The sequence below is a fragment of the Loxodonta africana genome, chromosome 1 (assembly GCF_030014295.1).
Source record: "Loxodonta africana isolate mLoxAfr1 chromosome 1, mLoxAfr1.hap2, whole genome shotgun sequence".
Taxonomy (NCBI): domain Eukaryota; kingdom Metazoa; phylum Chordata; class Mammalia; order Proboscidea; family Elephantidae; genus Loxodonta; species Loxodonta africana.
The window spans coordinates 86,282,411-86,426,589 of record NC_087342.1 but is presented as its reverse complement, the minus strand read 5'-3'; the positions used below and the strand labels follow the sequence as shown (position 1 = coordinate 86,426,589).

Below are 144,179 nucleotides of genomic sequence, written 5' to 3'. Positions count from 1 at the left end.
TTTCCATGTTTCTGTAAGTATATGGAAAACATGCTGTTATATCATGCAAATGAAATATATTGTGTACAATGCTCTGCCACACAATCTATTGTTTCGATTAACAATGTATCTTGATCATGCTTCCATATGAGCACGTTTATTTGTGTAGTTCTGTTAAATGTATGAAACATTTAGTTAAGAAGTTTCTTCACGATGATCATTAATATTGTTTTCCTTTTTTTTAATACGAAAATAGTGTTGTGCATATATTTTTGGGAAGTCATGTAAGTATGCATGCAGGATAAACTCCAAGAAATGAAATTAGTGAAAGTTGGTTCAAAAGGTTTATACATTTTTAATTGTGAAAGTTGATAGCAAATTGTCTTCTAAAAGGAATTTGCATGCCTCTACACAGATTATGAGATTGGCCATTTTCTCATATATGCACCAATATCTGTTTATAACAATCACTTAAATATATGCCAACATGTTAGGGGAAAAAACAAAAAGGGAAGAAGAAAACTCAATTTTTCAATTTCCATTTCTTAATGAGAATAAGATTGAAATTATTTTCATAACTATCGTTTTAAGTGCCGTCGAGTTGATTTTGACTCATAGCGACCCTATGTACAACAGACAAAACACTGCCTGGTCCTGCGCCATCCTGACAATTGTTGTTATGCTTGAGCTCATTGTTGCAGCCACTGAGTCATACGTGTTTATGTATTTATTTTTCCTCAAAATGCCTTTTCATGATATTATCTCACGTTTTCTTTGTGAAGGCATCCCTTATTTTCTTGGAGGAAAAAGCTAAAAAGTTATTTTATATTAAGAAAAGGAGTCTTTTTCTATGTGTATTAATGGTTTTATTTGGATCCTGTTGTACTATGAGTTTATCCATGACTGAATTTTATATTGAAATTCATGACATGTTCTTTTTTCTCAAATCTTTTTTTGATAATATTTTAAAATAATACCTATGTTCATATTCTGATTCATAAATAAACTTTTTAAATTCAGTCATGACTTTGAAAGACACTTATACAAATTATAATAGCACTTCTACAAGGGCACTGTGAGGAGATCCACAGACCCATAATCCAATGAAACAACTGTGTTGTTGTTCTTAGGTGTTCTTGAGTCAGTTTCTTCTCACAGTGACCCTACATACAACAGAGCAAAACACTGCCTGCTCCTGCACTGTCCTCGCAATCATTGGTATGTTTGAGGCCATTGTTGCAGCCAGTATCAATTCATCTCATCGAGGATTCTTCCTCTTTTTTGTGATCCTCTACTTTACCAATCATGATGTCCCTCCTGATAACATGTCCAAAGTACTGAGACAAAGTCTCACCATCCTTGCTTCCAAGAAGCATTCTGGCCGTACTGCTTACAAGACAGATTTGTTTGTTCTTCTGGTAGTCCATGATATATTCAATATTCTTTGTTAAAACCATAATTCAAAGGTATCAATTCTTCTTCATTCTTGCTTATGCATTATCCAACTTTTGCATGCATATAAAGTAATTAAAATTACAATGACTTGAGTCAGGGAGAGGCATATTAGTCCTCAAAGTGACATCTCTATTTTTTACCAGCTTAAAGAATTTTTTTGCAGCAGATTCACCCAATGCAATATGTTGTTAGAATTCTTAAATGCTGCTTTCATGGGCATTGATTGTGGATTAAAGTAAAATGAAACCCTTGACTTCAATCTTTCTTTGTGATGATGTTGATTATTGGTCCAGCTGTGAGGATTTTTGTTTTATGATGAGGCATAATCCATAGTGAAGGCTGTGTTCTTCATCATTAAGTGCTTCAAGTCCTCTTCACTTTCAGCAAGCAAGGTTGTATCATCTGCATATTGCAGGTTGTTAATGAGTCTTCCTTCAATCTTGATCCAGCATTCTTCTTCATATAGGCCAGCTTCTCAGATTATTTCCTCAGCATACAGATTGAACAGGGTATGGGGAAAGGATACGACTGTGATACACACCTTTCCTGATTTTAAAGCATGCAGTATCCCCTTGTTCTGTTTGAACAACTACTTCTTGATCTATGTACAGATTCTGCATGAGCACAGTAAAGTGCTCTGGAATTCCCATTCTTCACAGTGTTATCCATTTTTTTTTAATCCACACAGTCAAATGTCTTTGCATAGTCAATAAAACATAAGTAAACATCCTTCTAGTATTCTCTGCTTTCAGCCACGATCCATTTGACACCAGCAATGATATCCCTCATTCCACATCCTCTTCTGAATCCAGCTTAAATTTCTGACAGTTCCCTGTTGATGTACTGCTGCAATCATTTTTTAAATTATCTTCAGCAAAATTTTATTTGTGTATGATATTAATTTTAATTACATTGTTCAATAATTTCTGCATTCTGTTGGATCACCTTCTTCGTTTTCTTCTTTCTTTCTTCCAGGAAGAAAAAACTATAGCTGCTGAAAATTTGAACAACAAATTTAAAAATCTTTTAAAATTGACTTAATGGCATACCGCAAATGAAGAAACATTTACTCAAGAAAATCAATTGAATCTTGTTAAGAAGAGTGAGAATCTGCCACAGTTGCATGATGACTCAATTCCTACCTCCTTCCAGCTCAGCATGATGAAAGCTCCATTTCGGGTCCGTGTGACTAATAATATGGAGATTTCTCTCCCTTCAGGTCCCAGTCAAGGGATGTAGTAACTCACCAGGAGGGGTAGGTTCTCAGCATTTGTTATTTCCTCCAGCTCTGAATAGCTGAGGGTAAATCCCTGATGACTGTGGCCATGAGGTCAAGGGTTTCCCTCCTCCACCCAGACCTCACTCATAGAGTGGAAGAGGTACCACAGGCATTTCAAGCCAAGAATACCGGAAACTCAATAATCCTCCCCCAAGCTCACTTGTACAGTAGAGGCCCAAAGTTGGGAAAGGCAAGCAGAAAAGATGAGACGCTACTGCTCCAGGCCAGTGCACTACCACAAAGAAGGGATACCATTTGCATTCACCATCTTTGGAGCAATGGCTCAAAGATTTCACAGGGGCAAAGAAAATCCATAAGATCAGAGACCTCAGAATCTCTGCCCAAAGGAACTGACTTTATTTGAAATAGAGTGTGGTAAAGTTTAAACCTAAGGGAGGTTTTTCATCATAAGCAATTAAAGGGAAGCTGGAAGTCCTATGAGAGCAACATACTAAACTCTAGACCAGTTAGTTTACCAGGGAGAGCAAAGGAAAGAGCTAAGAAAAGGCATTCTGGGACCATGTCATTGTTAGGTGCCATAGATTTAATTCTGACTCATAGCAACCCTATGTACAAGAGAATGGAATCCTGCCCAGTCCTGTACCATAACAAGCCTCAAAGAGTAACCTCAAAAACTGTCCCTTCAAAACTGGATTAGACTGTGAAGCAATTTATACCTCCACGGTATTGTCAAAAACAATAAACCAAATCAGCCAGCAATTAGTAGAGCCTATTTTTAACAGCTGTATATGATACCAAATGAGCTAGACAGATTAACAGAAAAATCAGGAAAAGATAATCAAAGAGAGCCCTGCTAAAACCACTGTCATCCCAGAGTGGTTTTGAACATTCCCAAGGCCTCCAACGACTGACATTAGAGGCTTCACGCTGTAGGGGAAATTGTTGTTGTTAGATGCCATCAAATTGGTTCCAAATCATAGTTGGTTCCAACACACACACACACACACACACACACGTATAAAACAAAACAAACCCATTGCTGTCGAGTTGGTTCTTACTCATAGCAACCCTATAGGATAGAGTACAACTGCCCCTTAGACTTTTCAAGGGGTGCCTGGTGGATTTGAACTGTTGACCTTTTTGTTAGCAACGATAGCACTTAACCACTACGCCACCAGGTTTTCCATATAATATATATATATATATATATATATACATGCACACACATATATGACAATAAAGAAACAGGAAAGTGTGACCCTTAAATGTGACCCTTACACAGCAAGAAAAGTTGGCAACAGAAACTGCCAGCTGTCAAATTTAGCACACAATGACTTCAAAACAGTCATTATAAATATGTTCAAAGAAAATCATTCTCAAAGAGGTAAAGGAAGGTGTGATAACAATGGCTCACCAAATACAGAATACCCTTAAAGAGATGTTGTTGTTGGTATTAGGTACCAGTGAGTCAGTTCTGACCGATAGCACCCCTATGTACAACAAAACAAAACACTGCCTGGTCCTACTACACCCTCATGATTGTTGTTAAGCTTGAGCCTATTTTTGCAGTCACTTTGTGAATCCATCTCATTGACAGTCTTCCTCTTTTTCACCAACATCTACTTTACTAATCATGATGTCCTTCTCCAGGGACTGGTCCCTCCTGATAACATGACTGGTCCCTCATGATAACATGTCCAAAGTATGTGAGACAAAGTCTCACCATCCTTGCTTCTAAGGAGCATTCTGGCAGTACTTCTTCTATCTTTAAAGATACGAAGTCATAAGAAAAAGAACCATATATATATATATATATATATACTGAAATTGTAAAGTATAATAGGTGAGATAAAAATTTCAACAGAGAGGCTCAACATTAGATTTGAACTAGCAGAAGAAAAATCAATGAACTTAATGATAGGTCAATACAGATTATGCAATCCAAAGAACAGAGAGGAAAAACAAAATGGAGAAAAATAAACTGTCTCGGCCAAATGAAAGCCATCACTAAGTGAACAACACACACATTAGTGGGAGTTCTAGAAGGAGAGGAGAAAAAAAGCAGAAAAAATATTCAAAGATGTAATTAAAAATTTACCACATTTGATGGAAAACATTAGTCTACATATCCAAGAAGCTCTTTTCACCAAGTACGATAAATGCAGAGATTCACAGTCAGATATATCATAGTAAAAATTCTGAAAGGCAAAGGCAAAGAGAAAATTTTGAAAGCAGCGAGAGAAAAATGACTTGTCACATGCATAAGAACACCAATAAGATAGATCTGATTCCTCATCAGAAACAATGGAGGCCAAAAGGCAGTGGAATGACATTTTCTAATTGCTGAACGGAAATAAAATTGTCAAACAGAAATCTTATAAAAACTATCTTTGCAAAAGGAAATAAAAGGCCCTCCCACATAAATAAAAACTGAGAGAATTTGTTGTTAGCAGATTCAGCTTACAAGAAATATTAAAAGAAATTCTTATGGCTAGAAGCAAGTACCCTAAATAGTAATTTAAATCCACTTGAAAAAGTTCCAGTAATGGCAATTATAAGTAATTATTATACTTACAAAGCATATTATAATTATAAAAGTATATATGCATACTCTTTTTCTTTCTTACCTGATTTATAAAGCAATTGTATAAGCCAGTGTGTATAAAGTTTTATTTGGGGGCCTACAACATGTACAGATGAAATAAACTTTACAATAAAGGCACAGAGGAGATAGATGGGAGCAAAGCTATACTGGAGTAATAAAAAGACCCCAGAAGGTAACTCAAATCAACAGGAACAAATAAAGAGAACCAGTAGTGGTAAATAAAAAGCCTACTATCATAAACTCTATAAATATACACATCTATTCTCTTTCTTCTCTCAGGAATAAGACAAGGATTCTATTCAATGTTCTAGTGGATGTCATAATCAGAGAAATTAGGAAAAAGTGAAATATAGGCATCTAGATAGGAAATGATGAAGCAAAAATATCTCTTAAGTGACATGACCTTATATATAGAAAATCTAAAGGAATTCACTAAAAACTATTAGAAATAATGAGTTGGACCCCTACGAAAAAAAATTCAAACTGGATCATAGACTTAAATGTAAGAGCTAAAATTTTTAAACTTAGAAGAAAGCGTAAGTGCAAAACTTTGAGACCTTGAATTAGGTAAGGATTTCTTAGTTATGATACCTACAGCACAAGCAACCAAAGAAAAAAATGGATAAATAAGACATCATCAGTATTCAAATCTTTTGTGCTGCAAAGGACATTATTGATAAAGTGAAAAATAACCCACAGAACAGTATAAAATATTTTCAAATCATATACCTAATAAGAGAATTGTATCTAGAATATATAAAGAACTCTTACAACCCAATAATAAAGACAAATAACTCAATTGAAAAATGAGCAAAATAAATAGACATTTATCTCCAAAGAAGATATACAAATGGCCAATAAGCACATGAAGATAGGCTCAACATCACCAATCACTAGGAAAATGTACACCAAAACCACTATAAGATACTACTTTTATCCACTACCATGGTTATAGTCCAAAAGACAGATAATTACAAGTGTTGACGAGGATGTAGAGATTTTAAAAACCTTCATACACTGCTAGTGGAAATGTAAAATGGTGCAATCAGTTTGGAAGAGTCTGGTAGCTCTTCAAAAGGTTAAACATAGAGTTATTATATAACCCAGCAATTCCACTTGTAGGTATATAAAAAAAAAAAAATTTTTTATATACCTAAGATAAATGAAAACATACGTCCACACAAAAACATGTACTTGAGTATTCATAGTAGGATTATTCATAAAAGCCAAAAAAATGGAACAATTCAAATTTCCATCAATCCTTGAAGGGATAAACAAAATATGGTATATCCATACAATGGAATATTATTTATCAATAAAAAGAAATGAAGTACTGACACGTACTGCAACATGAATCAACCTCAAAAACATGATAAGTGAAAATGTTATGCTAATATGTCGTATGATTCCATTTATAGCAAGTATCCAGAATAAGCAAATCTATAGAGACAGAATGTGGATTAGTGGTTTCCAGGGACAAAGAATTCCCTGTGTTTCCACATTTTCATGTGTTTGCCTCCAAGTCACCACCAAGGGTGATGGAGGAATGTGGACCTTATGCGGGTTGACGAGAGAACAACAGTGAGAAGAGAGAGTGACTCAGGCAGGGCACAAAATGTTTGGAACCGTTTTTGGTTGTCTCAACTAAGAATGGAAGGTGCTACAGTCAAGGATGCTGATAAACATCCTACAATGCAGAAGACAAACTCCAAAATATCAGTAGTGCCAAGGTTGGGAAACCCTCAATTATAAAACACTGGCCCCATGTCCATTTGGGTCTGAGCTCTTCTCTTCCCTTTATTAAGTGTAAATGTATTGAAGGGAGGTTCCATATGAGATTCTGTGTATCTCTGTGTTTAATTGAGGATGCAAGTAAAGAAGGAAAGATATCATTAGTTACTAACTGCTGGTCAATTACTATCTGCTTGCAAATAATTGAAATTTTAAATGATTTGTTCCCAAATGTCAGGCTACATTATCAAGTATACAGGAATGTGATAAAATCAAAGGCTAATTTTGGAGTTCTGTTACTATTTGCATTGGAATCATAAAAGTATAACAAACAAGTTTAATACTCACTGTGCCACTTGTATCCCTGATTTATGAGCAAATACAGGAATACATATGTATAAGAAGAAAAGTGCCCAATTATTCTAAACAATAATCCAAAGGATATCATTCAATAATGCTTTTTAATGTGAGCATTCACAATACTCTAAAGCAGGAGTCGGCAAGCTTTTTTTCAGAAAGAATCAGGTAGTTAATTTTTTGGACTTTGTGGGCCATATGGTCTCTGTTGCAACTATCAACTCTGCCACTGTAGCAGCAAAGTAGCCATAAACCAAAAAACAAACCCATTGCCACTGAGTAGATTCTGATTCATAGCGACCCTACAGGAACGAGTAGAACTGCCTATAGGGTTTCCAAGGAGCAACTGGTAGATTCAAACTGCTGACCTTTTGGCTAACAGCTGAGCTCCTAACCACTGCACCACCAGGGCCCCAAAGTAGCTGTAGTCAAAGCATAAACAAGTGAGTATGGCTGTGTTCTAATAAAAATTTATTAGTAATATGGGCAGCTGGCCAGATTTGTTCTGTGGGTTGTAGTTGGCCACCCACTGCTCTAAACACAATTATTGTCTCCTCTTCAGTGCTTGTAAGTAAGCGCCAACTGCTAGCCCAAAGTTGACAGTTCACACCCACCCAAAGGCAACTAGGAAGACAAGTCTCACAATCTGCTTCTGAAAGGTCACAGCCCTGAAATTCCTAAGCACTTCTTTTCTGCATGCACGGGGTTGCCGTTAATTGGACTCGGCTGCGGTCTGCTTCCGTAAAAGATTACAGCCTTGGAAATCCTATGGGGCAGGTCTATTCTGTCCTACAGGGTCACTATGAGTCAGAATCAACTTGATGGCAATCACTGGTTTTTTTGGTAAGTTATGACCAATTACTTGTTACAGAAGTTACATTTTAAGTAATTCAAAAGAGTTCTACATTTCTTTGAGCTGATCCAAAACAATGACTGCTGTATAATGGATAAGATTTTACATACCAAAACTGTATTTGAGGGCCCTTTTTTTTTTTTTTTTCATTCCACTAAATGTCTCTTGAAATGTTGCTGGTTCATGAAGCAAAAATACTTTTCATTTTCACTTCTGACTTGAACTTAAGGTTTTTTTCTTTATATATATATTTTTTAAGTTGCCTCATCATACTCACCCAGATTATTATTGAAAAAGTCACTGGTCTAGTTTTATGGTCACCATTTTATCTTCTGTGTATTCAGAGGGTAATTTGCCCTAGTTTTGAGAGTAAAAAAAATAAATGGAAGGTATAAAATTTCCCACAAACTGCTTATGAGAATGGGTAGCAGTACCATTTAAAAAATGCATAGAAGAAAGTGTGGAAAAAAATAAAATAAAACATAGTGTCAGCTCTAAAATCAATAGGATATTCATTTGTAAAATGTTTATAGGAGATAAGCTATTATATTGTCAGAAGAAAATACTCTATTTCAAACGCAAGATAAATTATATAATATGGGTGTTTCTTACATAGGGGAAGTGTTTTTTTAATCTAATTACTTTTGTAAACCAAATAAAGTTTTACAAATAAAGAAATAATGCATAATGATAATTTTTTCACACTTTACATTTTTAATAAATAACATTAATACTATCAAGAAATTAAAAGGCAATCAAAGAATTGTTGAAATTATCCATTCAATTACAAATTTTTATATTTTTTCAGTTCATCTCAATATGCCTGGCCTTTTTTAGGAAAATACGTGATCTGAATATACAAATTCATTTTAAATACATTTTGATAAATCTAGAAATCATCCCTTTACCATTTCCAGTTACCATTGAGTCAATTCCAACTCCTGGTGAACCCATGTGTATCAGAGGAGAACTGCTTCATAGGGTTTTCAATGGCTGCTTTTTTGGAAGTAGATCTCCAAGACCTTCCGAGATACCTCTGGGTGGACTCAAACCTCCAATGTTTTGGTTAACACCTGAGCATGTTAATTGTTTGTACCACCCAGGAAATCTTAAGCATTCCATCGTTGTTGTTTGCCTTTGAGTTAATCCTGACTCATGGAAACCACATGTGTTGCAGAGCAGAGCTGCTCCATTGGGTTTTCAAAGCTGTGACCTTTTGGAAGCAGGTCATTCTTCCAAGGCAGCTCTGGGTGGGTTCAAACTGCCAAGCTTTCAGCTAGTAGTTGAACGTTTAACCATTTGCACCACCCAAGAACTCCATTAAAAATTATGTTATCACTAGTCCAACATTATTAGATATATGTCCATTTGTGATAAAGTTTCTAAATATGTCCCGGTTTTCTAATATTTTTTGTTATTCATATGAATAGCAATACTTCTACCTTTTTGTTACTTATCTTCTTTAGACTGTGTTTATGGCATTTTTTCCTCTATTTTAAAAATTACTTTTTGATTAATCATTATACTGTACATTTATGTTTTAGACATTTATATATGTTTATTTATTTATATTATATATCATATAAGTAAGTATATAATTATATATTATTATTTATTATACCCCAATCCAATGTTATATTCTATCCTCCTCAGTCTAACAACTTGAAAATTCATTCCTGTTCATATACCATTGGTTTTTGCAAATATTAATTACCAAAATGTGACAATTTATTTCATTCATAAATTCTTTCATCCATGTTTAAACCTGTATTTTCCTTTTTAAATAATACTGAGATCTGACCTCACTTATGGATCTAGTGATGAAAAAGAATGTTTAGAGTATAATTAAAGAAGAATAGACATCCTTGCAAGACAATTGTCCTAAGATAGATCATTACAGGATCTTCAAGCATGGAAGGCTAGTGTTCTTAGGCACAGGAGAGTAGGCTGCTTCTACTAGCAAGGAAGACCCAGAATGACTGAGGTATACAAGACCTCAGCTTAGAAACCCTTTTGTAAGTGCTCTATTGTGTATATTTCCTTGTGTCATTGAGATTTCTTTGATACACTAAATTGCCAATCAATTATTACGAGTTTTTTTTTTTTTTTTTTCCTTTTTGGGAAATAATGTGTCTTTGATAAGAATAATTTTTTTTCTATTTTTCTCTTTCCAGAGGATGGCATTTTTCTTGTTTGGTCTATGGCTCTTCATGTACATGACCAGTCTTTTTATCTGCTCTAGAAAGCTTCTCCCCTATCCTTATGTGATAAATTCCCTCTAAAGAATCTGTGAAGTTTTGTTTCATTTTCTTGATACGCTGTAATGATTGCTTTATCTTTCTGCTGAAGCTTTTGAACCTCACTTTCACACTTCATTTTCTGACTGCAAAGGTATTTAATTTATTTTGAAGAACTTTAGTATGATTTCAAATGCTTCTTTTATTTTTTTTTCAGGTGATTAAACTTATAATTTGTTCATTTTTCCTCCAAAGGTTTTTACAAAAGCATAAATCAGGTTTTTCAAAACTATCTTTGACTAATTATATTCTGACTTCTTCATTGTATCCATTCTAAGATACCTGTATCCGTCTACCTTCTCCAAGTACAACAGCAAAATCCATCATCATCTGCAATTGCTTAGTCAGAGATTTGGACTTTCCTTATTACTTTGGACTTGCCCTAAGTGTTCAAATATCACTTGTTCATTGCGTTTGCTTAACTTTTTCTTCCATTTTTCAGCTTCTTGTGAAAGTAGCTTTAAGCTTTCCCAGAAATGGAAATTTTCATCCAAACTTTATTGCTATCATAAGTTGCTTTTCAATTATCTAACATATTTTTAAAGTTATTTTGGTTTTAGCCCCTTGGTATTGGATGGACTGAACATATCTTCTAGTGAGTAAATCCTTATTGTATTAAAAAAAAAATATATTATCAGCCATCAATTCAACTTGTTCTGAGAATCTAGACTCCTTTTATTTTTTCCCCATAAGGGTCTAGTTCAAACTGAAAGATTTGGATTTTTCACATTTTTGATTAATTGCCCTTAGACTTAGAATTCCTGATAGACTGATGTCAAGACTGAACTCAATTAAAAATGACTCCAGGTCTTCATATACTTTTTTAATCAACCTAACCGTATCAAAACTTCTCCTTCAACTAGAAAACAAATTCTTATGGTCAACTCTTTTTTCCCTATTTACATAAAGCTGGGTTTTAATGATTAAAAATTCAAACATAGCTTCACTTACCATCATCTCCAATGTTAAGCCATAGAGAGCTGGAGCAAGATACACATCTCCTGTCAACACTGACACGGCCTCACTCAGTTTCTCCAAGACTTTTACAAAATAAAACTTCAGAGCAGCAAGTGAATCCTCCATAGTACCAGATCTGCCTCACGTTGCCAGGACCCACCCCCTCCACAACAAACTGCAGAGAACACTACAGAGTATTCCACTCAGAACCTAAACCAGCGCCTGGCAACCAGGAGAGACCATTAGTGGGGCTGGTTAGGGAGAAGGACAGACACTATTTCCCAAACATTTTCATGTCATAGTACACATAAGGTGGAAATGTACAAGGCTGCTCTTGGCCAAAGGAGACTGGCCACAGGGAAACTGTCCATTCCAGGCCCCATCTAGCAGCCCCAAAGTCTGAGAGGATCGATGTCTTTTTATACATGTGCCATTCAGGGATCACTATTTAAGAAGCTTAGTACTTAAAGACTGTCAAAAGAAAATGATTTAAGTGACTCAATTAGGGGTTAAGGCTTTATTCAGCTGACACACATCAGAGAGCACCTGAACACGAGGAGTGAAGCATGGTCAGGGTTTTTATAAGAGGAAAGCTGAGTACACATCCTTGTGGTTTGGTTGACGCAGCAGCTTTCTACTTTAACCAAAAATCACATTTGGGGTTGTTTCATTTTTGTGCCTTTTTTGTGGCAATAATCATCAGAACAGTATTTTTTGAGAACTCTTTTTGAAAACCTTGAGATTTGTTGGCTATTTGAAGTTAAGTGATGAATTTCAAAAAAGGAACAAAGGTAGAAAGTAAGAGAGAAACTGGTGACCTACTGTCAAGTTTATTTTAATCCTCCTACAGAGCTCATATGCTCTCTTAGTGGTCAGTATTCTCCTAATATAAACATTGTATTTTGAGACCTAAAGGGCCTAAAATTCAAAAAAACTCAAAGGCCCTTTCTCAGCAATCTATCTAGGTTTTTTTGTTTTTGTTTTTTGCTCAGCAAGTATTAGGGTAGGAGAATGAAGGGTCTCATTCTTATTATAAACTAACTCATCAAGTTGCATTTCAAATGTAATAACTCATAAAGAATCAAGGGAAATTTGAAAAATTCTTCAAATATCAAGGATTTATAGTCCTGCTATAAGTAGCTCCCCAGCCCCACACACAAATTCTTGTTCTTCATTTCCCAAGCACAATACAAAAACTTTCTATGTCCTGGCAAGTGAGGGAAAAGAAGAATATAACTCATTAAATGTTTGGGTAACAATGAGTTACCTTAACAGGAGTTACTATCTCTTGTTTTTGTCTGTCTGTACCCATTCATTAGGTTCCTGGGTAGTGCAAATGGTTTGTATTCAGCCTTTAGCTGAAAGGTTGGCAGATCAAACCCACCTGGTGGCTCTGTGGAAGAAAGGCCTGGTGATCTGCTTCCATTAGGATTACAGCCAAGAAAACTCTACGGAGCTCAGTTCCACTCTGTAACACATAGGATTGCCATGAGTTGGAATCAATTCAATGGCAATGGGTTTGATTTTTTGGTTTAGCCATTCATTAGGAGAACTGTTCTCTTCCACTCCATACAGTTCTGGCTAGCTCTTAATTGGGGAACTCTGATCACAGGGGTGCTCATGTGACCCAAGCTAGACAAGTCTTTCCCAAATCTCTGAATTTTTAATGGAAGGTAGTTTCCTACAGCAATTCTCCATTTTCCCAGCCACAGAGAACCTCAGGTTCACCCTGATTCCTTTCCTTCCAGTAGCCCGATTGTCCTGCTGTCCCTTTCATTTGGTGAGGTACTCAGTATATGTTTCCAACCATTTATTTTTCTTGAGGTGACCAGATGCAGTTTCTCTTTTTCGCAAAGAGCTCTGATACAGCATACATATCACGTGTGCAAAATCCATTTTCCAAGAATTGAGTACCAATAAATACATTGAACCCTCCTAAAAACAGTAAAATATTTAGGGATGCAGAAAACCTTTCAAGGTTCTGATATTCAGAATAATGACTGTAATACAGGCTATTTTATTCAATAATTGCTTGCCATTTCAAAGTTCTTTCATTAAACCGACTCAGAAGACTGCAAAATTGCAGAGAAGAGAAATGTTTTATCTTACTACTGTGTCATCAATAACATGTAGAAAGTGCTTTCATTCTTTAATTTGTGTTCTTTTGGAACAAATTTGAAAGTGTCTCTTTAAACGAATTTAAGGCTTAACTGTTGACAATCATCTTGTAATATGCAATGTTCAATGTTTTTTAAATCCCTAATACCTCCCCCCAAAAAAACCCAAACCCGTTGCCTTCACATCAATTCCAACTCATAGTGACCCTGTAGAACAGAGCAGAACTGCCCCATAGGTTTCCAAAGAGCAGCTTGTGGATTTGAACTACCGATCCTTTGGTTAGCAGCCAAGCTTTTTACCACTACACCATCAGGGCTCCCTCATATCTCCAGTGCCCTTTAATTCCAGACATACATCCAAAGTTTCAAAAGCAATTACATCTTTTTGCATGATAAGTCCCATTGCCTTTCATTGCTGATACTTTATCTGCTTTTATAAGAATTTTAAAATTAAGACTTAAAATTGGTAAATTAAGTAGTTCATTTTCTTAAAATTTCCGAAAGATCTACAAATAGTTCAAACTTGTAACTACGTAACAGAAAAGACACCTGGGTTTCCCAAACAGTTTGTGATTGGAGTCCACCCAATGGCACCGTGGAAGAAATGCCTGGTGATCTATATCGAAAAGGTCACAGCCATCGAAAACCCTATGGAGTGCAGTTCTACTTTTTGATGGCAACTGGTTTAGTTTTTTTGGTGTTAACAGCATTATAATTTTTTCTAGCATTGATAATTTTTGCTTTATGGAGGTAGTTTGGAATAAGTGAATATAAAAGAAGAAAGATCATGTTCTGCTATGGCAACCTAGGAATAGGCGGACAGTGAACATGAGCCCCTGCTCTTGATGAATGGACAGATTAAGCGCTCATCATAGGCCAGAGCTCTGCAGATAAACATATTGTATCTTGAATGCAGTTCTAGTTTTTCCAGCCTTCTTTGGAAAAGCAGCACCAAGCTGCTCTCCCAAAGAATTGTCATACTAAACTGTCCATACTACATCTATTTCTCAACTGATAGTTTGTATTGTGAGAGGTCTTAGAACAGAAACATGAGGTGAGGAGTCATTTCAATTTTCCTTTTTTATTTGCTTCACTCCAGTAGCCTATTTTTAAAGCTTGGGGATTGAGAGTTCATAATTTAATCAATTTATGTTGTTTGGGAAACTTACAATGAGGTTTTCATCTAGTTTCTGCACCAGGAATGGGTTTTAAAATGATAAAATTCTTCAGGGAAATTAAAACCATGTTTTGAGTTCAAAATCAAGCATCCTACTCTTCCCAAATGTATCTATAAATTTATTGCAATCCCAATCAAATCTCTCAGCAAGCTTCTTTCTAGAAATTGGCTAAATAAGTTTTGAAATTTAGAAAGGGAAAAAAATAGTCAAAATAATCTTGAAAAAGAAGAATAAAATTAAAGGTCCTACCCTACCTCTTTCAAGACTCAATATAAAGATGAAGTAATCAGATGACATAGATAACCCAAAAATTGATCAACATATATAATGATTTTAACAATGATACCAGAGAAATCCAATAGGAAAATAAAAATAACTTCAATAAATTTCACTGGAACAACTGAATATCCATATACCAAAAAAAAAAAAAAAGGAAAAGAACCTCAACCTCTGCCTCACAATAGAGATGAAAATCAATTTGAGATGAATTGTAAGCCTAAATGCAAGGCCAAAAAGTGTGAGACTTCTAGAAGAAAACATCAGAGAATATTTTCACAACTTTAGGATAGGCAAAGATTTCCTTGAGAATTCACAGAAAGCAAAACCCATTAAAGAATAATAACTTCGGCTTCACTGTAATTTAAAACTTCCTCTTATCAAAAAAAAAAATCATTGAAATAATAAAAAGGCAAGCCACAGACTAGGAGAAAATATTTGCAGCACATACATCTGCCACAGGTCCTTTACACAGAATATATATATATAAAGAACTCCCTTAATTCAATAAAAAAAAAAAATCAATTTTTTATAATAGGCAAATGACTTTAACAGACATTTTACAAAAGAAAATATCCAAATGACTGATAATGGATCAACACAATTAGTTATCAGGAAAATACAAAGTGAGACCATGAGATGTCATGACACATCTACAAGGACAACTAAAAAATAAATAAATAAATAAACAGCATCAAGTGTTGGGAGAAGATATGGAGCAATCAGAACCCTCTTACATTGTTGGTGCAATATAAAACGGTACAACCACTTTGGAAAACTGTTTCTGCAGCTTCTTAAACACTTATACATCTATCCCATGATCTATTAATTCCACTCCTAGATATTTATCCAAGAGATATGAAAATATTTCTTTATAAAGAGTGTTAAACAAGAATTTTCATTGCAGCTTTATTTATCACATCAAGACCAGGAAACAACCCAGATGCCCATCAAAAGAATAAATTAATTGAGGTATATTTATATAATGAAATGCTCAGCAATAAAAAGGAATAATCTACTGATACACATCAACATGGACGAGTACTCTAAAATATTATGCTAAATGAAAGAAACCAATCAGAAAACAACCCTAATGTATGATTCTATTTATACGAAATTCTAGAATAGATGAAACTAACTTAACTAACAATTTTTTTGTGTGTGCAGGATAAAGGGGGACTGGAAAGGGGAAATGGAACTTCCTGAGGCATTGGAAATGTTCTGTCTTCATATGCTTTCCTCAAAGCTGATTGAATGGCATATGTGATATCTGATAATATCACCATACGTGATTACACCTCAACTTAAAACATTTGAAATCAAGAGATCTCAGAAAAATGTCAGGTCCTTAGACACTGTATTAGAAATTAAGTCTCTGAACCTGACTCAGGATAAGACTTGGGACAAATAAAAACTGACATTACTTTTTTTACATATATATAGATTTTCCTTTAATTTGTTTTTATGTTTTTGGCATTGAAATTTACGTCTTTGGGGGCTCTAGTACCATCACCTATTTTTTCTAATTTTTATTGTGCGTTAAGTCAATATTTACAAATCAAGTCAGTCTCTCATATAAAAATTTATATACACCTTGCTATATACTCCTAATTGTGCTCCCCCTAATGAGACAACTCACTACTTCCCTCCACTCTCTCTTTTCGTGTCCATTCTGCCAGCTTCTAACCCCCTCTGCCTTCTCATCTCCCCTCCAGATAGGAGATGCCAACACCATCATCTATTTTGCCCTAACTTACCTGACGTCATCCTTTACCAAATACCTGCATTTGGAGCATATCGAACATAGCATAACAGACCATTTAGGCAAAGTTATTTCCAGACTTAGTGTCTTAGGTACCTAGTGCTACCACACCAAAAAAAGAAAAAAAAAAACACAAATAAGTGGCTTTAAAGAACAAAAATTTATTTTCTCAAGGTTGTAGAGGTTAAAAGTCCAAATCAGGCTCTCGGCCATGTTCAGTCCTTCTGTGGGTATTTCCAGCAATCCTTGGCTTTCCTTTGTTTGTAGATGGGTCTTCACATGGAGTCTATCTTTTCGCTGAGTGTGTATCTCTCTCCATGCCTCATTAACATAACAAAAGAAAAGCCCTATTTCCAAACAGGGTCATATTTATAGGTATGGGGTTAGAACTTCAACATAACTCTCTGGGGGACACGATTCAATCCATAACACTTAGCAGCAGGCTTAGATTTGTATCTTCTTTCTTTGATCCAACAAAGACTTCTGGGAACTGCAAACTCCTCACTCAAAATTCCTACTCAATGAAGTTGCCTTTCATTTATTAAGGGTTTTACATTTTGCCTACAGTTTAATTCAACAACTATATCAAAGGTCAGACTATGGGCAAGGCATTTTAGCACTGACTACACAATGATGAGTAAAACGTCCTAATCTGTCAAGTGCTAGTGGCGCATAAGCACAAAATAATTTTGATAAAATTATCCAGGAAGCACACTAATAAAAAATTAAAATTCATTGAGGAGGGAATGGTTCATTTTACCAAGATGAGAAATAACAGGAGGATTCTGAGTTTATGATGTTCGAATCTGGCTTTGAACTGTAAGATATTAACAGGTACAGAAACTCTACTATTCAAAAGCAGATGGAAAAGACAATTGAATGTATTTCTGCAATTATTGCATAATCATTGTAGTATAGGATACCTTGGTAAGGGAGAAAAGAATCAGAAAGGCAAATTTAAGCCAAATTGTTTAAAAACTTGTGAATTCCATGCATATAAATGGTTCCCTGGTGAGTAGGGACTTTGCTCTTATTACTCTTGCAAACAAAAAAAAAACTTGCTCTTATTGAATTCACCCAGTGTTCACATGAAAAGAAACAGAATAATCTTCTAATTTCTATGCTAGCCACATTTTTTAATTTTTAAATAATTTTATTTAATTTTTATGGTTCTTGAGAATACACAAAACAAAACATACACCAATTCAACAGTTTCTTCATGTACAAATCAGTGACATTGATTATATTCTTCAAGTTGTGCAACCATTCCTACCCTCCTTTTCTGAGTTGTTCTTCCCCCGTTAACATAAACTCACTGTCCCCTAAGGCTCCTGTCTAATCTTTCAAGTTGCTGTTGTCAATTGGATCCCGTATATACAGTTCTTAAAAGGGCATAATGCTCAAGGCAGACAGTTTTTACCAGTTAAGCTAAATTATTGTTTGATTTTAAGAAGGTTTCAGGGGATTTTTTTTTTTTTTAGTTTAGGTTTTAAATTTTTTCTCATGGTAATACTTTCAGGGGTTCATCTAACTTTCCTGGCTACAGGAAGTCTGTAATACATAAGAATTTGAAATTCTGTTCTGCATTTTCCTTCTTTTGATCAGGATTCTTCTATAGAATCTTTGATCAAAAGGTTCAGTAATGGTAACTGGGCATCACCAAGTTCTTCTGGATTCATGGCAAAGGAGGCAGTTGTTCATGAAGGCAATTAGCCACACACTCCATATCTGTTCCTGACTTTCCTTCCTCTGTTGCTCCAGGCAAATAGAGGCCATGTGTTGTACTTTGGATAGCTGCTTGCAAGCTTTTAAGTCCCTAGGCACTAAACAACAATTAATTGGAATGTCCCATGAAACCATGACCTTAAACCTCCAAACCAAGGAACCAAATCCCATGATGTTTTTGTTGTACATAAGCAGCCTCAGCAGCTATTTCAAAACTGCTACTTCTTTCATATATATTTGTATTTTTCATAACTACACACAAAAATACAGAATGCAAACACACACAAACACACATCACTGATGGTGGATTTTAAACTGGTGGTGACTGTTTTGTTAGCAGATTTTTCTTTCATTTTATTTGTACTCAAGAGATGAGCAGTGTTTTCCACTTTGGTATAATGGTAGGATTGGCACTAGTGTGTTTTCAAATACCAGATGCCTTGCAGACAACCATACCCATGACAGATCTTGAAACTTGCACCACTCCATTGCCTCTAAAGTTTAAGAAACTTTGCTCTTTAGCTTCTTGCTGCTGTCATCTACTAGAATCATAACATCTCTCCCTCTCATGTATTTAAAATATGACATCAGGTAGTATGATAACCAGCCATAGGCAGGTGCTGAGGAACAAATATCTCCCCAATAAGATAATTAATAAAAAAAAAAAATGGTTAACATCTGTCTACACTAGTTGACCATAGCTCCATGATGTTGGTGATACTGTATGTCTTATGTATCATTTTATCTCCAAAATCTAGTAAAACATCTAGTACATAATAAGAATTCAATAAATATCAACAAGATAAATTAATAAGAATTGGATCTACTGAAAGAAAACCATTTCATACACAACAGTAACTCAGAAAGAAGACTAAAACTGAAGCCTATTCCTATAATTGGGAGCCCAGAATATCAGCAGTCAAAGAAATTTGGACATAGGATGTTATTAGACCAGAAGCACCAGGGAGCAGTGTGGGCTCCTGATTGGCAAACACTTTTACACTGGATAGTGCTAGGCACATTTAGACATCAACAATGGTCATACTGAGGCAGGGAGGCTGAATGAATTCTGAAGCAAGTAACTCAGATTGGAGTATAGGTATACATATGAGTTTCTTAAATCTGTGTCTCAAAATACTAGGAACCTGTTGGAGTGGACCTCTCTATGAAAGCACTGGTTGAATTTAGAGGAAAATTGGGAGAATAAAGTGAAGAAAAATAAACAGAAAGGCACGAAACATCTTACTTCTTTATTTTGTGCTTTGTTTTGTTCCTCTAATTCAAATGTATTGTGTGTTCTTTAAGACAACGACTAGTAAATATGTTAATTTCTATACCATATACTGCTAGTTTAGGCACAGTATATGCCATATACTGTGCCTAAACTAAACTAGCACCATGAAAAAAGTAATGGCCTAATCAATGATAAAACTGAAATTTCAACTTGAACAAAATGTAACTGTTTCTCTCCTACTTTAGGATTAGGAAGTATATCTCCAGCTTTTTTGCGATGAGGTTGTTCCATCTTTACAGATTAAGCAACAGCCCAACGTATGTCGACTTCCTTGGTTATTTGTGGAATCTTAGGTCCTCCTCCCTAATCTTATTAGTGCCCCCTTTACTTCTTTGTTTCTTAAAGCGTAGATAAGGGGGTTAAGAGTAGGGGTTACTATGGTGTAAAAAAGGGTGAGAAACTTGCCACCTTCATGAGCATAATGATTCTTGGGTTGAAAGTAGACAGCTGTGACGGTGCCATAGAAGAGGGAAACCACAAGAAGGTGAGAAGTACAGGTGCCAAATGCTTTCTTCTGCCCTGCAGTTGACTTTATCTTCAGCACAGCCTTACCAATAGCACCATAAGAGAAAAGGATAATGATCAAAGGCACCACTAGGAGAATAATACTGGCTATGGACACCTGAATTTCATTGTAGGTGGTGTCTGCACTGGAGAGCTGAATCAGGGCTGGGACTTCACACACAATGTCATCCACTCTCCGGTGGGAACAGAAGGGTAACTGAAGGGTGGCAGAGGACTGGATCAGAGACTGAACCAGACCAGTCCCCCATGCCAGAATGGAGAGCTGCAGGCAGAGTTTCGGGTACATGATAGTGGTATATTGCAGTGGATGACATACTGCCACAAAGCGATCCACAGCCATGACCACAAGAAGGACACATTCAGTGGTCCCAAGCCATAAGAAGACATAGATTTGAATGGCACAGCCAGTGTAGCTTATGGTCTTCTCTGGACCCCAGAGATTAACCAACATCTGTGGAACACAGCTGCTTGTGAAACAGAGATCTACCAAGGAAAGGTTGGAAAGAAAGAAATACATAGGAATGTGGAGTTTTATATCCTTCGAGGAGACAAGAACTATGACCATATTTCCAACAATTGTCAAGCAATAAAATATCAGAATGACCCAAAAAAGTATCTGCTCTAAATATGGCTTGTCAGAGAATCCCAGGAGGATGAAATCACTGTGGCTGTCATTGCAAATTGTGATCATAGTTTCTGGAGCAATGACTCTTTGGAGAATGGTTTGAAAGTATGACTTAGGCTTGCTCTACAGCCTAAGTGCCAGTACAGAGACAGAAAGTGGGGCAGTATGACTTGTTTGATTTCTTTCTACTCAAGGATGAGATTTTCACCTGCTGTATTTTGGGGGGAAACAAAATAAAAGATTTAGTGACCTGCTTTAATCTTTGATATCCATTGTTCTTTCTGTTTCTCTTTTCCTCTTCACATCATCTCCATATTTTGTACCTGATTACAACTCTATGTTATATACAATATATATTTATGATGAAAATCACTTTGCTAAATATTATGAGATATATTGCATCTTTGCCTTCAAAGACTGTACATCTCAAATATTGTGCTTAGTTTTTGATACACAGTGTGGTTCAGTGCACATTATCTTTCCATCTCTCATTCTCTATTCCCTTTCTTCTTTTATTTCTCTGTCTCTTTTTCTCAATTTCTCTGAACATCTTTTCCCCGTGTTTCTCCCTCTCCCTTTCATCTCTCCTATCCCTTTATTTCCTCCTTTTCTCTTTCTTTCCTTCACTAGCTCTTCTCTATTTCTCCTTTTGTACTTCTCTCTTAATTTCTGAATATGAATTCTGCCTCAACCACCTTTATGCTGTGTGATCTTAGGAAAGTTATTGAACCTGTTTGTTCCTTACCTTAGATCTCTCCTCAGATTTTGTGTTTGGAAAATGGGAAAAATTAGAGGATCTACCTATGTTTGTTGGAAGGATTAAATGTGAGGACACAAGGAAAGCACTAAAAAAACTTCCTGGGACAGAGTATGTATGTTAGCTATAATTATAATAATGGTGATGATACTATTTAAAAGGTTGTTCCAAGTGCAAAACAAAATTACAGCCAAAGTTTTACAGAGAGTATGAATGATAATAACATTTAAAGAAAAAGAGTATCATATCTGTATATTACCTTCTTTCCAAAAAGAACTTGAAAAGTAATTGTGCTCACTTTCCTGCCTTTACAAATTACCCATCTTTATATTCAGAGGAGGCATATCTCTGTTTAGATGTCTTCTTCTATTTGGTCATTGAGTTTAGTATTTCATATTCTTAATTTTTAGAGTATCTTCTACCCTGTTTAGTAATTCTCTAAGTTTTTACACTAGTTGTAGTTCTGTATTTTTAATGTACTCTAAGGAGGTGATGATGAAGATTTTAAGAGAGGGAAAACTGAAAATTTATGGGCACAACCATTAAACATTTTATGGATCTAATATTTTTCATTTGAAATATCACCAAAAAAAAACTTACCAATAAAATGATAAAAATAGGAAAAGTATTAACACACACAAGTCAACTATATTGGAATTCAGGATTCATAGATTCTAGACCCCACTTTGTCATTAATTAGGAAGCTGACCTTCACTGAGAAAGGATCATGCTAGACTACACAATGTCTAAGAACTCTATGAGTTCTAAAAAGGTTGTGATTCTGCGATTTTCATCCTCTACACAGCAACTCACTTGTACTAGAATTGTTCTTTCCTAGTTTTCTTTTATAATGCTGCCTATATATCTATGGAAACACTGGTGGCGTAATGGTTAAAAGCTACATCTGCTAACCAAAAGGTCAGCAGTTCAAATCTCCCAGGTGCTCCTTGGAAATTCTAGGGGGCAGTTCTACTGTGTCCTATAGGGTTGCTATGAGTCAGAATCAACTCAACGGCAATGGGTTATATATCTATATCTATGTATCTTTATATCCATCTATCCTCTCTCTCCTAGTTCCTTTTTTATTACTAATCATTGGAGAAGACATATTTTTCCCTTGATCAACTATTTGCAAAAGGTGGAGGGACAAAGTCTTCATCTAGCTGGCTTTCACCATGAAAAACACAAGAATTCTCTTCATCTCTTCATCTCTGTTTCTTCATCTTGTCTTCTTCCTGAAAATATCAACAGTCACTGCTATTTTATTTAACCCCCCTCCTACTTCTCAGAGCAAACAGTATCTGGAGGAGTTCATGCTGCGAGCATGAATAATGGTGATACTATTTAAAAGATTGTTCCAAGTGCAAAACAAAATTACAGCCAACGTTTTGCAGAGAGTATGAATGATAATAACATTTAAAGAAAATGTGGTTGCAAATGTGGGGTACAGCATTTGTACCTCACCTTCTGAAGTATATGTCTCTGGTGCCAGTGTGTCTCTTCTCCTCAGCCCCGTTCTGATTTCAGCAGAGCTGCATTGGCCAGTTCTGTGTGAGCTCAGACTCACTGCATACATACTGACAGTGACTACCTCAAGACGCTGTATATGTTTTCGTTGCCTGTTCTAAAGCCTTGTCTGTCTCTGTAGAAGCTCCCTTGGTACATAGACAAGTGCTGCCCAGAAATGAAAGTGATTTAATGGCCCCAGGGGAAATACTCACACAATGGAGGGTGAGAACTTGTAGATATGTGCTCCAGACACTCTTACTTCAGGTAAAAACTTCCCATATGATATGATTTTTACGAGGTCCTTGGAGAAATGAGTGCAAATACTTAATATACTCAGCTGCTAACCAAAAGGTTGGAGGTTTAAGCCCACCCGGAAGTGTCTCAGAAGAAAGGCCTGGGGAACTGCTTCTGAAAAAATTAACCATTGAAAACCCTACGGAGCACAGTTCTATTCTGACATATGTGGGGTTGCCATGAGTTAGATTTGACTTGGGAATTGAGGCCTTATTACACACGAGCCAGCTAGAAGCCTTATTTTGGCTTTCTTCCTTATCTGTCTCACTCTTCCTATTTTCTCACTTATGCTTCCTGACATCACCTCCCAAATCAGCTATCAGCACCCGATTCCTTGTCTCAGGCTCTGCTTTCAGGGAAATCTAAATTAATCTGCAACTGGCATTTGGGCAATGATCACCCACTAGTCAAATTGCAAGAGGTCCTCCAGTGCTAGAGGTAAATGGGGTAGTGGTAACTCTTGGCAGCTGTAACATCACCTTTACTGATAGTCTTACCTTTTGTGGCTTGAGATGAGGTACAGGTGGAAGGCGAAGAGTTGGGACATGCAGTATATGTAGCCCTTAAAAGGTATGTGGGCAATGGTAATTAGATTGTTGACTGGCTTTTGTTGACTCCCTTGGAAGCCTTGAAGAAAGAATAATATGCTTAAATCAGCCAATTATGAACCTGGGGCAGTGATTTTCAAACTTTATACACAGGTTGCTGAGCTCCACACCCAGAGTTTCTGATTCCATAGGTCTGGGATAAGGCTCAAAAACGTGCATTTCTAACAAAGTGCAGGTGATCCTGATGCGGTTGGCCCAGAAACTACGCTTCGAGAATCACTAACTCAGAGAATACTGTGAAAGCCAGAAGACTTACATGGGAGCATTTAAAAAGACTCATTTCCTGCAGCAATAGGGAAGACTCTTGAATATCAGACCCAAGACTTAATATTAAGGGTCACAGAGCTGCAAAGAACACAAAATGTACAGGCTCAACAGATCTTATATGTGAAATCCGTGGCCTTGATAGAGAAGGAGTAAGACATTGAGACCAGGTACGGTAGATATCTGTATGCACAATCGCATCTCAAAAACACGAACCTCCAAATTTCTCTGAACCTTCCAAACTAGCAGAGGCAGTCTCTTCCTTCTTTCTAGAGAACAGACACCTCCATTTACCTAGAAACCATGTAAAGCCTTCACCTGAGGCAAGTGCCTTGCAAGATAATGCTCTCCTTTTGAAATCTCTCCTTGCCTTCACTCAACACCAAATATTAATACATTTTAATCCACTAATTCCATTTCTGGTAAAAAATCCAAAGAAAAGGAGGCCAGATATGGAAAGAGATTTATTTTGAATAATCTACAGTACAAAGTAATAAATACAAAAGATGTCAATAGTAGGAGAATGATTGAGAAACTATGTATATATATTATTTATATGTAAATTATCAATTTATAACAGAATTTTTATACAGCTACAAAAACATGTATTAATACTATAATTATATTCTACTGATAGGAGTCTTATATTACATACAACAGAAAAATGAATTTAAATAAATACATGAAAATACTAGCAAGCAATATTCTTTGAGATTATAGTCATGTGCTGGATAATGTCCATTTGGGCAATGCCCGACTGCACATATGTTTGTGGTACCACAAGATTTTACAGGCAGTCCCCGAATTATGAACAAGTTCCTTTTCTAGGTCTGTCTTTTAAGTCAAATCTGTACATAAGTCAAAACAATTAGGTATGGTTCACATCTAAGGATAGTTAGTCAAATGTTTGTTAGTATACAGTATATAGTGTACATTTCTATGCATAAAAAATATTAAAGAAATACTTCCAGATACACTAAAATATCTTTAACATAACAATACAGTAATAATAATAGTGTTTTGATGTGTGTCACAGAGTAGAACCATTTGATATTATATACCTCAAATTTTTAATATAATGGGATTTATATGATTGGTTCATAACTACGGTGTGCACATTAGTCAGGTGTTCCTAACCTGGTAACTGCCTGTATACAATATGGTGTTTGCACAACATTCCAATCACATAACGTCCTATTTCACAGAATGTATCATGGACATTAAGTGACCCATGATTATATATCTAGGGTGACGCTTGATTTAATTTTGGTTTTATTTCTTTTACTAAATTCTTAGTGAGCAAATATTAAATTATAAATTGCATAAATCAATTTATTTTCCAAAACTACTCTTGTTGCAATCCCATATTATTTCTACTAGTACTGTACCCCCCTCCCACATGTCTATCAGTTTCTCGTTCTGTGGGGGTTTGTGTGTTGCTGTGATGCTGGAAGGTATTCAGATACCAGCAGGGTGACCCATGGGGGACAGGTTTCGGCTGAGCTTCCAGACTAAGACAGACTAGGAAGAAGGACCAGCAGTTTAACTCCGAAAAGCATTAGCCAGTGAAAATGTTATGAATAGCAGTGGAACATGGTCTGATATAGTGGTGGAAGATGAGCCCCCCAGGTTGGAAGGCACTCAAAAGATGACTGGGGAAGAGCTGCCTCCTCAAAGTAGAGTCGACCTTAATGACATGGGTGGAGTAGAATTTTCAGGGCCTTCATTTGCTGATGTGGCATGACTCAAAGTGAGAATAAACAGCTGCAAATATCCATTAATAATTGGACCCTGGAATGTACGAAGTATGAATCCAGGAAAAATGGCAATGAAATGGAATGCATAAACATCGATATCCTAGGCATTAGTGAGCTGACATCAACTGGTGTTGGCCATTTTGAAACGGACAATCATATAGTCTGCTATGCTGGGAATGACAACTTGAAGAGGAATGGTGTTCCATTCATCGTCAAAAAGAACATTTCAAGATCTATCCTAAAGTATAACACTGTCAATGATAGGAAAATATCCATATGCCTACAAGAAAGATCAGCTGATACCACTATTATTCAAATTTATGCATGAAACACTAAGGCCAAAGTTGAAGAAATAGAAGATTTTTATCAGCTGTTGCAGTCTGAAATTGATCGAACTTGCAATCAGGATGCATTGATAATTACTGGTGATTGGAATGTGAAAGTTGGAAACAAGAAGGATCGGTAGTTGGAAAATATGGCCATGGTGATAGAAACAATGCCAGAGGTCAAATGATAGAATTTTGCAAGACCGATGACTTCTTCATTGCAAATGCCTTCTTTCACCAACATAAATGGCGACTATACACATGGACCTCGCCAGATGGAACACACAGAAATCAAATTGACTACATCTGTGGAAAGAGATGAAGGAAAAGCTCAATATCATCAGTCAGACCAAGGCCAGGGACTGACTGTGAAACAGACCATCAATCATTTATATGCAAGTTCACTGAAACTGAAGAAAACCAGAGCAAGTCCATGACAGCTAACACATGACCTTGAGTATATCCCACCTGAATTTAGAGACCACCTGAAGAATAGATTGGACACATTGAACACTAGTGACCAAAGACCAGACAAGTTGTGGAATGACATCAAGGACATCATCCATGAAGAATAAGAGGTCATTGAAAAGACAGGAAAGAAAGAAAAGACCAAGATGGATGTCAGAGGAGGCTCTGAAACTTGCTCACAAACGTCGAGCAGCTAAAGCAAAAGGAAGAAATGATGAAGTAAAAGAACTGAACAGAACATTTCAAAGGGCAGCTTGAGAAGACAAAGTATTAAAATGACATGTGCAAAGAGCTGGAGACAGAAAACCAAAATGGAAGAACACACTCAGCGTTTCTCAAGCTGAAAGAACTGAAGAAAAAATTCAAGCCTCGAGTTGCAATACTGAAGGATTCTATGAGGAAAATATTAAATGACACAGGAAGCATCAAAAAGAGATGGATGGAATACACAGTTATTATACCAAAAAGAATTAGTTGATGTTCAACCTGTTGAAGAGGTAGCATATGATCACGAACTGATGGAACTAAAGGAAGAAATTCAAGCTGCTCTGAAGGCATCGGTAAAAAACAAAGCTCCAGGAATTGGCCGAATATCAATTGAGATGTTTCAACAAACGGATGCAACGCTGGAGGTGCTCACTTGTCTATGCCAAGAAATATGGAAGACAGCTTCCCATCCAACTGACTGGAAGAGATCCATATTTATGCCTATTCCCAAGAAAGGTGATCCAACTGAAGGGAGGAATTACAGAACAATATCATTACTATCACATGCAAGCAAAATTTTGCTGAAGATCATTCAAAAACAGCTGCAGTATATTGACAGGGAACTGCCAGAAATTCAGGATGGTTTCAGAAGAGGATGTGGAATGAGGGATATCATTGCTGATGTCAGATGGATCCTGGCTGAAAGCAGAGAATACCAGAAGGATGTTTACCTGTGTTTTATTGACTATGCAAATGCATTCGACCGTGTGGATCATAACAAATTATGGATAACATTGCAAAGAATGGGAATTCCAGAACACTTAATTGTGCTCATGAGGAACCTTTACATAGATCAAGAGGCAGTTGTTTGGACAGAACAAGGGGATACTGATTGGTTTAGTCAGGAAATGTGTGCGTCAGGGTTGTATCCTTTCACCATACCTATTTGATCTGGATGCTGAACAAATATTCTGAGAAACTGGACTATATGAAGAAGAATGGGGCATCAGAATTGGAGGAAGACTCATTCACAACCTGCATTATGCAGATGACACAACCTCGCTTGCTGAAAGCGAAGACGACTTGAAGCACTTACTAACCAAGATCAGAGACCACAGCCTTCAGTATGGGTTGCACCTCAACATAAAGAAAACAAAAATTCTCACAACTGGACCAATAAGCAACATCATGATATATGAAGAAAAGATTGAAGTTGTCAAGGATTTCATTTTACTTGGATCCACAATCAACAGCCATGGAAGCAGCAGTCAAGAAATCAAATAACACATTGCATTTCGTAAATCTGCCTGAAAGGACCTCTTTAAAGTATTAAAAAGCAAAGATGTCACCTTGAAGACTAAGGTGTGCCTGACCCAAACCATGGTATTTTCAATTGCATCATATGCATGTGAAAGCTGGACAATGAATAAGGAAGACCGAAAAAGAATTGACACCTTGGAAATTGTGGTGTTGGCGAAGAATATTGAATATGCCACAGACTGCCAAAAGAACGAACAAATCTGTCTTGGAAAAAGCGCAACCAGAATACTCCTTAGAGGCAAGGATGGCGAGACTGCGTCTTACATACTTTGGACATGTTGTCAGGAGGGATCAGTCCCTGGAGAAGGACATCATGCTTGGCAGAGTACAGGGTCAGCGGAAAAAGGAAGACCCTCAACGAAGTGGTTTGACACAGTGGCTGCAACAGTGGACCCAAGCGTAACAATGACCGTAAGGATGGCACAGGACTGGGCAGCGTTTCGTTCTGTTGTGCGTAGGGTGGCTATGAGTCGGGTCTGACTCAACAGCACCTAACAACAACTAACAGTACAGCCCCAGTGAATTAATGCTGATCTTAAACCTCAATCTGTTAATTCATATGTTAAGCTACTTTTCATGGTATAATTTTTAGCCCTGCAAATTTCTGGCAGGTTTAGTCCAAACATATTCATTACGAAAGTCAATAAACAAACAAATACTATTTTCCCATATATACCATCTAAGGGCTCACGATTTGACCCTGAGACCATTTAAAAGAAACTTGGTGCTATAATTTCATTTATCCTTGTACTCTACCAATTAAACACCTCCAAATTTATTTTGAATGTTTTGTTTCGCAACTCTAATCTTCACCCTTGTTTTAGAATTTGTGAACTCCTGATGTGCCGGTATTATGCTACCTGTGCAGTTGGGAATAGAGTTCACTTCTTTCCTCTCTGGACACAAAGACCAATTAAACATGAGGGGCCCTGGAGTTCCTAGGGCTGAAAAAGAGGACACAGAACTGTATTGATGGCAGGCCCTTGATGAACATTCATTTTCACCATGTTCACTTTAACAACAACTTTCTCTCTGTGACTCTATCAATGTTGTTGATGTACATAAACTCATCTTCTCTTTGTATAAATCTCTTAGGAACCTAATGGGTTGAGTCCATATAAGTCAAAACTGTCTCAGAGACTGAAGGCAATATCTATAAAATACCTTTACCTCTTCATAAGGACTTTTCTTATATGTTCTTGATCCAGTCCAATTAACATGCTAATTTCTCTCTGAATTTGTGGAACAAAAGGTAGTTGAATAAGAATGTCACAAGGGTTGAAAGCTCAAAAACTCATCGCATTTATCAATCTGTTTTTGGATCAGACTTTCTTCAAAACATGGCACTAAGAAAGAACTGTGTATCTCTTTGATACTTAGAATAAAGGTGAGTGGTGTCTACTGCAGAGAATTAAGTTACCATGATTGTGAAGGGCCTCTCAAGATCGTCTTACCTACATACTCCTTCTGGGTTGTATCACGTTAAATAATCTGAGGGTCTAATTTGTTTCACAAAAACCTTAAAATAAATGTCAAGTATTTTCAGTGATTCCAAAAATTCTTTTTAATAAAAGCTCTTTTGTGTAAACATTTGCCCATACTATCTCCATGCATAGGAATAATTAGTGGTATTTAAAGTTTCTTTAAACCAGTGTAGGATACATAAATAAGGAAAGATTTAGGATGAGATTGGAATAAACATGAACTTCACCAACTTCATTTTTCTGTTAATGTAAAAAAGGAATTTGTCAAAGCGATCTGTAGATTCAATGGAATCCCAATAAAATTTCCAACAGCATTCTTTACAGAAATAGAAAAATCAACCCTCAACTTTATATGGAATGGCAAGAGGCCCTGAACAGCTAAAGCAATGATGAAAGAGAAGAACAAAGTAGGAAGACACACACTTTCTGATTTTAAAACATACTATACTGCTACAGCAATCAAAACAGCCTGGTACTATAACAACAATAGACACATAGACCAATGGAATAGAATTAAGAATCCAGAAATAAACCCATACATCTATAGTCAACTGATTTTTTACAAATGTGGCAAGTCCATTTCATGGGGAAAGAAGAGTCTCTTCAATAAATGTGTTGGAAAATTTGGATTTCCATGTGTAGAAAAATGAAACAAGATCCACGTATCACACCATACACAAAAACAAATTCAAAATGGAGTAAGTACCTATATGTGCAAGATAAAACCATAAAACTCTTTGAAGGAAAAGCAGGGGCTATGCTGTCAGGTCTAGCTTTTAACGTTGGACTATCTAACACAATAACAAACCCACAGTCAAGGACAAAATGAATAAATGGGAGATTATAAAAATTAAAAAATTTGTTCAACAAAAGACTAGCAAAAAGGGAAAGGCAAGCTAATGACTGGGAGAATATCTTCAGAAAATATATATCTGACAAGAATCTAATTATATATATATATACATAAAACTTCAACAACTGAACTAAAAGACAAATAAACCAATCATAAAATGGGCAAATGACTTGAATAGATATTTCACCAAAGTGGACATTCAAATGGCCACCAAACACATGAAAATATGCTAAGCGTCAGTAGCCATCTTAGAGATGCAAATCAAAACCACACTGAGATACCATTTCACTCTCACTAGGATGGCTAACAGAATTAAAAAAAAGAACAAATGTTGGTGAGTATGTAAGGAACTTTGAACTCTTATCCATTGCTGGCAAGAATGCAAAATGGTACATTGCTTAAAGGTAGGGTTGCACAGCCAATTATTGCTGTCAAAAAGTTGTATACCTGTAAAAAGTTGAATTGTCAAAAGTTGTGTGATAAACATCTTTACAACAACGGCAAAAAAAAAAAAAGAGTAGCTGCTGAGGCTGCTTACTTACAACCAAAATTCTCATAGGATTTGGTTTCTTGGTTTGGAGATTTAGGGTCTTGGTTCCTTGGGACATACCAGATAATTGCCTTAATAATGTGTTTCGTGCTTTTGTTCTACCTCTTATTTCCTTGTGTAGTGCCTGGGGTCTTAAAAGCTTGCAAGTAGCCATCCAAGGCACAACAATTGGTCTCTTTTCTCCCAGAGCAACAGAGAAAGGAGGAGTGTCAGGAATAGAAGGAGGAAAAGGAATGTGTGGCTTCCATGAACAGCTACCTCCTTTGCCATGAAACCAGAACTGGATGGTGCCTGGTTACCATTACTGAATGTTTTGATCAAACATTCTGTAAAAGAATCCTGATCAAAAGCGGAAAGTGCCAAAACAGAATTTCAAACTCTCATGGACTCCAGACTTCCTGGAGCCGTGAAGATTGGATGAACTCCTGAAACTATTACCCTGAGAAACTCCTGAAACTATTACCCTGAGATAATATTTAAAACTTAAACCAAAAAAAAAACCCTGAAATCTTCTTAAAATCAAACAATAGTTTAACTTAACTAGTAAAAAGTGTCTGCCATAAGCATTATGCTCTTTTAAGAACTACCTATATGGGATCAAAGTGACAACAGAAACTTCAAAGATTCAATAGGAACCTCAAGGGGCAGTGAATTTATGTTAATGAGGGAGGAACAACTGAGAAAAGGAGGGTGAGAATGATTGCACAACTTAACGAATGTAATCGATGTCACTGGATCATACATGTACAAACGGTTGAACTGGTGCATGTTTTGCTGTGTATATTCTCAACAACAACAAAACATATTTAAAAAACAAAAGAAGTAAAATAGGAATTTGTGGGTAAACTGGTACTGGCTCCCTACAAATTATGGGGAAGGGTGGAAGATGGGAAAAAAAAAAAAAGGTAGAAAAAAAGAGCTATTGAGTAAAGTCCTCGTATATCCCATGCCCCTTAGATAGCCCAATATCTTCTGCGTAACCTTTGACTTGACTTCTACTTATAGGAAAACTATGTTCTCATTATTATGTTAGAAACAAAGAAAAACTGACATGTATTTAATCATTTCATATTTTACTTTCCAGAAGTTATAAATTCTGTGCCCACTAATAGCAAATTGGCTGTCTGTTTACTCAGACATATGCCGAACCAGGGTAAGGATATAGCATCACAATTAATGATAACTAGCTCACATTCGGAAAACCTGGTGGTATAGTGGTTAAGTGCTACTGCTGCTAACCAAAAGGTCGGCAGTTTGAATCTGCCAGGTGCTCCTTGGAAACTCTATGGGGCAGTTCTGCTCTGTCCTATAGGGTCGCTATGAGTCAGAATCGACTTGACGGCAGTGGGTTTTTGGTTTTAGCTCACGTTCATTAAATGCTTACTATGTTTCAGGTACTATCCTAATTTCAGATGTGCATGCATTGCTTCCTTTGAACTTCATAATAACTCTGACGTAGGCCCTCTTATTATCCTGAATTTAGAGACTTAAAAAAAAAAAATTGTAGCACAAGGATGTTCACCTACTTGCCCAGGGTCACACAACTCATCAATGGTAGAGCCAGAAATCAAATCCAGGCTCGTTCCTAACAACTAACTTTTAAAGGAGTTTTTTTTTTTTTTTTTTTTAACATTGGTAAAAGGACAGAGAACATATGTCCTTTTGGTCTTCATTTGTGTTTCTTTAATAATGACAGAGTTGCATGCCTTTTTTATGTTAGCTGTTATTTTATATTTTTCTTCCCCAATTGCTTATTTATAGCCATTCCTTACTTTTTATTTATTGGACTTTTTTGTCTTTTTCTCACAATTATTACACAATAATTATTTATATTTTAATATATGAACCATTTTTGTCACAAACATTGAACATTTTTTCACCTCCTCATGTATCTTTTCTAATTTTTTTTCATTGCCACAAAAATATGCACACCAAAACAATCGCCAGCACAACCACTTCGACATTTACAATTCAATGACATTGATTACATTTTTTAAGTTGTATCATCATCACCACCCTTTTCCAAAATATCCCACCACCATTAACATAAACTCAATGACCCCCAAATAAAAACTACCTCTTCCATCCAAACCTTGGTAAACGTTATTTTTCTTTTCTTTCTATATATCTGCTTATTTCACGTCAGTGAGATCATACAATATTTGCAACTAACTTCTTTTGCTCATCTTAATGTCTTCAAGGTTCGTCCATGTTAAGGCATACATCAGAACTTCATTTCTCTTTATGGCTTCATAATATTCCATTGTATGTATATACAACATTTTGTTTAGCCATTCATCAGATGATGGACATTTCAGTTGGTTCTACTTTTTGGCTATTATGAAAATTGCTGCAGTGAACACTGGCATACAAGTTTTGTCATTTATTTTTTATCTTCATATATAGTCTTTTTTTCATACAGAAATTTACATTTATGAGTCAGATAGGTAATCAATCATTTATTATTTCTGTCTTTGGTGCCAGGCTATAGATCTTCCTCAGCTCAAGACAAGAAATTATATATTGCCTTCTCATTGTTTTAAATTTTATTTTTCATAATTAAATTTTAAAGCAATTGAAATTTATATAATTTATGTTTATGTATAGAGTGATGTGAGCTTTTAAATTATTTTTTCTTTCAAAATATTATCAAATTATCACATTACTACTCAAAAATGATACCACTAACATACATTAAATTCCCTACTTGTCTGGGTCTCTTTCTGGATTCTCTCTTTGGTTCCATTAACCTAATTATTATTTTTGTTAATAACAGTAGATTTGTAATAGGTTTGATACTTCGTAATCAAAGTATGAAAATGAAAATATTCATTTTTTTCTTTTTGGTTTTGTTTTTTGCCATTATTATTGATTCATTCAATGGATAAAAAACCTACACTAAATTGGTACTGTGAACAAATATGTTTGGGTGACATGTTAAACATTGCTTCTGTATGTGTTTAAATGTGTTCCTACATAACATCCCTTTGTGGATCCAATCTAGACAGAAGATTAAGTGGGGTACTAACCAATTGACATATTCTGATTGCTTTGAATTTTATTTGATTATGATTTACATATTACATCTTGTTTCTTCTCATTTTTCAGCAACAGAGTATTTGAGGTGCTTTAATTTTGTTTTAGAATTTTCTATAACGATGACTATTTGAAATAAGATTTGATCAAGGTTAAAACTTTTTTTCTCTCAGTTCCACTAAACAGAGCTCCACGTAATAGGCAAAAGGTGGAAACAACCTAAATGCCCATCAACAGATGAACAGAAAACAAAATGTGGTACATGCATACAATGGAATACTACTCAGCCAGCAGAAGAAATGAAGTCTCTATACCTCTACAGTAGGATGGAGCTTGAAAACATTATGCTGAATAAAATAAGTTAATCACAAATATCAAAAGGCCAAATACTGTCTGACTCCACTTATATAAAAAGAAAAAAAAAAAAAGGGGGTTAAAAGAGACCAAAGTTTATTAGTGGTTACCAAGGGCAGGAGAGAGGGGAAGAGTGGGGGTTAATGACAATGGAAAAATCACATTGATTAAGCCTAGTCATGCACATCCAATTACTGCAATCCCTGTCAATAAGTTATTGTTGTTGTTAGGTGCCATCAGTTTAATTCTGACTCATACTGACCGTATGTACAATCAAAGAAAACACTGCCTGGTCCTGCACCATCCTCACAATCATTGATATGTTTGAGCCCGTTGCTGCAGCCATTGTGTCAAGCCACCTTGTTGAAGATCTTCCTCTTTTTCGCTTACCCTCTACCAAGCATGATGTCCTTCTCCAGGGACTGGTCCCTCCTGGTAACACGTCCAAAGTATGTGAGACAAAGTCTCGCCATCCTTGCTTCTAAGGAGCATTCTGGCTATACTTCTTCCAAGACAAATTTGTTCATTCTTCTGGCAGTCCATGGTATATTCAATATTCTTCACCAACACCATAATTCAAAGGCATCAATGCTTCTACAGTCTTTCCTATTCATTGTCCAGCTTTTGAGTGCATATGAAGTGATGGAAAATAACATGGCTTGGATCAGGCACACCTTAATCTTCAAAGTGATATCTTTGCTTTTTAACACTTTTAAGAGGTATTTTGCAGCAGACTTGCCCAGTATAGTACATCTTTTGAATAGCAGACTAATGCTTCCATGGGAGTTGACTATGGATCTGGGTAAAACGAAATCTTTGACAACTTCAATATTTTCTCTCTTTGTTGTGATGTTCCTCCAGCTGTGAAGATTTTTGTTGTCTTTATGTTAAAGTGTAATACAAACTGAAGGCTGTAGTCTTTGATCTTCTTCAGTAAGTGCTTCAAGTACTCTTCACTTTCAGCAAAAAAAGTTGTGTCATCTGCATATCACAGGTTGTTATGGGTCTTCCTCCAATCTTGATGCTGTGTTCTTCATACAGTCCAATTTCTTGGATTATTTACTCAGCATACAGATTGAATAAGTACGGTGAAAAGATACAACCTGGATACACACCTTCACGATTTTAAACCATGCAGTATCCCTTTGTTCTGTTTGAATAACTGCCTATTGCTGTATGTACAGGTTCCACATGAGCACAATTAGGTGTTTTGGAGTTCCCATTCTTGGCAATGTTACCCATAATTTGTCATGATCCACACAGTCAAATGTCTTTGCATAGTCAATAAAACATAGATAAACATCTTTGTGGTATTCTCTGCTTTCAGCCGAGATCATCTGACATCAGCAATGATATCCCTCATTCCACTACTTCCTCTGAATCAGGCTTGAATTTCTGGCAGTTCCCTTTCCATGTACTGCTACAACTGTATTTGAACTACCTTCAGCATAATTTTACTTGCATGTGATATTAATACCAACCTGTTACCATCAAGTCAATTCTGACTCATAGCAACTCTATAGGACAGAGTAGAACTGCCCCACTGGGTTTCCAAGGAGTGGCTGGTGTATTCCAATTACTGACTTTTTGATTGGCAGCCAAGAGCTTAACCACTCTGACACCAGGTCTTCAATATTAATTATACAGTTCAATAATTTCCTCATTATGTTGTATCACATTTCTTTGGAATGGGCACACATATGGATCTCTTTCAGTCAGTTGGCCAGCTAGCTGTCTTCCAAACTTCTTGACATAGACGAGTGAGTACTTGCGTTGCAGCCCTTTGTTGAAACACCTCAAATGGTGTTATGAATTGAATTATGTCCCCCCAAAATATGTGTGTCAACTTAGCTAGTCCATAATTTCCAGTATTATGTGATTGTCCACAATTTTGTCATCTGATGTGATTTTCCTATGTGTTATAGATCATACCTCCATGATATTAATGAGGTGGGATTAGAGGCAGCTATTTTTTTTTTTTATGATAAAGAGGCAAGACTCAATCTACCAGGTTAGGTTGTGTCTTAAGTCAATATCTTTTGAGAAATAAAAGTGAGAACTGAGCAGAGAGACATGAGAACCTCATAATACCAAGAAATCATCGCTGAGCAGAGTGCATCCTTTGGACCCAAGGTTCCTGCGCAGAAAAGCTCCTAGACCAGGGGAAGATATATGACAAGGATGTTTCCCCAGAGCCCACAGAAAGAGAAAGCCTTCCCCTGGAGCTGGTACCCTGAATTCAGACTTCTAGTTCACTGGACTGTGAGAGAATAAACTCCTGTTTGTTAAAGCCATCCACTTGTGGTATTTCTGTTATAGCAGCACTAGATAACCGGGACAACTAGTATTCCGTCAATTCCTGGAGCATTGTTTTTCACCAGTGTTTTCAGTGCTACTTGGATTTCTGCTTTCAGTACCTTAGGTTATTGGTCATATGCTACCTCCTGAAATGGTTGAATGGTGACTAGTTCTTTTTGGTTCTGTGACTCTGTGTATTCCTTCTACCTTCTTTTGGTGCTTCTTGTGTCATTCTATTTTGCCCATAAAACCAAAAAACCAAATCCGTTGCCATCGAGGCAATTCCAACTCATAGAGACCCTATAGGACAGAGTAGAACTGCCCCATAGGGTTTCCAAAGAGAAGATGGTGGATTAGAACTGCCGCCCCTTTGGTTAGCAGCCAAGTTCTTAACCACTGCACCACCAGGGCTCTTTTTGCCCACAGAATCCCTAAACATTGAAACTCAATATTTGAATTTTTTCTTCAGTTCTTACAGTTTGAGAAATGCCAAGCGTGTTCCTCCCTTTTGATTTTCTAACTCCAGGTCTTTGAACATTTCATTTTAATACTTAGTCTTCTTGAGCCACCCTTAGAAATCTTCTGTTCATCCCTTTTACTTCATCATTACTTCCTTTTGTTTTACATAATCTCCATTCATGAGCAAGTTTCAGAGTCTCTTCTGACATACACTTTGGTCTTTTTTTTTTTCTATCTTTTTAGTCACATTTTACTTTCTTCATGTATGAAGCACACAACAGAACTAGGAGGTAGAACAGAAACACTAAACATGTTATTAGTTAACTGGGATGTCCCATAAAACCATGACTCAATACCTCCAAAGCAGTAAACCAAATCCCATGAGGTTATTGGTTACACTTCAGCAGCCTCAGCAGCTACTCTTTTTATTCTGTCATTGTTGTTTGTCTATCACAATTTTTGTCAATTCAACATTTATAGGTGTACAACAAAAACAATATGCAGATGATGAAATTTTGCTTGCTGAAAATGAAGATGAATTGAAGCTCTTACTGATGAAGGAAAAAGACTACAGCTTTCAGGGTGGATTAAGCCTAAATGTGAAGGAAATGAAAATCTTCACAATTGGGCCCATAAATAACATCATGATAAATGATAAAGAAATTGGTGTTGTCAAGGAGTTCATTCTATTTGAATCAAAAATCAATGTCAATGGAAGCAGCAGTCTAGAAATCAAATGCCATATTGCATTGCACAAATTTGTGGCAAAAGACCTATTTAAAATTCTCAACGACAAAGTAAAGAAAATAAATTATTTTTAAAAGAGCAAAGATGTTGCTCTGATGTCTAAGGTGTGCCTGACTCAAGCCATGAGATTTTCAACAGCCTCATACGCATGAGAAAGCTGGACAATGAAAAAAGAAGACCAAAGAAGAATTGATGCATTTGAATTGTGATGTTGGGGAAGAATATTGGATATAGCATGGATTTCCAGAAGCAAACAAATCAGTCTTGGAGGAAGTATAGACAGAATGCTCCTTAGACACAAGAACGGCAAGAATTCGTCTCACTTACTTTGGACACACCATCTGGAGGACCAACATCTGGAGAAAGATTTGGTAAATGCTTCCTCCTGTCAGTGAAAAAGAGGAAGACTCTCAATGAGATGATTTGACAAGGCAGCTGAAACAACAGGCTCAAACAGCAAAAAAAGTGAGCATGCACAGCAACAGGCAACATTTCGTAGTGTTGTCCATAAGGTCACTGTAAATCAGAGTTGACTTAAAGGCACTTAACAACAAGCCTTAGTATTTTTACCTATACCCAGCCCAGTGCCATCAAGTCTGTCACCTGGTGGTCCAAAATGGGGAGGCACTGATGCTGTACATCCATCCACCCACTGCGGGTGTGGGATGGGACCTATATGTGTGATATGAGATCATGAGGGTGAAGCACATGCTCAAGGGGTCGAATGTGGCACGTATACAATAACTGTTCCCTTTCCTTCGAAAGGCAAAATACTCTGGCATTAAATGGCCTGAGCCTTGCAATCACATGGACCTGGTTTATATCTCCCCCCTGCATCAACAATTTCCCACTCTACTGGCTCATTCATCCCTGCATACACACATGCTATAAAATCTCCCATTAAAACAAGCAAAACCAAACAAAACAAATCAAAACGAAATCATATTAAAAATCATCACTTTATTCTATGTCTACCTCTAGTTACTGCCTCATTTCTATGACAGTCCTTATAGACCAATCCTAAGTCTATTTTCTCACCTACTATACTATGTTCTAAAAATGTTGAATTTTTATTTTCATCAGATGAATATAGGCACATAGTTTTAAAAGTTAAGTATTTCTACAAGGCTTGTTTTGAAGATATCCATCCTCAATCTTTCATGTACCCCATTTCCTGAACTCCAGAGAGAACCACTTTTAATTCCTTTAGTAGATCCTTTTATTGTTATTTCTATGCCTCTTGATAACATACTTATATAGTTGATTACAACTCATAGCAACCCTATAGAAAGGAGTAGAATTGCCCCATAGGGTTTCCAAAACTGTAATCTTTATGGAAACAATTGCCCCATCTTTCTCCAGCAGAGATGCTGGTGGGTTCAAACCGCCAACCTTTTGGTTAGCAGCCAATCACTTAACTACTGTGACACCAGGGCTCCTGTTTGCGTTATCATATCCATGTAAATACTGTTCGTAACACAGCGTTTGCTAGACTATGATTCCTTTTCCTTTCTTGAATCAGCTTTTTATTTTCCCTGGAATTAAATATCTTGTTCTTTCTTTTGCTTAGTTTCTGTAATAAAAACTATTAAGAATTCCAAAACCAACCAAAACCATTACAGTCAAGTCGATTCCAATTCATAGCGACCCTGTATTACAGAGTAGAACTGTTCCATAGGGTTTCCAAGGAGTGGCTGGTAGCTTCGAACTGCTGACTTTTTGGTTAGCAGATAATCACTTAACCACTGAACCACTGTGCCACCAGGGCTCCAGTTTCTGTTATAAACTTTACTAAATCATTCCCAAACTATCCCGGCCCTGCAGAGCCTGAATATCCTGTGAATATACTCCAGCACATCGACTTTTCTACCAACTTCATCTTTTTAAAGACCCCTGTCTTACAGCCTTTAGTCCTGCCACATGTGTACTGGCTGCTTGTCACCTGGGACAGGTTGACACCCTGGGTCAGCTTCACCTCATCCTGGTAATTCTTTGTGTCTCCCGCATGGGCTCTCCTGTTCCCTGGATCCCACGTGTTCCCCTTTTTTTGTTTTCTCCACCATTTTTGGTTCCTTCTCCTCACCCATCCCCTACACTGCTCAGCTCTGAGATCAGCCCAGCAATATTCAACAACTGCCATGCCTCCTAAGCTGGGAACTCAGGGCAGGTCAAAGGCCCTGCCCCTTTGGGCAGCTACTGACATAAAGGGTCCACAGACTTGCAGCACCCTTCACCCTGCCTAGACCTGTATGAGTCCATACAACACTGCACACTCTTATTAGCATAAAACAGCAGGGCATACACCTGAAGTCCCTTTTCAACTGCAGCAGGCAAGGGGGAGCTGCAGATTCATGATATTTGACACCACCCTGCCCCTTAAGCAGGGGCCCCACTCACACACAACAGGAACCTACTCCATCTAGCTACCCACGACAGGAGCCTGAGAATAAGTGGGCTCCCAGTCCCTCCAGCCAACAGCACTGGGTGCACAAGGAACAGATGAAATACCCCCCACTACGTGCTATAGTGGACAGGGACACACCCTCCACCCAGGCACTGGAGACAGCCATTAAGCCCCTGCCTTGGTCCACACATAGCCCCCTACTGCAGCCAGATACCTGTGCCTGCTCCGAACACCCCATGCAGCCCTGCCTGTCTAGGACTATAAGTGAGAGTCTGCACCACACACTCAGTGACTAATGGCCTAGACACCTGTGCTGCACCTGCACAAGAAAAGTTAACAGACTCCTGGGCTCACACAACTAGTAGCTGCTGTGACCACCTAGAGACAGGACATGAAAGCTTCAAAGATGCCAATAACCAAAGCAGCTCACAAAGTAGTCTACTTGGGCATATCAAAACAAAACAAAACAAAAAGTTAGAATGTAGTAAACAAACACATAATAAATAAACAAAACAACTTATTGATGCCTCGGAGACCACAGTCAATATCAAATCACATAAAGAAGCAGGTCAAGATGGCTCCAGCAAGACACCAAAATAAAGAACCAGGAAACCTCCCATAGGAAGATAAAGTAATGGAACTACCTAAGATAGAATTCAAAAGACTAATATACAGAGCTCTCCAAGAGATCAGGAAGGAGATCAGGCAAAACTCAAACCAAGCCAAGGAACACACAAAGAAATAGAAAATTTCAGGAAAACGATACAAGAACGGAACATAAAATTAACAGACTGATAGGATTCATGAAAAAAAAACAACTAGAAATCCAAAAGACTAACAATAAAATTTCAGAATTAAACAACTCAATAGAGGGTCATAGGAGTGGAATTGAGGCAATGGAAGTCAGAATTAGTAAGACTGAAGATAAATCCCTTGACACCAGATTATTTGAGGAAAAAATCAGAAAAAAAAGAATTAAAAAAAATGAAGAAAGACTAAGAATTATGTGGGAAGCTATCAAGAGGAAAAAACTTACAAGCAAAGTACCAAAACAGAGGGAGATAACAGAAAACACAGAGAAAATTGTGGACGATTTGCTGGCAGAAAACTTCCCCAATATCATGAAAGATGAGAAGATACCTACCCAAGAAGCTCAACGAACCCCATACAGAGTAGATTCCAAAAGAAGTTACTAAGACACATCATAATCAAACTTACCAAAACCAAAGACAAAGATAGAATCTTGAGAGGGGCTAGGGATAAAAAGTCACTTACAAAGGAAAATTAATAAGACTAAGCTCTGACTACTCAGCAGATTCCATGCAGGCAAAAAGGAAAGAGGATGGAATATATAAAAACTTGAGGAAAAAAAATTGCCCACCAAGAATTACATACACAATGGCTAAACTACGTCATTTCCAGATAAAAAGAAGTTAAGGGAATTTGTAAAAACCAATCCAAAATTACAGGAAATATTAAAGGGAATCCTCCAGTTAGAGAACCCCCAATATCAGATGACAATCCAAGACTAGACACAGCACAGATCAGCCAGTTATCAACCCACACATGGAAGCTGCAAAAACAAGTTGAAGCTAAAGGCCCAAAAATAGGGAAACAGAGACGTCAGTATGTAAACAATGACAATGTCAAAACAGAAAACAGGGAGTAAAGAGTGTATTCATTGTACTTCTGTATGGAGAGGAAGTTAAAGCAATACCCAGAAATAAAAAATCAGTTTAAACTTAGAAAAATAAAGGAAAATTTTATGGTAACCACAAAGGAAGCTAAAAAACCTATCCATCAAAATAAAAAAAAAGAAAAACATAAAGACTCAGCAAACAAAAAATCATCAATAATGAAAAAGATGAAAAGAAAATACATAAGGAAAAATGACTAAGCATATAAAATTAAGTGGAACAAAGAAACTGTCAACACCACAAAATAAAATAAAATGACAGCAGTAAATTCATACTTATCAATAATTACACTGAATGTAAATGGACTAAATGCACCAATAAAGAGACAGAGAGTGGCAGAAAGGATTAAAATAAGGATGATCCCTGTATATGCTATCTATAAGAGACACACCTTAGACTCAAAGAAAAAAACAAACTAAAACTCAACGGATGGAAAAAAAAATATACTGAGCAAACAGCAATCAAAAAAGAGCAGGAGTGGCAATATTAATCTCTTACGAAATAGACTTTAAAGCAAAATCCACCACAAAGGATAAGGAAGGACGCTATATAATGATTAAAGGGCCAATAAACCGGGAGGAGATAACCATAATAAATATACACACACCCAATGGCAGGGCTCCAAAATACATAAAACAAACTCTAACAGCATTGAAAAGAGAAATAGACAGCTCCACAATAATATTAGGAGACTTCAGCATACCACTTTCTGTGAAGGAAAGAACATCTACAAAGAAACCCAGTAAAGATATAGAAGATCAAAATGCAAAATGCCACAATCAATCAACTTGACCTCATAGACATATATACAACACTCCACCCAACAGCAGCCAAGTGTACATTCTTTTCCAGTGCACATGGAACATCCTCCAAATAGACCATATTATAGGACACAAAACAAGTCTTAACAGAATCCAAACATCGAAACACTACAAAGCATCTTTTCTGCCTATAATGCCATAAAAGTAGAAATCAATAGCAGGAAAAGCAAGGGAAAAAAATCACATACATGGAAACTGAATAACACCTTGCTCAAAAACTACTAGGTTATAGAAGAAATCAAGGGTAGAATAAAGAAATTCACAGAATCAAATAAGAATGAAAACACACCTTACTAGAGCCTTTGGGACATGACAAAAGCAGTGCTTGGAGGTCAATTTATGGCAATAAATGAATACATCTAAAAAGAAGAAAGGGCAAAAATCAAAACATTAATACTACAACTTAAACAAATAGAAAGAAAGCCGCAAAAGCCCTCGAGTACCAGAAGAAAAGAAATGATAAAGTTTACACCAGAAATAAATGAAATAGAGAATAGAAAAACAATTGAGTTAACCAGACCAAAAGTTGGTTCTTTGAAAATATCAACAAAATCCACAAACCGCTGGCCAAACCGAAAAAAGAAAAAAGGAAGCAAATAACCTGAATAAGAAATGAGATGGGCAATGTCAAAACAGAGCCAAATGAAATAAAACGCATCATAACAGAATTCTATGGAAAATTGCACTCCAATAAATTTGAAAACCTAGAGGAAATGGACAAATTTCTGAAAGCACACAACCTATCTACACTAACACAAACCAATCTAGAAAAACTAAATAAACCCATAACAAAAGAATAGATTGAAGTGGTAATTTGAAAAAAAAAAAAAAAAAAAGCCCTAGCCCAGACGGCTTCACTGGAGAATTCCACCAAATCTTCAGAAAAGATTTAACACCAATACTATTAAAGGTATTTCACTGCATAGAAAAAGACTGAACACTCCCAAACTCATTCTCTGAAGCCAGCATATCCCTGAAACCAAAACCAGGTAAAGACACCACAAAAAAGAAAACTACAGACCTATACTCCTCGTGAATTTAGACGCAAAAATCCTCAACAAAATTCTGGCCAATAAATTCAACAGCATACAAAAAAATTATTCATTATGACCAAGTGGGATTTACACCAGCTATGAAGGGATGGTTCAACATTAGAAAAATCAATGTAATCCATCACAAAAATAAAACAAGAGGTAAGAAACACATGATGTTATCAATTGATGCAGAAAAGGCACTTGACAAAGTCCAACACCCATTCATGATAAAAAAAACTCTCAGCAAAACAGGAATAGAAGGGAAATTCTTCAACATAATAAAGGACATTTATTCAAAGCCAAAGGCCAAGATCATTCTACGCAGAGAGAGACTGAAAGCATTCCCCTTGAGAACAGAAATCAGACAAGGATGCCCTTTATCACCATTCTTGGTCAACATTGTGCTGGAGGTTCTAGCCAGAGCAATAAGGCAAGAAAAAGAAATAAAGGGCATCCGAATTGGTAAGAAGGAAGTAAAACTATTCCTATTTGCAGATGATATGATATTTTACACAGGAATCCCCAAAGAATTCACAAGACAACTACTGGAACTCACAACTACTAGAACTAGTAGAAGATTTCAGCAAAGTATCAAGATACAAGAAAAACATACAAAAATCAGTTGGATTCCTCTACACCATCAAAAAGAATCTCGAAAAGGAAATCACCAAATCAATACTAATTACAATAGCCCCCAAGCATCACTTAGGAACAAATCTAACATAAAAGACCTATACAAAGAAAATTATAAAACACTACTTCAAGAAACCAAAAGTGACCTTTATAAATGGAAAAACATACCATGCTCACGAATACATAGATTTAATATTGTGAAAATGTCAATTCCACCTAAAAAAAAAAAAAAAACCCATTGCCGTCGAGTCGATTCCGACTCATAGCGACCCTATAGGACAGAGTAGAACTGCTCCACCTAAAGCAGTCTACAGATATAATGCAATTCCTATCCAAATACCAAAAACATTCTTTAAAGAGATGAAGAAACAAATCACCAACTTCATGTGGAAAGAGAAGAGACCCCAGATAAGTAAAGCATTACTGAAGAAGAAGAACAAAGTAGGAGGCCTCACGCTACCTGATTTTAGAACCTACTATACCACCACAGTAGTCGAAACAGCCTGGTATTGGTACAAAAACAGAGGCATAAACCAATGAGAACCAGACGTATGAGCAGCTGGTATTTGACAAAGGCCCAAAGTCCATTAAATGGGGAAAAGTCAATCCATTTAACAAATGTAGCTGGCATAATTGAATATCCATCTGTAAAATATTGAAACTTGACCCATACCTCACGTCATACACAAAGACTAACTCAAAATTGATCAAAGACCTAAATATAAAATCTAAAACAATAAAGATCATGGAATAAAAAATAGGGACAATGTTAGGAGCCCTAACACACAGCTTAAATAGTATACAAAACATAACTAACAATGCGTAAACACCAGAAGAGAAACTAGATAACTGGGAGCTTCTAAAAACCAAACACTTATGCTCATCAAAAGACTTCACCAAAAGAGTAAAAAGAGATCTTACAGATTGGGGGAGGAAAATAATTCGCTACAAATACATCCCATAAGGGTCTAATTTCTAAAATCCACAAGATACTGCAACACCTCAACAACAAAAAGACAAATAATCTAATTAAAGAATAGGCAAAGGAAGGATATGAACAGACACTTCACCAAAGAAGACATTCAGGAGACTAAGAGACCCATGAGTAAATGCTTACAATCATTAGCCATTACAAAAATGCAAATCAAAACTACAATGAGATACTATCTCTTCCCAATAAGGCTCACTAATCCAAAAAACACAAAATAACAAATGTTGGAAAGGTTGTGAAGAAATTGGAACTCTTATGCACTGCTGGTGGGAATGCAAAATGGCACAACCACTTTGGAAAATGATGTGGTATTTCCTTAAAAAGCTAGAAATAGAAATACTGTATGATCTAGCAATCCCATTCCTAGGAACATACCCAGGAGAAATAAGATCTGTACACAAATAGACATATGCACACCCATGATCACTGCAGCACTATTCACAACAGCAAAAAGAAGGAAACAACCTAAATCCCCATCAACAGATGAATGGATAAACAAATTATGGTGCAAACACACAATGGAATACTATGCAACCATAAACAACAATGATGAATCCATGAAACATCTCACAACATGAATGAATCTGGAGGGCATTATGCTGAGTAAAATTAGTCATTAAAGGACAAATACTGTATGAGACCACTATTGTAAGAACTCAAGAAAAGGTTTAAACACAAGAAAACAAAAAAGCATTCTTTGATGGTTATGAGGCGGGAGAAGGGAAATCACGAACTAGATAGTAGGCAAGGATCAACTTCAGTGAAGGGAAGGACAACACACAATATAGGGGAAGTCAGCACAAATGGACCAAAGCAAAAGCTAAGACATCTCCTGGACACATCCAAATACTCTGAGGGACAGGGTAGCTGGGGCTGGAGCCTGGGGACCATAGTTTCGGGGGACAACCGGGTCAATTGGTATAACAAAGCTCATTAACAAAATGTTCTACATTCCACTTTGGTGAGTGAAATCTGGGGTCTTAAAAGCTAGCAAGTGGCCACCTAAGATACATCAATTGGTCCCATCCCACTTGGAGCAAAGGAGAATGAAGAATGCCAAAGACACAAGGAAAATATTAGCCCAAAGGACTAACAGATCACATGAACCAGAAATTCCACCAGCCTGAAACCAGAAGAACTAGATGGTGCCCGGCTACCTGTGGACAATGAAGGAGAAAAATGTAGAACAGGACTCAAATTCACGTAAAAAGACCACACTTAATGGTCTGACAGAGACTTGAAGAACTCCCGAAACTATTGCCCCCAGACACACCATTAACCCAGAACTGAAATATTCCTGAAGACCATTCTTCAGACAAAGATTAGACAGGACTACAAAACAACAAAAAAAAATACATGTGAGGAATGTGCTTCTTAGTTCAATCAGATATCGGAGGCCAAATAGGCAGCTCCTGTCCAAAAGCAGGATGAGAAGGTAGGAAAAGACAGGAACTGGTCGAAAGGGTACAGGGAACGGTGCGGGGGGTGTGGGGCGTGGATTGCACTGTCCATGTTGTGGTGATTGCAACTAATATCACAAAACAAATGTGTATTAATTTTTGAATGAGAAATTAACTTGAGCAGTAAACTTTCACCTAAAGCACAATTAAAAAAAAAAAAAATGAAGACAAAAAAAAAAGAGGTAGTAGTAACAGAAAGTATAAAAAGTGAGGGCAAAGGAAGCAAGACAAAAATCTATGGAAATCAGATAATAGAACTCAAAGTTCATTGAGTTCAGGAGAAAATAATTCTGTACCTCTCAGTAGTACCTAATGGTGTCACAGTATTAAAATACAGTATAATAATACATTTTTATAATGATCATTACCAGATTAAACTACACAGCTTACTGTTTATAAAGCAGGGAGTTATACAACGCTTGACAGTAAAGCTTAAGACGTATGGAAAATTCTAAAAATCACTTGCTGGCAGCAGAAAACTAAAACATTACTAAGAACTATTATTAAATAAACCCCAGAAAAACTCAGTACCGTTGAGTCAATTCTGAATCATAATGACCCTAAAGGACAGAGTAGAACTGCCGCCATAGAGTTTCCAAGGACTGCCTGGTGGATTCAATCTGCTGACCCTTTGGTTAGAGCCATAGCACTTAACCACTATGCCACCAGGGTTTCCAGAACTATTATTAGTCACTGTTAATACATAGCAATTCATTCTGTCTCTAGGTCGTATAAGGATAAAGAGAAAAATGCTAATTTTAAGTACTTAAAGCTTAAAGAAATATTTTTATATGATAAAAAGATAAATAAAAATGAAAGGTATGGTTATATTTGACCATCTTGAAAATAGTCTCATAATATACTGATGCTTTTACAGGGTTGCTTTGAGTCGGAATCAACTCAGTGTCAACAGGTTTTTTTTTTTTTAAGTGCTGAGTGAGATATATCTGGAACCCATCTTGAAGTACTGTGCTGGTCCTATGCTGTATTATGTTAGATCTTGTTTTGCATGATAAATTAATAAATAAAAAAAAAAGACTATGTAGATCAATATATTCAGTTCCTTGATCTCATCTTTGTTGCTCAATAAAAGCTACTATGATATTTTCAAAAAGAGAGAGAGAGATGCTCTTTTTTTGTTGCTCTGGACATTTTCAGGATCTTTTCTACCCTCTTTCTAAAATTTCATTTGATGTATTCTTAGTGTGGCCGTATAATCATTAACTATATTAAGAATTTGTATACTTTTGTCTGTAACTGTAATATTTTTTTTGAGTTATTTTGAACTATTTCCTCTCTCCATTTCTTTGAAACTTATAAGGTTTTTGGAATTTTATTTTTGTAATTCTTCTCTCCTGTTCACAAACACTTTTCTACTTCATATTATCCTCTAGAAGTATGACTTTTATCACCCAGTTCATCTATTGATTTGTTATTTCCAAAATCACATTTGTAATTTCCAACAGCTATTTCTTTTCTCTGATTGGATATAACTTTGTTATTTCATAATTTCAAAATATTTGCTATAATTATGTGAAAGCATTTATATATTCGCGAGTTTATAGTTGACTTAAGAAGTTTTTAATTTGCATGCAATCAAAACTTCCATTAATGCATCAATTTTCTTTGTGGTTTTTCATCTGGGGTCATGTTTAGAGAATCCTTCACTTCACAACTGTAAAAATTTCTTGTATATTTTCATCTACACACAGGCAATGAGGAGAGAGGAATCTGAGAGTCAAGGAAAATAAAATTGTTTGAATTTTGGAGAAAGGGGAGCAATAGGTAAATAGGTAAAGAATTCTGAAATGATGCAATTCTACTTGTTCCATAATTGTGAAAACATATCTGAAAGACCTACAGGGCATTTGACATATGTGGAAGCAATAAGCAATTTCCCAGGAATAAGTAAAGACCTATTTCTCCCTAAGATTAAAGAAAACAATAACACCAAGAGTCTCAATGAACTACAAGCAAGGATTGGTACTGGTGATGGGCACTTTTGAACATTTGTAATCTTGATGTGATAAATCATGTTTTGGTTAATGTCTGTAAACTCTAGTTGTTAAATATCTATTAAGAAAACTTTTGGGAGGTGGAGCAAGATGGCAGAATAGACAGACGCTTCAGTGAGCCCTCTTACAACAAAGACTAGAAAAAACAAATGAAACGAGTATATTTATGACAGCTACAAGCCCTGAATATCAAAGGCAAGCTTAGAAAATGAACTGAGGGGTGGGGGAGGAAGAGATGGTTCAGAAGCAGAGAGTTAACAGACCTGAAGCACAGGGAGCCCTCAGGCAACCTTCCCAGAACAGCGGTGTCAGGCTGGTACTAGCGTTTGGCCACAGTTTCCTCAGGGGGAAGCAGGCAGCCACACAGCCTACCCACACCAGAGAATAAAGGCACCCTCAGCAAAAGCTAAGTACTTGCATAAATATTACCTTGTCCCCTGCTCCCAAGCCAGATTCAGGGGCTGATTTCCCTGGGCCTGAAATAGGCCTTGTTGAGTGCCTAGAGCCATCTTTCTGGCCTTGGAGAAGGAAAAAATTTGCAACTGGGGGAAAAGATAATTTGCCAGCTCCACTAACCAGGGGAGCTCAGAACAGAAGCTTCTCCTGTCCAGGCATAAATGGTATGTGGACTTTGAGTACTTTTCCCCTCTGCGTGGACCTGTGTGGGCCTATTTCAGGAGAATAGGCCCTTGTTGGCAGACTACAATCATTTCAGCTGTGTGACAAAGGCAGGGGGTGTTTGATGTCTGACATTGCTTTGCCCATTAAACAGGGTCCTACCTACCCACATCAGGGGTCTACGGACTGATGGCTCCACTCAGGTCACCCAGCCACCTGTGACACAGGCCCAAGGATATCTGGTACCTCCCAGGCCTTACAACCAAAAACATTGGGTGCCCGTGGTCTGTAGGCAGAACCCACCTGCCTGTATGCTCTAGGAAACATGGACACACTTTCCTCAGAGACACATGGGGGACGATTCTCAGCCCTCTGCCTTGTTCGGAACGTGATCCCCTACTGCAAACAGATACCGATACCTACACCAATCACCTGTGTCCCTCTAAGACTGTAGGACAGAGCCTGTACCACACACTTGATGAGCAGCTACCTGGACACCTGGGCTGAATTCATAAAAGAAAAGTGAAGGGACTCCTAGACTGATATATAACAGCTCCAGCCATCGGGTGACAGGACATCAGTGCTCCAAAGGCGAAAATAAACAATCTAGCTCACTCAAGCAACCCATTTGGGCATATCAAAATGAAACAAAGCAAGAAACTATGACCCAGCAAGCAAATATAAAATAAACTAATAAAATAACTTATAGATGGATCAGAGACAACAGTCATTATCAGCTCTAGATGAAAGTGCCTTCCTGAAATTACCAGAGGCAGAATACAAAAGATTAACATACAGAACCTTTCAAGACATCAGGAAGGGAATGAGGCAATTTGCAGAACAAGCCAAGGAACGCACAGATAAAGCAATTGAAGAAATTAAAAAGATTATCCAGGAGCATAATGAAAAATTTCATAAGCTGGAAAAATCCATAGACAGCAATCAGAAATTCAGAGGATTAACAATAAAATTACAGAAGTAGACAACTCAATAGAAAGTCAGAGGAGCAGATTTGAGCAAGTGGAATGCAGAATTTCTGAACTTGAAGATAAAGCAACTGGCACTAATATATTTGAAGAAAAATCAGATAAAAGAATTTAAAAAAATGAAGAAACCTTAAGAATCCTGTGGGACTCTATCAAGAGCAATAACCTACGAGTGATTAGAGTACCAGGCCAGGGAGGGATAAGAGAAAATACAGAGAAAATTGTTGAAGATTTGATGGCAGAAAACTTCCCAGATACCGTGTAGGATGAGAAGACACCTATCCAAGATGCTCATCGAACTCAACATAAGGTAGATGTTAAAAGAAAGTCAGCAAGACATAATAAAGCTTCCCAAAACCAACAATAACAACAGAATTTCAGGAGCAGCTAGGGATAAACGAAAAGTCACCTACAAAGGAGAACCAATAAGAATAAGCTTGGGCTACTCAGCAGAAACCATGCAGGCAAGAAGGCAATGGGATGATTTATATGAAAAACTGAAGGAAAAAAATTGCCAGCCAAGAATCATATATCCAGCAAAACTGTCTCTCAAATATGAAGGTGAAATTGGGACATTTCCAGAAAAACAGAAGTTTAGGAAGTTCGTAAAAACAAACCAAAACTACAGGAAATACTAAAGGGAGCTCTTTGGTTAGAAAATCAATAATATCAAGTATCAACGCAAGACTAGAACACTGGGCGGAGCGCTCAGAAGTCAACCCAGACAGAAAAAAAAAAAAAAATCAAGATTGGAAAAAAAAAAAGCTCAAAACAGGGTAACAGCGATATTAATATGTAAAAGAAGGCAATACTAAAACACTAAAGAGGGACTAAGAAATGTAGTCATAGATCTTCCATATGGAGAGGAAGACAAGGCAATATGAAGAAATAAAAGTTAGGCTTTAATTTAGAAAAATAGGGGTAAATAATAAGGTAACCACAGAGGAGACAAACTATCCTACACATTAAAATAAAATACAAGAAAAAAATAGAGACTCAGCAGAAACAAAATTAACAAAAATGAATATAAGGAAAGGACAACATATAAAGATAAACTACTCAGCACAAAAAATTAAGTGGGAAAAGAAACTGTCAACAACACACAAAAAAAGACATCAAAATGATAGCACTAAATTCATACCTATCCATAATTATACTCAATGTAAAAGGACTAAATCCACCAATAGACAGAGAGTGGCAGAATGGATTAAAAAATAGGATCCGTTTATATGCTGCCTACAAGAGACACACCTTAGACTTGGAGACAAAAACAAACTAAAATTCAATGGATGAAAAAAATATATCAAGCAAAAAACAATCAGAAAAGAGAAGGAGTGACAATATTAATTTTTGACAAAATAGATTTTAAACTTAAATCCATCATAAAGGACACTATATAACAATTAAAGGGACAATATACCAAGAAGATATAACCACATTAAATATTTATGCACCCAATGACAGGGCTGCAGGATATATTAAAAAAAAAACTCAAACGGCATTGAAAAGCAAGATAGACAGCGCCACAATAATAGTAGAAGACTTCAACACAACGCTTTCAGTGAAGGACAGGACATCCACAAAGAAGCTCAATAAAGACACAGAAGATCTAAATGCCACAATAAATCAACTTGACCTCATAGACATATACAGAACACTCAACCCAACAGCAGCCAAGTATACTTTCTTTTCTAGTGCACATGGAACATTCTCTAGAATAGACCACATGTTAGGTGATAAAGCAAGCCTCAGCAGAATCCAAAACATTGAAATATTACAAAGCATCTTCTCTGACCATAAGGCCATAAAAGTAGAAATCAATAACAGAAAAAGCAGAGAAATAAAATCAAACACTTGGAAACTGAACAACATCCTACTCAAAAAAGACTGGAGTGTAGAAGACATTAAGGATGGAATAAAGAAATTCATATAATCCAATGAGAATGAAAACACTTCCTATCAGAACCTTTGGGACACAGCAAAAGCAGTTCTCAAAGGTCAATTTATATCAATAAATCCACACATGTAAAAAGAAGAAAGGGCCAAAATCAAAGAATTATCCCTACGACTTGAAAAAAATAGGAAGAGAGCAACAAAAGAAACCCACAGGCACCAGAAGAAAACAAATAATAAAAATTAGAGCAGAACTAAATGAAAACAGAAAAACAATTGAAAGAATTAACAAGACCAAAAGCTGGTTCTTTAAAAAAATCAATTGATAAACCATTGGTCAAACTGACAAAAAAAAAAAAAAGGATACGAAGCAAATAACCCAAATAAGAAATGAGATGGGTAATATCACAACAGATCCAACTGAAATTAAAAGAATCATACCAGATTACTATGAAAAACCATACTCTAACAAATTTGAAAACCTAGAAAAAAATGGATGAATTCCTAGAAACACACTATCTACCTAAACTAACAGAGGTACAACAACTAAATAGACACAAAATGAAAGAAGAGATTGAAAAGGTAATCAAAAAAACTCTCAACAAAAAAAAAGCCCTGGCCCGGAAGGCTTCACTGCAGAGTTCTACCAAACTTTCAGAGAAGGGTTAACATCACTACTACTAAAGGTATTTCAGAGCATAGAAAAGGACAGAATACTTCCAAACTCATTCTATGAAGCCACCATATCCCTGATACCAAAACCAGGTAAAAAGACACCACAAAAAATGAAAATTACAGACCTATATCCCTCATGAACTTAGATGCAAAAATCTTCAACAAAATTCTAGCCAATACAATTCAACAGCATACCAAAAAAATAATTCACCATGACCAAGTGGGATTCATACCAGTATGCAGAGATGATTCAACATTAGAAAACAATTAATGTAATCCATCATATAAATAGAACAAAAGACAAGAATCACATGATTTTATGAATTAATGCAGAAAAGGCATTTGACAAAGTTCAATACCCATTCATGATAAAAACTCTCAGCAAAATAGGAATAAAAGGAAAATTCCTCAACACCGTAAAGCCAGTAGCCAACATCATCCTAAATGGAGAGAGCCCGAAAGCATTTCCCTTGAGATCCAGAACCAGGCAAGGATGCCCTTTATCACCACTCTTATTCAACACTGTGCTGGAGGTCCTAGCCAGTGCAATTAGGCTGGATAAAGAAATAAAGGGCATCCAGATTGGCAAGGAAGAAGTAAAAGTATCTCTATTTGCAGATGACATGATCTTATACACAGAAAACCCTAAGGAATCCTCAAGAAACCTACTGAAACTAATAGAAGAGTTCAGTAGAGTATCAGGATGCAAGATAAACATACAAAAATCAGTGGGATTTCTCTACATCAACGAAAAGAACATCGAAAAGGAAACCACAAAATCAATACCATTTACAGTACCCCCAAGAAGATAAAATACTTAGGAATAAATCTTACCAGAAATGTAAAAGGCTTATACAAAGAAAACTACAAAACACTTCTGCAGGAAACCAAAAGAGACCTACGTAAGTGGAAAAACATTCCTTGCTCATGGAAAGGAAGAATTAACATTACAAAAATGTCTGTTCTACCAAAAGCAATCTACAGAGTTAATGCAATTCCCATCCAAATTCCAACGGCATTTTTAAATGAGATGGAGAAGCATATCACCAACTTCATATGGAAGGGAAAGAGGCCCCAAATAAGTAAAGTATTACTGAAAAAGAAGAACAAAGTGGGAGGCCTCATTCTACCTGATTTTAGAACCTATTATACCTCTGCAGTAGTCAAAACAGCCTGGTACTGGTACAACAATAGGTACATAGACCAATGGAACAGAATTGAGAATCCAGACATAAATCCATCCACATATGAGCAGCTGATATTTGACAAAATGCCCCAAAGCAGTGAAATGGGGAAAAGGCAGTGTTTTTAACAAATGGTGCTGACATAACTGGATATCCACCTGCAAAAAAATGAAACAAGACCCATACCTCACACCATGCACAAAAACGAGCTCAAAATGCATCAAAGACCTGAATATAAAATCTAAAAGGATAAAGATCATGGAAGAAAAACTAGGGACAAAGGTAGGAGCCTAATACATGGCATAAACAGTATACAAAACATTACTAACAATGCAGAAGAAAAACCAGGTAACTGGGGAAAAAAAAAACCTAAAAATCAAACTGCTATGCTCAATCAAAGACTTCACCAAAACAATAAAAAGATTACCTACAGACTGGGAAAAAGTTTTTAGCTATGACATTTCTGATCAGCACCTGATCTCTAAAATCTACATGATACTGCAAAAACTCAACTACAAAAAGAGAAATAATCCAATTAAAAAATGGGTAAAAGATATAAACAGACACTTCACTAAAGAAGACATTCAGGTAGCTAACAGATACAGGAGGAAATGCTCACAATCATTAGCCATTAGAGAAATGCAAATCAAAACTACAATGAGATTCCATCTCACTCCAACAAGGCTGGCATTAATCCAAAAAAATAATAATAATAATTGTTGGAAAGGTTTTGGAGAGATTGGAACACTTATACACTGCTGGTGGGAAAGTAAAACGGTACAATCACTTTGGAAATCTATCTGGCACTTCCTTGAAAAGCTAGAAATAGCACTACCATAGGATCCAGCAATCCCACTCCTTGGAATATACCCTAGAGTAATAAGAGACTTTACATGAACAGAAATATGCATACGCATGTTCACTGCAGCACTGTTTACAATAGCAAAAAGGTGGAAACAACCAAGGTGCCCATCAACGGATGAATGGATAAATAAATTATGGTATATTCACACAATGGAATACTACACATCGATAAAGAACAGTGATGAATATGTGAAACATTTCATAACATGGAGGAATCTGGAAGGCATTATGCTAAGTGAAATTAGTCAGTTACCAAAAGACAAATATTGTCTAAGACCACTATTATAAGAACTCAAGAAATAGTTTAAACAGAGAAGAAAATATTCTTTGACGGTTATGGGTCGGGGGAGGGAGGCAGGGTAGGAGGGGGTATTCACTAATTAGATAGTAGATAAGAACTAATTTAGGTGATGGGAAAGACAGCACACAATACAAGAGATGTCAGCACAACGGGACTAAACCAAAAGCAAAGAAGTTTCCTGGATAAACTGAATGCTTCGAAGGCCAGTGTAGCAGGGGCAGGGGTTTGGGGACCGTGGTTTCAGGGGACATCTAAGTCAATTAGCATAATAAAATCTCTGAAGAGAACATTTTGCACCCCACTTTGGAGAGTGGTGTCTGGGGTCTTAAATGCTAGCAAGCAGCCATCTAAGATGCATCAATTGGTCTCGACCCACATGGACCAAAGGAGAATGAAGGCCACCAAGGACACAAGGTAATTATGAGCCCAAGAGACAGAAAGGGCCACATAAACCAGAGACTACATCAACCTGAGACCAGAAGAACTAGATGGTGCCCAGCTACAACGGATGACTGCCCTGACAGGGAACACAACAGAGAACCCCCAAGGGAACATGACAGCAGTGGGATGCAGACCCTAAATCCTCATAAAAAGACCAGATTTAATGGTCTGACTGAGACTAGAAGGATCCCAGTGGTCATGGCCCCCAGACCTTTTGTTGGCCCAGGAGAGGAACCATTCCCAAAGCCAACTCTTCAGACAGGGATTGGACTGGACTATGGGATGGCGAGGGATGCTGGTGAGGAGTGAGCTTCTTGGATCAGGTGGACACTTGAGGCTGTGTTGGCATCTTCTGCCTGGAGGGGAGATGAGAGGGCGGAGGGGGTTAGAAGCTGGTGAAATTGACACGAAAAAAGAGAGTGGAGGAAGGAAGCGGGCTGTGGCATTAGGGGAAGAGCAATTGGGAGTACGTGGCAAGGCGTATGTAAGTTTTTGTGTGAGAGACCTAACCTGATTTGTAAACTTTCATTTAAAGCACATTAAAAATTTTTTAAAAAAGAAAACTCTTATGGGCCCTCTTTATTCTAAGAATATGTCTATTTTAAACCCACATAGACAAATCCATGGTTTTAAACATGAATTTTAATATATTTCAATCTATACATCACACAGAATATTTGAGGGAGAAACTAAAAATTCAGAACACTCTCAGTAAGTACTGTCAAATATAATAGCTACAAGCTAGGTGTACCTATTTAAATTAATAAAGCAAAATTAAAATTCAACTGCTCAGTTGCACTAGCCACATTTCAAGTGCCTGATAGCCACACATGGCTAGTGGCTACTGTGTTGGACAGCACAGATACATATTTCCTTCATCACAGAAAGTTCTGTAGACAGCACTGCTCTTGCTGGTTTATGAACCTCAAGTCAGAAGCCTTGCAGTTTTTGCTAGGTGCAGCTGAGTCAGTTCTGACTCATAGCAACTGTTATGGATTGAACTGTGTCCCCAAAAAATATTTGTCAATTTGCCTAGGTCATGATTCCCTTGTATGATTGTCTACCGTTTTATCTTCCCTTGTATGATTGTCTACCATTTTATCTTCTGATGTGATTTCCCTACGTGTTGTAAATCCTATCACTATGCTGTAATAAAGTGGATTAGTGGCAGTTATACTGATGAGGTCTACAAGATTAGAGAGTGTCTTAAGCCAATCTCTTTTGAGATATAAAAGAGAAGAGAGCCTAGAGACATGGGGACCTCATACCACCAAGAAAGCAGCACTGGGAGCAGAGAGTGTTCTTTGGACCTGAGGTTCCTGTGCTGAGATACTCCCAGACTAAGGGAAGACTGATGAATCACAAGGATCTTCCTTCAGAGCCTACAGAGAAATAAAGCCTTCCCCTGGACCTGGCATGCTGAATTTGGGCTTTTAGCCAACTGGACTATCAGGGGAAAAACTTCTCTTTGTTGAAGCCATCCACTTGTGGTATTTCTGTTATAGTGGCACTAGATGACTAAGACACCGACCCTATATACAACAGAACAAAATACCGCCTGTTGTGTTTGAGCCCATTGTTGCAGCTACTGTATCAATCCATCTAGTTGAGGGTCTTCCTCTCTTTTGCTTACCCTCTACTTTGCCAAGCATGATGTCCTTCTCCAGGGACTGGTCCCTCCTGATAACATGTCCAAAGTACACGAGATGAAGTCTCGCCATCCTCCTTCCTAATGAGCGTTCCATTTGTACTTCTTCCAATACAGATTTGCTCGTCCTTCAGGTCTATGTTCTTGGTCTATGTACAGGTTCTGAATGAGCATAATTAAGTGTTCTCGAGTTCCCATTCTTCACAACGTTATCCATAATTTGTTATGATCCACACCGTAGAATGTATTTGCATAGTCATAAAACACAGATAAACATCTTCCTGGTATTCTATGCTTTCAACCAAGATCCATCTGACATCAGCAATGATATTCCTTGTTCCATGTCATCTTCTGAATCCGGCTTGAATTCTTCTGATGTATTGCTGCAACTGCTTTTGAATAATCTTAATATTAATGATATTGTTTGATAATTTCTGCATTCTGTTGGATCACCTTTCTTTGGGATGTGTACAAACACAGATCTTTTCTAGCTGATTGGCCGGGTAGCTATCTTCCAAATTTCTTGGCATAGACAAGTGAGCACTTCCAGAGCTGCATCCATTTGTTGAAACATACCAATTGGTATTTCATCAGTTCCTGGAGCCTTGTTTTTTGCCAATGCCTTCAGTGCAGCTTGGACATCTTCCTTCAATACTCTTGGTTCTTGATCATATATTACTTCCTGAAATAGTTGAACATTGGCCAATTCTTTTCTGTACAGTGACTCTGTGTTCTGTCCATCTTCTTTTGATGCATCCTGCATCATTCAATATTTTGCCCATAGAATCCTTCAAAATTGCAATTTGAAGCTTGAAATTTTTCTTCAATTCTTTCAGCTTGAGAAATGCGAAGTGTGTTCTAGACTTTTGGTTTTCTAACTCCAGGTCTTTGCACATTTCAATACTTTGTCTCATAGAGCTGCCCTTTGAAATCTTCTGTTTCAGCAATTTCACTTCATCATTTCTTCCATTCATTTTAGCTACTCTATGTTCAAGAGCAAATTTCAGAGTCTCTTCTGACATCCATTTTGGACTTTTCTTTCTTTCCTGTCTTTTTAATGACTTTTTGCTTTCTTCATGTATGATGTCCTCAATGGTCTTTGGCCATTAGTGTTCAGTGAATTTGAGATGGTCTCTAAATTCAGGTGGGATATACTCAAGGTCATATTTTGGCTCTTGTAGACTTGTTCTAATTTTCTTCAGCTTCAACTTAAACTTGTGTATGATCAATAGATTGTCTGTTCTGCAGTCGATCCCTGGCCTTGCTCTGACTGATGATATTAAGCTTTTCCATACATTCTTTCCACAGACATAGTCAACTTGATTCTTGTGTTTTCCATTTGGTGAGGTCCACGTGTACAGTCCCCACAAAATGTTGTTGAAAAAAGGTATTTTCCATGAAGAAGTTGTTGACCTTTCAAAATTCTGTCCTGTGATCTCTGACGTGGTTTCTACCACCAACACTATTTTTTCCAGCTACCAATACTTCTTTATTTCCAACTTTCACATTCCAATCCCCAATAATTGTCAATGCATCTTGGTTGCATGTTTAATCAATTTCAGACCCCAGAAGATGGTAAAAACCTTCAGTTTCTTCATCTTTCACATTAGTGGTTGGTACATAAATTTCAATAATAGTCATAATTAAGTGGGCTTCCTTGTAGGAATATGCATATTATCCTATCACTGACAGCATTGTACTTCAGGAGAGATTTTTGAAATGTTGTTTTTGAGGATGAACATAATGCCATCCCTGTTCACTTTGTCACTCCCGGTATAGCAGACAATATGATTATCTGGTTCAAAATGGCCAGTACCAATCCATTTCAGCTCACTAATGCCTAGAATACTGATCTTTGTGTGTTCCATTTCATTTTTGATGGCTTCCAATTTTCCTAGATTCATACTTCATACATTCTATGTTCCAATTATTAATGGATGTTTGCAGCTGTTTCTTTTCATTTTGATTCATGCCACATCAGCAAACAAAAGCCCTGGAAGCTTGACTCCATCAATGTCATTAAGATTGATTCTACTTTGAGGAGGCAATTCTTCTCCAGTTGTATTTCAAGTGTCTTCCAACCCGAAGGGCTCATCTTTCAGAACTATATCAAACAATTTTCCTTTGCTATGGATTTCACTACCCATTTTTTTCAGAAGTAGGATACCAAGTCCTTTTTTCTAGTCTGTCTTAGTCTGGAAGCACCACTGAATCCTTTCCATCAATGGTGACCCTGCTGATATTTGAAATACCAGTGGCAATGTATCCAGTATCACAGCAACACTCAAGCCACCACAGAACAACAAACTGACAGACGCATGGTGGTCTAGACCTATAACTAGGCTTAAGTCCCAGCGAGCTCCCAAAGGTAAAGTACAAAGGAGGACACAGGATTGAAGACCCAGGAGGAGGTACACTACACTCCAAAAGAACAGCTTGACTTTTCTAATACATACAAGCAAAAACTTGGGGAATATGTGTGGAAATGGTTATTAAGGGTGTGGGACAATGGTGCAATGAAGATAAAGATGGATTAGTCTGAGTTTATTGATATAGGCCCACATTCAATGTTGCAGCTTGAGAGTTTGAAAAGAATCTAATAATTTATTTGGTTGGGTAACTGAAGCGTGGATTATACAGTGGTCTACACTAAATCAAGCTGAAGTACTAGACCTGCCTTCATATAATATAGAAGAAGGTATCCAAATGCTTATGGAAATTAGCATGTTAGAGTGGATCTACCAGATTAGACTCACAGATCCACACATGGACAGCCCAGAGGACACATCTTTTACAGCAATGGTAAGGAATGAATTTGCGAAGGGAGCCCCAGCATCCTTAAAGACTGCTGTGATGGCTATTTTATATAAATCAGATATGACAGTGGGAACCACCCTAACTGAATGAAGACACCTAACTACAAGGGGGCTGATTAGACCCCATGGTATTTGAGACCAAGTGGCGGAACTCAGTGGACAAAGACAAGGTGAGTGTGGTTAACATAATGGACAGTGGAGTCTAAGCACTAATCAGAATAATCTGACTCATATGGGCTGATAGTGTTAGCTACTTAGTCATGGTGTCCCTAGGAGGGAAATACATAGGAAATCTACTAAATATTTACTTGATCTGTACAAGTGGAAGATTTCTAGGTCAAGTGACCAGCAGTCTAACTCATAGCACTTAAATAGAGAGTCATGGCCCCTCAATCAATTCCCAGACTTGAGCGAGATTAAAGACTCACAACACCTTAAATGAAGGGGAGGCCACATCCCTTGAGGAACGACCCCACTACGCTACCAAAAATTTATACTGTGAATCTTTCTCGCAGTCCTCCCTAAAGGGATCTATGGCCTTTTACAAGAGTGACAGTTCACTGGGGAAAAAGAAATAATCAGACATTTTGGAGATTACTGGATACTGGTTCTGAAATGACACGAAATTCAAGGGACCCAAAAAGTCACTGTTGCCTACCAGTCAGAGTGGGGGCATATGGAGGTTAGGTTACTGATGGAGTCTTAGCTTTTGTCCATCTCACAGTAGGCCTAGTGGGTCCCTAAACCCATCCTGTAGTGATTTCCTCAGTTCCAAAATGCATAATTGAATAGATATACTCAGTAACTGGCAGAACACCCATATTGGGTCCCTGACAAGTGGAGTATGGGCTATTATGGTAGGGAAAGCCTTAGAACTACCCCTACCTAGGAAAATAGTAAATCCAAAGCAATACCACATTTCTGGAGGTATTGCAGAGATTATTGCCACCATCAAGGATTTGAAGAATGCAAGAGTGGTGATTCCTACCAGATCCCCATTTAGCCTGTGCAAAAAACAAATGGATCTTGAAGAATGACAACGGATTATTAAAAACTTAACCAGGTGGTGACTACAAGTGTGGCTGTTGTTTCAGATATAGTTTCATTGAGAAAATTAATACATCTCCTAGAACCTGGTATGCAGGTAGTGATCTCACTAATGACTTTTTCTCCATACCTGTTTCAAACAAGAAGCAGTTTGCCTCCAGCTGGCAAAGACAGCAATACACATTCTGTGCCCTACCTGAGGGATATACCAACTCTCCAGACCTGTGTCATAACTGAGCCTGCAGGGACCTTGATCACTTTTCCCCTCCACAAGATGTCACACTGATCCATTACATTGATGATGTTATGCTGACTGGACAACATAAGGAAGAAATGTCAATGACTGTGGACCTATTGGAAGAACATTTGCACACTAGAGGGTAGAAAATTAATCCCACAAAAATTCAGGTGACTTCCACCTTGGTGGAAACTCTGGTGGTGTAGTGGTTAAGAGCCACAGCTGCTAACAAAAAGGTTGGCAGTTTGAATACACCAGGCACTCCTTGGAAACCCTATGGGGCAGTTCTACTCTGCCCTATAGAGTCACTATGAGTTGGAATCTGCTTAATGGCAGTGGAGTTTCCACCTCAGTGAAATTTCTAGGGGTCCAGTGGTGTGGGCCATGTCAAGATAGTCCTTAAAAAGTGAAGGAGAAGTTATTGCCTCTGGCCCCTCCAACAATTAAAAAGGATGCGCAACACATAGTGGGCCTCTGGATTTTGGAGGCAACATATCCGTCATTTGTGTGTGCTACTTCAGCCTATTTATCAAGTGACTTGAAAAACTGCTAGTTTTGAGTGGGGCAGAACAAGAGAAGGCTCTGGAACAGGTTCAGGCTACCATTCCAGTGACTCTGCCACTTTGGCCATGTGATCTGACTGATCCAATGGTGCTTGAAGGGTCAGTGGCGATAGAGATGCTGTTTGGAGTCTTTGGCAAGCCCTTATTAGTGAATCACAGTGCAGACCCTGAAGGTTTTGGAGCAATGCCCTGCCATCCTCCACTGATAACTACTCTCCTTTGAGAAACAGCTTTTGACTTATTACTGGGCCTTAGTAGAGACTGAACACTTAACCATGAGCCATCAAGTCACCATGCAGCCTGAGCTGCCCATCATGAATTAGGTGTTGCCAGACCCACAGAGCCATGAAGTTGGACATGCACAGCAGCACTCCATCATTAAATGGAAGTGGTATATACGAGATCAGGTCTTAACAGGACCTGAAGGCACAAGTAAGTTGCATGAGAATCTGGTTCAGATGTCCATGGTCTCCACCTCTGTCACTTTATCTTCCATCTCCCAGTCTACACCTATGGCCTCATGGGGAGTTCCTTATCATCAGTTGTCTGGTTTGCAGATGGTTTTACATGATATGCATGATATGGAAGTGGACAGTGGCAGCACTACAGCCCCTTTCTGGGACCTCCCTGAAGGACACTGTTGAAGAGAAATCTTCCCAATGGGCAGAACTTCAAGCAGTAAACCTAGTTGTTCACTTTGCTTGGAAGGAGAAATGGCCAGGTATGTGATTGTATATTGATTCATGGGCTGTGGCCAATCATTTGGCTGGATGGCCAGGGACTTGAAAAGAATAGAATTGGAAAATTGGAGATGAGAATGTATGGGGAAGAGATATGTGGATAGACCTCTCCAAATGGGCCGAGGAAGTGAAGATATTTGTGTCTCATGTGAATGCTCACCAAAGGGTGACCTCAGCAGAGGAAGATTTTAACATTCAAGTGGATAGGATGATGTCTTCTATGGAAATCAATCATCCTCTTTCCCCAACTACTCCTGTCATTGCCCAATGGGCTCATGAACTAAGTGGCCATGGTGGCAGGGATACAGGTTATTCATGGGATCAGCAACATGAACTTCCATGTAACAAGGCTGAGTTGGCTACAGCCACTGCTGAGTGCCCTATCTGCCAGCAGCAGAGACCAACACTGAGTCCCTGATATGGCATTATTCCTTGAGGTGATCAGCCAGCAACCTGGTGGCAGGTTGATCACATTGGACTGCTTCCATTATGAAAAGGGCAGCATTTTGTTCTTACTGTAATAGACACTTGCCTGGATATGGATTTGCCTTTCCTGTAAGCAATGTTTCTACTAAAACTACCATCTGTGGACTTACAGAATGCCTTATTCACCATCATGGTATCCCACATAGCCTCCCCTCAGATAAAGGGGCTCTCTTCACTGCAAATGAAGTGCAGCAATGAGCCTACACTCATGGAATTCACTAGTCTTACCATGTTTCCTCTCGTCCTGAAACAGCTGGCTTGATAGAAAAATGGAATGGCCTTTTAAAGACATAATTACAGCACCAGCTAGGAGGCAGTACCTTGCACTGTTTGGGCAATCTTCTCCAGGAGGCTATACATGCTCTAAACAAGTGTCCAATGTATGGTGTTTTTTCTCCCGTAGCCAGAATTCATGGGTGCAGGAATCAAGGGGTGGGAATGGAAGTGGCACCACTCACTATTACCCCTAGTGACCCATTTGCAAAATTTTTGCTTCCTGTTCCAGCAGCCCTATGCTCTGCAAATCTAGAGGTCTTAGTTCCAAAGGAAGGAATGTTCCCACCTGGAGACACATCACTGATTCCATGGAACTGGAAGTTAGGAATGCCAGCTGGCTACTTTGGGCCCCATAAGTCTCTGAATCAAAAGGCAAAAAGGGAGTTATCATACTGGCTGGTGTGATTGATCCTGATTACCAAGAGGAAATCAGATTGATATTACATAATAGAGGCAAAGAAGAGTATTTCTGGAATGCAAGAGATCCTTTAGGGCATCTCTTAGTACTACCATGCCCTGTGATAAATGACAATGGAAGACTACAGCAACCCAGTTCCAACATGACTACTAATTGCCCAGACCCTTCAAGAATACTAAGAACCACAACCAAGCAAAGAACCACAACCAGCTAAGGTGCTTGCTGAGGGCAAAGGGAATATGGAGTGGGTGGTAGAAGAAGGTAGTTCAAAATACCAGTTATGACCATGTGACCAGTTGCTGAAACAAGGACTGTAATTGTTATCGGTATTCCACCTTATATGAGTGCATTAAGCATTTTTGTTTTCTTGTAAAATATAAGATGGAAACTGGGCTAGTGCAATTCTGGTTGTATACATGTCATTTGTATCACGTTAGGGGCTAGTGAGACTTTATAATTATTCAGAGATTACTTATGGGTTAAGATGTATACAGGTGCCAGGTTGACAAGGGATGGAATATGATCACTAAGGTTGTGCGTCAACTAGGCTGGGTCATGATTCTCGGTGGTTTGGCAGTTACAATGTCGTTTGGCAGTCATATAATGATGTGATCACCTCCATGATGAGGTCTGATATAATGTGATTAGCTTTATGATGGGAACTGCTGTGAGTAGGCAATCAGTAGAAAGGAAATATCCTTGGGTGTGTGACCTGCATCCAATGAAGGTGCAATTTCTGGCAAGGCTCTCAGGCTTTTGCTCACTCTGGATCTTGCAGCTGGCTTCTGTTTGTCTGGCCTCTGATTCTGGGGACTTGAGCTAGCAGCTTGCCTACCAATCTTCGGATTCGTCAGCCCCCATGGTCTGGATCTTGGGTTCACCAGCGCCTGCAGCTATGCGCATCCAGAGAAGCCTCCAGTCTGACCCACAGACTTGGAACTTTGCAGCTTCTACAACCATGTGAGCCATTTCCTTGATACAAATCTCTCGTGAAAGAGAGAGAAATGCTTCACTGGTTTTGCTTCCCTAGAGAGCCCAGCCTAAGACATTTGTATATAAAGCACTTCTCCTACATTCCAAAGTATGATGTTTGTCTCAAGGAAAATAATTTGTGTGAGCTGAACTTGCCTTTTTTTAATGGAATATAATTTTTACTTGAAAGAAGGAATGACAGAAACTATTTTGGATATTTGACACTCTCTCAAAAATGAACAATTGGTAAGCTTGTCGTTTAAGGGAAACCAACTGACAGTATTGTTGGTAATGGTAAAATGTAATCTCTCAAGAGATTAGAATATTGGAAAACTTGTATCCACCACAAATATGACAGCTTTCCAAAATTTACAAACTTTTCAGCCGGAATGAGTGATAATATTAACAAAATGTGGCCTTTTGACATTTTGTAATGAAATGTGTCAACATGAGAAGACATGCATACTCAGTGAACTAACGGATGCCTTTAAAAAAAACTCTTGCCTTAGTACAAGATTCATTCAATGTGTAAAATGGACCTATGGGTTTTAATGAACAGAATATGAAATATTCAATAGTAGGTTTTCCAATTGTAGCTAACCTTTAAGAAACTACCACTTCCATAGCTTTAGTGAAGTATCAAAGATGAACAGTCACAATTACTTGGAAAGGTATTAATAATGCTCCTCCCTTTTCCAACTTCATATTTGTGCGACACTGGATTTTTCTGTATATACCTCAACAAAGCAATAGATTGACCAAAACCAAACCCACTGCTGTCCAGTTGATTCTGACTCATAGCGATCCTATAGGACAGAGTGGAACTGCCCCATAGAGTTTCCAAGGAGCACTTGGTGCATTTGAACTGCCAATCTTTTGGTTAGCAGCCTTAGCACTTAATCACTAAGGCACCAGGGATTCCAACAGATTGGAGCTGATATGAAAAACCAGAAGCCTTCTATTGACACATTAAAAACAGCCACGCAAAAATGTAAAATGACCCACTCTTCTCTTCTCATTACGTTGTTTTATTTTGAAAAATATTTTTCATGAAACTATATTATGTCCGTTAATGTTTAATGGGTTATTGTCATTCTAATGTAATTTAATATTTTTAATTTCTCATATGGTTAATATCGACAGACATAACGCACATAAACAAAATCACTTTGGGTTCTTCACTAATTTGTAAGAGCGAATAGGAATTCTAAGGAGCCCTAGTGGCACAATGGTTGAGCTCCTGGCTGCTAATCCAAAGGTCAGTGGTTGGAACCCACCTGCTGCTCCACAAGAGAGAAGGCCTGGCGATCTGCTCCTCAGCCTAGGAAACCCTATGGGGCAGTTCTATTGTCATGTAGGGCCTCTATGAATCCACGCCAGAGCACGCAAGGACAATAACATAGAGATTCTGAAACTAAAAAGGACCTCTGACTTAAGCAGGCCCCGGCCCAGGACTCAAGGACACAGTGTAGCAAAGGCTCAGAGCAGGAGGACCGGGGTCAGGGCAGTCCCAGTACCTGAACTTGCCTTTGAGGCCCGGATGGCGGCGTCAGGGGTGGAGAGGCCTAGCATTGTGGTTTCTCAGTCTCCCAGTTTTACTTTTCCCTCTCACAACCTGTGTTAGTTCCTTCACCTGGACACACATGAAGCGGCCCCAGTCCTCACTCCAACTGGGTCTCCGATTTCTGGAGAAGTCAATCACCGCGTTTTCCCATAATCGGGGTGTTCGCTCCATCTGGCCAGGATGCAGATTCTCCCTAGACCCCAGTAGTCAGGTCATGGCACCCCGGACCCTCCTCCTGCTGCTCTCAGGGACCCTGGCCCAGACCCGGGGGCGGAAGGGGGGCGGTGAGTGCGAGGTCCAGAGGGAAACGAGCTCTGCGGAGGCAGGAGCGAGGGGACCGTCAGGCGGGGAAGCAGGAACCTCTGAGAAGCCGCGTTCTCCTGCCCCATCCCCGTCCTGACTGCCCTCCCCTCGCCCCTACCCCCTCCTCTCACGCCCCTATGTTCGGGCCCTACTCCTCCTGCAGCCCCTTCTCCGCCCAGGAGCCCCTCGCTCCTCTCCGCCCCGATCGACCCGGACCCGGGCGCCGCGCGTGGAAGGGGGTGTCGGTGGTCTCAGCACCGCTCCTCGCCGCCAGGCTCCCACTCCCTGAGGTATTTCGACACAGCTTGTGAACCGGCCCGACCACGGGGAGCCCCCGTACATCGCCTTCGGCTACGTGGACTACACGCAGTTCGTGCGGTTCGACAGCGACGCCGCGAATCCGAGGGAGGAGCCGCGAGCGCCATGGATGGAGCAGGAGGGGCCGGAGTATTGGGACCTTAACGCGCGGGTCTACAAGGTTTCTGCGCGATCGTTTGGTGTGGGACTGCGGAACCTGCGCGGCTACTACAACCTTAAGGAGTCTGGTGAGTGGTGCCGGGCCAGGGTCGTAGGTCACGAGTCCCTTCGCCCCCACGGACGACCAGGGGTCGCCCCGAGTCTCTGGTCTGAGCCTCACCCTGAGTCCCCGTGACCCGCTAGGCCCTTGGACCAGGAAAGGGTAGACAAGCTCTGCTCTGATTTCCTTTACAGTTTAGAACCAAATTGACTCTGACATCACCGTCCATTGTGAGGGCATGGCTGACCGCGGGGGCGGGGCTGACCGCGGGGTGTGGCTGACCATGGGGGCGGGGCTGACCTCGGGGGCGGGGCCAGGGTCTCACAACTTACAAAGAATGTACGGCTGTGAATTGGGGCCTGATGGACGCCTCCTCCGTGGTTTCTATCGACCGGCCTACGACGGCGCTGATTACATCGCCCTGAATGAGGACATGCGCTCCTGGACAGCAGCGGACATGGCCGCTCAGATCACCCAGCGCAAGTGGGAGGAGGCCAAAGAGCAAGAGCACTTGAGGGTCTACTTTAAGGGAGAGTGCCTGGAGTGGCTCCGTAGGTACCTGAAGAAAAGGAAGGAGACTGCAGTGCGCAGGTACTAGGAGCCACAGGACGCCTCCCCTACTCCCTTTGAGCTGGGCTTGTGTCACCCTTGCTACGACTCAAAAGGAGGGGAGGAAAATGAGCTAGACGCCCTAATACACCCTCCCCATAGGTGTGGAATTTCTACATGCTGTAACATAGAGTGACTTGCCCAGAGGAGACCTCTTTTCTGTCAGACAGTTAAGGGATCCACTTTCTCTGGAGGCAGGTAGTAGGGGAGATGATTCCTGACTAATCAGCAGTTCCCTTTGATCCTGAAATCGACTGTGGGAGCCACCAGAAACTTTTCTCCCTCAGCATTTGTTCTCTGCCCCACACCCAATGAGTCTGAAGGTCCGATTCCAGCTTTTCTGAGTTTTTCGGCCTCCACCCAAGTCAGAACTAGAAATCCCTGTTCTCCCCGTCAGACACCTGGAGCCTCCTACTTTGGGCTGCCTCACCCTGATTCTAGAACTCTCCAAGAAATAGGAGATTATCCCAGATCGCTGGTCCAGGCTGAAGTCTGAATTTCCCAACCCCTCCCTCAGCCCAACTGCCCTGTCCATTCTCAGTATGATCGCATGAGCACTGCTCAGGTAGCCCATGGGAGGTAATGCAGAGTTCCTGAATTTTCTGACACTTCCTTCAGTGACTCCAAAGACACACGTGACTGATCACCACATCTCTGACCGTGAGATCACACTGAGGTGCTGGGCCCTGGGCTTCTACCCAGCCGAAATCACCCTGACCTGGCAAAGGGACGGTGAGGACCAGACCCAGGACACAGAGACCTGGAAACCAGGCCTGCAGGGGACGGGACCTTCCAGAAGTGGGTGGCCGTGGTGGTGCCCTCTGGAGAGGAGCAGAGATACCCGTGCGGTGTGCAGCACGAGGGGCTGCCTAAGCCCATCACCCTGAGATGGGGTAAGGAGGAGGTTATGGATTGAATCATGTCCCCAAAAATATGTGTCAATAATCCTAACCTCTTTGCATTTAGTACAATCCCATTTGGGAATGGGTTGTCTTTGTTATGTTAGGGGGGCAGGATTAGTGTAACACGTGTCTTGAGTCAGTCTCTTTTGAGATATAAAAGAGATTAAATAAGCGAGTAAGCAGAGATGGGGTAAGAGAGGTGCCAAGACACATGGAGATCTCCGAGGAACCAGGGAGCAGAAGCTGAAGAGACAAGAACCTTCCTCCAGCACTGACAGAACTTCCTCCTCTACACCCGGCACTCTAAAATCAGACTTCTAGCCTCCTAAACTGTGAGAAAAAAAAATTCTATTTGTTAAAGCCGTCCACTTGTGTTATTTCTGTTATAGGAGCACTAGATAACTAAGGTAGAGGGAAATGAGGGCGGAGCCTCTTCCCTGGAACAGCAGGAGCCCTTCTGAAGACCCTTAAGGAGTCAGGGCTCCTCATCTCCTTTCTCTTTCCAGAACTGTCTTTCCGGCCCATCACCCCCAACATGGAAATTGTTGCTGTCCTTGTTCTGGGAATTGTTGCTGTCCTGGTTCTCCTGGGAGCTATGTTTGGAGTTGTGGCTAGAGCTGTGATCTACAGGAAGAAGAGCTCAGGTAGAGATGGGGGTAGGGTCTGAGTTTTCTCATTCCACTGGGGAGTTTCAAGTCCCAGGTAGGAGATTTTCTGTGTCCTACTTACCTCATTATGGGAGGCACCATCCAAAAACAAGCTAACCTAGTCTGCGGCCCTGTGTGCTAACAATTACTCTTTTGTCAAGCACATGTGAGAATGAAGGGCAAATCTTTCACCTTAATGGTTCTTGCGATAGAGACCTGATTCCCAGTAGTGGCAGGTCACTGGGGAAGTTTCCTGCTGAGGACAGATTTCCAGGAGTGTGGTTGGTACAGACCCTGCACATTGTGTTTCCTTGTCCTGCCCTGGTACTGCAGTGACAGTTCTGGAAACTTGCCTGGGGCCTAGGACTAGTGGGCTCTTCTAGGACCTCATAGGCCTGCCTCCTCCCCAATCCAATCTCTCACAGAATTCTTTCTTCCTGCAGGTGAAAGAGGAGGGAGCTACACTCAAGCTTCAAGTTAAGTATGAAGGAAGGGAGGCTAATCCTGAGACCCTTGGAATAGTATAGATGGGAGCCCATGGGGATGTCTCCTCACCCCGTAATTCCCGTTCTCCTAGTCTCATCTCTTGTGGGTTTGAACCAGAGCCTGATTTTGTTCTCCAGATGGTGACAGTGTCCAGGGATCTGATGTACAAAGGTGAGACGCTGGGGAGCCTGACACGGAGGACGTGTTGGGGCAGAGGGAACACAACTGGGTTATGGGGATTCTTTGGATTTGGGCATTTTGAGATTGCAGCAGCCTATTCAGGGTGTCAATACTACCATGACTAACCTTAATTTGTTCATGATTCTTTTCTTCTGTACCATGAGAGCACTGCCTTGAGTGGGCCTGAGCCGAAGCATAGTGAGGTGGGGGTAAAGGAGGGCATTTGCCCCCCGGGCGCAATTACAAGGGTGTCGGTAGGGAAATGCAGGGGTGTGGACTGCACCAGGTGACACGTCAGAGGGGGTGACACCATGCTGTCCAGAGATTCATCCAAGACCAAACTATGCAGGACTTGAGCTGCTCCAGAAACCCTGTGCCAGCTTAAGCCATGTTTCTGCACTGCTCTCTGCTGCCACAGTTTTCAGTGTCTGCTGGGATGATTGACTGGCCTGGAGGCACCACTCCTGCCATGCTGCTACCCACCCCAACTTGGGAACCCCCAGAGCCCATCTGTCAGCCTGCCTGCTGCCCAAGAAGCAAGCACAGCGGGAAATCGCGTGCGGGCTGCAGGCATGCTTGACTTCTCCTACTCATCTTGACATGGGGGTGGGGGGAGGATGGGGGCTATAACTTAGAGATTGCCCCTGAGTGCTTGAATGATGGGGGCATAATTTAGAGATTACTCCTGGGTGCTTATTGCCCTCACTATACCCCTGAGACTAAGTGATACACAATTTGTTCACACCCCACTTTGTGATTGAAGAACCCCTGACTTCTCTTTCTACAATGGCTGTGTGAATGTGTCTGCATTCCTATCAGCATAAAGTGAGAATGTGGAGACTAACCCACCCCTACCCACCAGGACCCCCACCCTGCATTGACCTCTGTCTCTTCCCTGATTGACATTCTCCATTCCAGTAGAGGTGGCTCTGGAATGTCTTTGTAGTAGACTGAATTATGTCCCCAAAAAATATGTGTTGTAAATCCTAGTCTCTGTGCATGTGGTTGTAGTCCCTTTTGGAGATAGGTAGTCTTTGTTATATTAATGAGGATTAGTGTAAGGTGTACCTTGACTAAGTCTCTTTTGAAATATAAAAGAGTGAGCAGAGATGGGGTAAGATAGATGCCAAGGCACATGGAGATCTCCAAGGAACCAGGGAGCAGAAGCTGAAGAGACAAGGACCTTCCTCCAGAGCTGACAGAAAGAAAGCTTTCTCCTAGAGCCAGCACTCTGAATTCAAACTTGTAGCCTCCTAGACTGTGAAAGAATAAATTTCTGTTTGTTAAAGCCACCCACTTGGGATATTTCCATTATAGCAGCACCAGATAACTAAGAAAATAAACGAAGAATATTTTTCTACAGATGGTTTGAGGAGAAATAAAGTCTTTTCTACAAATATGTGACAATCTAGTAAACATCTAAATTAAATGTAAAGAAGTAAATAAAACCTTCTAGTTCAGTGTGTCATTATTTGGTTTTCTCCCGCTTACGTAGGGCCCAGGCTTCTGTCCTGAGTAGGTCCCCTGTGCAATTTCAGCACTCCCTCACCTGCATGGCTCAGGGTTCAGCCCTCTGTCTTCTCTGTGTAACTTAATCACAGTCTCAGCATGAGAGGGCTTCCTACCCCCAATTCTGGAGGAATGTGAGGCCTCTCTCCTCAATTTTCACCTGTTCCTTTATGTTCTGGGCACATAACAGTCATTCAAAAAAGTCAAATCTCACATCCTCTTACATTTTTCAACTGAAAGTATATCACTGTTATTTGCCATGAAATAATGTACGTCTGTAGCTAAAAAGCCAAAATTAAAACCACATGTAATTAAAGAATAAGAGCCATCTCTATTCATTCTCATGTAGACATGCCATTGTCAGATTATATTCCATATATCTGTTTCTCACTCTGGAAAAAGTATCTCACTCTGGGGTAAGTTGTGCTAATCCTTATTTTGTCTTCTTAAGTCTATCTAACGGTGCTATTTTTAACCTTTTAAATTCTCTCAAGTTCAAATGGTGTAAGTCATCTCAATGATACTGCATGTAAACATTCAAAGTGGACTGAAGAAATTTAGGTGTACTTAAGGCATATAAGTAAATAACTGATAGCTTCCACAGACTGAAGAAAATCAAGGTGACTTTTTGATTTTTTGGTGTTGTTCCCATTTTACTTTATAGCCACTGTTGTGTTGTGTGTAGTTGATCTTGATGTGTTATCTGTATATTTAGGGGGAAGTGTAGTATAAAAGAGTAGTCTTTAATCCTAGGTTAGAATCTTGGCTTCATTACAGAGTATGCTATATGCAAAGTAGTGTTTTCACTAAGTCACTGTAGCAAAAAGTGTATCAGTACCAGTTGCAGTTGAGTTAATTCTGACTCATGGGAATGCCATGTGTATCGAAGAAGGATGTGCTCTACTCCTGCCACTGCTTTCTTGGTGGTATGAGGACCCCCTGTCTTTCTACTCACTTCTCTTTTATATCTCAAAAGAAATTGACTTAAGACAAAACCTAATCTTGTAGATTAAGTCCTTCCCCATTAACATAACTGCCTCTAATCCTGCCTCATTAACATCATAAAGGTAGGATTTACAACACATAGGAAAATCACATGAGATGACAAAATAGTGTATAATCGCACAATCCTGGGGATCATGGCCTAAGTTGACACATATTTTGGGCGGACACAGTTCAATCCATGACCCCCCCTAAAGAGACAGAAAGTGATGGAATGGATAAAGAAAACACGACCCATCAATATGTTGTCCACAAGAGACACTCTTTAGATACAAAGACATAAATACATTAAAAATCAAAGAATAGAAAAAAATTTATCAAGGAAACAGTAACCAAAAAAAAAGGGCAGATAAAATAGATTTTATTTATCTCAGATAAAATATATTTACTAATCTATATTTAGTAAACTGACAAACTATCTTATAAATATTGCCTGAATTTTTCCACTTCTTTACATCTTTACTGCCTGCTCCCTGGTTCACACCACAACCTCCTGTCTTAGGGACTACTACGATGATCTTCTAACTGGAACTCTAGTTTCAATTCTTGCCTGCCTACTTTCCAGCCATCAGCCAGTGTGGTTTTGAAAAACACAAATCAGATTCTATCATCCTGCTACTTAAAGCTTGTCAATGGCTTCATATGTTTCTCATCACACTTAGAACAAAACCCAAACTCCTTACTAAGCCCAACAATCTCCACAATGCAAGTCCAAACTCCCTCTTCTCTGTCAGCATTCTGCTGCCCACATACTTCACCAACCACACTGGTGATACTAATCTCAGATAATATAGATTTTAAGGCAAAATCCATCATAAAAGACAAGGAAATTTATATAATCATTATAAAGACAATCCACCAAGAAGACATAACCTTAATAAATATGTACACACCCATACACAGGGCTCCAAAATACATAAAACAAACTCTAAAAGCACTGAAAAGAGAAATAGACAGTTCCACAATAATAGTAGGAGATTAAAACACACCACTGTTGGTAAAGGACAGGACATCTAGAAAGAAAATCAACAAAGACACAGAAGACCTAAAAGCCAAATCAATTAACTTGGCTTCATAGACATATACAGAACACTCAACCCGACAGCATCAAAGAATGCATTCTTTTCCAAAGCATAAGGAACATTCTACAGAATAGATCACATTTTAGGCCACAAAGCAACCTCAATAAAATCCAAAACGTTGAGATAATACAAAACATTTTCTCTGATCACAATGCCATAAAAGTAGAAATCAATAACTGGAACATCAAGGGAAAAAAGATCAAATACATGGATATAAATAACACCTTGCTTAAAAACAAATAGGTAATAAACCAAAGAAATGAAACCCAGTGCCGTCGAGTTGATTCCAACTCATAGCAACCCTACAGAACAGAGTAGAACTACCCCATAGAGTTTCCAAGGAGCACCTGGAAGATTCAAACTGCCAACCCTTTGGTTAGCAGCCGTAGCACTTAACCACTACGCCACCAGTGTTTCCAAATAGGTAATAGAAGAGATCAAAAAGGGAATAAAAATATTCCTAGAATCAAATGAGAATGAAAACACATTATACCAAAACCTTTGGGACACAGCAAAGGCAGTGCTCGGAGGTCAATTTTGTAGCAGTAAACACGCACATCAAAAAAGAAGAATGGGCCAAAATCAAAACACTAGCCCTATAATTTGAACAAATAGAAAGAGAACAGCAAAAGAAGCCCTTAGGCACCAGAAGAAAGGAACTAATATAGATTGGAACAGAAATAAATGGAATAGAGAACAGAAAAGCAATAGAAAGAATCAGCAAGGCCAAAAGTTGGTTCTTTGAAAAGGTCAACAAAATCAACAAACCATTGGCCAATCTGACAAAAGAAAAAGAGGAGAGGAAGCAAATAACCCAAATAAGAAATGAGACAGGACATTATAACAGACCCAACTGAAATAAAAAGGATCATGACAGAATACTATGAAAAATTATACTCCTACAAATTAGAGAACCTATAGACAAATTTCTAGAAACAAACTACCTATCTAAACTAACACAAACTGAGACAGAAAATTTCAACAGATCCATGACAGGAGAAGAGATTGAAGAAGTAATAAAAAGAACTCCCAACAGAAAAAAGCACTGACACAGATGGCTTCACTGGAGAATTGTATCATTCATGGAGGAGCTCACACCAGTACTATTCAAACTATTTCAGAGCATAGAAAAGGAAGGAATACTCTCAAATTCGTTTATGAAGCCAGCATAACCCTGATATCAAAGGCAGGCAAAGACATCACAAAAAAGGAAAATTACGGACAAATATCTCTCAGAAATATAGACGCAGAAATCCTCAACAAAATTCTAGCCAATAGAATTTAGCAACAAGTTAAAAAAAAAAAAATGATAATACACCATGACCAAGTGAGAGTCATACCAGGTTTGTAAGGATGGTTCAGTATCACAAAATCAATCAATGTAATCCACCACATAAATAAAACAAAATTTAAAAAATCACGTGATCATCTCAATCAATGCAGAAAGGCATTTGATAAAGCCCAACACCCATTCCTGATAAATACTTTCAATAAAAAAGGAATAGAAGGGAAATTCCTCAACATGATAAGGTCACCTATACAAAACCAACAGCCACCATCATTCTCAATGGAGAGAGACTGAAAGCATTCCCCTGAGAAAAGGAAAAAGATAAGGATGCCCTTTATCACCATTCCTGTTTAACATTGTGCTGGAAGTCCTGGCTAGAGCAATAAGGTAAGAAAAAAATCCTTTAAGACTAGTCAGAATTGAGAATCAATTAGAAAACTCATCCTTATGATTTTGTTTCTGTAGAACTACTCTTGGTATCAAATGTCTAAGGTTTGTTTCTCTAGAGAAGCAAAAGTATGGCATATATATATATATGTAGAGAGACAGCGAGAGGGAAGGAGGGAAATAGAGAGAGAGAGATTTATCTAAAGAAATGGCTTACATAGTTGTAGAGGCTGGCAAGGCCCAAGTCCGTGGGTCAGGTGTCAGGCTGGAGACTTCTGACTCACATAGCTACAGGCGCTGAGGAACCCAAGATCAGCAGGTCAGATGGCAGGCTGTTGGCTCACTGGTTGTGGAGGCTGAGGAATCCAAGATTAGCAGGCAATACAGCAAACAACAGGCTCAAATTCTAAGAACTGGAGGGCAGGTGATGACGAGCCAAACACAGGATCCAAAGCCAGCATATGAGTTTTGCCAAAACATCCATATATATGTTGGATGCAGGCCACACCGCCAAAGAAACTCCCCTTACAACTGATTGGCTGATCACATCGGATCACATTACGGAGTATGAATACATTATTACATAACTGCCAAATTACATCATTACATAACTGCCAAAACACATCCTTACAGAACTGCCAAATTACAATATTACATAACTGCCAAAACACTGAGAATCACTGACCAGCCAATTTGCACAATTTAAGCATCACGCATGGTGAAGATGCCTTGTAAAGATGAATGCACATGGCAGGTGCATCTACAAGCCCAGGAATTCCAAGGATTGCTGGCAGCTGACATAGAGAAAGATGGGCTTCCACCCTAGAGCTATGCCCTGAATTCAGATTTCTAGCCTCCTGAATTGTGAGAAAATAAGTTTATGATCTTTAAGGCCACCCATTTGTGGTAGCTTTTGTTGCAGCATCACTAAAGAAATTAAGACATCAGCCTTTTGCTAATGAAACTACTGTGAACATAATTTTACAGGCCCTATGGTGAATTCTTTGTGTTCTTGACCCCAAGTATTCTCAACTCAGGGGTTGACACACAATTATAAATGCTTATTTACCAATACCAGAGGAGGAATACCAAACCACAACAGGAAGTTTTGACTCATTCCTATGCCAACTATTTGGAATTGTCTACTGATCCTCAAGAGGACCGAACTATATGTGATTGGTACCTCAGGGACACGGTAAAGAGCAGACACAAAATCCCTGTCTCTTGCAGTGAGCTCCCATTGTCACTGAGGAACAAACACAGAAGAAACCACTTGGAAGTGATATCAACTACGAAGCTTCATGATGACCACAGTTGAAAGTGGGGATTCAGTTGGGAAAGATGCACTCGGGTCCCTCTGGTGCTCTTCCCCTTGGATCCTGACCCTTAGTTTTTCCCATGCCTATTTTATAGATATAGAACTTTATGGGGGAGGGCTGAACCTTTGGCCTTCAGGATCCTTGAATACCAGGACCAACATTGCTTTCTTTTCTCCTTCCCTCTAGGATGTCAAAAGTACCCTGGAAAAGTAGGTGATTTCCTGCATTTCTTTGAGTGAGTTGGTCTTGGCTTAGAGACTAAGGGGAAACCCTGGCGGCAGAGTGGTTAAGGGCTATGGCTGCTAACCAAAGGGTCAGCAGTTTGAATCCACCAGGTGCTCCTTGGAAACTCTATGAGGCAGCTCTACTCTGTCCTATAGGGTGGCTATGAGTTGGAATCAACTCGAAGGCACTGGGTTTGGTTTGTTTTTTTTTAGAAAGTAAGGGTACAGTAGAATCAAGGGAGTAAGGGTGGGAAATTCATGCACTATTTGAGTAGTTTATGGCAGTAGTTTCCTTGTCCCATGATGGCAATTAGAGGGCAAATCATTGGAACTTCCTTGGTAAAGAGAATGATAATATAGAACTAGATTCCATTCTGTCCTGTAGGGTATAATTTTGTCCAAACAGGATGTAAGGAGGAAGGGGTTGGGGGACCGGGAAGGATATTTATCATTATGCTTGAAATATAAAAACATCTGTCTTAGTTATCGAGCACTGCTATAACAAATACCAAACAGAAGTTTATTCTCACGCAGTCTAGTCTGCTAGAAGTCCAAATTCAGGGTACCAGCTTCCAGGGAAGGCTTTCTCTCTCTGTCAGCTCTGGGGGAATGTCCTTGTAATCAGTCTTTCCCTGGTGTAGGAGCTTCTCTGCACAGGAACCCCGTGTCCAAAGGACACACTCTGCTCCTAGCACTACTTTATTGTTGGTATAAGGTCCCCCTTGTCTCATTTCTTTTTTATATCTCAAAAGAGATTGACTTAAGGCCTAAACTAATGTAGATTGAGCCCTGCCTCATTCATATAACTGCCTCAAATCCTGCCTCATTAACATCATAGAGGTAGGACTTACAACACAGGAAAATCACATCAGATGACAAAATGGGGGACAATCACACAATACTGGGAATCATGGCCTACCCAAGTTGACATATATTTTGGGGAGACATAATTGAATCCATGGTATTCTCTACCCTTTGGTCCCCCAAAATTCATGTCCTTGCCACATGTAAAACATATTCACCCCATCATATCATAGAAAAAGTCTTAACTCCAATTCCAAAATCCAAAAATTCCTCTTCATCTATGAAATCTTAGAATACAAGTTATCTGCTTCCGAAGTACAATGATGAAACAGACACAAGCTAGACATTTTCATTACAAATTGGAGAAATTGGAGGGAAAGAAAGGTCAACAGGCACAAATCAAGTCAGCAGAACACATTACTTTAGCTCTCAAGGCTTGAAAATAACCCTCAGTTCTCTGTGACAATTTAGGCAATGGCCCTGTCTCCAGACACTGGGTGTTGGCCACACTCTCTGGATTCTGAGTGGAGTCTCCTTGGCCCTGGACTTCAGCTCCACCTTTCAGGCTCACTGGAATGGCAACTCTGCTCCCTCGAACTTGGGTGGCCCCAGAGTCCATGGCTCCAATGTTTGAGACCCCAGAGGCAGTGGCCCTACCCTTTGAGACTGAGGCAGCTCTGCTTCCTGTGTTGCTTGTCTCTTCAGTTTCTGCTTCCTGGTTCCTTGGCTTCTCAGCCCCTTGGGGCTCTCTGGCCACATCTGCCCTGCTGGGGCAAGTGTTCCAAAGCTCTTTAGCTCTATCAGTAAGTGCCTGAAGGCACCCCACTCCACCAGGAAGCCTCTTGTTCAAAGTCACTCAGCTCTCTCACTCCATGGGTCAGCTCCAGAGTCATCTTGTACTTGTCTCTGGGTTCTGCTCCTGCCATTTCTATTTCTTGCCATCTATGCTGTCTCTAATGTCTTCCTCACTTCCTTCTGAGTCCTCACCAGAATTGTCTCTGATGTTTATAATTCCACCAAGTCTCTTCAAGGCATTCTAGTCTTTTACTATCAGGCACTTTAAAACTCACCCTCTACGAATTTACAGTTTCAAAACTGCTTCCACATGTTAGGTATCTGTTAGAGCAGCACCCCGCTCCCAGTACCAAATTCTGTCTTCATTATCTAGTGTTGCTATAACAGAAATACCACAAGTGGATGGCTTTAATAAACAGAAGTTTATTCTCTCACAGTCTAGTCTTCTAGAAGTCCAAATTCAGCCAGTTCCGGGGGAAGCCTTTCTCTCTCCATTGGCTCTGGAGGGAGATCCTTATCATCAATCTTCCCCCGGTCTAGGAGCTTCTCTGCCTGGGGACCTTGGGTCCAAAGAACACGCTCTTCTCCTGGCACTACTATCATGGTTGTATGAGGTCCCCCTTGTCTCTCTGCTCATTTATCTTTTATATCTCAAAAGAGATTAACTTAAGACCTAACCTAATGTTGTAGATTGAGTCCTGCTTCATTAACATAACTGCCTATAATCTTACCTCATTAACATCATAGAGGTAAGATTTACAGCACATAGGAAAATCACATCAGATGACGAAATGGTGGACAATTACACAACACTGGGAATCATGGTACATATTTTGAGGGTACAGAATTCAATCTATTACACACTCCTAGAATGTTCTGAGACTCATTCTTAAGGTAAGGCTCTGCCCAGGGGACTACATGGCTCTCCATAGATTGGTAAAGAAAACAGTAGGTAAGTACTTGTCTTCAGGGAAGGGGGATGTCTTAGGTTGAGTTCTCTTGAGAAGCAAAACCAGTGCAGCATATAAATATATATATAATATAGAGAGAGATTTATGTCAAGGAAATGGCTCACACAGTTGTAGATGCTAGAAAGTCTCAAGTTCATGGGTCAGGACGGAAGCTTCTCCTGACTGACATAGCCACAAGGGCTGGTGAATCCAAGAGTGGACGATCAGACAGCAGGCCTCTCGCTTATAGAGGCTGATTAATCCCAATATTGGCAAGTAAGATGGCAGGTAAGCTGCTAGCTCAAGTTCCAAGAATCAGAGGTCAGATGAGAAGGAGCTAGCTACAGGAGTCAGAGTGAGGAAAAGCCCTCGAGCTTTGCCAGAAAGTCCACCTGTATTGGATGCAGGCCACAACCCCAAGAAAACTACCTTTCAACTGATAGGATACTTACAGCAGATCTCCTCATGGAGGTGATCACATTAAATCAGATCTCACCATAGAGGTGATTACACCATTATACAACTGGCAAACTATATCATAACTGCCGAACTACTGAGAATCATGGCCCAGCCAAGTTGACACACAACCTTAACAATCATAGGGGAGAAAGTGGAACGATGAAAAATTTTAGTTTCTATTTAAAGAAAACAGCATCTGAATACTTGACTAGAGCTTCCCCCGACCCTGCCCTCTCTTCTCCTATCTCCCTACTACTCCTAGATGTGAGAAAGTGAAGACCATGAAGGTGAATTTTGTATCCATAGAGCTGGAGAAGAACTTCAGCAATTTCCTTTGACAGTACCTTGCCCTGAGAAAGATCCTTAAACATCTCATCAGTAAGTTTCTCCCAAAAGAAAACTAGAAGAGGGATTCATCAGATAAAAGAAAATCCTTACGTCGTATCTCAGCTGGACTTCGGTTACTCCTCTGTCACTTTCCATGCTCATACTCACCCCGCCCCTTTACTTGGCTTTCAATGTCACTCTCAGTTGAGTCATAGAAATCAAGGGAGAGGAAGCCTTAGATGTCATCTAGTCTTATGTCTGTATTTTTCTAAATAGGCACCCAGAGAAGTTAAATAATTTGCCCAAGTTATCAGGTAGAGTGACTAAACTGTAACACTCTTAAGGGCAAAAGGTAGTGCTATTGATATTTATGCAGGGAAAATAGGTATAAACCAGACTGTTCCAGGAAAGCAGACACAGGGTCACTGTACCCCTAGACCTTAATGCTACCTTGCTCTCTATCCTTCTTAACACATTCCATTCTTTCTGGTCCTTGACTGTGCCTAGCTCTTCTCCACACAGTGAAATAGATGATGTCAGAGGGGGATGGTGAAAGGACAAGGCTGGAACCTAGACCACCTTCCCTTACAGAGTCAAGAGATCATTATCTGTTTATATTAGGATCAAGGTGAAAAGTGAAGCCATTGTCCCCTTCCTTCTCTTAGGTAACATCCTGGATGGAGAAAGTTAACCAAACCATGTTGTTCAGGGGACCTTTAAGAGAACAGGCTCTGTAAAGGCAGGCTAGTAGAGCAAGGCAGGAACGATTAGCTATTTCCATTCTCATCTAGCTCCCCACTCCGGCTTCTTCCACCAGTGGACATGACCCTGAGACTGCTCAACTTGGCCTAGTCCTGTCAGAAGAGCATGTGAGTGTCAAGGTCATGGAGACAGGACTCCAGGATCTCCCTGATACACCATGTCATTTCACCTTCTACCCTTGCCTCCTGACTACTGAGGATTTCACCTCAGGTAAACACTACTGAGAGGTGGAGGTGGGTGACAAGACCCACTGGGCAGTGAGTGTGTGCTAGGACTCTGTGAAAAGAAAGGATAAGCTGACTCCACTCCCCGATACTGTCTACTGGTGGGTGTGAATGTGGAATGGGGGCAAATATGCAGACACCACCATGCCTTTTACCCCTTTGCACATCAAGGTGAAACCCAAGAGGGCGAGCATATTCCTAGACTATGAAGCTGGCACAGCCTTTTTACAGTGTTACTGACTGCTCCCATATCTACACCTTCACTAGTACTTTCACTGAGAAACTTTGATCCCTATTCTACCCAGGCATCTGGGCTGGTCAGAAGAATGCTGGGCCACTTACCGTTAGGCCCCCTACAGATTGGAAGTGACAGGTACATTTAAAAAAAAAAAATTGCCATCTAGTCAATTGTGACTCATAGTGATCCTATAGGACAGAGTAGAATTGCCCCACAGGATTTCCAAGAAGCACCTGTTGGATTCGAACTACCGACGTTTTGGTTAGCTGCCATAGCTTTTAACCACTGTGCCACCAGGGTTTCCAACAGGTAGATAAAAAAAAAAAAGGGACGTGGAAATAATTGGGGTAAGAAAGAGTCAAGAGCTGTGGGCCTTCCTTCCTATACCCTTCAGGAACGTCCTCCTGTCTGCCTGGTTCCAGTCCTGATTTGCCTACGAGAAACACCTTGGTTTCTAGGCTGGTTTTCTTGTAGGCATGGGACTGAGCTGGGATGAGAGCACAACTGCATCCCTCTCTTAACTGTAGCGGTGAGTTGCCAGTTCCCAGGGAATTGCCTCCTCTGAAGTCCATCAAGTTTTCTATTGCACAAGGATGATTTGGGAAGGAAGGAGAGACTTTTCCAGAAACAAAAAGTCCATAGGAGGGAATCTGTCTTCCTCAAGCTGGAGGAGGAAACAGAAACCCCAATATATCTTTTAGGGGCTTTTTTGGCCCATAATAGTCTTGTTTCTTGAGGAAGATGGCTGAGGTCTGTGTACCTCTAGGCTTAACAAATATGAATGACAGTTGCTCTCATTATTCTAGAAGTGGAAGAGTATTTCTGGGGCAGAGATTGGGCATTAAGAAGGTTAGATTAGAGAGCGAGTTTCTTTGGTCTTCCATTCCCAGGCTAAGGTTACCATTATGAGTAGGATTGGCCAGAAGTAGGAATGTGCTCAAGGAATCAGGGTGGAAGGAAAGAACAGAAGAACCTACTTTCCCGCCCAGCCTTTCGGCAGAGCTGACTTATTGCCTGCCTCCATATAGTTGGTTGTCTCCAAGAAAGCTGATCACCTTGCTCCTCTCCAAAGACAAGGCGGAAGAGATCCTACAGACACATGTACACTTTCACTGCTTTCCCGGAAGAACTGGTAAGAGAGAGGGTCAGGTATTAGAGGAAAGAGAAAGTGTCTCTGTCCAAAGCCCTGGCCTTAAAGAAGGCTATTAAGTAGTTGCCCTCAAGGTGTCAGCCTTGTTACGTAGCTGAGGTATCCAAGCCAGAAAGGAAGAAAGGTAATGGAGTCTTTCTCATCCTGAGAATGGGTAGAAAAGATGGTATCTGTAGGGGAGGCCAGATAGGAAACTTCCTTTCATGTATGTGCACCTGGACTGGAACTCATGTTCAGAAGAGCCAGCCTTTTGCTTCTTTGTGGCCATCCTTCATCCTTTGCCATTCTCCTTTTCAGAGAACACAAATTATTTTACCATTAGGCCAAAATAAACCACTGCAGGGTACATAGGTTGTCAAATAAAGGTGACATGAGGCATGCCAAACCAAACTAAAACAACTTGGATTATCTCTGCTTGGATAATCAGGAGTTGACAGAAGATTGGGAAAAAAGACTGCAATTTATTGAGGGCATTTCAACTCCTCCTTCCACCTCAAAAGGACTTTGTCCAGACTCTTCTCTTACCTTTTTGCCTTGACTGTGGTTATTTGTGGCAAGATGCTTCGGTTTGCTTGAAATAATACAGAGCGAAGGACCTACTGAACGGATCTGTGTTGTGTGGTAATTTGGCAATGGCGTGTTATTGATGTCTGTAAGAATCACTGGGGTATTAAAAATCCATGTTTCTGGGTCACACCCTCAGTGAATGATCAAGGTTTGGGGTGTGGGGGCTGGGCATCTGCATTTTAAACACACTCCTTCTGGCTGAGTCTGGGGATCCTTGTGAAACTCGTCCTGGAGGAGGTTTCAACAATTTCCTTTCTCTGTCTGAGCTGGAGAACCAGTTCCCTTCACCTGCCTGGCAGGAATCTTAAGGAAGAGAGGCTGCAACCTTTCCTGACCTACGTTGCCCTCTCCCTGTCTCAGGGTTCATTTCCATTCTGCCCCTTCCATCCTTCTGCTTCTGACCTCACGGGCTTGCAGGCAGTAACTATGAAGAGGAGGTAAACAGGATGCCAAGCAGAACTAATGGGAGACAGAAGTCAGAAGTAGGGGTGTAAAGTGTATGTCTGTGTGGGGAGTGGGGTGTCATTTCACAGGTAGGGAATGGTATCGATAGGTCTCTGTGACCCAGTGTCTAAGACTAGGATTAGGGACCATTGACTCACCAAGTGAGGATCCCCTGCTATGTGTCCAGAACTGCCTAACAGGAAGTACGTTTCTTTGATAAGTAGACAGGAGTGGGACTAACCTGTGCTTTCCTGGGCCAGGAGCTCTCTTCTCTCCATCACTCTCATGGTCCTACCCACTTTGACTCCCACTGGCACAAATGCCTTTTTGAATGTATAGTCACTTTTCCCTCTGTCTGTAAACCTTCAGGCATCTGCCTTTGGCTTCAGGACTGTGGGTCTAGCTGGTTTTAATGGCATAACCATCTCCCAAGCCTATCTGCATGGAGAGACCAGTCTTCTGTCCTGTAAATGTTTAGAAGTTTAAGATTTTCTGCTTCACCAGCCTTTCTAGTCTCTACTTGTTGTAACCGGTTTGGGATTTGAGGAAGACTCTGGAAGTATTGTAGAGAGAAACTCTCTGACTCTATTAAGGTGAAAGTAAAGATATTCATTGAAAATTCAAACAGTTGAAGCTGCGGGAAAACACAAAGTGAAAGCAATTTGCCGAGTGTGCCCCTGAACTATTCAATCACAGGGGTTTATAAAGGCAAAAAAACATAAGCATAGGAGCTAGCTTAAACATTTCTGACCGGTTGACGTTTGGGTTAGTTAAAACAAGGTTACGGAAAAGTACAATGCGTTGTAAGGAAGTCGGAAAAAACATCTTTGAAGGGAGTTGAGGCACATCTTCTGACAGTCCAACTAACCACAAAAGTCACATATTTCCTGGAACATCTGTGCGAGCCATAAGATCTTTATTACAATATTGACCTACTTGAAACAACGCTTGAACTAGTTAACAAACTTTCTGAGAACAGGAAAGAAGTAACTTCTATGAAATAGTCAAACTGACAAAGTGGAGTTGGGACTATGTTTAGCCAGAAATCCTCAGCCAAGCCAAATGCCTTGAATTTTAGAAAGCTCTTTATCAGAAAAAAACCCTTTGCCCAACAAGTCCATTCCGACTCATAGAGACCCTATAGGACAGTGCAGAACTGCCCCCATCGGGTTTTCAAGGAGCCGCTGGTGGATTCCAACTGCCGACATTTCTGTTACCAGCCAACCTCTCTAACTACTTTCTGTTACCAGCCAACCTCTCTAACTACTGCGGCAACTCAGAGGGACCTTTGGACAAGTGGGATAGAATTTACAAACAAATGGATCTGAGAGACCACGAGGTGGCGTCAGAGTACGCGCCTCGGATGAAAGGCGCAAGGAAGCGGCTCACTGACCAGGGAACTACAGTTCCCAGGAGGCGTTGCGCGGACGCCCGGGGCGGGGCGCGCCGAGAGGCGGAGCCTGCGGGCGCACGGGCGCGGGGCGCTCGCCGTCCAGATGGCGGGGCAGGTGAAGGACCGCGAGGCCTTCCAGAGGCTCAGCTTCCTGTACCAGGTGACCCCGGGTCGGGGGCGCATCGGGAAGGGTACCCGGTGCGGCCGGCCCGGAGTGACCGTTCCGCTCCTCAGGCCGCCCACTGCGTCCTCGCGCAGAACCCTGAGAACCAGGCGCTGGCGAGGTTTTACTGCCACACGGAGAGGACCATTGCGAAGCGGCTCGTCCTGCGGCGGTGAGCGGGCGCGGAGCTGGCGGCGGGCGGGACCGGGCAAAACGGGGGAGCGAGCGCGGGCACCCGACCACCTTCCTCCTCTGCCCCCAGGGACCCTTCGGTGAAGAGGACCCTCTGTCGTGGCTGCTCTTCCCTCCTCATCCCGGGCCTGACATGCACCCAGCGCCAGAGACGTGAGTGCTCCTTGCGAGGGGCATGATTGCGGAGCGGGGAGTGGGGGGAGGCCCAGCGACCCCTTCCTCACTTTAGTCTAGTGTCAGGCGTGAGGTTTGTAGGAGCCCGCTTTCTCCAGCGCCGGATTCCGTTACTGCTCCCACCTGGACAAACTAAACTTTGGGCTTGACTTTTATTCCCAGCCTGGGCAGTGGAGAAGTAATAATAAAAAAATAATAAAATAATAGATGAGTAATAATAGGTGTTATTTGGCGTCATGGAGTACATGATTCTCATTACCTTTCATTCAGTAAATATTAATTTTCTGAGATGTGTCAAGTATTGTGCTAGATGTATTATTTTCATTAAAATTGCAGTGTGCTGGGACAGACCAATGAAAACAGTTGAAATAAAGTAGAAAAATGAAGTGGAGTGGAGTGCAGGGCTACTTATGCCAAGGGTGGTAAGGTTCATGTTAAGCAAAGGGAGTGGGAGGTAGACATTCTAGGTATGTGAGAGAACTCCAAACAAGGGAACTTGTGGTGCTGCAAGGAAATGAGAGTTCGGGAGGCTAAAGTTTGAGGGAGGCAGACACAAGACATGAAGCTGAAGAAGGAAACTGAGGCCAGATCTTGCAGCATCTGGTTAAGGAGTTTGTAGTCTATCTTAAAAGGTACAAAGAAAGTGATGGGGTTTATGCAGGGGCCTGACACCATCAAATTTGCATTTAAAGGAAGGAAAATAGAAAAAGAATTACTGAAAAACAGCAGAGGCAAAACTGGGTGCAGGAGGTATTTTCTCCTGCTAAACCTGGGCACCCTTTTTCTTTTTTCCCACATCTACCCCAGGCCGCAAGGGGCAGCGCTGGACAGTACAGACCTGCCTAACATGCCAGCGCAGCCAACGATTCCTCAATGATCCCAGGCATCTGCTTTGGGGAGACCGGCCTGAAGCCCAGCTGGGGAACCAGGCTGGTGAGAGGTGGTAGAGAAAAATAGGGGCTATCCCAGGAGGTAGGGACACATAGGTGGGTTCTGGGTGGTGGGAGAGGTACCACAGTCAACTCTAATTCTGCTTGTCTACCCAGATCCCAAACCACCACAGCCCCTGCCAAGCACAGCTCACCCCATTCCGGCCCACCTTCCTGAGGAGAAAGTAGAGCCTCAGCCCCAATCCTCAGTGATGGATTCATCCTATCTGCCAAAGAAATAAAATTTCATCTTGTTTAATTCTGTTCTGTGGGGATTTCAGCTCTTCATTTCATTTTCCTCTGTTTCTGTCCATATGTCTCTGTCGCTGTTTAACTTTTCCTTTGTCCTTACCATCCTTGTACTCCCACCATGTGGGGATGTCCCGACCTCTGTCAGCCATGGGGCCCCACTAAGCAGCTCCCATTTCCAGGACCCCAGCTGTAGTGCTTCCTCAGTGCAGTGCCACGTTTGGACTTCAGTTTCTAGAGCTGTCTGCAAGGTCTCAAGCCTTCTTAGGAGATTGCATCTTTAGATAGTCTCATTGAGTGAAGGGCTGGACAGACTGCTGATGCCACTGCTCTGTTTTTAAGTGAGGGTACAGATATGGGGGCACAAGGGGAGACAGTTCAGATCTCCAGTTCCACTTTTTCCAATCTGAGTTTTCTTCTTTTAGGTTCTAGTGGGGGACATGGTATAAACCTGAACTAAGTCAGAGTAGCTCACAGAAGGACACTGGCAGATATTGTACAAGGCTGCTCCATGGGTAAACTCTCAAGAGTATCTAAAGAATCCTTCAACAACTAAAATTGCTTTCTTTGATACCCCTCAAGAGCCTACTCAAGGACAGAATTCCCAGACTGACCACTTTGCTAGCTTCCAGTTAGTCAGTTTACCCCACACATGTACGAACATAACTGACTATTCCCCGTATGCAATTTTCTTCCCTTGCTCTTATAAATTCTGTGTTGCAGTGATTTATTGCTATATAAAAATCACTTCATAATGCTGCTTCAAACAACGGTTTATTATTTCCTCTGATTCTGTGGATTAGGAATTCTGACAGAGCTGGGCTGGTTGGTTCTGCTCACGTGGTATCATCTGAGCCCCCACTCAGCTGCGTTTAGCTGCTGGCTGGTCTGGAATGCCCAAGAAGGCTCACTCACATGCCTGGCACCTCATTGTTTCTCCATGTGGCCTTGCCACATAGCTAGCTTTGGCATCCTCACAGCAAGACTGTCAGGGTGGTTAGACTTCTTACATGGCTCTGACTTCCACAGAGAGCATTCCAAGAGAACAAGCCCCAATGCGTAAATGCTTATCAAGTCTCTACATCATGCTTGCTAATGTCCTTTTGGCCAAAGCAAGCTACGTGGCCAAGCTGCACAAACGCTCATTGGCTCTCTGGGGACCACCATTGTAACAGCCTACCACATCTTGTTTTTGTCTTTGTCCTTGATTGGTCTAGTCCCTGAATCCTTCACAGTTGACTAAATTATTTGCACGAAAGATTACTATTGTGCAAGTAACTAAATGAGTTACTCTTTGACAACTTATGTTTGGAGACGGTGCTGCCTGGGTCAGCTGTGGGAACCAATGGAAATGTGTAGCCTCAAAATATACCTCATGTGAACCTGGACCCTTTATGTCCTCCACTCACCTTTCTTGGCTCCTCTGCTAAGTCTCATTTCTGGTGATTGAGTTCTTTCGCACCTGTATGCTAAATCTGAATCTTGGTCATTTGAGTGTGATTATAGCTGCACATAATTGAACATGTCCACAGTGGGGTAGCAGTACTGAAACTGAGTTTTGATTTCATAGCTCTATCTTAAGGAATTCCTTTCGTGTGGGATACTACGAGAATCAGTTCCCGTTGGAAGGCAGAAGAAACAGAGTCTGGACTATGGTTCACTTGTGAGTCTGTGTGGCTTGTTCATGTCTTTTATGTTTCCGTAAATATAGGTTCATCCAAATCTAAAGATCATGGCCCTCTTTCTCTTTCTGAAACTATCCTTTTTCATGTTTAGTTATTATGATGTAATAGTTGTCAGTATATGCAAAAATGGGTTTCTCGTATCCAAGAATGGGGAAAAAAAAAAACCTTAGTATGTAAGAGTCTATTTTCTCAATAATTTAGTAGTTCAAAATCAGTGCCCTTTCAGTACCCTTTAAATAAAATTAAACGAAAGTGAGTGAAGAAACTTAGGTCGTTTTGAACTGAATCAAGGAAAGAAGATCTTCCGGTTTCCGTAGAAACCAAGACTCAATCATTCTCCAAACCTTAGGTAAGTTTAGCACTTTTCATAACTGGTAAGAATCGATATCATTGTTGTCAGGAGAAAAGAGAGAGATACTGATTAATTGTATTGAGAGACTGTCCTGAATTCAAAAGAGAATTAGAAAATTAGATTCCCAACAAAGGAAATAATAAATGATTTTGGTTTTCTTTACCTCACATTTGTTTGTAAGTATCAAGTGAGATAATGTATGAGAAGGCACCTTGAAATTAGATATTATGGATTATTTTAATGGAGTATAAGTAATGATCATAATAATACTGAGAGTAACAATAAGTAGTGAAATATATTAGAAAAGACAGAGCCTGGTCATAAGGGAATCTGAGTTACTATCCTTACAACAGGCATTTGTAAAATTAGGAAGTTTAACTATGTTCTTTTCCTATAGTTTCTTCCCACTCTGGAGACTAACAAAGTTAGGATATTTTGATAAATTCATTCAGAAATATTTTCTGAGCACTTACTCTGTAGCAGAGCATTGCTACAGGGTATTATCTGGCAGCAGGAGCTGTGCTGGGTAGGCCAGCGTGAGTGGCACAGAGAGAGCAAGATGGAGAGTGGTAAATGTGGCCAGAGAGATCATAGGAGGCCAGGGGTCTTTAAACCATCATGAGGAATTTGATTTATTCAAGGGGAGGCCATTGGAAGTTTTTAGGAAGCAGTGACATGATGTGATGTAAAAGGATCACTCTAACTTTTTTAAGACTAGACTAGGAGAGCAATAGTGGAAGAAAGGAAACCAGTTAGGAGGCTATTCTCATCACCTAGGTGAGAGATGATAGTGGCTTGGACTAGGGTATTAACAGTGAAAATGGAGAGATTTTCAGAGTTTTTATATAGTTTAAAGGGATAACCCATAGATTTCCTGATGGACTAGCAGTGAGATCTGAGAAGAAGGGAAAATACACAGAGTTCCACAAAACTAAAGTTTAAGGGGTCTTGGTATACCCAACTAAACCCACTGCTGTTGAATCGATTCTGACTCGTAGCAACCCCATAGGATTTCCAGGGCTGTAATTCTCTTCGGAAGCTGACTGCAACATCTTTCTTCCTCAGAGCCGCTGGTAGTTTTGAGACTCCAACCTTTTGGTTAGCAATCACTCACTTTAACCACTGAACCACCAGGGCTCCTTGAGGGTGTATTTTGAACAGAAAGAATATTTTATGACTTCCTATTTGACCAGAGTATTGAGAGAATCCAGGGAATCTTCAGTCTGATGTGGGGATTAGGGGTGGAAGATGGGTTTTCAGTTCAGTCCAGTCAACCCCAGGGCTTGGAGAAGTTATATACTAAAAAAAAAAAAACAAAACCCAGTGCCTAGTTTTTTTTTAGTGGCTGTTAAATTGCTTCTGACTCATGGCAACCCCAAATAAGTCAGAGTAGAACTGTGCTCCATAGTGTTTTCAATGGCTGATTTTTTGGGAGAAGATCTCTAGACCTTTTTCTCAGGCACCTCTGGGTGAACCGAACCTCCAACCTTTTGTTTAGCAGTTGAGTGTGTTAACCATTTGCACCATCCAAGGACTCCTGCAGAAATTATACTGTGAAATATTTAGAGTGGAGGGACATTCCAAAATTTTCTAAGACTCTAAGAACTTTTTTCTCTGTAATGATAACGGTACAAGGTTCTTAGCATGTATCCTGTCATTATAAATATAAAGACTCAGAGGTTATATGATATACCCAAGTTTACTGCAAAGCCAGCACTTGAATGCAAGCTTTCTCTAAGGGGCATTCTTTCTAAGTTCACATTGGCTCAAAAGAAGGTGAGACCCTCTCTCTTAGGCTGGGTTCTCTAGAGAAGGAAAACCAGTAAAGCATATAAATATATATAGAGATTAATATCAAGGAGATGACTCACATGATTATAGAGGCTGAAATGTCCTAAGTCTGTGGATCAGGGTAGCCATAGCCACAGGAGCTGGTAAACCCAAGATCAGCAGGCAAGACTGCAGCTAGGTCAAGTCCCAAGAACCAGAGGTCAGATAACAGGAGCCAGATGCAGAATCCAGAATGAGCAAAAGCCCTGGGGCCTTTCCAGAATGTCTGCTTATATTCAGATGCAGACTGCAAGCCCAAGGAAACTCCCTTTCAACTGATTGGCTCCTCACAGCAGATCCCATCTAGGCGTGATCACATATCAAATCTCAACAGGAAAGTGATCGCAATATATGACTACCAAAACACTGAGAATCATGGCCCAGCGAAGTTGATACACGTGGTTTTTAGAGGCTGTAATGTCCCAAGTCCATTGGACGAGAAAAAGGGTTCTCCTGATTTGCGTAGCCACGCGGGCTGGCAAACCCAAGATCGGCAGGCCAGAAAGCAGAGGTGTTACAGACTTCTGCTGATTCACATAGTTGCAGGGGGTGGTGAATCCAAGATTGGCAGACCAAAGAACAGGGCTGTAGCAGGCTATGAAGATTGACTGATCTCAAGATCGGCAATCAAACTGCTACCTCAAGTCCCAAGAACCAGAGGTCAGATGAACAGGAGCCAGCTGCAGAACCTAGAACAAGCAAAAACCCTGGCAAGGCGAGTAGAAAGAAGCTAGGTGGTGGAGGGCGGAGGGCGGAGAGATAAAGATTGATGGGGCTGGTGAGCTGCCACAGGCCCTGCCACCGATGGTACCACAGCAGATCCCATCATGGGGCGATCACATCAAATTTCAACAGAGAAGTATCACATGATACAACTGCCAAAACACTGAGACTTATCACCCAGCAAAGTTGGCACACAATCTTAACCATCACAGTAGTCATGTTGGAATGGAGTTGCTGTAGTTTTCCATTGGCTTTAGTCACAGGGCATGGTAGTACTAAGAGACACCCTAAGGGATCTCCTGCATTCCAGACATACTCCTCTTTACCTCCATTATGCAATATCAATCCAACTTCCTCTTAGTAATCAGAATCAATAATACCAGCCAGTATAGTAACTCCTTTCTTTGCCTGTTGATCCAGAGGCACAAGGAGCCCAAAATGGCCAAGTGGCATTCTCACCTTCCAGTTCAATGAAATTAGTAATGTATCACCAGGTGGGAGCATTCCTTCTTTTGGAACTAAGACATCTAGACCTGCAGAGCATAAGGTTGCAGGGACAGGAAGCAAAAATCTTGCAAGTGGGTCACTAGCGGTAGTAGTGAATGGTGCCACTCCCAATTCCACCCCTTGATTCCTGGACCCATGGATCCTGTCCATGCAGGAAAGAGCACCACATAGTGGATGCTGGTTTAGAGCATATACAGCCTCCCGGAGAACATTGCTCCAACCCTGCAAGGCATTGTCACCTAGCTGGTGCCATAATTGTGTCTTCAGCAGGCTCTTCCACTGTTCTATCAAGCCAGCTGCTCCAGGATGATGGGGAACGTGGTAAAACCACTGAATTACATGAGCATGGGCCCATTGTTCCACTTCATTTGCTGTGAAGTGACCCCCTTGATCCAAGGCAATGCCGTGTGGGATACCCTGACAGTGGATAAGGCATTCTCTAAGTCCATGGGCAGTAGTTTTGGCAGAAGAATTGCATGCACGGGAGGCAAGTCCTTATCCAGAGTAAGTGTCTATTCCAGTAAGAACAAAATGCTGCTGTTTCAATGATGGGAGTGGTCCAGTGTAATCAACTTGCCACTAGCTTGCTGGTTGATCACCTTGAGGGATGGTGCCATATCAGGGACTCAGGGAGGTCCCAGAAAGGGGCTGTAGAATGGCTCTTGTCCACTTTTGAGTGGTGCCTGCATATCGCTCAGAACCATCTGTAAAACAGTCGTAAGTTTCCTCTTTCTCAGTCGACTGATCATAAGGAACTCCTCATGAGGCCAGAGGTGCAGACTGGGAGATGGAAGGTAATGTGACAGAAGTGGAGACTATGGGCATTTAGGCCACTTCCTCATGCAACATACTTGTGCCTTCAGATCCTGCTAGGGCCTGATCTCCATTTAATGATGGAGTGCTGCTGTGCATTTCCAACTCTATGACTCTGTGTGTCAGACAACACCCAGTTCATGATGGGCAGCTCAGGCCACATGGTGACTTAGTGGCCCACAGTTAAGAATTCAGTCACTCCTAAGGCCCAGTAACAAGCCAAAAGCTGTTTCTCAAAAGGAGGGTAGTTATCTGCAGAGGATGGTAGGGCTTTGCTCCAAAATTCTCAGGGTCTCCATTGTGATTCACCAATCAGGGCTTGCCAGTGACTCCAAATAGCATCTCTATCTGCCACTGACACTTCAAGCACCATTGGATCAGCCAGGTCATATGACCCAAGTGACAGAGTGTCTTGCATGGCACCCTGAACCTGTTGCAGAGCTTTCTGTTACTCTGGGCCTCACTCAAAGCTAGCAGCTTTTCAAGTCATTTGATAAATAGGCTGGAGTAGCACACACAAGGAATATGTTCCCTTAAAATCCAAAGAGGCCCACTAGGTTTTGTGCTCCTTTCTAGTTGTGGGAGGGGCCAGATGCAATAATTTATCCTTCACTTTAGAAGGAATATCTCAACATGCCACACACCACTGGACCCCTAGAAATTTCACTGAGGTGAAATATTTTACCAATAAGTCCAATCTTCTAAATATGTTACCAATAAATGCAGAGTCATTGACACTGCTTCTTTAGTAGGTCCAATCAGCATAATGTTATCAATATAATGGACCAGGGTGACATCTTGTGGCAGGGAAAGACAATCAAAGTCGTTGTGGACCAAGTTATAACATCAGGCTTGAGAGTTGATGTTGCTCTGAGGTAGGCAACTGAAGGTGAATTGCTGGCCTTGCCAGCTGAAGGCAAACTGCTTCTGATGGTCCTTTGAAATAGGTGTGGAGAAAAAGACATTAGCCAGATTAATAGCTATATACCAGATACCGGGAGATGTATTAATTTGCTCAATGAAACTGCACCTGGAACAGCAGCTGCAATTGGAGTCACCACCTGGTTAAGTTTTAGAGATCTACTGTGATTCTCCAAGATCCATCTGTATTTTGCACAGGCCAAATAGACAAGTTGAATGGGGATGTGGTGAGAATCATCACCCCTGCATCCTTTAAGTCCTAGATGGTGGAAGTAACCTCTGCAATTCCTCCAGGAATGCAGTATTGCTTTTGGTTTACTATTTTCCTAATTAGGGGCAGTTCTAATGGATTCTAATTGTCTCTTCCTACCATAATAGCCCTTTCTACATTTTTCAGGGATCCATTGTGGGGGTTCTGCCAGTTGCTGAGTATATCTATTCCAATTATGCGTTCCTGAGCTGGAGAAATCACTACAGGATGAGTTCGGGGGTACACTGGACCTTCTGCGAGACTGACATGAACTAAGACTCCATTAATAACCTGACCTCCGTATCCCCCCAGTCTGACTGGTGGGCCCAGTGACATTTTGGGTCTCCCAGAATTAGTGTCAGTTCAGAGCCAGTATCCAGTAATCCCTGAAAAATCTGATTATTTCCTTTTTCCCAGTGAACAGTCACTGTTATAAAAGGCCATAGATTCGTTTGGGGAAAGCTGTGAGAAAGATTAACGGTATAAATTTTTGGCAGTGTAGCGGGCCTCTTCCTCAAGAGGACGTGGCCTCCCCTTCATTCAAGTGGTTTTAGGTCTTTAAACTCGTTCGAGTCTGGGAACTGATTAAGGGACTGTGACTTTCTGTTCTGGCAATTCGAGTTACGCTCCTGTTTAGTTGACCTAGAATTCATCCACTTGTACAGATCAAGTAAATATTTAGTAGATTTCCTATTTATTTTGCTCCTAGGGACACCATGACTAAGTAGCCAATGCCATAAGTTTATATCAGTCTGACTATTGTGATTAGTGCTTTAGTTCTGTCCATTATGCTAACCACACCTACCTTGTCTTTTTCAATTGAATGCAGCCTCTTGGCCTCTTTACTAGGGGGTCCTATCAGCCCCATTGTAGTTAGGTGTCTTAATTCAGTTAGGGCAGTTCCCACTGTCAAATCTGGCTTATATAAAATAGCAATCACTGCAGTCTTCAACATTCTGGGGCTCTCTTCACAAATTTGTTCTTCACAGTTATGGTAAAATGTTTATCCTCTGAGCACTCAATGTGTGGGACTGTAGTTCTAACCTGATAAATCTACTCTAGCATGCCAATTTCCCTAAGCCCTTGAATACCTTCTTTTACAGCATACAAAGGCAGGTCTGGTACTTCAGCTTGATTTAGCCTAGGCCGTTGCATAATCCATGCCTTGGCAACCTAGCCAAATAAACTATGAAATCCTTTCCTAACTTCTAGAGCTGAAACCTTGAATAAAGAATCTGCACTTAGTGAACCCATATCAGTAAATTCAGACTGATCCATCTTTATCTTCTTTGCACCGTTATCCCATACCCTTAATAGCCATTGCCACACATAGTCCCCAGGTTTCCGTTTGTACATATTAGAAAAGTCAAGGTGTTCTTTTGGAGTGTAGCATACCTCCTTCTGGGTCACACTTTGTACTTCACCTTTTGGGGCTTGCTGGGACTTAAGTATAGGTATAGGTCTAGAAGACAAAATTGGAAGTGGAGTAATGTTTTGAGAATATTCAGTATTACTTTGTAAAGCATTTGCCTCACGCAATGTCCTAGGCATTGACTCAGACAAAGGTACTTTATGTGCAGCTGGGTTAAGCTCATTAGATGGGAGTGGAGGGTCTAATGATTTTACTGGGGAGGGTGGTTTAGGAGACTAACATGGCATAATCTCTTCAGATGGAAATGAGAGGGCTGGTTCTGTTGGCAGGAGTGATTCAATGGAATTTAGGGCCTTAGTGTCTCTAGCTTCCTGATTATCTGCCAATATGTCCCCATCCCAAGTTTTGGGATTCCATTTCTTCCCAATCAGTGCCCTCACTTTAACTTCAGACACCTTTTGAGTTTTCCAATTGAGTTTGCATTGTAATTCAGCCACTGTCATAAGACTCTGGGCTTCATTTTCAGCAGTATCACCTCTGTACAAGAAATAAGGCTTTTTTCCAAGGCACAAGTGGAAACTTTGAGGTCATCTACATGGCGCTTGAGCTTTGACTCTGAAGTCCCAAGCTCATCTCTTTCTTTCATCAGTTTGTCTAGCGAAACTAGGGCCCACCAACCAGCTTCCTTATACTTCTCATTCTGACAAAATTGTAGAAAAGTATTACACATGCAGCCACCCAGAGCCTCACCTTTTAGCAATAGCTGACTTGGTGGTATTTCACATATTCGTATTGTCACTTCATGCCATGGATTAGCAGTGCCCACTTTACTACTAGAGGGAGGATCATCAACATCTTTAAGACTAACCAGACTTGAGAACCAATTTAGAAAACTCATCCTTATAATTTTGTTTCTCTAGAACCACTCTTAGGCTGGGTTCTCTAGAGAAGCAAAACCAGTAAAGCATGTAAATATATATATAGATTTATGTCGAGGAAATGGCTCACGTGGTTGTAGAGGCTGGAATGTTCCAAGTCCATGAGTCAGGAAAGAGGCTTCTCCTGATTCACATAGCCACAGGGGCTGGTGAATCCAAGATCTGTAGGTTAGAGAGCAGGGCTCTCACTGACAAACTGTAAAGATGGACCGATCCCAAGAACAGCAGGCAAGACAGCAGGTAAACTGCTAGTCCAAGTTCCAAGAACCAGAGGTCAGATAAATAAGAGCCAGCTGCAGGATTCAGAGCAAGGAAAAAGCCCACGAGCCTTGCTGAATATTCACTTATATTTGATGCAAGCCACAGGCTTAAGGAAACTCCCTTTGAGCTGATTGGCTACTCACAGCAGATCCCTTCATGGAGGTGGTCACATTGTATCAAATCTCATCATGGAAGTGATCACACTGCCAAACTACATCATAACTGCCAAACCACTGAGAATCATGGCCCAGCCAAGTTGACACACAGCCTTAACTATCACACTCTTCTATATCTAAATACATACCACATTACTAAGGTGATCAATATTATTAGCCTGTTCTTGATATTTACTTTCTCCATTCTCAGGCAATCATAAATGCTTATATTGGGTGTTTCCATCTCATTGTAGCTTTTTTTTTTAATAAGACTATTCTATTCATTGTGCCCTGCTATTTGTTATGTTTTATTTATTAAAAAATCATATATATTCTGCCAGTTTCATAGAAAAATCTTTAACTCATAATTTTTAAAATTGCTTTATAGTATGATTGCAACTACTCCCGTAGTAATAAATATTTATTTCCATTATTTTTCTCTACAGTTAACACCCATTGCATATCTTTACACACGTATCCTTACGCAAACTTCCCAGAGTCTTCCATTTCCACATGGCAGTAGACCTTGGTAGTTGAACTGATGATCTTACTGATTAGCTAGACTGACAATCGCATTGCTGCTGTGAATGATTTTTAAAGTCTTAGCTACACTTGGAACTCAGATTCTACAGGTCCAGCCAGCCACACTTAATATTTTCCTTATCTCTGAGTTTTTTCTGCTTGTAAGCTTCTCTATCCCTGAAATCACCCCATACTTCAGCCCAAGAAGTGTTCTTGTCTTATATTCCTCGTTCTACCACTAGCTAGCTATGTTACCTGGAGAGGATAAGTAAGGGACTTCTTTGTGCACCACACACAGATCTCTATGTAGCTTAGGCAGGTTCAGTTGAAACATGCCTGTCGTTAGTTTTTCCAGCCACTGTGCACTTTCTTCATGTCTCAGCCCTACTCAAAGACTTAAATGTTGCTGCTCAGATAGGGTAAATTCCAAGACTTTCAACCTGGGCTCCTCACATCCTACAGCAACAACAAATGTTTGATATACATAATGCTCCTGCCAGGCTAATCCAGACTTGTCTCCTCACCACCCCCTGCTCATACCATAATTCTCTCTGTTTCTACATCAGTGCTCATTCTGACCCTCTTATCAATTCTCAGTGGTCAGTGGTGACCTCTGGTTTCAAACATAATGGCCTTTCCTCCATCTTCATTCTCCTCAAACTCTCTATGCTATTCTAAACAGTACAATCCTCCTTCTTTGAGTGCCTACTTTGACCTGAATGATATCACTCTCCAGACTCTAGAATCCAGATTCATGACAAATCCCATGAAGAGCCTTGTATAAATACTGGGTCCCTCCCAGACATAATCAATCAAATCTCTGAAAGTAGAGAACTGAGATCTTTTCAAAACTCATAGAGGAACCTGAAGCACCTAGTCAATGGATCTGGGTTTATTGTCCACCATACCACTGAAGTGCTGCTAATCTCTGGTTCCCCCATTCCTTCTTGCTCTCATTTGGTTAACCTTTGAGTTATCTTTCTCCTCTCCCTCTCCTACTATGACAAGCCAGACTCCACAATTTGTCAGCTTCCCATCCCTTCCTCTAACTTCCCAACCCCACTGGTCCTCCGATTCATTACAGACCTTTTATCACTTCCTCCAAGGGATAAAGAAGCTTGTGTATTCTCCTCTTTTCGGCTTCCTTCCATCTCTTCCATACTTTGACCTTTATATATACATTTGTTTGACACTTGTTGACAGCCTACTAATTGGAGCAACTACATTAGGTGCCATGCATTTTATCTCTTAAAGCACTGCCTTCCATGTCCTTCTCTAAATTAAAAAAGAAAAGTCTAGTTTGGGGTATACATGATAAAATAAAGCTTTTAAATTCTGACATAAAGGTAATCTACAACACCGTCCCAGTCTTTCTTGCACTGCAGTCAGTTAATTTCTAAGATCTGAAGATAAAATCAATCTGATTTTTTTCCATATTTTTTACCTGGAGGGAAAAAGGACTCTTGGAAGATCAGAGAATCTGTATGTTCAGGAGCTCACAACTCTAACCTTGGGAAATTTATTTAACATTTTTGGGCCTTGATTTTTTATTGAAAAAATGAAGATAGTAAGTTCTTCTCTGGCAGCCTTACAGGGTTGGTAAGGTCAAATGAGTTAATGTATGTAAAACCATCATGGAAATTATGTATATTGAATATTTGTTGTTGTTAGGTGCCAGTGAGCTGATTCCAACTCATAGCGGCCCCATGTGACAGAGTAGAACTGTCCCATAGGCTTTTCTATGCTGTAATATTTACAGAAACAAATCACCAGGTCTTTCTCCCATGGAGTAACTGGGAGGGTTCTAGCTGATGGGTGGGTTCAAACTGCAGGGTGGGTTTGAACTGTGGACGTTTAGGCAAACAGCCAAGCACTTAACTGTTGTGCCAGCTGGGCTTCTTTTATATCAAATATGTTGTGTGTCGTTGAGTCAATTTCAACTCATAGCAACCCTATGTGACAGAATGTAAACTGGACCAATAAGCAACATCATGATAAATGGAGAAAATATTGAAGTTGTCGAGGATTTCATTTTATTTGGATCCTCAAGCAAGCCCATGGAAGCAGCAGTCAAAAAAATTAAATGACCCATTGCACTGGGCAAATCTGCTGTAAAAGATCCCTTTAAAGTGTTAAAAAGCAAAGATACCACTTTAATGACTGAGATGTGACTGACCCAAGCCAGGGTGTTTTCAGTCACCTCCTATGCATGTGAAAGCTGGACAATGAATAAGAAAGACTGAAGAAGAATTGATGCCTTTGAATTATGGTATTGGCAAAGAATATTGAATATACTGTGGACTGCCAGAAGAATGAACAAATTTGTCTTGGAAGAAGTACAGCCAGAGCAAAGACTTTAAAGCAAAGACTTCGAAGCAAAGACTTCGTCTCACCTATTTAGACATGTTATCAGGAGGGACCAATCCTGGAGAAGGACACCATGCTTGGTAAAGTAGAGGGTCAATGAGAAAGAAGACAACTTTCAACAAGGTGGATTGACACAGTGGCTGCCACAATGGGCTCAGGAATAATAACGATTGTGAGGATGGCGCAGGACCTGTCAGTGTTTCGTTCCGTTGTACCTGGGTGTCATGGATTGAATTGTGTCCCCCAAAAATATGTGTATCAATTTGGCTAGGCCATGATTCCCAGTGTTGTGTGATTGTCCACCATTTTGTCATCTGATGTGATTTTCCTATGTGTTGTAAATCCTGCATCTATGATGTTAATGAGGAGGGATAGGCGGCAGTTATGTTAAAGAGCCAGGATTCAATCTACATGATCGGATTGTGTCTTGAGCCAATTCTTTTGAAATATAAAAGAGAGAAGCAAGCAGAGAGACAGAGACAGTGGGACCTCATACTACCAAGAAAACAGCGTCGGGAGCAGAGCATGTCCTTTGGACCTGGGATTCCTTTAAGGAGAAACTCCTAGTCCAGGGGAATATTGATGACAAGGGCCTTTCTCCAGAGCCAACAGAGAAAGCGTTCTCCTGGAGCTGATATCCTGAATTTGGTCTTGTAGCCTACTAGACTGTGAGAGGATAAATCTCTGTTTGCTAAAGCCATCCACTTGTGGTATTTCTGTTACAACAGCACTAGATAACTGAGACAATAGGGTAGCTATGAGTTGGAACCAACTCAATGGCAAAAGTAACAACAGTGGAGTTATTATTTCTATAAATAGAAATAATTTGAGGCTAAAAAAGGGTAGGGATATACACTGCAAAATACTAGTGCTGGATGCTTGAGTTACTTGCCCCCTCATTTCATCTGAAAATTAAAATATTTGACTATGATGAGTTCTAAGAGTCCTTCCAGCTGTAAAATTGAGCCTACCCAGGTGTAGCCACCCAGATTTTCCGGCAGGTGCCAAAAGTTAGACAGCATTTCTTTCAAATGCTAAATTTTGGCCTAGCCATCTAGGGATGACTTTATAACTAGTCTTCCTTACAAGTAATTTCAGACTACCAATTATAAACTACTCTGCAAAAGAATTTAGCAAATCAAACTTTTGCTTACCACATCTCTTTAAAACATAGCACATGGATATAACATTCCCAGGGACCTATACACAATTAAGCTATGTCCAATCCTCTTCCCAATATTATAGTTGATTTTGTAAAACTTCCAGGTGAAACTTTTCATGAGCTGGTTGGTTTCCTCTCTGCTCACAGGGTTATTCCTGAAGACTGGGAGGATCATGGTGGCCCGTGGTCTAGTCTTGCTGGGAATTTTAGAGAAATACTTTGGGAAGTATATTCCAAATAAGGCATTTGACTAATAAAAACTTTAGTTTGTATTTAGTTTTGGCTGTACCCATTAGCCGAAAGCAAACATTTCTTTAACTGCCTTGCATTTGTTATAGTCTCTTCCTGCTGCTGAAGTGTCTGCTCTACACTTGGCTTCTCAGGCCTGAGTTTTCTGAAATCTCAACCTCAACCAGATAAACTTTGTATTGAAATCATTCTTTTTCCAAGACACCAGGCAAAAGTGTCCCAGAATTCAAGAGAATTGTCCCAGACCAAGGCAATAACATTCTGGAATCAAAGGAAACCTGTCAATGAGATACCGGGAAATTCTATAAGATTTCTGGATTGCGACTAGAGTATTTTCATATTGTCAACAAATCTTGGAAAATAAGTGCTGATCCATCAGGTTTTTAGAGATTCTGTATGGAAACCTATGTAAATGAAAATTCCTTGTTATTATATAGAAAGTAACAAGGACAACAACCATAGTAATAATACCTGCATTTAAAAGGCACTTGCTACATTCCAGGCTTGGGGTTAAGTACCTTCATGGGTTATTTTGTTCAACATTTACCACAGTCATATAAGAAGGGCAATATTATTATTTACAATGAACAAATGAAGTCTAGAAAATTTAATAACTTGTGCAAGGAAAATTAGGTTAAGAGAGGCTAAAAACTTGCCTGAGATCATGCAGCAGCTGTGCAGTGCTTGAGATTGTGATAAATGACTGTGTTTAAAATCATAATTCCATGTCCATTTGGGATTATCTAAAATTTTTCTCCCTGGGATCCCATTGAATTCATCTGAGATTCAATCCCTAATATCCGTGATACTTGGATTTCTCCATGGTTCTGAAAGACAAAAAATGTCAGGTTCCACCTACTCTATGAATGACCTTCTTGTTGCAGAAAACTGCCCAGTAATGAAAACTCTACAGTTAAATTTGAGATTTGAGTATCTGAATTACTGAGTAGTTCAGCAATCATTTTGAAAGGTAACATATAGAAGGACTCCCAAAGTGACCCCTTTATATGCCCTACACTAAAATGTACAGAACAGTAATAACAAGAAAAGACCACATACTGAGTGAGAAGTTTATTTTGGAAAATTTTTATCAGAATGTAAAGAAATCTGTATCTTTAGCATTATTTTGGGGAAAAGGGAGAGTTTAGATTTCAGTTAACTCTGTTTTGCCCCTCCCAAAGTATATATTATCTTTTTTACCTAATCAGACATCTTTATTTTTTCCAGAACAGTATTAATTTAAATTTTCCCCTATATATTTGCACTTTTAAAATTTATTCTTTCTTTCATCTCATACATTCCGGGGTCTTTCCTTCACCTAAAGTACATTATTTAGAACTTCCATTAGTAATGGCCTATTCGTATCAAATTGTCTTTTTTTTTTTTTTTTCTGGAAAAATCCATTGAGATTTTAATTTTATTCATTATATTTTCATTTATAAAAGTTGTATCTTATTACTTTCATATTTTCTTGGACATTCTTTACAGTTTTATTATTACCTGAACACATTTTAAACCTTGTTTTTAATGAGTTAAATGAATATTTTCTTTTGTAAGAATCAGGACACAGCTGGTTCCTATGAGGCAGAGGTTAATGATGTCCCAAATGTCCAGCCTTTCCAAACTGCTGTACCACTCTGTCATCTCTGACATCAACTACTCCCCCTCTCCTCAGTACTCTCTCTCCCATTTTTGGGTTCTGTAATTCACTGCAACATCTCACAGAACTCACGAGCCATATCAAGGAAATGGCTCATACGGTTGTGGAGGCTAGCAAGTCCCAAATCTGTGAGTCAGATGTAGGCTTCTCCTGACCCTTGTGGCTGCGGGGGTGATGAACCCAAATCAGCAGGTCAGACTACAGACTGCTGGCCCCCAAGGCTGCAGAAGCTGGTGAATCAGGTCAGGTGATAGGCCGCCAGCCCATCTGGCTGAGGAGGCCTGCGAATCCCAGAATTGGCAGGTAAGACAGCTGGCCTCTGGCTCGAGTCCCAAGAACCAGAGGTTAGACAATCACAAATCGGACGCAGAAGAAGAGACAGAGAGAAAGCACTAATAGGGATCCACATATATACCTGGGATGCAGGCAACACCCCAGGGAAAGGGGTAACTTGAGTAAGGGTGGGAGTTGATTCACCCTCCTGCAAGCCTGTGACTCGGGACACACCCCACACCAACCCTGCCTCATTAACATGTAGAGGTTAGGATTTCTAAAACGTAAAATGGAAGACAACCATACAATACTGAGAATCATGACCTAGCCAAGTTTACATTTAATCCCAACTGTTACAGGTTCCATGTATCTTATTTGCATAGTCCCACTCAATCATTGCATGTGAGTCACAAGGACAATGGCTAGAAGGGCCATATTAAGTAATTCATTGCACCACAGGACACCTCTTGGCTCTTCTAGACATTGACCCTTTCATACTTGAAGAATTAACTTCCCCATTCCAACCATTTTGCCAGTCCAAAAGGCATTAACAATAAGTCCTTCCATAGGGTAGAAGAGTCCTAAGGGTGAGGTTTCTCAAGTACCAGTCATTCAGATCTGCTGCAGGTATCTATTTGTTTTGGTCAGTGTTGTGGATTGATTCCCAATATTGTATGTCTACCATTCTGTTATGTGATTTCCCTATGTGTTGTAAACCCTATCACTATGATGTAATGGGATGGATTAGTGGCAGTTACGTTGATGGGATCTATGAGATTAGATAGTGCCTTAAGCCAATCTTTTTTTGAGGTATAAAGGAGAGAAGCAATCAGAGAGGTAGGGGGACCTCATACCACCAAGAAAGAAGCACCAGAAGCAGAGCGCTTCCCTTGTACCCAGGGTCCCTGTGCCCAAGAAGCTCCTAGGCAAAGGGGAATTGATGACACAGACCTTCCTCCAGAGCTGACAGAGAAAGCCTTCCCTTGGAGATGACGCTCTGAATTTGGACTTGTAACCTACTAGACTGTGAGGGAATAAATTTCTCTTTGTTGAAGCCATCCGCTTGTGGTATTTCTGTTATAAAAAAAAAACAGCACTAAATGACTAAAACAGCCATGTTCTCCAATAGTTCATCTCATCTTCACCCTTTCTGTCCTCTGATAAAATTTAACTGAGAGAAGATTATTCCCTGGCTCTGAGTCACATTCATGAAGACATGTGAGTCAGCCCTTCATGCCTTTATCTTCCCTCATTTTAGATAACAAATATTTCAATTGCCCATTCCAACTCTCTATCAAGCCATTACTCTGAGGGTAGTGTGCAACATGGACGTCCATTTAACATGATGTTTCTTGGCCCATTGCTGCACCCTGTAAGCTGTAAAGTATGTTCCTTTGTCTGATAAAATATAACTCACTGGCCCAAATTGGTACAGTATCCTTTGTCCCAATCCCTTAATGGTGTTTTTGGCATTTGCATATGTCACAGGGTATGCAAAGCCCAGTCCAAAGTATATCTATTTCTGTGAGGACCCATTTATAGCCACCTGGTGCCACTGCTGTCATTGGTTCAATATAATCAACTTGCCAGTTATGTGTATGGCCTTCCTCCTGCCCCCTGCCCACTGGGAATCTGCCCCATAGCTGTCTGCAACCTCTATCTTTCTTGCTGGTGGATAGAGCAGTCCTTATTGGCATTTTGTGCCTCAGAGCTCAGAGAGTGCAAGGGGGCTGTGTCTAGATTCAGTCCATCTCTGCATTGGTGCAGCACCCCCATGCCTGCTCATTTCATGGACCCAATTGGCCACCTCAAGTGAATGTACTCTCTCAAGAAAAGATAGCTTTCAGTGCAGTCAGCGAGACAAAGGCATAATATGCTGACCATGTTATCTAAATTTAATCTGGATTTCTGGACTAATGGGTATGTCTTTTGAGAAAAATATATTTTTCCTAGGTGGTCAAAACTAGGATGTGAAACCATATGACCAAGTGACCATGTGCACCCCTCAAAATACATGTACTCATGAAGAGTGCTATCTAGGTGCTGTTGCCAACAGGATATTTTTGCAAGATAGACAAAAAAAAGAGTAAGCATCTTGTGACCAAGATCTATCATCCTGTGAAACTATCTGTAATCACTAAGTATACTATTAATAATCAGTAACCAATCAGAGGGTGATTATTACAACATTCATTGATTTTCCTGTAATTACCCTCCCTATGATTTAGTTCATCTTTTAAACCCATAAAAATACTTGTATAACGACACTGCCCCTGGACTACCTGGCTCCATTTTCAATGGGCTACATAGTTCTCCAATTGCAGTTGTTTTAAACCCTTAATAAGCCTCTCTGTTTTAGCTTGAACAGTATTCAAGTTTTTCTCTACAACAGTACCAACAAGTCCACTTGCTGATTCCAATCACGTTCCGATCCAGGAAGGGGGTTTTTCTGATGGCTAACAACATGTCCTACTCCCATGTGCCCTCTAAATTCCCAGAGTGCTTTCCATAGGTCCATGCCCCACACAAGTATCCCCTTAATAGTCCAGTTTTCCATCACTCATTGATTCTTAGATGGTTACTTTGGTTGTTGTTGCTTGTAATGGCTGAACGAAATGTTATGCTGCATTTGGAGTGGCCTGGGGTGGCCAGATAAGCAGGAGAATGGATGGAAGGCCAGGGTCTACTGGTTCCACTCACCAGAGGCCCAAGGCTATATGCATATGAATAGGAAGATAGGATATCAAGAAAAGAAGATGAAACTAGAATGTTTTAAAAAAAAGACTTATATGTTAAGGATTATGTATTTAATTGAATGTACTATGGATATTGAATGTTTCTACTACTTAGCACTGTAAAACAGACTTATATGTATGATAGAAATGAACATTGGGTATTACAGATTGTAGGGAGTGTGTAACTCTACCTTCAGCCAATACTATATTGGATATGCTAAAAGGGGAACTAAGATTTGTTCCAGGGAAACACAGGCTGTTTGAATGCAGTAGCCCTGTGTTTAGAGTGGGGGCTTAGGTCAAAAACCTGAGCCCCACCCAGAATTTGCATTTGCAAAGACAAGCAGAACCACCTAAAACTGCTGAGAGAACAGGAGACTTGCATTTGGAGGAAGGAGCTGAAGAAAAAAAAAATGATCGTTTTGCTTTTTCATGCACCCAGGCAGGAAAAGTCGGGTGCCCATCAATAGGAACCCCCAAACCCTGGTGGCACAGTGGTTAAGTGCTACGGCTACTAACCAAGAGGTTGGCAGTTTGAATCCACCAGGCGCTCTATGGTGCAGTTCTACTCTGTCCTATAGGGTCGCTATAAGTCGGAATTGACTCAAAGACAGTGGGTTTGGTTTTTTGGTTCCAGGACTAGAAGTTAAAGGGAGCTGGCAAGTAGACACCTTGGTATGCTCGCTGGTGAAGACCATCTAGTTCCGTTCATGAGCGAAAGTGGGGAAATGCAGCAATGAAGAGACAGGCTGAATTTGGACATGTTTCATTAGATCTTGTCGACCTAGCACAAGAGTACTAGGGATGAGAGAGTGTGAAGTGCTGGGAGGTGTGTGTAAACTCTTGAGCCTAAGGCTGCTACCCATTGTGACCTAGTTTAGATGGCTAGGAATGAGCTGACCAAAACCCAAATGAATGAAAGGAAAGATGTTTGATACCGTCAGTTAGTGTAGATTGCTGCAATTTGATGGCTTGCTCTGGACTGGCTTTGCTTATGGATGCAGACGCTCAAAGTTCCAAACTGAACAGAAGATTCTTCAAGACCAAGGAACATGCTTGTCTCCTCAGAGTGCTGGTTTGATAGGGATGGGCGTTTTAGAAATTGGCTATCTAAAATGGAGGAAGATAAAGGCATGAAGTGCCTGGCTTACATACTTTTGTGGGTGCATTTTCACTCAAAGTAAGGAGGGCAAGTGAGGATCCCCACTGAATAGATTCCTCTTTTCCTGACAGGTCTGGGGAAGAGAGGGTGGGGTAAGATAGGATTATATGATTCATTCATAAGTATTGACTGTTAACAGGGTTAAATGTGATTGTAAAAACTGTAATTGTAGAAGCTATAAGTGTGAAAGTGTGGACTAAGGGGGAGGCATTGCTGGACTGGATTACAGTGTTCAAACCTAAAATCCCTTAAAAATTTGCTATACTGATACCTTGTGAGGCTCAGAGCAAAGGAATAGTCTTCTCTCAACTTAAATTTTATCAGATATCAGGAAAGGTGAAGCTGAGATGACTTTTGGAGAACCTGACCAGATCAGATGGACTCCTGGAACAGACCTGAGTGGCTAGTACCTGAGTAATCTCATCCTTAGGACTCTTTGCCCTAATGTAGGACAAATTGTTAATGACTGTTTTGGATTAGTAAAATGATTGGGAGGGGGAAATTATCCTCCAGGTATGAAAGAACCATGGCAAGAAAAGCCTTTTGTGTGGGCTTTCTTGCCATGGTTTTGTTGCTCTCACCCAAGCGATTGGGTAAGACTTTGCAAGTAAGGTAATTGTGACCCACCAAGGGAATTGATCAGTTTTGCCATCCCACTGGCCTTGATGAGCCACCCCAGAGGCGGGAAAGGGAGGATCCCCCAGCCATCAGTAAAGAACACCCATGAGCTGAGTGTGTCCTTTGGACCCAGGATCCCTGCACTGAGAAGCTCCTGGAGCCAGAAGACCAAGGGAGAGAGAGCTGTGGCACTGAAGATGGTGAGAAAAGGTGGCAGAGAAACAGCAGCAGAAGAGATGCGCAGGAGACCACAAAGTGGGCTTCCTGGCCCATGGAGGGAGAAAGCTGAGTGTCTTTGGGTCTAGGCTTACTGGCAAAGTGGGGTGCCTCTCATAACTTGTTGGCAGGGGCTAAGAGAGTTTTGTAACACTTTCCTGAGCCGGATAGAGGCTGAGGGGCCAAAGAGAGGTGTGTCTGCTACCACGGTGGGGAAGAGGCTGTCCTGAAGGAAGAACTGTATGCTGAGCATTCCTGAACTGAATTGTAATCTGTTATTTACCTAGTAAATCCCATAAATATGAGAATTGTTTGTAAGTTCTGTATGGTCATTGTAATCAATTACTGAACCCAGCAGAGAAGTAGAGAATGCTCTGGGGGTAATGGTTGATGTCAGAATTGGTAGAGATGGAGAAGAGAGAAGGCATGACTGACTTCCACCTCATAGGAATCAGCCTTGCTTCTCCCTCCGCCTTGTGAACTTAGAAGAGGTCAGACCGCCCCCACACCATTTTTATAATAGTAAACATAGCTAGCTACATTACAGCCTTTTATTATTATTCTAATATCTGAGTTTTATGATTCTACTGTCTGTTACTTCTGCTTATTCTTTCCTGGTATATTGTTTTCTTGTGAACGAATGTTTTCACTATCAAGTGCTCATAGTACTTATAAAATGATTTGTCGGAATTTTCAAAGCCTAGATGCTAATATATTCCTCCAGATAGGATTGCTGTTTGCTTTTGCCAGGTGTCTTACAGTCTGGTGAATTTTAAATAAAATTCATGGCCTGAGGATTTTCAGACCACACATTTAGTGTGAACATGGGTTGCAGATTGATCTGAGAGGTCACAGGTAGTGAAACCTCAGGAAGAATTTTTTTTTTCCCATGCTACCAGCACCAAGGTGACGATCTCTGTAGTCCCTTGAGAAGTGGACATTCCCTAACACTGGAAACCTGGCCATTTGGGGTTGAAGTTTAATGGAAGAGATCATCCTGTTAGGTTTCCCACTCCGAGTGTTCCCTGAGAGTTGCCTTTTCTTCCAAATATCCACAAGGCTATGAAAATGAAAGCTTTAGTTTTCTACACTCAGTAAATAACATCAGGATGAAAGTAAATTCAGAGCTTCCTGAATTTTGGCTAGTCAATTACCATTAAAGTACAAGCTCTTCAATGTTTTTAAATTATTTTATCAATCTATTTTTGTTAATATGAGGGTTAGTGTGAATACCTACTGTACCATATTAGTGGTTCACATTTCTTCCCCAAATTTTCTTATAACAAATCTTTCCATCTCATTCCCTCTAAGTCGTTGAATATCTGAGCAAACTGTTAGCGACTCTGTATGCACTGATGAGTGGTTAAGAGTTTGGCTGCTAACCAAAAGGTCAGCAGTTCTAATCCATTAGCTGCTCCCTGAAAACCCTATGGGCCAGTTCTACTCTGTCCTATAGGGTTGGTATGAGTTGGAATTGACTCAACAGCAATGGGTTGGTTTTGTTTGGTTGGTTGGTTTATTCACCGATGAAGATCTAACCACAAGATACTTCTCCTTTTGGAAATGAAGACTTTTCTAGATGGTCTGTTTGAAATCTACTTACTACAAAGAATTCTTTCCCTGTTCCTTATGAATGTCCTCGGATGAGACTGTAACGTTGCAGCAGTCCACTTCCAACTATTAAAAGCAAGTTCAAAACCATATGTAACCTAGGATCAGATTTCTTCCTCTACAGTCGACTGACAATAGAGAACTTCTCATAGACCACAAGAATGAGACAAGGAAGAGTGAACTCTGCAGCAGCAATAAGAACACTAGGAGTGTTGTCTCTGCAACTTACCTGTGCTTTCAGTACCTGCTCAAGCCTGATGCTACATATGCTACTTCCCCTTGAGGATTGAGTACCGGAGAGCAATGTGGATCCTATAAAATCCTGATCATGATGGGCATCTCAAGTCACTTACTTGGTCATTTGCTGTACCAAGACCTTGAATTCCAAAATCTACTAGGGCCCACTACAAAGCCAGGAGATATTTCTGACAGGATGACTACAGAATAAAACTTTTTCCCAAAACCCTGGAGACAGGGCAGTAACTGTTTCACATACACACATACAAATATCTCAGTAGGTCTTAGGGCCAAATGACTATAACTGTTTCACACACACACATACAAATATCTCAGTAGGTCTTAGGGCCAAATGACTAATATGCTTGACCACTGCCTGGATCAGCTGGAAATGATTCCACTTATCTGTGCCTAATTTAAAGCTGTCCCCTGTTCAGGTCAATTCCCATATAACCCAAAACTCAGTTTCCCCTATTGTCAGCATTGCACCGCACACTTATCCCAGCTAATGAAGCAATATTGATACCTTATTATTATTAACTGAACTCCATACCTTATTTGGATTTTATTAGTTTTTCCCTAATGTTCTTTCTCTGTGCCCACTCAGGATATTATATTTCATTTAGTCTCTATTATGTTCTCTTAGGTGCCCCTTAGCCGTGACAGTTTCACTAACATTGGGCAACATTTAGCTCAATTAATATAGAATGTTTGTTTTGAGCATTATGATCTTATAAAGAATTATCTATATGAATTAAAACTGACAACAGTTAATTAAAACTGACAACAGTTAATCTAAAGTGCAGATGAGAACTTTAAGGCACAGTCTAAATTAATGGTGATGTAACACTATAGGCAGAAGTAGTAAGGATGGTGACAAATTGTGCAGTATTTAACCAATGTCATAGAACTGTACATGGAGAAATTGTGAACGGTTGTATGTTTGTGTATATTGCAACCAAATTTTTTTTTTAAAGTGTACATGGATCAAGAGGCAGTGTTCAAACAGAACAAGGGATACCACATGGTTTAAAATTGGAAAAATTGTACAGCAGAGTTGTATCCTTTCACCTTACTTATTCAATCTGTATCCACAACAAATAATTTGAGAAGCTAGACTGTATGTAGAAGAAAGCAGCACCAGAATTGGAGGAAGACTCATTAACCACCTGTGATATGCAGATGAAACAATTTTGCTGGCTGAAAATTAAAACAATTCGAATCACTTACTGATGAAGGCAAAAGACTACAGCCTTCAACATGGATTATAACTGAATGTGAAGGAAATGAAAATATTCACAACTGGGCCCATAAACAATGTCATGATAAACAGTGAAGAAATTGAATTTATCAAGGAATTCATTCTATTTGAATCAACAATCAATGCCTGTGGAAGCAGCAGTCAAGAAATCAAACACCATATTGCACTGAGAAAATTTGTGGCAAAAAACCTCTTTAAAATTCTCAACAAAAATAAATTATGTTTTAATATCTTAAAAAGCAAAGATGCCACTTCAATGTGTAAGGTACACCTGACTCAAGCCATGGTATTTTGAATTGCCTCCTATGCGTAGCAAAGCTGGACAATGAAAAAGGAAGACCAAAGTACTGACACATTTGAATTGTGACATTGGCAAAGAATATTGAATATACCATGAACTTCCAGAAAAACAAACAAATCAGTCTTGGAGGAAGTATAGCCAGAATGCTCCTTAGAAGTGAGGGTGGTGAAGCTTCATTTCACTTACTTTGGACACATTGTCAGGAGGGACCAATCGTTGACCAAAGACTTGGTAAATGCTTGGTAAAGTAGAGGGTCAGCGAAAAAGAGGGAGACTCTCAATGAGATGGATTAACATGGGGGCTACAACAATGGGCTGAACCATAGCAAGGAACATGAGAATGGCTCAGGACTGGGCAACATTTTGTTCTGTTGTATGTAAGTTCGCTCTGAGTTGGAGTCAACTTGCTGGCACCTAACAACAAGACTTGGTTTTTTGATCTATAAACTGAGGGTAATAATCCTCCAATTTACAAGGTTGTTCGGTTGTAACAAGATGGTGTTCGTTACCCCTTCAACTCCTTCTATTGCTCCCCTCACCCAGTGGTGATGGGGTTTTCTGTACAAAATCAATCAGTGTTGTTCTGTGACTAATGATCCATATCAGACCCTGAGGGGATACTTTGTCCTGAAGGGAATGACTCTAAGGAACATGAAGATCCAAGCAGATGGGATGAAAATTTGGGTTTAGGAGTAGATGAGGAAGAAGCGGGGGAGACCTCTGTCCTTGTTGCCCATGGTAGGTACATCAAGCACTCCTGGTAGTTAAAGGCAGGGAACAGCACAGGGATGTCTAAACCATCCTCTGGAATGTGAGTGCATTCCTGACCAGCAAGAGTCCCCGGCTCTAAATGGGGAATCTAATCGGAGATCTTCCCTACTTTAAGCTATTCCTCCCCCAACACACACTCTCTGGGTATGAATGAACCTGATGAAAACTGACTCTCACAAGGATTTGCAGCCCGCATTTATGTCACCTGCATGCTTCAAAATGGGAAGGCACTGATGTATGTCTGTCCATCCACTGTGGGTTTGGGCTGGGCTGTGTAATGGTGATATGAGACATGAGTGTGAAGAACCTAGTGCAGGTTTTGGAATATGGCAGATGTACATTGACCGTTCCCTTTCCTTCTAAAGACAAAATACTCTGACATTAAATGGACTGATTCTTGGAGTCAGACAGACCTGTGTTCCTGTGCTGGTCTCATTTCCCTCTTCTTCATCATTAGTTTCCCACTGTACTGGCTCATTCATTCTTGCATACACACATGTTGTAAAATCTCCCATTTAAACAGACAAAAACTAAATAAATTAAAGCAAAATCCTATAAAACCTCATCACCTGATCCCATGTCTCACTCCAGTTACTGCCTCATTTCCATGGCACTCCTTATAGAACAATTCTGAGTCTATTCGCTCACCCATGATATTTTCTTCTAAAAATGTTGAGCTTTTATTTTTATCGAATGAATATAGGCACACAGTTTAAAAATTCAAAAACTTTACAAGGCTTGTTTTGAAGAAGCCATCCTCAGTCTTCCATGTACCCCATTTCCTGAACTCCAGAAAATAACCAAAACCAAATCTGTTTCTATTGAGTTGATTCCGATTCATAACAACCCTGTAGGACAGAGTAGAACTACTCCATAGGGTTTCCAAGGAAGGGCTGGTGGACTCGAGCTGGTGACCTTTTGGTTAACAGCCTGAGTTCTTAACTGCTGTGCCACCAGGGCCCCAGAAGGAACCACTTTAAATTCTTTCAGTTGATTCTCTTTAGTGTTATTTCTATGCCTCTACATAACGTATTTATACTGCTCGTTCTTTGTTTTTCAGTTTTACGTATCATCTATAATGGATTATCTCTCCTTCACATACCCCTGTCCTCCCAACATAGATATGTTATACTTTTGGTTAGCTCAGTTTTCATTGTTTACTGTTGTTGTTCTTGTGTGCTGATTCTGACTCACAGTGACCCTATAGGACAGAGTAGAGCTCCTCCATAGGGTTTCCAAGGCTGTAATCTCTATGGAAAAAGATAGCAGATTAAGCCTGTGACTGAAGGATCTAATGAATTACAACAGCAGAAAACCCATCAACTTAGACTTAAGGGGTCAGAGAAAGAATGAAAGGAAAGAACGCTGTGTGCTTCTTGGAATTCTACAGGCAGGAAACAGACCAAAGGAGCTACATCTGTTGTTCTCCAAGAAAAGAAAATTACCATCCCTGGAGCAGCTTGCAGATCAGCAGAACTGTTGGGAGGAACACAGGAAGCAGTGTCTTCTCAGTTTCAAAGAGTGGGGCAATGGTTTCCTGGATCACAAAGTGTGGGACCACACCCTCCTAGGTTTCAAAGAGTTGGATCTTCACCAACTTGCTTCCAGAGTGTGGGGCTATCATTAAGGTGTGCCAGGTGGATGGGCCATTGCCCAAAGCTGAGGGGGTGGGGCTTCCATACTCAACCAGCAGAAAAAGGGGTTCTGCTGGGGTTGAGGGGTGGGGTTGCCATGCAGATGGACGAGGAGAATGAGGCCACATAAAGCGGAGGGAGCACAGTTGCCATCCCAGTGGGCCTGGAAGATGGGACACAAGCTTGGGGCCAAGGAATGTCCACCCAGAATTCAGAGGGCATGGCCAACACCCAGAGTCTGGAGAGCAGGGCTATTGCCCAGATGGTCTCAGAGAAGAGGTGATTTTTTTCAAGCCTTGAGATCTAATGTAATTTTTTCTGCTGGGTTTTGGATTTGCTTGTACCTGCTATCCCTTCATTCCCTCCAGTTCCTCCCATTTGTAGTGGAAATGTCTACCTTGTGCCTCTTCTTTCATTGTACTATAGAAGCAGATAACTTGTATTCAAGATTTCACAGGTTCACAGATGAAGAGGAATTATGCCCTAGGATAGAATACGCCTTAAGTCTCACCCATATTTGAGATTTTGAGCCTGGAGTTGATTTAAGACTTTGGGGATGATGTGATAGGTGAGTGTGTTTTGCATGTGACAAGGGCATGAATTTTGGGTGGCCAAAGGGTAGAATGTTATGAATTGAATTATGTCCCCCCAAAATTCTAACCTCTATGCTATGGGTTGTCTTTGTTATGTTAATGAGGCAGAATTAATGTAAGATGTATTTTCGCTTTATTTCTTTTGAGATGTAAAGAGATTAAACAAGCAAGTAGAACAGTAGAGATGGGGGAAGATTGATGCCAAGCCATATAGAGATCTCCAAGGAACCAGGAAACAAACTGAAGAGACAAGAACATTCCCCCCGAGCTGACAGAGAAAGAAAGCCTTCCCCTAGAGCCAACGGTCTGAATTCAGACTTCTAGCCTCCTAAACTGTGAGAAAATAAATTAATTTCCATTTGTTAAAGCCATCTACTTGTGTTTTATCTGTTATAGCAGCACTAGACAACTAAGATATGATCCACGGGAGGTAATGCAGAGTTCTTGAATTTTCTGAACTTTCCCCTCAGTGTCTCCAAAGACACATATGACCAACCACCACCTCTCTGACCATAAGGTCACAGTGAGGTGGTAGGCTCTGGGCTTCTACCTGGTAGAGGTCACCCTGACTTGGCAGTGAAACAGGACCAGGACACAGAGTTTGTGGAGACCAGGCCTGCAGGGGACAGAACCTTCCAGAAGTGGGCAATCATGGTGGTGCCCTCTGGAGATGAACAGAGATACACATACATCAGCCCCTCACCTTGAGATGGGGCAAGAAGGGCAGGAGGCCTTCTGGAAACCTCCAAGGATTCAGAGCTCCTCACCTCCCTTCTCTTTCCAGAACTGTTCCAAGTCCATCACCTCCATCAGAGGAATCATTGCTGGCCTGGTTCTCCTTGGAGTTGTAGTCATCAGAGCTGTGGTGACTGGAGCTGTGGTCTGGAGAAAGAAGAGATCAGGTAGGATGGGGGTAGTTGTGTGAGTTTTCTTGTCCCACTGGGTGGTTTCAAGTCCCAGGTAGGAGATTTGCCACCTCATTTTGGGTGGCACAGTCCACACAGGTGCTAACCCAGTCTGGGTCCCTGTGTGCTAACAATTACTCTTTTGTAAAGCACATGTGGAAATGAAGGGCAGATCTTCTGCCTTAAGGTTTTGATGATGGAGACTTTATTCACAATAATCAAAGGTCACAGAGGAAGGTTCTGCTGAGGACAGATTTCCAGGAGTGTTGTTAGTCCAGTCACAGTTCTGGAACCTTCTCTGGGATTCAGGACTAGAGAGCTCTTCTAGGACCTCATGGTCCTTCCTACTCCCCAATCTCTCACAGAGTGCTTTGTTCCCACAGGTGGGAAAGGAGGGAGCTACACTCAAGCTGCAAGTAAGTATGAAGGAAGAGAGCCTGATCCTGAGACTCTTGGGATAGTGTAGATGGGAGCCTGTGTGGGAGCCCCCTCACCCCATAATTCCCATTCTCCTAGTCTTATCTTCCCTGGGTTCTGACAAGGTCCTGTTTTTGTTCTTCTCCAGGCACGGACAGTGCCAAGCTCTCCAATGTATCTCTCAGGGCTTCTAAAGGTGAGACTCTGCAGGGGTTGGAGCAGGGGGGACAAGACTGGGTTATGGGGACTCTTTGGATTTGGGCATTTTGAAATTGTGGTGGGCTGTTCAGAGTGTCAACACTTATAGTGACTGACTTTAACTTGTTCATGATTCTTTTCTTCTGTAGCATGAGACTGCTATGATACGAGATTTGTTCACAACCTACTTTGTGATTCAAGAACCCCTAACTTCTCTTTCTGCAACTGATGTCTGATGTGTCCGCATTCCTATCAGCATAACATGAGGATGTGGTGGAACTAACCCACCTGTTATGGACTAAATTGTATCTGCCCTAAATTTGTGTCAATTTAGCTAGGCCATGATTCCCAGTATTGTGTGATTATCCACCATTTTGTCATCTGATGTGATTTTCCTATGTGTTGTAAATTCCACCTCTATGATGTTAATGTTAATGAGGCAGGCTTAGAGGCAGTTATGTTAATGAGACAAGACTCAATCTACAAGATTAGCTTGGTCTTGAGTCAATCTCTTTTGAGATATAAAAGAGAAAAGTGAGCAGAGAGACTGGGAAGGGGGGCTCATTACCAGCAAACAAGAAGAGCCAAGAGTGTGCTTCCTTGCCCTGAGAAGCTCCTAGGCCTTACCCCAAAACCAAGAGAGAGAGAAAGTCTTCCACTAGACCTGGCACCCTGAATTTGGGCTTGTAGCATCGTAAACTGTGAGAGAATAAATTTCTCTTTGTTAAAACCATCCACCTGTGGTATTTCTGTTATAGCAGCACTAGATAACTAAGACATCTACCCCTGCCCACTAGGACACCCCTCCCCACACTGACCTGTGTCCCTCCCTGTTCCAGCAGTAGTGAGGCTGGACTCTCTGATGTAACTTCCTGTTGCTCTGAGCTGCAATTTCTCACTTCTCTGTTGAAAATGAGAATCTGATAATGAATTTGATTATTCAAATGGTTGTATCAATTTATTTTCACACCTCCAGTGTAGGAGAGTACCCACTGTTCCACAAGCATTGTCTTGTATACTTGATAACATTTCCTATTATTGGTCTTTTTTTTTTTTTTTTTTAGATACTCTGGTGGCTGTGTAATGGATCTCATAATGATTTTAAAGTTTATTTCTCTAATAGCTAATGAGGTTGAACATTTTTTTTTCTGATTTATTGTTCTTTTAGATACCTCTTTTGGTAAAGAGCCTGTTTCAGTCCATTACCCATTTTTCAACTCAGTGGCTTTTCTTTTATTCATTTGTAAGAATTCTTTATATATTCTCCACATAAACCCCTTTTTATCATAAGTGTAGTAAGTACCTTTTCCCACTCTGTGGCTTCATAAAAAGAATCTATTCATGTTAATGTAGTCTAACTTTATCCATATTTTTTATGGTTAGTATGTTTTTGTATTAAGAAAGCATCCTTATTGTGAAGATATTGTCCCATGTTACTTCTAGAAGCTTGATTTTAACTCTCGTACTTACATCTGCAATTGATTTTACTTTGTGTATTTGCAAATTAGGTGTCAAGTCATATATTTTCTCATATTTCTCACAGCTTTGAAGTGCCATCTTTTTCATATGTTATAAATACATGTGACTTTCTGTACTTTATATTCTATTACATATATTTTCTGTCCTTTTGCTAATACTTCACCCTCTTAATTACTGTAGCTCTAGGTTAAGCACTGATATCTGGTAGATCATTTCCCCTTGTTCTTCTTTAAGAGTCTTTTTTGTTCTAGGTCCTTAACATTTTAATGTAAATTTCAGAATCAGTTTTTCAGCTTCAACAGAAGAAATTATCCAGTGGGATTTTGATTAGGATTGTTTTGAAAGAATCTATCAAGTCTTCAAGTCCATGAAAATGGCATATCACTCCATTTATTTCAGCCTTTATTTATTATTCATAATATTTTGTAGAATCCTTATAAAAAACCAAAAACCAAACCTAGTGCTGTCGAGTCGATTCCAACTCAAAGCGACCCTACAGGACAGAGCAGAACTGCCCCATAGAGTTTCCAAGGAGCACCTGGCAGATTTGAACTGCCAACCCTTTGGTTAGCAGCCATAGCACTTAACCACTATGCCACCAAGGTTTCCAGTAGAATCCTTATAGAGGTCTTATATATCATTTATTAAATGAATTCCAAGGTAGTTTATATTGTGATGCTATTTGAAGTATCTTTAAAATTTTTATTTTATAACTGTGACTGGAATAATTATTAAAAAATAATTCATTGCAGAAAATTTAAAACCTACACTTTGGTATTAAGATGTCAATGCTTAAAAGAAGTAAAAATTACTCTTTTTGCAACTATTTAAGGTTACTAAAACTCAGTTTAAAATTAGGACAGGTGTGCATCAGGGCTGTATCCTTTCACCATACTTAATCTGTATGAGTAATTGAGAAGTTGAACTATATGAAGAAGAATTTGACATCAGGATTGATGGAAGACTCATTAATAACCTGCAATATGCAGATGACATAACCTTGCTTGCTGAAGGCTAAGAGGACTTTAAATGCTTACTGACAAAGATCAAAGACTAAAGTCTTCAGTATGGATTACACCTCAACATTAAAAGAAAACAAAAATCCTCACAACTGGACCAATAAGCAACATCATGATAAATGAAGAAGGGATTGAAGTTGTTAAGGATTTCATTTTACTTGGATCCATAATTAACAAGCAAATGTATCACTTTGATGACTAAGTTGTGCCTGACCAAAGCCATGGTATTTTTAATTGCCTCATATGCATTCAAAATCTGGACAATGAGTAAGGAAGACCGAAGAAGAATTGACACCTCTGAATTATGCCACTGGTGAAGGATACTGAATATACCATGAACTACCAGAAGAACAAACAGATCTCTCTTGGAAAAAGTGCAGCCAGAATGCTCCTGGGATTCAAGGATGGCAAGACTTTACCTTACTTACTTAGAACATGTTATCAGGAGGGACCAGTCCCAGGCAAAGAACATCATGCTTGGTAAAGTAGAGGGTCACTGAAAAAGAAGAAGACTCCCAATGAGGTCGATTGACACACTGACTGCAACAATGGGCTTAAACACAGCAATGATTGTGAAGATGGGGCAGAGCCAGACAGTGTTTTGTTTTGCTGTACATAGAGTCACTACCCAGTCCCAGTGCCATCGAGTACATAGAGTCACTACAAGTCAGAAACTTGACAGCACCTAACAACAACAACAAAACATGCATACATTAAATTAAAAATCAAAGGGATATTATGTTAGTTATCTAGTGCTGCTATAACAGAAATACCACAAGTGGATGGTTTTAATAAAGAGAAATTTATTTTCTCACAGGCTAGTAGGGTAGAAGTCCAAATTCAGGGCATCAGCTCCAATGGAAGGCTTTCTCTCTCTCTGCTCTGGAGGAAGGTCCATCTCTTCAGTATTCCCCTGGACTAGGATCTTCTCTGAACAGTAACCCTTGTCCAAAGAATGTGCTGTGTTCCTGGCACTGCTTTCTTGGTGGTAAGAGGAACCCCTTTCCCTGTGCTCACTTCTCTCTTTAATGTCTCAAAAGAGATTGGCTCAAGACACAATCCAATCTTGTAGATTGAGTCCTGCCTCATTAACATAACTGCCGCCTATTCCACCTCATTAACATCACAGAGTTAGGATTTACAACACATAGGGAAATCACATCAGATAACAAAATGGTGGACGATCACATAATACTGGGAAAATAACCTAGCCAAATTTATACACATATTTTTTGGGGACACAATTCAGTCCATGACTAGTACATAATTTCCAAAATTCTTGTAGAGAATATCATCAAATATTTGTGAAAAACAGCTGTAGAATAATGGCTCTCCATCCTCAAAGTGTACCAGAATTACCTAAGGATGGGTATATAGAAATACAGATGCCTAGGCTCTACCTGTGGTAGGGTAGCTTCTGACATGGCTCCCAACAGTCTCTGCCTCCTGGTATTTATGCCCTTGTGTAATTCCCTCCCTTTTGTGTATGGGATGGACTTAAGGACTTGCTTCTAACTAATAGAATATGGCAAAAGTGATGGAATTGTTATTTCCCTGACTAGATTACAAAAGACTGTGACTTCCATCTTGTTGGCATTTTTTCTCTGGTTCTTCTCACATGCTTGATCTATGGAGAGAGCCACCTGGCAAGGGCAGCTTCCAGCCAATAACCAGCAAGGAACTGAGGTCCTCAGTTCAAAGACCTGTGAGGAAATGAAACCCGCCAAAGACCAAACCCAGTGCCATCGAGCCAATTCCGACTCATAGCGGCCCTATAGGACAGAGTAGAACTGCCCCACAGAGTTTCCAAGGAGCGCCTGGCAGATTCAAACTGCCGACCTCTTGGTTACCAGCCATAGCACTTAAGCACAAGGGTTTCCTTCTTGTGAAACCTGCCAGCAATCACCAAATGAGCTTAGAAGTGAATCCTGCCCCAACTGAATCTTGAGATGACTCTGAACAACCCCTTCCTGGCAGCCTTGTGAAAGATCATGAAGCAGATGATGCAGCTAAGATGTATTGCTGACTCACAGAAACTGTAAGATAATAAATGTATGTTGTTTTACCCTGCTAAGTTGGGGATAATTTGTTACACAGCAACTGATAACTAAATACCACCTCAGACATCTGATTTCTGTTGGTCTGAGAAGGCGCCCCCCGCATCCATATTTTTTTTTTTAAACCTCCGCAGGTGATGCTAACGTACATCTGTGATTACAAACAACTTCCCTAGAGAAACATTTGTATATGCACCCTGGCAGACTTATGCAAAATAATCATTGTTGCATTGCGATAATAGCAAAATACTTGAAACAGCTCAGCTTTCTATCCAACAGGGGTAGAAGGTATACATTTATTATGGCTTATTAATACACTGGAATACTACAGTAGCATAAAGAAATAAAATTCAATTAATCAGCATGAAAGATTCTCAAAAGTCACCTTAATGATTCTCCAGAGTTAATTACTTCATTCATTTATTCCACAAGTTTAGTGCCCTTACGTGTCAGGCACTAGTCTATGGCCAGAGGTATTTCAGTGAACAAAACGGTGTATGTAGAATAATAAGAAAATCACAGAGGTGGATACAGTATGATTTCATTTATGTAAGTGTCAAATGTGGGAAATGAAACAATATATTCTTCAGCGATTCATACATATGAGATAAAACTATAAAGAACAGTAATTGAGTAATTAGCGGAAGCTAAAAAAAAATTTTTTTTTTTTTGAGGGCAGGTGTTATCTTCAGTGAGGAGAGAAGAATGTGACATAGAAATTAATATATCTTGTAACAGCCTATGGGTGTGTTGTGCCCAAGTTCCAGCAGCAGACAGCAATGGAACTTCACACTGTATTCAGGAGGCCCAAAGCTCATGGTTTTTGTAGTTCGGATCCAGTTCCATGAGTGTCGTTGCAGTTTACCAATCATGGTTATTTTTACAGTTAACAATTGTTGCCTGGTAACATGACCAACACTTCATATTTACCTAATCCATAGGCTTCCATAGAAACAGAACTAGAATAGGAAAAACAGAGCCCATCTGCCCATGGAGAAGGGAATAGCATTTTTAAGCCTTTACTCACAGGTCCACATTGGGCTTCTCAGGGACCAGTGATCTCCTACTTTTTATCTGGTCAGAGTTCTCTAGTGAAATAGATAATTAGATAAATAGAGAGAGATGGAGATACACAAAATTATTTTAAGGAATTGGCTCACTTGATTGTGAGGGGCTGACAAGTTCAAAATTTGTATGTCAGGTGACAGGCTGAAGATTCCTGCAGTCTTGTGTCCCAAAATCTATAGGTCTGGTGATAGAAATAATGGATGAGTTCTGGGAAGAAGTCTAGTTGTAGTCTGGAGACAGAAGGGAAAATTCCCTCATGTCCCCCCCCTGCTTTTTTTTGCCTTCAACTGATTGGATGAGGCCCACTCATACTACTGAGGGTAACATGTATCAAGTTAAACAAGTAATTTACTGAAATAGCAAAGATCTTTACTCAAGATATTGGTATTAAGTTATACTGAACAAAGAGTAAATTGTTTCAGGTGGTCCTTATGACAGTCACTGTCCTATAGATTGCATTGGCTTGCACCAAACATACATAAATCTCTGGATGGCTTCATGAAATATTTAACTTACAGAATCATTATTTGTATATTATTATTTAATGTACAAATCATAATGTATATGAAACCATTCATTAAGGTCTATATTATTAAAGATCCAAGCACTGGTAAAGAAAATACAAAACTAGATCATCAAAGAAGTTTTTATCTTGTGTGCCAGCAAGTCAATTACAGCTCATAGTGACCTTCTGTGACAGAATTGCCACATAGGGTTTCAGAGGCTGTAATCTTTACAGAAGCAGAATGCCAGGTCTTTTCTCCTGCAGCGTGGCTGGTGGGTTCAAACCTTTGCCTTTTCGGTTAGCAGACAAGCGCTTAACCATTGCACCACCAGGGCTCCTAGAACAGTTTTCATAGGCTTGAGGATAAATTCAATAAAATCAAGATTATATTCACATCCACTATGTATTATATTTCAGGCAAAAATAAAAATTCTTATTGTCTCAGTTTGCATGAACACATTCAAATAATTAGAGGCATAAAAGAGCTACGTATAATGGTTATAATATTTTGTATCCAATGGTTTGTATCCACAAAAAGTTTGCATAAAAGAATTATATTAATTGATTTCTATGATCTAGGGATTACCTGCCTCAGTAAATATCAAGAACAATTAGAAAAGTATTCCATTGCCTTATTTACTCTAATATTTTTCTATGATGCCCAGTTATCCTACATTTTTGTTGATTTATAATCAACTTTCACCAGCTTCTTGAGTGCACTCTTCATGTCCTTATTCCTCAAGGTGTAGATAAGGGGGTTGAGACTTGGAGCGATGATGGTGTAAAAGAGAGTGAAGAACTTGCCCTGGTCTTTGGAGGCACTGTTACCTGGCTGCAGGTACGAGTAGATAATAGTTCCATAGAAGATGGATACCACAGTGAGATGAGATCCACAGGTATTAATTGCTTTTCATTGGCCTGCTTTTGACTTCATTCTCAGCACAGCTCGGGCAATGTAACCATAGGATATAAGAATCAGGAAGAGGGGTATAAGGACAATGACAATGCCTAAAGCAAAAACAGACATTTCAACTGCTGTGGTATCTACACATGATATCTTAACCATAGCTGGCAACTCACACAAGAAATGATCCAGAATGTTGTTTTCACATCTAGGTAAATCAAGTGTGAGTGTACACAATACCAAAGAATCGGCCAGACTAACACCCCAGACCATGACAATCATCTTGAGACATAGATGTGGGTTCATGATTACCAAATAATGCAGGGGTTTACAAATAGCTGTAAAACGATCATAGGACATAACAGCCAGGAGAAGGCACTCAACGGAGCCCATCCACATATAAACATAGAGTTGAATGATACAGCCCACAAAGGTGATGGACTTATCAGATCCCCACAAGTTAACCAGCATCTGAGGTATGATGCTGGTGGTGAAACACAGGTCTAGGAAAGATAAATTCCTGATGAAAAAATACATTGGTGTGTGCAGGTGGGAATCCAGGAGAGATGCAACAATGATGGCTGTGTTACCCACTAATGTAATTAAGTAGAAGATGGTGACAACTCCTGACAGGACCATCTCCAGTTTGGGATGATCAGAGAAGCCAAGCAGAATAAAACCATGTAGAGAACTATGATTGTTTTGCCCCATAGTCCTTCAACACCCATCCTGAAATGAGAAGAACAAAATGAGGAGGAGGAGGAGAAAAAAAGGAAAAGAAGGCAGAAGAGAAGAAGAAGAGATTTGTCAACACAGACTATGGTATATAAATAACACAGAGGGAGAGAAGGTATGTTTAATAATTGAAAAATACACTGGATAAAAAATATTGTAGTCAGGTAATCTGGTATTTGTTTTGGATTTCTTTTTTGGTGATGAATTCAGGATTACACTCTTTATCTAGGTAACACTGAGAAGTTCATTCTTAAACTCAAGAGTCTGAATTTTCTTAGAAGTCAATTTCAGTCTGGAATAGACATGATTCTAAAATGATGTGACACTATGATTCTCTATAAATCTAGTTACCCAATATAATGAAAATATTCTTGTTCAGAGAATTTGTCTATTCATCTATTCCCTATTTGACTAATGTCAGAATGAGAAAAAGAGCATCCCTTTTTTCCATTTCTTCGTGAACAGCACCTTTGATCTCCCAGCCTTCATCTGCCTCATCCCAACAACTAACTTATTACCTTAACTGGTAAATTTCATTTTAAAAATATACTTAACTATCCTTTCACTTTTTTTTTAATTCCCACCACCACTACCCTAATCCAAAGCACTATTTCCTCTCTTCTAGGTCCTGGTAATAGTCTTCTGTCCTCATATCTAGACTTATCCTTTTATATTTTTACAAGATTTAGTAAGATCACATCATCCATGTGTTTAAAAGCTATCAATTGCTTTTTCTAACATTTAGGAAATATTCAGATTCTTTAGGATGATGGAGATGAACCTGCCTGATTTGGTTCCTGCCTAGGTCTCATCGTCATCTTACAATTCCCTTTACCCATATTCACTACTAGCCCTCTATCAGTTTTTCACAGGTCAATTTCATCCCCATCTAAAGCCCATGGAACCCTTCCCTTTTTTATCTGGATAATTCCTACTCATCTTCTAGGTCACCACTTAAATGTTTCTTGCTTAAAGAGGAATTCCCTGAACCCACACTCTCTTTTAGCTTTATATTTTATATCATGTATAAGGAACTCCTACAGAGAGCCAGTACAGCATGGAGCTTAGGAACATAGCTTGAGAGCTTATGTTCATGTCCCATCTCTGCCAGTTATTTAGCTGTGTGGTCTCAGGCAAGTTACATAACCCTTCTGGGCTCAGTGTTCTCATCTCTAAAATTGGAACAATAAAAATACCTAGAAATGGAGTGAAGATCAAATGAGTAATACATGTAAGATTCTTAGAACAATGCTTGGGACATAGTCCCTCTCAAAATCATTAATTAGTACAAATATTTTTGTGGTAGTGGTGGTGTGCCATAGAGTCTATTCAACTCATAGTGACCCTATAGGACAGAGTAGAAATGTCCCCTAGGGTTTCCAAGGCTATAAATCTTTATGGAAGTTGGCTGCCATATCTGTCTTCTGCGGGGTGGCTAGTGGGTTCAAACTGCTGACCTTTCAGTTAGCAGCCAAGCACTTAACCACTATGCCAGCAGAGCTCCTTGCAAATATAAGAAAATATTATAATGATGCACCATGTAGATACAAGTTGCTTACCATTCCTCCTACCTTAGTCTATAACCTTTAAGAAAGCAGACATGATGGCTTGTGTACTTCACTCTATCTCTAACCCCTAAAGCAGGTCCCCCAGATAGACACAGTTTTTGAATAAATGAAAAGTTAAATCATGCTCTGAATAATGATGAAAAATCACTTAAAGTTATTAGTTAGCATTTTCTTTACATTAAAAACTTAGACATCTTGTGAAGTTACTTGAATGGGGTGACAGAAGATGGTGGATTAATGGAAAAGACTGCGGTTTTAACTCTGTAGTAACGAATAACCACTTTATTCAGTTCAATGAAAAATAATTTAAAACGTTAGTGTCTACTTGAAGGACTAATAAAGCTAATGTTCTTTAATAGTGTGATACCTACAGCTCCCCTATACACTCATGAGCACCTCAGAACTGCCGAAACTTTTAGCAATTAAACAGATAAGTGACAATCCACCTTCTTGTCATTGAATATAGAAAGATACCACCTGAAGCAAAAATAACACCTGAAATGATTCAGTTAAAAAAGAAAACATACGATTTAAAAAATAGCAGTAAAATATCAAACTGATATGGGTACAGGTATAGCACAAAAAAAAAATTGTGCTTTTTGCTTGTTATGTTATTTCAAATATGCTACTTCAGTAATCCAAAGAGCTTACTTCAAACTGTGGCCATGGTCCGTTCAATAGTGTACACATTCACCGAACTAACTGAATATACTGGTCAACATAGTCATTTTGAGATAGTTATTTGGTGATTTCTTCAGAATTTGCTTTTAAAGAATAACATTTTGAGGCTGGTTTCTGCCATTGACAAAACTAGACAAAAAACAAAAAAAAAACCCTCTCTGAAATGTGTTACAAGCTGTCACACACCATTAGAGTCCTGTAATGTCTGAGCAACAGAAGAATAAATACCATTTATTTTGATACACATGTTGGTTTGTGTAATTGTGCATGACTTCTGAGTAAAATAGGACTTCAATTAAAATTATGTGAAAACAAAAATGAAAATATGAATTCATGAAGGGAAAAAAATTGCTCTTATTAAAAAAATGACATAGGAAATCTTGAAATAATTTTCCATGCACATTACAGGATTTAGATATGGATCCAAAATATGAGTCCTTCCCAGCTCCATAATCTTCATGAATAAAGTACAATATTTTGATCTTCTTTTTCAATTTAATCTACATTTTCCTCTTTTATTTCTGCTAGATCAAAATGCCTGAAATCACAAATCTAGAAATGACTTTGTGTTCAAGTCTTATACCAGATAATAAATTTATCTTTCCTTACTAATACAGACAGAAGGATTTCTCTGCAGAGACAGCATTTATTTAATTTCAGACTTCTGAAAAAAAAAACCAGAAATATCAGTCCATATAGTTTTAAGTTTTCATTCTACTTTTTGCAAATTTTTTTCCCAACTCAGTCACACTATTTTCCAAGAAATACTAAAGAGTTACATTACTGTGCTCCAGAGTGAATTCCCTCGGTGGTCTATTTTTCAACCAGTGTAGAGCCTACTCTAAAGGAAACGGATCCTGGTTCAGCATTTGCTCTCCAGGCTGCAGCTCTCTTGTGTGTTCCCTGCGGTGCCTCGGCGAATTCTGCTGTTTTCCTGATGTTTGTTAAGGTACAGATTCTTGGCAGGACTCCTCCCTCTTGAACATGTGATTTCAGGTAAGGGGATGAAACCTGTCACAAAATCTCACTACTTGTTCTGACTTTAAAAGAACTTGCAAATACTAGGTCTTAATCCTAGAGAAATATTACACGAAGTAACAGACGACTCAGGATAAGAATTAAATAAAATTTCCCAACATTGCCTGGAAATCTAGATCATCAAAAAAGATGTTCTAAACCAGCAGGACTACATCCTGTAGACTTCGCTAGAGTAAACTGCTGTAGAAGAAGCCAGCTGATGAAACATTTGGAGGATATGACCATATTCTGATATTTCACAATGACAAATTTAGTGAATGCAAAACTTATTCAATGTGAAGGAAAGCTGTAGTTCAGGGAAATGACAAAATAAATGTCTTCTCAAAATTTTCACTTCTTGTTTCTCTAGGTAGTGTAACTATTACAAACAACAAAATTTGTTCTTAAATAATGTGCAATTCTAACACTAGAATTATAACATATATTGCCTCTACAAAATATTCATACCATTATTAGCACACGTTTATTTTGAAAATAAATTTGCTCTGAACAAATTTCATTTCAGTAATGTACTTCTAATAGTCTTTTCTGACATCCAAGGTTGAAACCATTGTCTGTGACAGTGAAGATATTCAATCTCCAAAACTGTAAACAGAAAGTTGAGCATCATAAGAAATTTATATTTTTAGTCAGTGCTAACATGCCTTTACCTTGATGACAACTTTTGATGATTCAAATCCTTCAACACCTATGACAATAGTTCCTTGTGTCTGAAAGGTCACTATTTAAACCCTAAGACCTTGAGCAACTGTATGGCCTGAAGAATTTTCTGATCTTTATAATCCTTGAATTAAAATTTCAAACCACCAATCATCATGTTAATAAAATACTTAAGAACAAACTGACTGCCTCATGATATATGTTTAAATGTGGCTAACTGCTCATCACCCCAAGCAATGAAACTATTTTAATAATCTGCTTCTTTATGACAGTAATCATTATATTCTACATATAATCATTATTTTCTACATTATATTGTATATTATACTTTATATAATGTAATCATTATATTCTACATTTACGTAATCATTATATTCTGCATTTGAGGTGCGATGATTAGATTGATAGATCCTGGAGTCAGAGGTTTTGGGCTCAAATCCTGGTGTTACCACTTACCGGCTGTGTGGACTTGGGCAAGTTGCTTAAGCTCTTGGTGCTGCAGATTTCTTATTTATAATTGGGTCTTTTAGTCCCAGTTCTCTAGAGAAGCAAAACTAGTAAAGTGTATATATAAATATAAAGAGATTTTCTTCAAGGAAATGGCTCATGCAATTGTGGGGGCTGATAAGTCCCAAATCTGTGGGTCAGGCAGCAAACTGAAGACTTCTGCCGACTCACGTGGTTGCAGAGGTTGAGGAATCCAAAATCTGCATGTCGGGCAGTAGGCTGGAGGCCTGTGCTGGATCACTGGGTTGTAGAGCCTGGTGAATCCAAAATCTGCAGGTCAGGCCAAAGGCTTATGTCCCAAGAACTGGAAGTCAGGCAATGAGAAGAATGCAGAGTCAAGGAAGAGTGAGCTTTGCCAGAACATCCATTTATATGCTGGAGGCACACCACATCCCCAAAGAAACTCTCTTTTAACTGACTGGCTGATCACATCAAATCATATCATGGGCGTGATTATATTATATTATATTATATTATATTATATTATATTATATTATATTATATTATATTATATTATATTATATTATATTATATTATATTATATTATATTATATTATATTATATTATATTATATTATATTATATTATATTATATTATATTATATTATATTATATTATATTATATTATATTATATTATATTATATTATATTATATTATATTATATTATATTATATTATATTAATTATATTATATTAATTATATTAATTATATTATATTATATTAATTATATTAATTATATTAATTATATTAATTATATATATTATATATATTATATATATTATATATATTATATATATTATATAATATATATTATATATTATATATATTATATATATTATATATATTATATATATTATATATTATATTATATATATTATATTATATATTATATATTATATTATATATTATATTATATATATTATATTATATTATATATATTATATTATATTATATATTATATTATATTATATATATTATATTATATATTATATTATATTATATATATTATATTATATTATATTATATTATATATATTATATTATATTATATTATATTATATTATATTATATTATATTATATTATATTATATTATATTATATTATATTATATTATATTATATTATATTATATTATATTATATTATATTATATTATATTATATTATATTATATTATATTATATTATATTATATTATATTATATTATATTATATTATATTATATTATATTATATTATATTATATTATATTATATTAATTATATTATATTAATTATATTAATTATATTATATTAATTATATTATATTATATTAATTATATTATATTATATTAATTATATTATATTATATTAATTATATTATATTATATTAATTATATTATATTATATTATATTAATTATATTATATTATATTATATTAATTATATTAATTATATTAATTATATTAATTATATTAATTATATTATGGAAGAGCAATCAGTCCAATTCTCAGGAGTTTGGCAAACTCCTGAGAATTATGGCTTAATTAAGCTGACATATAACGTTTAACCATCACTTAAGTGGATAGTGATAGCTGCTAGTTTATAGGGTTAGTATGAGAGTTAAATTAGTTTAATGCTTGTAAAATATTACAGCACTGATTGTCACACAGTGAACATGCAAGTATTAGCTATCACTATTTCAGTCAATTCAAGGAGTATATGCTACAAATATAATTAATCAATTTGGGGAGAGCTCATGCTGGTATCTAACAATACACCTGAGAATATTTCTCCCTCTAAACCACTTCATACACACACACAGGGTAATTTTATGTGTCGATTTGGTTAGGCTATGGTGCCCAGTTGTAGTTCAGATGTTGGTATAAGGTAGTTACATGTGATTAAATCAGTTAGTCTTAAGCAGAATATCCTCCCAACTTATCCAATCAGTTGAAGATCTTAAGAATGAAAAGGGAGTTTTCACCTTTCTGTCTACAGACTGTAAATAGTCTTCCAAAGCTTTTCCACTCTTTCCACTCATTGCTTGACCTATGGATTTTGGGACACAAGACTGCAGTGATCTCCAACTTATTGCCTAACCTACAGATTTTGGACTTATCAGCCCCTAAAAAGGTGCATTCAATTCCTTAAAATAAATCTTTATCTCTGTCTACCTACCCACCCACCCACCCACTCACTTACTCACTCATCAATCCATCCATCTATCTACCAATCCATGTGATTCTGCTTCTCTAGAGAACCCTGACTAAGACACCCCTTACCTGGATAAACAGTAGGAAATCACTCGTACTTTAGAAGCCCACTGTGGTTCTGTGAGTGAAGGTTTAAAAATTCTATTCCCCTTTTCATGGAAAATGACCTCTGTTTTTCCTGATTTTAGCTCCTTTTCTATGGAAACTTATGGATTAGATAACTATGGAGCATTGGTCATGTTACCAGGCCATATTGTTTATTATAAAAACAATCCTGATTGGTAAACTGCATTAGCATTCATAGGACTGGATCAGAACTACAAATTCCATGAGCTTCAGGCTTCCCAGACTGTGTCGTGACTTTTATTGGTATGTCTTTTGACAGCACAGTCAGGGTCTCCTCAGTGGAGCCGGGTTTTTCCTTCCTTCAAAGGGCTCTGTGTCTATGAACTGGCTTAAATTTTCAACTTAGTTGAGGATCCATGACTTTCTATTTTGATGACTCAAGTCAGATATCTCTAACAGACTTAAGGTTTTTTTTTTTCTCTCTCCTGTATAGCTTTACTCTTTTATTTTTAATTTTTTAGAAACTGATGTTTATTTTCTGTCAACCTTATCTCCATATTCTAAGATACTATGGAAGAACAGCATAAGACCACTCAGTGGTTGTTTCTACCCACTCAGTGGCCTGAGCAGTAAGGGCTGCAGACCAGGCTTCAGCTGCAGACTGAACACTCCAATCTTCAGTAGGAAACTGCTGAATAGGCACAGATGGCACCTGCACAGGTTCTGACCAGTCTGTGCCCTCAGGCTGAGCAGTGGTAAATCCAGGAGCAGAAGCTGTCCATTCACCCTGAAATTATCCCTTGATCACAGCCTTTTCAGCTGCAAACTGCTCTTCCTTTTCAATGTCTTCCGGATCTCTGTAGTAGAGATCAGGCATGACCTTCTACAGGTGTTTCCAGAAGATGATGCCACACATTCGGTGAACTTCTCAGACCAGCATTCATCACATCAGACCCACTGAGTGAGCTCCCTTGTTGTTGTTTCATGGGATGGTAATTTCCACTTACCACAAAGGAGAATCTGTGTGACACAGAGCAAGGATGGTCAGGTTACTGTAAGAGACCTCTGTGAGAGGCTGGTGATCAGCCCTGGGATCAGTCAGTAACCACCAAAAGGCTTCTCCCAGAAGGCTGCCTGGATATGGTTAGTGCAGATTCCAGTAGTGAAGCACCCAGAAATAAATGTGGCTCTAGTGGCAGCTGCAGAGTTCAGCACAGCCCTCTGCCCGGTATTCCTGGAGGATATGACACTGACACCAGGTGGGTTTTCAATGGCAACAATGGCCTGGGCTGCCAACAGAATCTTCTCCCAGGTCCTCTTCAGGTTTATGATGTAGATGCCATCACTTTTCATTTTGTAGATGCACTGTTCCATTTGGAAGTCAGGACTGGTGCCACCTAAGTGGGTTCCTGCTGCAAGGAATTTGAGGGCATCCTCCTCCTTTATCTGCAGGACATTAAGGGCTCTGGGGGGACATTGTGAAATTTTCCCCTGTTAGACAGTAACCCAGGACAACACCTTATGGACCCTTCTCTGGGTAGTGCACGTATTTTAATTGACTCCCTAGATGTTAAGACAACAACATAAATGTTAACTGTAAAAAGAAAGATTCTCCAAAGAGCATAGAATTTGATCCCAGTTTTACAAATTAAAAAGATCTTATGTATTTAATATGTAGTAACATTTTTTTTGTACATAGTGAAATTTGTGGAAGAATGCACATGAAGCTGATAAAACTTTATCCGAGTGAGAGGATAAAAAGAAAGGGATAAGGAGAGAAGTAAAAAAAGAAAAGGTAGAAACAAAGATATTCAAATTAAAGTAGGATATTTATTGTCAGCTAGTGATGTAAAACTTTATCTGTGTTGGCCTAAAGAAATTTATAAAGTAGCAAATTCTATACATGAGTTATGATACTTCAGGAAAATGTTAGCCTTCTGTAAATTTATCTGAAGTTATTTGAAGTTTTGCCATGAAAAGTATGATTTATGTAAACATTTAAATTACAAATATGATTTCATTTGGAAAAAGGAATAAAATGAAAAAATATTATTGCCTTCATAGATAGCATAGGTGAGTCTTATAAAAGTCATAAACAACATTGCAAATTCACAAAGAATAATGTGAACACAATCTCAGAAACCAGGTCACCCAAAGATAATCTCTGCCAAAATGTAGTGAACACCTTCTCAATATCTTTATGCCTGGAGCATACTCTTAATACAGGCTACTTACTGATCAATGTCATTAAATATTGGTCTTCATCATCGCATTTAATGAGTTAATATTGTTACATTTTATGTATATACCATTGTGGTGAAATGCGTTCCTCTATGTGACCTTTTGCCTTGGGTCTTTAGGAAAACAGCTTGAGAGTTTTTTTTCCCGTAAGCCCTGAAGAGTTACCTTTGCCGTAGTTCTTTCAAGAAGGAACTTGGTAGAGGGGTTCCGAGGTTATTTTCTATCCCAGAGGGTTTGTTACTTTTGCCCAGGGGATTTCCCATGTTGATTGACATTTCCCTGGTAAGCTCTAAACAACTTGATGATTTGATACTTTTGCCTGGTAATTAACAAGAACTGAGTTGATTGACATCTCATGGGTAACAGAGGATTGGTTGAACTCTGGTCTGGTTAGGGAGGCTCTGCCTTATAATTGATGAAGATCGGGATATATAAATGGCTGAAAAGCAGCTGTTTTCAGAGGCCTTCATGAAGAGAGGGAGGTGATGGCTAAGCACTGGTCTGGCAGAGAAGCAGAGCCACATGGGAGCCAAGCAGTCCTAAAGCTACACTGACTGTGAGCTGGGCCAATTAACAGCAGAGAGGCCTGATGGCAAAAAGCAACTGAGAGAGCTGAGCAGGCTGCTACACTGGCTACGAGCTGGGCCAGTTAGCAGCAGGTAGACTGATGGAGAGGCCTGATGGGCAGATAAACTGATGGGGAGGCCTGATGGTGAAAAGCTACTGCTAGGAGAGCAGCAGCTGATAGAGCCGTTGTGCTGTCTATGAACTGAGCCACTTTGCAGTGGAAAGACCAATAGCAGAGTAGAGAGACCTGAACGCAGAGCAGCCTGTATGGCAGAGAAGGCAGCCCCCTGGTGGATAAGCTGAGTCAGGGTAACTGCTTGGCACAGAAGGCAGCTTACTCAGCAGAGAAGCTGCACCTGCTGATCAGTGGAGGCCTGGGTGCTTCCCTTCACTGATCCTGAGTTGTTCCTATTACTTCCAAGTTGATCCTGATCCTGAGGTATAGCCTCTTACTTCCCTAATAAACCACATAACTGTGAGTGTGGTCTGTGAGTTCTGTGTGACTGTTGCAATGAATTACCAAACCCTGCAGAGAAGTAGAGTGCCTTGAAGGGACTGACTAGTGTCAGAAATTATGTAAAAGTGGGAAGGTAGAAATATTCCTGACCTCTGCCTCATATGAACCAGATTTTTGCTGATCCTGATTTTATCACTCACTGATTTAGACAATTCGTGATGCTTACTTACAACCATCCTATTGTTGTTATTAGTTGACTTGGCTCCGACTCATGGTGACCTTGTGTATAACAGAATGAAACATTGCCTAGTCCAGTACCATGTTCTTGATCTTTGGTATGTTTAGGTACATTGTTGTGGCTATTGTGCCAATCCCTTTCATTGGGGGTTTTCCTTGTTTTTGCTGACTCTCTACTTTGCCAAACATGATGAACTTTACTAGTGGTAAGTCTTCTCTGATGACCTGTCCAAAGTAAGCATGCTGAAGTTTTGTCATTCTCGCTTCTAAGGAACATTCTGTCAGTTTGTCATACTATGGCATCTTGCATGTTGCTGTGATACTGGAAGCTTTGCCACCAGTATTTCAAATACCACCAGGGTCACCCGTGGTGGACAGGTTTCAGCTGAACTTCCAGACTAAGACAGACTAGGAAGAAGGATCTTGTGGTCTACTTCTGAAAAAATTGGCCAGTGAAAACCTAATGAATAGCAGTGGAACATTGTCTGATATAGTGCTAGAAAGTCAGCCCCCCGGGTTGGACCCCCCCAAAAAAACCCAAACCCATTGCCATTGAGTCGATTCTAACTCACAGCAACCCTATAGGACAGAGTAGAACTGACCCATAGGGTTTCCAAGGAGCAGGTGGTGGATTAGAACTGCTGACCCTTGGTTTAGCAGTCAAGCTCTTAACCACTGTTCTACCAGAGCTTGCTCAGGTCGGAAGGCACTCAAAATATGACTGAGGAAGAGCTGCCTCTTCAAAGCAGCATTGACCTTAATGATGTGGATGGAATAAGGCATTCAGAACCTTCACTTGCTGGTGTGGCATGACTCAAAATAAGAAGAAACAATTGCAAACATCCATTAATAATGGGAACATGAAATGTATGAAGTATGACTCTAGGAAAATTGGAAGTTGTCTAAAATGAAATGGAACTCATACAGATTGGACTGGTATGAGCCATTTTGAATCAGGCAGTTGAATGGTCTACTATGCCAGGCACTCCTTGGAAACACTATGGGCAGCTCTACTCTGTCTTATAGGGTCGCTATGAGTCAGAATCAACTCGATGGCACTGGGTTTGGTTTTTGTTGTTGTTGTTGTTGTTACTATGCCAGGAATGACAAATTGAAGAGGAATGGAATCGCATTCATCATCAAAAAGAACGTTTCAAGATCTATCCTGAAATATGGTGCTGTCAATGATAGGATAATATCCATACCAGCTAAGAGGATTATTTTTTAAATTTACATACCAAACACTAATGCCAAAGATAAAGAAATGTGAGATTTTTACAAACTTCTGTAGTCTGAAATTGATCAAACGTGCAGTCAAGATGCATTGAAAATTACTGGTGATTGGAATGTGAAAGTTGGAAACAAAGAGGGGGGATCAGTAGTTGGAAAACATGGCCTTGTTGATATAATCATTGCTGGGGATCACTTGACAGAATTTTGCAAGACCAATGACTTATTTATTGCAAATACCTTTTTCAACAACATAAGCTGCAACTATACACATGGACCTCACTGGATAAAAAAAACAGGAATCAAATCAATTACTTCTATGGAAAGACCATGAAGAACCTCAATATCATCTGTCAGAACAAGGCCAGGGGCTAACAGTGGAACAGACCATCAATTGCTCATATATAAATTTAAGTTGGAGTAGAAGAAAATTAAAAACAAGTCCTCAAGAACCAAAATACGTCCTTGAGTATACCCCACCTGAATTTAGAGACCATCTCAAGAATAGATTTGACAAATTGAACCCAAATGACTAAAGACCAGATGACTTGTGGAATGACATCAAGCTCGTTGTACACGAAGAAAGCAAGAGGTCATTAAAAAGAGAGGAAAGAAAGAAAAAAACAAAATGGGTGTTAGAAGAAACCCTGAAAGTTGCTCTTGAACGTTGAGTAGCTAAAGCAAAAGGAAGAAATCATGCAGTAAAAGAGCTGAACAGAAGCATTCAAAGGGCAGTTCAAGAAGACAAAAGAAAGTATCATAATGACATGTTCAAAGACCTGGAGTTAGAAAACTAAAAGGAAAGAATACACTTGGCATTTCTCAAGCTGAAAGAACTGAAGGAAAAATTCAAGCCTCAAGTTGCAATTTTGAAGGATTCTACGGGCAAAATAAGGAAACCCTGGTGGAGTGGTGGGTAAGTGCTATGGCTGCTAACCAAAAGGTCGGCTGTTCAAATCCACCAGGTGCTCCTTGGAAACTCTATGGGGCAGTTCTACTCTGTCCTATAGGGTCACTATGAGTTGGAATTGACAGCAGCACGTTTGGTTTTTGGTTTGTGGGAAAAATATGGAACAACTCAGGAAGCATCAAAAGAAGATGGAAAAAATACACAGAGCTATTGTACTGATAGAACTGGTCAAAGTTCAACCACTTCAGGAGTTAGCAAATGATCAAGAAACAATGTATTAAAGGAAGAAGTCCAAGCTGCACTGAAGGCATTGGCAAAAAACAAGGCTCTAGGTATTGATGAGATTGAGATGTTTCAACAAACAGATGCAGTGCTGCAGGTGCTCACTAGTCTATGCCCAGAAATTTGGAGACACTGACTTGGCCAAGTGACTGGAAGAGATCCATATTTGTGTGCCCATTCCAAAGAAAGGTGATCCAAGCAAATGCAGAAATTATCGAACAATGTCATTAATATCACACACAAGTAAAATTTTCCTGAAGATAATTCAAAAATGGTTGTAACAGTACATGGATAGGGAACCGCCAGAAGTTCAATCCAGATTCAGAAGAGGATGTGGAACAAGGGATATCATTGCTGATAACAGATGGATCTTGGCTGAAAGCAGAGAATGCCAGAAAGATGTTTACCTGCATTTTATTGACTATTCAAAGGCATTCGACTCTGTGGATCATAACAAACAATGGATAACATTACGAAGAAAGGGGATTCCAGAACACTTAATTATGCTGTGCATAGACCAAAAGTCAGGCGTTTGAACACAAGGGAATACTGCATCGTTTAAAATTAGGAAAATGTGCATCACCATATTTTTCAATTTGTATGCTGAGCAAATAATCGAGAAGCTAGACTATATGAAACATCAGGATTGATGGAAGACTCATTAACAACCTGTGATATGCAGATGACACAACTTTGCTTGCTGAAAGTGAAGAGAACTTGAAGCAGTTACTGATGAAGATCAAAGACTAAAGCCTTCAGTATGGGTTGCACCTCAACATAAAGAAAACAAAAACCCTTACAACTGGACCAATAAGCAACATCACGATAAAGGGAGAAAAGATTGAAGTTGTCAATGACTTCATTTTACTTGGATCCATAATCAATGCCCATGGAAGTAAATCAAATGACACAAAGAATATTGAATATGCCTTGGACTGCCAGGAGAACAAACAAATCTGTCTTGGAAGAAGTATAGCCAGAGTGCTTCTTGGAAACAAGGATAATGGACATGTTATCAGGCGTGACCAGTCTCTGGAGAAGAACACCATGCTTGGTAAGGTAAAGTATCTGCAACAAAGAGGAAGACATGGGATGAGATGAATCGACACAGTAGCTGCATCAATGGGTTTAAGCATAGCAATGATTGTAAGGATGGCTCAGGACACGGCACTGTTTCCTTCTGTTGTTCATAAGGTAGCTATGAGTTAGAACTGACCCAACAGCAGCTAACAACAGCAAAGGAACATTCTGGTTGTATTTCTTCTAAGACTGATTTGTTCATTCTTCTAGCAGTCCAATATTCCTCACTAACATCAGCTTTCACATGCATACAAGGTGACTAAAAAGACCATGGCTTAGGTCAGGTGCATCTTAGTGACCTTAGACATCTTTACTTTTTAAAGAGGTATTTTGCAGCAGATTTTCCAAGTATAATATGTCATTTGATTTCTTTTCTTTTTTAATTGTGGTTTAGGTAAAGTTTACAGTGCAAAGCAGTTTTTTATTAAAAAAATTTTATACACAAATTATTTTGTGACATTAGTTGCAATCCCCACAATGTGTCAGCACTCTTCCCCTTTTCTCAGTGTCATTCATCCATTTTTCCTGTCCCTTTCTGCCTTCTTGTCTTTGCTTTTGGGTAGGTGTTAGCCATTTGAAGTCCTATGCTTGATTGAAATAAGAAAGAGTTTCCTCACATGTATTATTGTTTGCTTTTTAGGCCTGTCAAATCTTTGGCTGAAAGGTGGGCTTTGGGAGTGGCTTTAGTTCTGAGTTAACAAGGTGTCCAGGGACATGGCCTCAGGGATTCCTCCAGGCACCATCAGACCAGTAAGTCTGGTCTTTTTTTGTGAATTTGAATTTTTTAAAATTGTGCTTTAAGTGAAAGTTTACAGAGCAAATTAATTTCTTATTAACCAATTAATACACAAATAATTTTGTGACATTGGTTGCCAGCACCTTGATGTGAATTTGAATTTTGCTCTACATTTTTCTCCCCCTCTGCCCAGGGCTATCTATTGTGATCCCTGTCAGAGCAGTAGGTGGTTGTAGCCAGCACCATCTAGCTCTTCTGGGCTCAGGCTGTGGTTCATGTGGTCCATTAGTTCTTTGGACTAATATATTCAGAATCGACTCGATGGCACTGGCTTTTGTTTTTTGTTATTCCTTGTGTCTTTCGTTTTCTTCATTCTCATTTGCTCTGAACAGGATGGGACCGATGGATGTATCTTAGATGGCTGCTCACAAGCTTTTAGGACCCCAGATGCTAATCACCAAAGTAGGTTGTAGAACATTTTCTTCAGAAATCATATTATGCCAATTGACCTAGATGTCCCCAGAGATCATGGTCCTCAGTCCTCAGCACCAGTAACCCAGTCCCTGAAGGTGTTTGGATGTGTCTAGGAAGCTTCTATGACTTTGCCTCGGTCAAGTTGTGCTGACTTCTCCTATATTGTGTAGTTTTTTTTTTCCTTCACCAAAGTTAACACTTGTCTATTATCTATTATCCCCTCCCATCCCTCCCTCCCTTGTAATGATCAAAGATTTTTTTTCTTTGTAAACCTTTTCTTGAGTTTGTATAATAGTGGTCCTATGCAATAGTTTCCCTTTTGTGATTGACTTATTTCACTCAGCATAACACCCTCCAGATTCATTCATGTTGTGAGATGTCTCATGGATCCGTCATTGTTCTTTATTGTTGCATGGTATTCCATTGTGTGTGTGTACCATAATGTGTTTATCCATTCGTCTATTGATGGGCACTTAGGTTATTACCATCCTTTTGCTCTATGAATAATGCTGCAATGAACATGGGTGTGCATATGCCTATTCATGTGACAGCTTTTATTTCTCTTATTGCTGGATCATATGGCCTTTCTATTTCTAGCTTTTGGAAAACCTGGTGGCGTAGTGGTTAAGAGCTATAGCTGCTAATCAAAGGCTGTCATTTCAAATCCACCAGGTGCTCCTTGCAAACCATATGGGGCAGTTAGTTCTACTCTGTCCTGTAGGGTCACTATGAGTCGGAGAGCAACAGGTTTTGTTTTTGTTTTCCTCTCACTTATTTTTTTTTAACATAATGTTTTTTGAGATTCATCAACGTTGTGACATGTATCAGTACTTCATTCCTTTTTACAGATTAATAGTATTCCATTGGAGGCCTGGTGGCAGAGTGATTAAGTATTAAGGCTGCTAACCAAAAGGTTAGCAGTTCTAATCCACCAGCTACTCCTTAGAAACTCTATGGGGGCAGTTTTACTCTGTTCTATAGGGTTGCTATGAGTTGGAATCGACTCGACAGCAACATGTTTTTTTGGATTAGCATTCACTTGTATGTGTGTACAATAATTTGTTAATCTATTTTTCATTCATGACCATTTGGAATGCTTCCATCTTTTGGTTATCATTAATAGTGCTGCTATGATATGTCGTATATGTATTTGTTAGAGTACCTGTTTTCAACTCTTTTGGGTATATACTTAAGAGTGGAATTGCCGAGTCATATAATAATTCTATATTCAACTTTTTGAGGAGCCACCAAAGTGTTTTCCACAGCAGTGGCACCATTTTACATTCCTACCAGCAATGCAAGAATGTTCCAGCTTCTCCACATCCTCACCAACACTTGTGTTTTATTTTTTGTTTTTAATTATAGCCATTTTGGTGGGTTTAAAGTCATATCTCATTGTGGTATTGTGGTTTTTATTTTAATTTCCCTAATGACTAGTGCTTGTAACTTTGGGGGATCCCCTAGGGTTTTCTACATACATGATCATGCCATCTACCAAGAAGAATGGTTTTATTTCTTCCTTTCCTGTGTATTGATTTTTCTTTCATGTTCCTGCGTTGTTATGCTGGTTAAGATATTCAGAACAAAGCTAAATAGAAATGGTGAGGATGGACATCTTTGATTGGTTGCTGACCTTACAAAGAAAGCATTAACCCTTTCATCATCAGGTATGATCTTTTCCATGGATGTCCTTAACCACATTGAGCACATTCTTTCTATCCTGGTGCTGAGAGATTCTGTCAGGAAAGGGTGGTGAATTTTGATAAATTTTTTTTTCTGCCTCTTTTGTAATGATTACTTGGGTTATGTCCCATATTCTATGAATTTGGCAAATTGTGCTGCTTGATTTGCAAATGTGAAAATCAACCTTGCTTTCCCAATTTGACATGTTATATTATCCTTTTTATGTATTTTTGGATTTAATTTGATAACATTTTGTAAAGATTTTTTAGTCTATTTTCATGATGGATATTGATCTGTAGTTCTCTTTTCTCATGCTGTCTTTTCTTGATTTTTGAATCAGGGTAGTATTGGCTTCATAAAATGACTTGGGGATTTCTCCCTCCTTTAATATCTAAAAGAGTTTGTGTAGAAATGATATTATTCTTTCATTATATGTCAGATATAATTCACTAATGAATCTTTCTGGCCTAGGGTTTCCTCTATGGGAAGAGTTTCTGTTACAAATTCAGTTTCTGCAATTGATATAGTACTGATAAGGTGTTCTATTCCTTCTTGGGTCAGTGTTATGGATTGACTTGTGTTCCCCCAAAATATGTGCTGGATTCTAACCCCCATCATTGTGAATATAATCTAATTTAATATAATTCAATGTAATTTAATGTAATCAGTCGAGGGTAGATCCTAAACCTAATGACTTCTGAGTTATATAAAGAGTGGCATACACACTAGGACCTGTGACACAAAGAGGAGAAGAGGAACACAGATGATTGGAGACAGATGCATCTATAAGCCCAGGGATTCCAAGGATTTCTGGCAGCTACTCAAAGTTGCTCCCACATGTCTGTCAGTTTGTCATACTGTGGGGGCTTGCATGTTACTGTGATGCTGGAAGCAATGCCACTGGTATTCACATACCAGCAGGGTCACCCATGGATGACAGGTTTCAGTTGAGCTTCCAGGCTAAGACAGATTAGGAAGAAGGACCCAGCAGTCTACTTCTGAAAAGCATTATCCAGTGAAAACCTTATGAATAGCAGTGGAACATTGTCTGATATACTGCTGGAAGATGAGCCCCCCAGGTTGGAAGGGACTCAAAAGATGACTGGGGAAGAGCTACTTTCTCAAAGTAGAGTCAACCTTAAAGATATGGATGGAGTAAAGCTTTTGGGACCTTCATTTGCTGATGTGGCATGGCTGAAAATGAAAAGAAACAGCTACGAAGATCTGTTAATAATCAGAACCTGGAATGTAAGAAGTATGAATCTAGGAAAATTGGAAATCATCAAAAAATGAAATGGAATGCATAAATGTTGATATCCTAGGCATTAGTGAGCTGAAATGGACTGGTATTGGCCATTTTGAATTGGACAATCCTGTAGTCTACTATGCTGGGAATGACATCTCAAAGAGGAATGATGTTGCACTCATCATCAAAAGAGCATTTGAAGATTTATACTGAAGTACAACGCTGTCAGTGATAAGAGAATATCCATACACCTACAAGGAAGAATAGTTAATGGGACTATTATTCAAATCTACACAACAAACACTAAGGCCAAAGATGCAGAAACAGAAGATTTTTATCAGCTGCTGCAGTCCGAAATTGATCAAACATGAAATCAGGATGCTTTGATAGTTACTGGTGATTGCAATGCGAAAGTTGGAAACAAAGAAGAAGGATCGGTGGTTGGAAAATATGGCCTTGATGATAGAAACAATGCTGGAGATTGCATGATAGAATTTTGCAAGACTGATGACTTCTTCATTGCAAATACTTTCTCTCACCAACATAAACGGTGACTATACACATGGACCTCACCAGATGGAACACACAGGAATCAAATTGACTACATCTGTGGAAAGAGATGATGGAAAAACTCAATATCATCAGTCAGAACAAGGCCGGGGCCAACTGTGAAACAGACCATCAATTGCTCATATGCAAGTTCAAGCTGAAACTGAAGAAAATCCAAGCAAATCCATGAGAGCCAAAATATGACCTTGAGTATATCCCAGCTGAATTTGGAGACCATCTCAAAACAGATTTGATGCATTGAACACTAGCGACCAAAGACCAGACGAGTTGTGGAATGACATAAAGGACATCATACATGAGGAAAGTAAGAGGTCATTGAAAACACAGGAAAGAAAGAAAAGACGAAGATGGATGTCAGAGGAGACTCTGAAACTTCCTCACAAATGTCAAGCAGCTAAAGCAAAAGGAAGAAATTACAAAGTAAAAGAACTGAACAGAAGATTTCAAAGGGTGGTTCGAGAAGATGAAGTAAAGTATTATAATGATATGTGCAAAGAGCTGGAGATAGAAAACCAAAAGGGTAGAACATGCCTGGTGTTTCTCAAGCTGAAAGAACTGAAGAAAAAACTCAAGGCTCCCAGTTGCAATAGTGAAGGATTCTATAGGGAAAATATTAAACGATGCAGGAAGCAAAAAAAAGAAGATGGAAGGTATACACCGAGTCATTATAACAAAAAGAATTAGTCAATGTTCAACCATTTCAAGACGTAGCATATGATCAGGAACCAATGGTACTAAAGGAAGAAGTCCTAGCTACTCTGACAGCATTGGCAAAATACAAGGCTCCAGGAACTGACAGAATATCAATTGAGATGTTTCGATAAACAGATGCAGTGCTGGAGGTGCTCACTAGTCTATGCCAAGAAATATGGAAGACAGCTTCCTGTCCAACTGACTGGAAGAGATCCATATTTATGCCTATTCCCAAGAAAGGTGATCCAACTGAATGTGGAAATTATAGAACAATAACCTTAATGTCACATGGAAGCAAAATTTTGCAAAGATCACTCAAAAACAGCTGCAGTATATCAACAGGGAACTGCCAGAAATTCAGACTGGTTTCAGAAGAGGATGTGGAACCAGGGATATCATTGCTGATGTCAGATGGATCCTGGCTGAAAGCAGAGAATACCCCAAAGATGTTTACCTGTGTTTTATTGAGTGTGCAAAGGCATTTGACTGTGTGGATCATAACAAATTATGGATTACATTGCGAAGAATGGGAATTCCAGAACACTTAATTGTGCTCATGAAGAATTTTACATAAATCAACAGGCAGTTGTTCGGAAAGAACAAGGGGATACTAAGTGGTTTAAAGTCAGGAAAGTTGTGCACCATGGTTGTATTCTTTCACCATACCTATTTAATCTGTATGCTGAGCAAATAATATGAGAAGCTGGACTATATGAAGAAGAATGGGGCATCAGGATTGGAGAAAGACTCATTAACAACCTGGGTTATGCAGATGACACAACCTTGGTGGCTGAAAGTGAAGAGTACTTGAAGCACTTACTAATGAAGATCAGAGATCACAGACTTCAGTATTGATTGCGCCTCAACATAAAGAAAACGAAAATCCTCACAACTGGACCAATTAGCAACATCATGATAAACAGAGAAAAGATTGAAGTTGTCAAGGATTTCATCTTACTTGGATCCACAATCAACAGCCATGGAAAAAGAAGTCAAGAAATCAAAAGACGCATTGCATTGGGTAAATCTGCTGCAAAGGACCCCTTTAAAGTGCTGAAAAGCAAAGATATCACCTTGAAGACTAAGGTGTGCCTGACCCACACCATGGTATTTTGAATTGCATCATATGCATGTGAAATCTGGACAATTAAATAAGGAAGACTGAAGAATTGACTCCTTTGAATTGTGGTGTTGGCAAAGAATATCGAATATACCGTATACTGCCAAAAGAATGAAATCTGTCTTGGAAGAAGTGCAACCAGAATACTCCTTA

General features: G+C 39.5%; 2 protein-coding genes and 3 pseudogenes across 3 annotated transcripts; 2 read left to right on the top strand and 3 right to left on the bottom strand.

Annotated features, from left to right (window-relative positions):
• Positions 1 to 20,023: 20,023 nt before the first annotated feature.
• LOC135233000 (olfactory receptor 2H2-like) lies at positions 20,024 to 21,749 on the bottom strand. The gene has a single exon (XM_064295852.1). The coding sequence runs from the start codon at positions 21,040 to 21,042 to the stop codon at positions 20,116 to 20,118; it is 927 nt and encodes a 308-aa protein (XP_064151922.1). The 5' UTR covers positions 21,043 to 21,749; the 3' UTR covers positions 20,024 to 20,115.
• A 45,517-nt stretch (positions 21,750 to 67,266) lies between these two features.
• LOC104847135 (class I histocompatibility antigen, Gogo-OKO alpha chain-like) lies at positions 67,267 to 117,011 on the top strand (annotated as a pseudogene).
• Positions 85,686 to 87,337, top strand: LOC100659483 (ribonuclease P protein subunit p21-like). 2 transcript variants are annotated; one of them, XM_064282574.1, is made up of 5 exons: positions 85,686 to 85,780; positions 85,855 to 85,955; positions 86,046 to 86,128; positions 86,957 to 87,082; positions 87,196 to 87,337. In XM_064282574.1, exons 1-5 carry the CDS (start codon positions 85,724 to 85,726, stop codon positions 87,318 to 87,320), a joined length of 492 nt encoding a protein of 163 aa, XP_064138644.1. In that variant the 5' UTR covers positions 85,686 to 85,723; the 3' UTR covers positions 87,321 to 87,337. The 2 variants fall into 2 exon arrangements, with proteins under 2 accessions (XP_064138644.1, XP_064138648.1); XM_064282578.1 differs by having other exon boundaries at positions 86,957 to 87,089.
• Positions 117,012 to 122,824: 5,813 nt separating the features above from the next.
• Positions 122,825 to 124,771, bottom strand: LOC135232811 (olfactory receptor 2W1-like; annotated as a pseudogene).
• Positions 124,772 to 131,048: 6,277 nt separating this feature from the next.
• Positions 131,049 to 132,002, bottom strand: LOC135232999 (small ribosomal subunit protein uS2-like; annotated as a pseudogene).
• Positions 132,003 to 144,179: the final 12,177 nt, after the last annotated feature.

Bases quoted from the DNA above. Each gene is read 5' to 3' on its own strand.
- LOC135233000 (XM_064295852.1), bottom strand. From the start codon at position 21,042: ATGATCACAATTTGCAATGACAGCCACAGTGATTTCATCCTCCTGGGA.
- LOC100659483 (XM_064282574.1), top strand. From the start codon at position 85,724: ATGGCGGGGCAGGTGAAGGACCGCGAGGCCTTCCAGAGGCTCAGCTTC. The intron at 86,129-86,956 runs GTGAGTGCTCCT...CATCTACCCCAG, and splicing joins ATGCACCCAGCGCCAGAGAC to GCCGCAAGGGGCAGCGCTGG. The intron at 87,083-87,195 runs GTGAGAGGTGGT...TTGTCTACCCAG, and splicing joins CCAGCTGGGGAACCAGGCTG to ATCCCAAACCACCACAGCCC.